The following is a 144179-nucleotide window of genomic DNA, read 5'->3' as shown; positions in this document are numbered from 1 at the left end:
CCTCACCAGTGCCCTGTACAGTTGCAGCAAGACCTCCCTGCTTTTATATTCTATCCCCCTCGCTATAAAGGCCAGCATCCCATTCACCTTCTTGATCACCTGCTGCACCTGCAGACTGGGTTTTTGCGACTCGTGCACAAGGACCCCCAGGTCCCTCTGCACCGTAGCATGCTGCAGCTTTTCACCCTTTAAATAGTAATCCCTCCTACTATTATTCCTGCCAAAGTGGATAACCTCACACTTGCTAACATTGTACTCCATTTGCCAGGTCCTCGCCCACTCACTCAGCCTATCTTGATCCCTCTGCAGACTTTCCACACCCTCCGCACAATTTGCTTTTCCACTTATCTTTGTGTCATCAGCAAATGTGCGGGTTAGGTTGATTGGCCATGCTAAGACATTGCCCCTTAGTGTCCAGGGAGGCGTAGGTTACAGGGATTAGTGGGTATAATATGTAGGGATATGAGGGTAGGGCCTGGGTGGGATTGTGTTCGGTGCAGACTCGATGGGCCGAAGGGCCTCTTTCTGCTCTGTAGGGTTCTATGATGATCTATGAACAGTCTCCCTAAGAGCATTGTAGGTATATCAATTCAAGTGGTTTGAGAAGACAGCTGACCAACACTTTCTCCAACCACCTGGAGAAACAGACGATAAATGTCAGTCTGGCCAACCATATGCACATATCATAACAGACTGTCCAGGTTCTTAGGCAACGCTAGTTTGTTATTATATTAAGCTAGTTATCTAGAGGATAATCTGCGCCAGTATATTGTTAACAATATTGAAACTAACTATTGTCAACTCTTTGAAGATGTTTAATAGAAAAGTGTTGCGGGCTTTGATGTCCAGTTTTTTAATTGATCACAACTTTATCCTTCAAGTAACCAGACCAAGACACGGAGCTCTCTTAAGCAGTTGTTTAATCAAGTTACGTAGCTCAGAAACTGGCAGGTCACAGCCTGTAACTAACCAGAATGCAGAATTCAGAGATACATACGCAATTATAGTTTCAAATTTGATTACAATTAGCATCTACCAATCTCAATCACCTTACACTTGCTTCCTTATAATGTTGAATTAGTGTGAAGACTTGATACATTGTATTTACAAGCTATGTTCTGTATCTGTCTATTTCCAAATCAGGGTGGCATGTGGCTCAGGGGGGATCTTGCATTCCCATGAGGATCACTGTACCTCTCTCCCCTCCCACAGCTTAGAGGCGCACAGGCATCGCCCAGCCGCCCACTTACAAATTCAAACCCCATCAGCGCCGCACTTGTGAGCGCTGGTCGTGAATGCAACTGTCCAAATTCCTTAAACTAAACGAGTCATCAATAGCCACTGGGTGTCGGAGTTACATTCTATCCAAAGGCATTCGATACAGGACTCTCAGTTGTAGAAACTAGTCTTTAGCAAAGTTGACAGAGTCTCAGGGCTGTTCCAGCTCCCATTCGAAAAGCAGGATAGGCTGTCTGTGTATTTATATTTGTAAATTTGTGGATTAGGGTCATTGTGTCTGTCACACTGTAAAACGACAAGCTCCGATTGTCCAGAAACATTCCAATCCTGTTGTAGCTCACGCTTGGTACGTCAGATTCGACTCCATTCTCAAAGATTAAGAAAGTATCGCGTGGTGTTAGGTGCAAATCTAAACACCAGGACTGGTTATACCTACCCAGCGCAGAGGAAAGGCTAATGCCTTTTCTTTCAATATCAGAGTGTGTGATGCCCACGCAAATATGGTCACTCCTCTGATTTTTGAACAATTCAAATTCAAAATATCTACGACTGAAGTTGCCGATCCAGACAGAGTCACACAGGATTTGTGGCTGCTTATCAAATCTGTCTGGGTGATCAGGGTAATTTATTGGTGTTGAATACCACACTGCCTGATACCTGTTAGAGAAGTGAAGACAGCCGTTTGCAGAGTTTAAATTGAATCGGAGTCTTCCAGCATCTGTGAAGACAATGAAAGAAAGGAAATCCCTTTGTTACAACACGTGTTTGAAAAGACAGATTGGAGTCGCTATTCCTCTTAGGCTCCCCTCGCGAGGGGGCATGGGTTTAGGATAAGGGGCAGGAGGGGATTTGAGAAAAACTGTATCACTCAGATCAAAGAACAACACAGCACGGGAAACAGGCCCTTCGGCCCAACGAGCCCCCGCCGCCATCTTAACAATGTGTTTTTCCTCCTCCACCCTTGACCCATGTCTATGCTTATGGTACCCCCATCGGAAACCAGATTGAGGGGAGACTAATTTAGGGACAATTTGTCACACCAATCAGCCTAAGAGCACAACCTTGGGGTGTGGGAGGAAACCGGAGGACCCGGAGAAAACCCGCACAGACACGAGGAGAACGTGCAAACTCCACACAGACAGCGACCCGAGCCGGGAATCGAACCCGGGACCCTAGAGCTGTGAAGTAGCAGTGCTAACCCACTGTGCTACCGTGTCGCCCAACAATTAACACTCAGAGCATTCATAGCAAAGTGGATGAATTAGTTACACAAACAGTTGTAAACGGGAATGATATAACCGGGATTATGGATACGTGGTCGCAGGGTGACCAGGGATGGGAACTGAACTTCCAAGAGTATTCAGAATTTAGGAAGGATAGACAAAAAAGGTAAAGGCAGTGGAATTACATTGCTGGTTAAAGAGACAATTAACATCACACTGAGGAAGGATATTCACTCCAACAGTGTGGAATCTGTGTGGGTAGAGCTGAGAAAAACCGAGGGGCAAAAAGCATGAGTAGGGGTTGTCTATGGACCCCTAAGCTGGTGATTTTGGAGATGGCATTTAACAGGAAATTAGAGATGCACGTGAAAAGGGAAGATCTGTACTTGTGGGCGATGTTAATCTGCGTACGGGTTGGGCAAATCAAATTAGCCGCAACATCGTCGAGGAGGGATTCCTGGATGGTTTTCTGGACCAGTACACTGGGGAAGCACCTAGCGAGCAAGCCATCCTAGACTGGGTATTGTGTAATGAGAAAGGAATAATTGGCAATGTCGTTGTGTGAGATCCCTGTACTCTCTGGAATGCATTAAAATGAGAAGCCATCTCATTGAAACCTATAAAATTTCCCGGCCAGAGATTCTAGAATGAATAGTCTCAGGTCAAGGGTTTGACCGTTTAAGACTGGGGTGAAGAAAAGGAAGACTTGTATTTATAATGCACTTTTCTTCAAGAGTCTAACAGCCGATGAAGTCACTTTTGAAGTGCAGTCAGTGTTGTAATGTAGGAAATGTTGAGGGATCTTGGGATAATTATTCACAGATCCTTGAAGACAGCCAAACAAGTGAATAGGATATTAAGAAGGCATATGGAGACACTTGCTTTTATCAGTTGTGGCATAGACTATATGAGTGAGGAAGTAATGTTGGAGCTGTATAGAACATTGGTTAGGTCACAGCTGGAGCACTGTGTACAGTTCCAGTTATCTCACTATAGGAAAAGTGTGAGCAACTAGAGGGTGTAAAGAGGACATTCACCAGGATGTTGCCTGGGATGGAGTGTTTGAGCTATAAAGGAGAGAATAGATAGGCTTGGATTGTTTTCTTTAGATGTGGAGATGCTGGCGTAAGACTGGGGTAAACACAGTAAGAATTCTCTCAACACCAGGTTGAAGTCGAACAGGTTTATTTGGTAGCAAACGCCACTAGCTTTCGGAGCGCTGCTCCTTTGTCAGGTGAGTGGAGAGCAGCGCTTTGAAAGCTGGTGGCATTTGTTACCAAGTAAACCTGTTGGACTTGAACCTGGTGTTGTGAGCCTTCTTATTATTTTCTTTGGAGCAGTGATGGCTGAGGGTGGGGAATGTGACTGAGGCGTATAAGACTAGGAGAGGTTTGGACAGGGTGAATAGGAAGCAGCCATTCCCCTCGGTTGAGAGGTCAATCATGAGGGGGCATAGGGTGAGGGACAGGAGATTCAGAGGAGGTTTGAGAGAAAGGTTTTTCACTCAGAGGGTGGTGGGAGTCTGGAATGTGCTCTCTGGGAAGGTAGTGGAGGCTGGAAAATTTACAACCTATGAAAAAATATTTGGATGAGCACTTGAAACATCATAACATTCAAGGATATGGGACAAGGGCTGGAAAATGGGATTAGTGTGACTTTAGTGGTAGTTATTGCTGGTGCTGACCAGATTTGAGAACATGGGGATGATTTGAGTGAGCTACCAAACATGGTATCAAATTCGATCCAAATCAGAACTATTGATGTCAGCTTCTCAAGCCTTTTGGCTAAGATCAAGTGTAGTGTTAGGTTATATTTCAACTTCATTTGAAGCAATTTTTAAAAGTGGCATCTCGGCCTAAGATGCAAATGAGATCAAGCCTTGGAGGAGGAGCTATGCCTGCTCCAATCAGCTTGGATCCTGTAGGTCAAGCCCAAGACAGGAGGTGAGAGCCCTGTCTTGCCAACTTGGATTGGGAATGTCTCAACTTGTTGAACAAACAACAAAGAACAAAGAACAACCCAGCACGGGAAACAGGCCCAACGACTCTGAATTGGATTTGATTGGAATAAAAACAAAAAAAAATTAGTACTACTGATGTCAAGTTGAAATTGAGAGCACTGGGTGCACACAAAATCAAAAATGTTATCAAGATGTTCGGGTAGGGTAGTCCCGCAGGGCGGGCCTAACTGTTTGCGCTCGAGCCTGGAGTTTTGTACCTCCCACCACCAGGGAACGGTTGCTGTGTTTGCCATTCGAGGGACCATGTGTTTGGCCAGCAGGAAAATCTGGATCATTTTGGCCACTTAATTCCACAACAGCTTCTTCCAGTCGTTCCGACAGTCCACATTTCAGACTGAGTTGAACCAGGAAGTGGAAGTGTTGCTCCAAAGCACTTCCTGTGAACTATTTGCGGATTTGGCAAATCGAACAGAATGTAAACCATCATTGAACAAAACACAGCACTGGTCAGGAACACTTACACTGTAAGTAATATGTTCTAGAGACGGTCTTGGGTATGTTCTTGATTTGAGTGGCTGTACAAAGTAAACACAATAAGACAAAAATCAGTGAGATCCTACAGGTAGCTGCAGGCACACATTTCTATTTTATTTAACATCTCATTAAACACATTAAATAGATCAATAAGGAGAGATATCAATAGAATAATTTGCTCTGAGGGTTGAAGTTACTCCCTGGGTAAAGACCAGGAGGTGGTGAGGGGAAATCTCTTTGGGTCCAGAATCGGAACTGCCCAGGACTGACCCAAAATTAGGCCCATTTCCAATTATTTAGCCAAGCTTCCAGATGCTTATTGTCGCTTGACCGGCTGTTCACCTATCCCTGAAAGCCAAAACTTCAAGTTGCTCGTCTCTCAGTGATGGGCAGGGGCAGACTTAGTAAAAACCGTAGAACCCTACAATGCAGAAAGAGGCCCTTCGGCCCATTGAGTCTGCACTGACCACAATCCCACCCTGACCCTACCCATTTAACCACTAATCCCTCTAACCTACACATCCCAGGACACTAAGGGGCAATTTTAGCACAGCCAATCCACCTAACTCTCACATCTTTGGACTGTGGGAGGAAACCAGAGCACCCGGAGAGTACCCAGACAGACACAAGGAGAATGTGCAAACTCCACACAGATAGTGACCCAAACTGGGATTCGAACCCAGGTCCCTCGAGCTGTGAAGCAGCAGTGCTAACCCACTGTGCTACCGTGCCGTAGTAATTCAGCCTTGCCCAGTTTCCCATCACCAGAAGCCTTTTATTGGAAGCCAAAGGAAGCGCTGTGTCTGTGCCTTACAGCTGGTAAGACTGTACCCCGGGGCCTCCCAACAACGGTCTGGGTTAGAGCAACAGGTTCTAACACCCCCCCATTGATCCCATCCCATTGGGCAAGCCTCCACTCACTCGATAAGGGGATTTGTACACCATGAAGCCCATGGGGAGATCTATCAATGAACCTTTCTTTGAGGTTCTATCCTAGACTTTAACCTTGTAAGAGACTGGCCCTGCTTGCTCCATAATGATCCCAGGGATCCGTTTGGGATCACGTCCGAAGAGCCAGGCCACCCGTTTTAAATGTTCTTTCTGCCCTTGCAGAATTGAAATTTCTCTTCTAACTTTAGTGGCATTTTCTTTTAGTGCTGCGCCAGGATTTGTCTACAGTGAGAAGCCAAAGCAGAGAAAAGCGAAGGTGTTGAAGATAATCCCATCAATGTTACTGTACATCAAGTCTTTTGCTGAGATGCACAAACTCTGTGTAGAGAATCAGCCCAGGCAGCATGGTGGTTAGCACTGCTGCCTCACTCTGCCAGGGACCCGGGTTCAATTCCAGCCTTGGGTCACTGTCTACGTGGGGTTTGCACTTTCTCCCCGTGTCTGTGTGGACTCCCACAGTCCAAAGGTGTGCGAGTCGGGCTGATTGACCATGCTAAATTGAACTTGGTGTCAGGGGGATTAGCAAGTGTGAGGTTATGGGAATAGGGCCTGGATGGGACTGTTGTCGGTACAGGCCCGATGGGCCAAATGGCCTCCTTCTGCACTGTGGGGATTCTACAATAACACAGGCCAGACCACAGCTATCTTTTACAAACCAGGTCCTATCCATGGAATTGTCACTTCCTGTCATAACATCCCTCCCCCCCCCACTTCAGTCCACTTCCCCCTCAGTGTCCCCACGGTGAGAAGTTCCTTCCTGTTGTTTAGCGATTGGTCTGAGGTCTGTTGAAGGTGGGGCTGGGTCAGAGAGTGCAAACCGACAGGGGGACCCGTGTTTCCGGAGGGAGTGTCGCAGGGTCAGCGACGCGGGTTCCTCCTCAACCTCCATTTCAGTCTGGACGTCCACTTCCTCAGCTCCCATCTCCGAGTCTGTGCCTTCAAACTTCAGACTGTGCCTTCAGACAGGGAAGCACGGTAGCACAGTGGGTTAGCACTGCTGCTTCACAGCTCCAGGGTCCTGGGTTCGATTCCCGGCTCGGGTCACTGTCTGTGTGGAGTTTGCACATTCTCCTCATGTCTGCGTGGGTTTCCTCTGGGTACTCTGGTTTCCTTCCAAAGATGTGCGGGTTAGGTTGATTGGCCATGCTAAGAAATTGCCCCTTAGTGTCCAGGGATGTGTCGGTTAGAGGGGATTAGTGGGTATAGTATGTAGGGATATGGGGGTCGGGCCTGGGTGGGATTGTGTTCAGTGCAGACTCGATGGGCTGAAGGGCCTCTTTCTGCACTGTAGGGTTCTATGAGTCTATCCAGAGGGACAATGTGGAGCCAGCTTCGAGCTGAGGACTGATACTGAAAGTGGCCATCTCCATGGCCACTTGTGAGACCTGCTCAGGTGTGGAATCCCTGCCCCTGAGATAGTCCAGGTGTTCCTTTACAGCGATCCACCTGCACCTCTCTGGAATATGTTTTCTCTTGCATTGTCATGGCCTTTCTTTGGCTATCTGGTGGTGATATTAGGGCTCCAATATCGTGAGGGCCCTTTAACATTTGGTTTAAACAAGCTCTCTCATTGAGGACTGATTACAGGAGGTGCCTCCCCTGCCCCTCGCTGGAGGATATTGTTGCCTGCCCCCCGCTCCCCCATAGCTCAGGGACCCCTTCTACAGCGATCTCCAGCAATAAAACTATTCCAATGGCTTCTTTAAAGTCCAAATTGGGCTCTGCCAACCGCCTCTTCTGAGTTATTCAGGCCACATACCAATCACAGTCACTTCATTGCAGTGTTAATGTAAGCTTACTGTGACACTAATAAATAAACCTTACTTGAAGCTTTATAAATTTTAGGAACCTGATTGAGTTATTTGTTACAATAAATAGTACACAAATCAAAAGCTGCCAAGTTGATCTGACATTTGTGCTGTTAATATGACTATATAATGTTCTATTGGGGAAATCGGTCAGTATTGGTGTATTGGTGAATTACCTTCTCATCCTGGTCGCCTTCTTGCCCTACCAGGATTCATATTTTTCTTTAGTTTCCAAAATCTCTATTAAGTTGTCATTAAACTGCGATCACCCAGTCTCCCATCCTGTCTCCCTTGTTAACTGATACAGTCCGGTTCTCCCTCAAAACTGCATCGTCACCTCTCTCCTCCCTTGACCACTCCATTCTTGCCAACTACTGCTCCATCTCCAATTTCCCTTTCGTCCCTCAGGTGTACAAACATTGTCCTTTTCCCAAATCCCAGAACTCCGCGCTTGGATCCCTCGTATCAGCGCCTGTTTCACCGTGCTGACGCAGCTCTTAACAAAGTAACACAGGGCATCCTATGTGATTGTGACAAAGGTAAACTTTCCCTTCTCGTACTTCTCAACCTGTCTGAAAGTTTTTGACTTGCCTGATTACACAATCACCCTCCAACACCTCTTGCCCTGTTGTCCAGTTGGCTTACCTGGCTCCATTCATGTCTTCCAATCATGTGCCTTCTTTAAATGGCTTCAGTCATTGCTGAGAACATTGCCATTTCTTCCTTCCGTCTCTTTGCCTTGATACCTTTCTCTCATTTAAGACACTCTGCAAAATCTACCTTTCGTTCAAGATTTGGTATCTGACCTAATATCTGTTGATGATGTCTCAGAACCATATTTTCAGCCTCTCCGGGGCAGCTGCTGTCTGCAGCAGAGGGACACTGTTCATACCCAGAGCTTGCCTTAATGTGTTAGCAATACTGGGAGCAGCAGGGCCAATTTTAACCCAGTCTCACACTGAAGACAGCATGTGTGAGGTTGGCAAGGAGGATCTGTCTTGTGCCTCTGGTTTAATGAAGCCAGCAAGTAAAAGCCCCGTTTCAATAGAGTTTCAGTGAAGAACCTGTTGATTTGGAACATATAACAACTGACAAGTCACATCTGGACTTAGTGTAGAATCAAAAATACTTACAAAATATGAACTCTTCACTATTCTTCACCTTTGGATGTTCTACACAAAGCAAACATAGTGAGGAGAAATCATTGAAGGCTAATTTCCACAGTGATCTTCAGCAAGTTACATTGTTCCATTTACTTCATTTATCATTTCAATACTGAGAACATAAGAAATAGGAGCAGGAGTAGGCCATCTAGCCCTTCGAGCCTGCCCCGCCATTCAATAAGATCATGGCTGATCTGTCGTGGCTCAGTTCCACTTTCCCGCCCTCTCTCCATAACCCTTAATCCCCTCTCTTATCAAGAACCCATCAACCCGCTTCTTAAAAATATTTAGCAAGGCAGCCTCCACCACTTCAACGGGCAGAGAATTCCAGAGATTCACCACCCTTTGAGTGAAGAAGTTCCTCCTCAACTCTGTTCTAAACTGCCACCCCCCCACTTATCTTGAGGCTGTGACCTCTAGTCCATAATACACAATAGGTTCTATTACCTATAATATACATATTATATGTACATAATAGGGAGAGAAACCTATCGACCTATTGCTCCCAAGGGAAAACACACCCATTTTAGCTGGCTGCCTAGGACGTGTGAAAATTTTCCGTATCCAGTCTCGGGTCAGATGTTGATCAGGACTGTTTGGGACGCAGGTTTTGGTCTCTGCATCTAGGCTTCAATGGCATAATGAAGTTCCAGATTTAGCCGCAGTTCTTCGACCTGCAGCCCGGGGACTGTACGCCACCCTAACATTTCATATGTGGTTCCCAAACCTTTTCAGATGGATTTAAGTTTCATGACTTAAATTCGTTTAGATTTTTTCTCAAATTAAGAGTGGTGATTTTATTGAGGCAATGAAAAGTTAATTCCTGTGCTGTCGGGGTTCTATAAATTGCACCTATCTCTTTAAAAGGTGACATAGTAATGAGCATTGCTGCCTCGCAGCGCCAGGGACCAAGGTTCAATTCCAGCCTCAGGTCATCAAAAGTCTGCACAGGAGCCTGTACATTCTCCCCGTGTCTGCGTGGGTTTCCTCCGTGTGCTCCAGTCTCCTCCCACAGTCCAATGATGTGCAGGTAAGGTTGATTGGCCACGCTAAACTGACACGAGTGTCAGAGGGAATAGCAGGGTAAATGTGTGAGGTTATGGGGATAGAGCCTGGGTGGGATTGTGGTGGGTACAGACTTGATAGGCCAAATGGCCTCTTTCTGTACGGTATTCTATGATTATTCAGCCTCACAATGCCAGGGATTCGAGTACAAGTCTGGCCTTGGGTCTGTGGCCAATCCACCTAATCTTTGGGCAGTGGGAGGAAACTGGAGCACCCGGAGGAAACCCAAGCAGACACGGGGAGAATGCACAAACTCCACGCAGATGGTGACCGAAACTGGGAATCAAAACCAGGGTCCCTGGTGCTGTGAGGCAGCGGTGCTAACCATTGTGCAAAGTCCCACCTACTCTTTAGATAATAGTCACTTGCCTTATCCATATTGCTGAAACAGTAATAGGTTAAAACAGTGTATGAAATCACTAACCGCTGTTCCGTTTTTTGAGGATTTGCTTGGAGAACAGCTGCGTTCGCTGTTCGACCCATGTGGCAAGTTCTGTGACAGCTACGTTGATCTGAGCCATTGTGGACTTGACATCTGTCTTCTGTTGTGGGAAATCCAGAGGTTGCACGCTTGCTTTTAAACAACTGGATTCCTATCAGGGATAAACATAAGAACATAAGAAATAGGAGCAGGAGTAGGCCATCTAGCCCTTCGAGCCTGCCCCGCCATTCAATAAGATCATGGCTGATCTGAAGTGGATCAGTTCCACTTTCCCGCTTTCTCCCCATAACCCTTAATCCCCCTGTCTATCAGAAACCTATCTACCTGTGACTTAAATATATTTAGCGAGGTAGCCTCCACCACTTCAACGGGCAGAGAATTCCAGAGATTCACCATCCTCTGTGGTGAACAAAGCACAATGGACAACACGACAGCTCGGTGACTATCACTGTTTGCTGTGCCGTTAGAGGGAACCGGGTCGGATCTCCGATTTGGGTCGGTGTCTGTGGGAGTTTGCACATTCTCCCCGTGTCTGCGTGGGTTTTCTCCGGGTGCTCCGGTTTCCTCCCACACCCCAAAAACGTGCTCTTAGGCTGATTGGTGTTAACAAATTGTCCCTAAATTAGACCTCCCTTAATCTGGCGCACATATAATTCTCTAAATTTACACCCCTTTATTGTGGAGTCCAAGAGGCGTAGACAAAAGTCATAGATAGAAGAAGGATTGGAATGAGGCACCTACGGAGTGTTAAAATGGGCGGCGTGGGCTTGTCGGGCCGAAGGGCCTGTTTCCTGTGCTGTGTTGTTCTTTGTTCTTTGTAAATCACACCATCAGCTTAAATTCAATTTCAGGACTAACACTGACTGCACTGCCCTTTCTCCCTATTTCTTCCTGGAGTTTGAGTAACACTGCCCCATCCTCAATAGCCCCAAGAACACTGACCTATCCATCTAGTGTGGGACTGGTCTTACTTTTCAGGCTGGACAGGTGGAGGTGCCAGGAACCCTTACCCCAGAATAAACCGTTCGATGTGATCAGGGTACATGGGAAACAAAATACGAAACATCTCTATTAAACATTCTCGTGACAGCTTCTCAAATCTATAGAGTTGCAGAGATTTAACAAGACAGAAACAAGTGTTTCGAGTTAAGTGCTGTGCGCTGATACTTACGCTCCACCCAGTCATTTCACTCTCACGAGAACAGTTGAGCTCATTGAGTGGAATTATCAGTAAACACTTGAGGGACTGACTCATTCACATCAAATATAAATACAGGAATGACTAGCCGACTCAGTCCAGCAAGAATCTGTTCACACAGCTGCAAAGGGAGCGGGTTAGCTTTGTTTGACTGACAGCTTTAATACCTTGCGATAACTGGATCTTTATCTTTAAAGTGGTCTTGCCATGCCTCTGTGTTTGTTTGGAGAAGATTAAGAGGTGTGAAATAGACTAAAAGGTGTTTACAATGGGATTTCCCTACTTATTACTCATTGACAGGTTTCTGGAGAAGGGACAATTCTGAATGGCTATTTTCTTTCTATTACATGAGAACTTATAGCAAACTGTGTAGACTCTGGTTTATTGGTTATGCACCGAGTGCAAATTAGGTGAGTGAAATGGTAAATAATCGCACAAGTTTAAAAGTCATATGAGCTGCAAGCTGTATTTCAGTCACACAGGGAAAGCCATGCAAAAACCACAAGTCTTGATTCAACCCAGATGAGAGTCAAGGACCATTGAATTAAATGATGTGCAGCTGTAGCTCATGTTTGCTCATAAGAACAAGCAACAATGGAAAGGGAGGTTGATATCCCTTTGGTCAGAGAAAGACCTAGGATTGCTTGATGATATAACATGCACAACTTTTCATTGGAAGTTATATCATTGTGCATGCATGATGTAACCTTAATCAATAATTGTGAGTGGATAGAGATAACTCCTATGCTTTTATTGGTATATGCCAATTACTTGTAATCAAATTTGAAACTATAATTGTTTGTATATTTCTGAATTCTGCGCTCTGGTCTTCAAGATTTAGTCAGGGTCTTTTAGCTACAGTAATAAATCATCTTAAATCACTCTATGACTTTGTCTGGCTACTTAAGGGAAATGATAGTTTGAACTACAGTAGGAGAAACATCATGACAGCCCCATAACAGATTGGCGATGGGTTGGGATTTATTCAGGCCAGGAAAAACTGTGACAGAATTACAGTGCGCGAGTATTTGCCAACTGATTTAAAGAGTGAAATCCCAGCCCAAAGTAAAGTGGACCAGACAAGGTGAGTGAGAAGCTGAAGGGAGATGCCTCCGATTTTTGTAAACGGAAATGGGTCAATAAGACGATGGGGCCATGGTGCAAACCAACAAGGCGAGAGCTCAAAAGACAGACCTTGAATTTATTACTGAAAGGGAAGTAAAAATACCGGAAGCTTTTTTAAAAAATATCTGAGAAAGGCAAGCTCTCTCTTAAATCAAGATTCCTAATGTGGTGCAGGTCACTGCAGCTGTATAGTCAGCAAAAGTTAAAATGTAATCAAAGGATGTCTTTTGAAACATAAGATTGGGTTCTAGGTTTGGCTTACAGCCATGGACGTAAGGCGAAACTTTGTGTTTTGGTTAAAATAGTTTAACCCTCTTGCTGACTGAAGAACTCCCAAAGAATTGAACTTCTGATAGAGCCAAACTGAGAGTGGGCGAGAAGGAGAGACAGACAAAGTTTTAGATACAACTATTCACTTGAGAGTGAACATCAAATGTAAAGAATGCTTAAACCAGGAAGGTGGACATGCTGAAGATGCTGTGCGGTCTGTGTTAACATAGAACATAGAACACTACAGCACAACCAGGCCCTTCGGCCCACAAGTTGCGCCGATCACATCCATACCTACCAGGCCATAGAACGATCTGTAACTCCCAATCCCATTAAATCCCACGTACTCATCCAGAAGTCTTTTAAAAGACCCCAGCGAGTTCGCCTCCACCACCACCGACGGCAGCCGATTCCACTCACTCACCACCCTCTGAGTGAAAAACTTACCCCTAAGAAAATTGTTGAATAAGAGTATAACATTGTAGGATGGTTAGAGGAGATGTGAAGGGACAGCCTTGCAAAAGCAAATGGAAAATCCAAGAAACCACAGCCTGTACCTGAATATATAGATGGCAACTGGAGTTAAAAATTAGTTTAGATTGAAAGTAACTGAGTGCATTGTACTTTTATTATCTGTAATTTCACTATTTAAGATAGAATGCTAATACATACATTCTTGATTTTTATGTAGTAAGCTTGTATCTTTATTCTTTAAATAAATATGAGCATCCAGATTCTAAAGAAAACAATGCTGATCTCTATCAGGATCATAGCAAGGCTCTTCCAAAATCAAGATGGAATCCTTGATCCTACAAAATTTCCCAATCCCACTTTTCCTTGATGAATATCTGGCCCTCAATGAGATAGCTGTTTGATGGAAATAACTTATGGAAAATTAACAAATGGAAAAGCAAAGGCTGATCGCCGGAAATCTCTGATCTCGCCGGTGACTGGGAGTGAAAGGAGTTTTGGTTGGAATACAAAATTCTCCATTCTTGCTGGCAGCGGGGGGGGTGGGGTGAACAAGATCAGAGAATCCCGCCCGGCAAACATGAAACAGATTCCCAACCTTCAGCCCTCAGTGGAAGAACATGATGTCCTGAACAAATGGACATTTTTCTCTGGACATCTGGACATGTCTGGACATCCTTCTCTTAGCATCTCTGGACATGTCTGGACATCCTTCTCTTAGCATCTCTGGACATGTCTGGACATCCTTCTCTTAGCATCTCTGGACATGTCTGGACATCCTTCTCTTAGCATCTCTGGACATGTCTGGACATCCTTCTCTTAGCATCTCTGGACATGTCTGGACATCCTTCTCTTAGCATCTCTGGACATGTCTGGACATCCTTCTCTTAGCATCTCTGGACATGTCTGGACATCCTTCTCTTAGCATCTCTGGACATGTCTGGACATCCTTCTCTTAGCATCTCTGGACATGTCTGGACATCCTTCTCTTAGCATCTCTGGACAACTGGACATCCTTCTCTTAGCATCTCTGGACAACTGGACATCCTTCTCTTAGCATCTCTGGACAACTGGACATCCCGCTCTTGGCACCCCTGGACAACTGGACATCTCCCTCGGGACACCAGCCCCAGCAACAAATGTGAAATGATGTCCTTACCTGCAGAAAGATGAGTTGGTGATCGATCTTCAGCAGGGAGCTCAGCTGATTCTCATTCCTGCTGAGTTCAGCACCCCTCTGTTGGAGTTGGCTCCTGATGCTGTCGACCTGGCGCAGTGCCACCTGCTCGTCATCATTAACCAGCCCAATCGCTTCCCTGTGGACTGCTTCCACGGCTTGGATCATGGCAGCGAGTTTCTTGGTGATTTCAGTTCTCACCCCCTCTGCGGAATTCTATTAACAACAGAGGAAAATTGGCAACATTCCCGAATGAGGACAGGCCGCATTGATTAGATTCACGCTGCCTTAACTATTAAAGATCATCTGACTGAGAGGTTCAGCAACAACTTGTGATTATGAGGTATCATTAACATAGCCAAACATGACAAATCACTCCACGGTGGATTAACAAATAAAATTTCACACCAAACACAGGAGAAAGAGAGATAAAAAGGAGTTTAGGGAGCAAATCCAGTTGTGGGACTCAGCAGCTCAAGACACAGCCAACACTGATAGAGTGATGGAAATTGGCGATGTGCAAAATAATTTGGAAGATTTGATAGATTCCATAGAATTGCAGAATACCTACTGAGCAGAAAGAGGCCATTCAGCCCATTGAGTCTGCACTGACTCTCCGACAGAACATTTCATCCAGGTCTTACCCCCCTCCCCACCCTAACCCCACAACCCTATCCCTATAACCCTGTGCATTTAGCATGGCCAATCCACCTAACCGGCGCATCTTTGGACTGTGGGAGGAAACCAGAGCACCCGGAGGAAACCCACGCAGACACGAGGAGAACGTGCAAACTCCACACAGACAGCAACCCAAGCCAGGAATCGAACCCAGGTCCCTGGAGCTGTGAAGCAGCGGTGCTAACCACTGTGCTACCGTGCTGCTCTGCAGATTACTGATTAGAATGTGAGTCTTTACACCTAACCTGCTGTTCAAGTCTTAAAAGGTGCCGACAATGTGAGTGGAAGGAGCATTGAGCACAGGTTAAAGAGATGTGTATTGTCTCCAGACAGGACAGTAAGTGAGGTTTTACAAACCCAGGCAAGTCACGGGGGTTACAGATAGTGCGACATGAACCCAAGATCGGCATTTAGGATGGTGTCAGGAAACATTTCTTCACACAAAGTGGGAATCGGGAACTCCACGTTCCAAAACATTTTGAGATGAAGTAAAAGTTCAGATGCATAGATTTTTGTTAGCCAATGCTCTTAAAGAATGTGGAACCAAAGCAGATGAAACCATCTAACTGAGTAGCAGAACAGCCTCAAGGGACTGAATGGCCTTGTCCTACTCCTATGGTCTATCTGGAGAAAATCTCATTGTTTTAGAAGAACCTAAGAACTAGGAGCTGAAACAGGCCATCCAGCCCCTCGAGCCTGCTCTTCCATTCAAGGGCTGTTCTCATCTCAGCCTCATCTCCATCTCCCTGCCCACTCCCCATCACGCTTCATCCCGTTACTAATTAAAAGCCCATCTATCCATCTCCTTAAATTTGTTTAGTGTTCCAGTGTCCACTGCACTCTGGGGTAGGGTATCCATCAGATGCGTGGCCCTGTGAGTGCAGAAATTCCCCCCTCATTTGTGTTTTTATGAAGTCCAGAATTACCAATGTGCTTACCTTAATTGAGTCAGCTTTTAGCTGAAGATTATTGGTCTCTGCTAATGCGTTTTGTAGCTGTTGTCTGTGACGAGATAACTCCTGGAGAATCAGTTTCTAGAAGGGGAAAAAAAAACCCCACATGCGATTAATAACCTACCGTGAGGTTGCCTGAATTACACCCAAATGTTTCAAATCCCCCACCTCCATACAATCCTCAAACTCTACTACACTCCAGGATCTTTCAGTTCTCCAATTCTGGCCTCTTGCGGATCTTGGATTGTTATTGCCCCACCTTTGCCATCAGCTTCCTGAGCCCCAGGATCTGGAATTCCCTTCCCAAGCCATCTTTTTAAAGTCTCTCCTTAATCCTAACATTTTGACACAGGTCCTAATTCCTCCTTTTCATTTGTGTCAACCCTGAGTCAGCCCCCTCGATCCAGTGTCGGGAAGATTGTGAGTTCTTGTTCCACTCCAGATAGAACATTCCAGTGCAGTACAGGCCCTTCGGCCCTCGATGTTGTGCCGACCAGTGGAACCAATCTAATGACCCTCTAACCTAAACTATTCCAATGTTATCCATATGCCTATCCACTGACCATTTGAACGCCCTTAAAGTTGGCGAGTCCACAACTGCTGCAGGCAGGGCATTCCACACCCTTACTACCCTCTGAATAAAGAACCTACCTCTGACATCCGTCCTATAATTACCACCCCTCAATTTAAAGCTATGTCCCCTCATGTTAGCCATCACCATCCGAGGGAAAAGGCTCTCACTGTCCACCCTATCTAATCATCTTGTATGCCTCAATGAGGTCACCTCTTAACCTTCTTCTGTCTAACAAAAACCACTTTGATACTTTGACACAAAAGCCTCAGCTGACACTCTAGTCTGAAACTGCACTGTTAAAGGTGCGATCTTTCAAGCAACATAAGAACATAAGAAATAGGAGCAGGAGTAGGCCATCTAGCCCTTTGAGCCTGCCCCGCCATTCAATAAGATCATGGCTGATCTGAAGTGGATCAGTTCCACTTTCCCACTTTCTCCCCATAACCCTTAATTCCCTTGTCTATCAGAAACCTATCTACCCGTGACTTAAATATATTTAGCGAGGCAGCCTCCACCACTTCAACGGGCAGAGAATTCCAGAGAGTCACCACCCTTTGAGTGAAGAGGTTCCTCCTCAACTCCGATCGAAACTGTCCCCCGCCTTATCTTGAGGCTGTGCCCTCTAGTCCTGCTATCCTTTCTAAGTGGGAAGAATCTCTCTACCTCTACCCTATCCATCCCCTTCATTATCTTATACATCTCTATAAGATCCCCCCCTCATCCTTCTAAACTCCAACGAGTGCAGACCCAGTCTATTTAATCTCTCTTCATAGTCCAACCCCCTCATCTCTGATACAACCCCTTTGGCATATATATAAGATCCTTTGGCACTGGAGAACAGTGTCTCGGCCAATATTTATCCCTCAGTCAACCTCACAAAAACAAATTACCTAATCATTATCACATCGCTGTTTGTGTGAGGTGACTGTGTTTCTTAGATCGCGATAGTGACCAAACTTTAAAAGTATCTCAAAGAGCTTTGGGATGTGTGGTGGAAACTTAGAAATTACGCTTGCTGACCTACACCTCGCAGGCAGCGCTGAGGATGACTGGGATGCTATCCATTCATCTGCGCTGAAGATGCTCAGGCCCTCTACCCGATGAGAATGATGAGGAGATACAGGTTCTACTTGTTGAAAAGCAAGAATTAGTTTCGATAATGTCAAATTTATTGGGTAATGTGCTTTCAGAGCAAAGATCATAGAATCATAGAACCCTACAGTGCAGAAAGAGGCCATTCGGCCCATCAAGTCTGCACTGACCACAATCCCTCCCAGGCCCTACCCCCAAACCCCTACATATTATACCCACTAATCCCTCTAACCTAAGCATCCCTGGACACTAAGGGGCAATTTCTTAGCATGGCCAATCAACCTAACCCGCACATCTTTGGACTGTGGGAGGAAACCGGAGCACCCGGAGGAAACCCACGCAGACACGAGGAGAATGTGCAAACTCCACACAGACGGTGACCCGAGCCAGGAATCGAACCCAGGACCCTGGAGCTGTGAAGCAGCAGTGCTAACCCACTGTGCTGTAAAAAAAAACTGTAAAAAGGTATTAAATACTCAGTAAACGTTCCCTCGGATAAGACAAGTACCCTGTTTACTGGTTTCTGGGTATGTACTATTCACTGTCCACACACAACTATTCAAGAACATTACTGTGGAACGATCTGGATTTTAACTCTCAATATTGATAGCTTCCACCCTGAAACTGGGTCTCTGTCTCAGGGCTACAAACAACAAAAATCAGCCGGGGAAACAGGCCCATGCACCGCCATCTCAACACCACCAGTCCCCCCTCTCCACCCACGACCCCTGTCTATGTTTTATGGTAAAAAGTCTGACAACACCAGGTTTTAGTCCAACTTATTTATTTGAGAATAGACTCACAAGCTTTCGGGGTTAGTCCCTTTGTCAGGTGAATGGAGAGTTCTGGCCTCAGACAGAGCACATAAAGCACAGACAGTTTAGAGATTACTGATTAGAATGATAGACAGAGCATATAAAGCACAGACAGTTTATCATTCTAATCAGTAATCTCTAAACTATCTGTGCTTTATATGCTCTGAGCACAGACAGTTCATCATTCTAATCAGTGATCTCTAAACTGTCTGTGCTTTATATGCTCTGTCTGAGGCCAGAACTCTCCATTCACCTGACGAAGGGACTAACCCCGAAAGCTTGTGAGTCTATTCTCAAATAAATCGGTTGGACTAAAACCTGGTGTTGTCAGACTTTTTACTGTGTTTACCCCAGTCCAACGCCGGCATACCCACATCATGTTTTATGGCCTAGATTCCCTTACCTGTCGTTTGTCCACTTCCTCTGGCACAGTTACAGTTTCGTGAATAAGATGTTGCTCTCCGACACACAGCTCACAAATACACCTTCTGTCCGTCCTACAGAACCGATCCAGAGGTTTCCCGTGCGCCGCACACTGTTGCTGGACTTTCAGCTGGCTGACTGGCTCGACCAGGGTGTGGTCCCCGAAAGCTGGGCTCTTCTCGTGGGCTGCCAGGTGGCCCTGGCAGAGGGTGACCAGGCAATCCAAGCAAGACTTCCTGCCTTTCAGCTTGGTGCGGGCGCAGAGATCGCAGGCCACGTCCTCCGGGCCGGCCTCAGCCCCAGCTGAGAGCTTGCCGCTGGACCTGAGCTCCTCCAGGATTTCACACAGGATGAGGTTCTTGTGCAGGCTGGGCCTGGGGCTGAAGGTTTGGAGGCAGTGCGGACAGCTGGATCTGTCTGGGCTGGAGTTCAGCTCCCAGTAACACTGCGCACACTGCAGGCAGAAGCTGTGGCCACACGGGAGAGTGGCTGGATTGCTGAAGATGTCTCGGCAGATGGCACAGACAAACTTATCCTGAGAGCCCAGCGGCGAAGCCATGGCGATGGGGACCCAACGCAGTAAGAAGTCAGGTTAAAGTCCAACAGGAAACCAAGGCAGGATTCTCGCCTGGGAAATCAGCAAGTCTGCTCTTGCACAGCAAGGAGAACAAGTTCTTATCGAGACAATTTGTCGATTCATAGACACAGCCACACTATGTGAACCCCTCCCTTGTTTACTGTTGGTTTGGTTCCTGTTTTCCCTGCTTCCCGTGGAGATCGGATTCCCTCCTCCTCCCCAATTCATTGACAGCTGATAACCCCAGGACAAAATTTACAGCCAAATCTTCCAACAGCCAGCTCTCTCTCCCTCTCCCTCTCTCTCTCCACTCCACACTGCCCTGCGTTCTCCAAAATAGTTCCAGGAACCTCCCAGGCAAAGTTTCGCTTTCATTCCCAACACTTCCTCCTTTTCCTAATAAGGGGGAAGGGGGTGGGGATGGGAAGCACACAGGGTGAGATTTTACAAGCCCAGGCAATTTACTGGGGCTACGTGTCAACGCTGGAAATTGAAAACAAAATGAATAAAGGAACGGTAGCACAGTGGTTATTAGCTGTGAACAGCAGGTAAAGATGCTGTTAACACATATACCTGTACACCATAGAAAAATAGCTTAAAGTCAGGTAAGATGGATATAGTCAGACACATGGCCAAACCACATTATGGGAACAATAATTGGTTTTAATCACAAACACAGAGTATAAAATTCGCTGATGCTAGCAGAACTGTGGTCAAGGACAGTGAAGAAACCACCTATTGGGTAGGGATAACACCAGATGGGCAGTGGGAGGAACGTTTGGGGGCCCAGATTAGGAGACAAATGGTAAGCAGGATGTGTTGTTTTTGCAACTGAGCATACCTCTTAACTACAGGGGGATGACAGTCGCTGAGATAGTCGGGACGTCGGTAATTAAGTTAGCAGAAGATTGATTACAGCCGGTATGAACTGGACATGTTAAATAGTTTTAGATAAGACAGATGGGAGAACTAATCAAGTAAGAAGATTGAATAAACACTATGATATGTACTCTCGCGATAACAAGAAACGTGGTTGGAAGGGGAGTAGAGGGGACGGGAATGTGGGGCACCGTGAGCCAATAGGGGAACGACAACTCACTGATAGGACAGGAACCACCAATTAGGGGAGAACAAGATATTGTGTAATTGATTAATATGCTTGTAAAATAGTATAAAATGCTTGCTTAAACTCGATGTAGGGTGTGCCTATCTTTTGGACACCCGGTCTTGCAAGAACGTTAAATAAAATACCTTGCTCCTTCGGAACTTGACTCGACTAAATTATTTGACTGTGAGCGGTGTTTCTCACATTAGCACTGCTGCTTCACAGCTCCAGGGTCCTGGGTTCGATTCCCGGCTGGGGTCACTGTCTACGTGGAGTTTGCACATTCTCCTCATGTCTGCGTGGGTTTCCTCCCACAGTCCAAAGATGTGCGGGTTAGGTTGATTGGCCATGCTAAGAAATTGCCCCTTTGTGTCCAGGGATGTGTAGGTTAGAGGGGGTTAGTGGGTATAATATATGGGGGTAGGGCTTGAATGGGATTGTGTTCGGTGCAGACTCGATGGGCAGAAGGGCCTCTTTCTGTACTGTAGGGTTCTATGGTTCAGCAGGTCTGGCACAAAAGAGAGATGCACTCAAAGTGTGGGACTCCTCTCTCTAGATCTGCTGAGTTTGTCCAGCAATTTCCCTTCTTTTGTTTGATTTAGGAAATAAATATATTTGTTTTGGCTACTGGTCAACTTTTCTCTCTGGTTTGAATTATTTGTCAATTTGTATTTATATTTTAGTCAATTTTATGGACAATGACACTTAATTTATTCTTCCATGTAATACATAAAATTGCGTTTTACTCACCAAGTTATCATTTGTATTTAACCGAGTTTCATTTTCAAATCGTATTTCCATTGTAGCAACTTATGAATGTTTTGTTCTAATTCCCTTAGCTGCTTTTCTATCATCAAAAAGAATGCAACCATTTTTAAAATGCCGCTTTGATTTGATAAAATATTAACAAGGGATCAAAGTGCCAGATTCCTACGGAGCACCAATTCTAATCTTCTTTTGTCTATAAACTGGACCAGATGCTGGGCAAGACGACAGCTCAGTGACTATCACTGTTTGCTGTCCAGATACATGGATTTGGGTCGGTGTCTGTGGGAGTTTGCGCATTCTCCCCGTGCTGGCGTGGGTTTTCTCCGGGTGCTCCGGTTTCCTCCCACACCCCAAAGATGTGCTATTAGGCTGATTGGGTGTAACAAATTGTCCCTAAATTAGTCTCCCCTCAATCTGGTTTCCAATGTGGAGTGCTATAAGCGTAGACAAGGGTCACGGGTGGAAGAGGGAACTCACAATGTTAAAATGGCGGCACGGGCTCGTTGGGCCGAAGGGCCTGTTTCCCGGGCTGTGTTGTTCTTTATTTATATAAATACATTCTATCCCTTGATTTGATACTTTTATTGCAGTAAAAAGTCTGACAACACCAGGTTTAAGTCCAACCGATTTATTTGATAGTAAACTCATGAGCTTTCGCAGTTTCCCTCTCACTATCTGTAACCTACTATCGACACTGTAAACTGCCAGTTTTATTGCAGCCAGACGATACTTTTTTTTTCAGTGATTGCATACAAATGAAATAAAGAATTGTGTAGGCTGTTCGCCGCCAGCAGGTTTCAAACACTGCACAGCTAAAGAAATACTTCTGAAATATCGGCTGCAGTCCATCTATTCAACATTAAATTCCAGAGCAGATCCTTTCAATGACCTGATGAAAATGTCTTTAGTTACAATAGCTCACACACTGCATGCAAATCGCAGATTCTTAAGTCTTTTCGCCGCCCATCTTAGAGGACTTGAATGTATCCTGTGTCCTACACCTATCAATCAAATCTGTCTGATCTTTGTTGGCTCTGAGTCACAAAAACATCATTCCCTGTATTTAAATTACGTCACCTCCTTAAGCTGTCTAACTTTATCCAGCTTGACAATCGACAAGCCTATTTTGAATTTGATTTGATTTATTAGTATACAGTGAAAAGTATTGTTTCTTGCGCACCGCACAGACAAAGCATGCCATCACAAAGAAGGAAAGGAGAGAGTGCAGAATGTAGCGTTACAGTCATAGCTAGGGTGTAGAGAAAGATCAACTGAACGTGAGGCAGGTCCATTCAAAGCATGGTACACCGGGGAGACCATGCAGACGCTACGGCAACGGATGAATGAACATCGCTCGACAATCACCAGGCAAGACTGTTCCCTTCCTGTGGGTGAACACTTCAGCGGTCACGGGCATTCGGCCTCTGATTTTCGGGTAAGCGTTCTCCAAGGCGGCCTTCACGACACACGACAGCGCAGAGTCGCTGAGCAGAGACTGATAGCCAAGTTCCGTACGCATGAGGATGGTCTCAACAGGGATCTGGGGTTCATGTCGCACTACCTCACTTATTGTCCTGTCTGGAGACAATACACATCTCTTTAACCTATGCAAATGCTATCTCCACTCACATTGTCTGCATCTTTAAGACTTGAATAGCAGGTTAGCTGCAAAGACTCGCATTCTAATCAGTATTCTGTAAACTGTCTGTGTCTTTATATCCCCTTCTCTGACCAGAACCTTCCACACACCTGACGATGGAACACCATTTCCAAAAGCTTGTGAGTTTACTATCAAATAAACTGGTTGGACTTAAAACTGGTGTTGTTAGACTTCTTACTGTATTTATTCCAGTCCAACGCCAGCATCTCCTGATCATAGAGAGGTACACCAGGATTGTATCACTGAATGTGGTGAGCCAGAGGTTGCTGTCTTCTCCTGCTCATACCTTTTCCAGGTATGAGCATCTTTAATGAAGGCCTGTCACGGGGACTGTTAAACACCCAAACAAGGAGTGTACAACCTGCCACAACACATGCATAAATGGTAAGGCAGGGAGCACATGATTGTATATACCAGCCCTCTCTATTCCGCAGTAAGAGTCACTCCTACTTTCTGGTCCCAGCACAGAACCAAGGACGGGAGGGGACAATTTCACCAACAGTTTATCACCACACTTGTACACCTTGACTGCATAATCCTCTTTATTTGAACCCACAGAAGCTTGCTGCTGATATTTAAATTGTCCATGCACTTCAGGGCTCTCAGAAACATCTCGCTCCTCAAAAACCAAGCTGATTACGGACAGAAGGGAAAACTTACAAATGTTCCAGTTCTCTCTCAATCCTGTCCATTACATTCACGACTTCTTCCTTTCCTCGGAATATAGTGATGTCTGGGAGATATCTAATTGTGGGGATGAAGCAGCAGTTTGCAATCATTAGCAATCACACAAGGGACATTGTGATTTCATGGTCTCTCACTGAGTAGAACATAGAACATAGAACATTACAGCGCAGAACAGGCCCTTCGGCCCACGATGTTGCGCCGACCAGTTTTTTAAAAAAAAAACACTGACCCACTAATCTAAACCAATCCCTTTTCGTCCATAAACCTATCCACAGATCTCTTAAACGCCCCCAAACTAGGCGCATTTACAACTGCAGCAGGCAGGGCATTCCAGTCCCTCACCACCCTCTGGGTAAAGAACCACCCCTGACATCCATCCTATAGCTACCCCCCCTTAATTTAAAGCCATGCCCCCTCGTGCTAGCTTTCTCCATCCGAGGAAAAAGGCTATCACTATCCACCCTATCTAAACCTCTAATCATCTTATACGTTTCAATAAGATCCCCTCTTAGCCTCCTTCTTTCCAGCGAAAATAACCCCAAATCCCTCAGTCTCTCCTCATAGGACCTCCCCTCCATACCAGGCAACATCCTGGTAAACCTCCTCTGCACCCTCTCCAAAGCCTCCACGTCCTTCCTGTAATGTGGGGACCAGAACTGCACACAGTACTCCAAGTGCGGCCGCACCAGAGTTTTGTACAGTTGCAACATGACGCTGCGACTCCTAAATTCAATCCCCCTACCAATAAACGCCAAGACACCGTATGCCTTCTTAACAACCTTATCTACTTGATTCCCAACTTTCAGGGATCTATGTACATATACACCTAGATCCCTCTGTTCATCCACACTATTCAAAGTCCTCCCGTTAGCCCTATACTCAACACATCTGTTACTCCTACCGAAATGAATTACCTCACACTTCTCCGCATTAAACTCCATCCGCCACCTCGCGGCCCAGCTCTGCAACCTGTCTAAGTCACCCTGCAAACTATGACACCCTTCCTCACAATCTACCACACCTCCGACTTTGGTGTCATCAGCAAACTTACTAATCCACCCAACTATACCCTCATCCAGATCATTAATAAAAATTACAAACAGCAGTGGCCCCAAAACAGATCCCTGAGGCACACCACTCGTAACCGAACTCCATGACAAATATTTACCATCAACCACCACCCTCTGTCTCCTATCTGCTAGCCAATTCCTGATCCAAGTACCTAGATTACCCCCAATCCCATACATCTGCATTTTCTGCAGAAGCATACCATGGTGAACCTTATCAAACGCCTTACTAAAATCCATATATACCACGTCAACTGCCTTACCCCTATCCACCTCTTTGGTCACTTTCTCAAAGAACTCAATAAGGTTAGTAAGGCACGACCTACCTGCTACAAAACCATGCTGACTGTCTCTAATCAATTCATTACTCTCCAAATAACTATAAATCCTATCCCTAATAATTCTTTCTAAAACCTTGCCCACAACAGAAGTAAGACTCACCGGTCTATAATTCCCGGGGAAGTCTCTGTTCCCCTTCTTAAACAATGGGACAACATTCGCTGCCCTCCAATCTTCCGGTACTATACCAGAGACCAACGATGACCTGAAGATCAGAGCCAGAGGCTCTGCAATCACCTCTCTTGCCTCCCAGAGAATCCTAGGGTAAATCCCGTCCGGACCAGGGGACTCATCTATTTTCAAGCCCTCTAGAATATCCAGCACGTCCCCGGTATCAACTACAATACTGTCTATTTTACACCCCTGCACCCCAGTGTCCTCCTCAGCTACATTCATGTCCCCCTGCGTGAACACCGAAGAGAAATATTGGTTCAATGCCTCTCCAATCTCTTCCGGTTCCACACACAACTTCCTTCTGCTGTCTGTAACTGGCCCTAATCTTGCCCTAACCAACCTTCTGTTCTTGACATACCTATAGAACGCCTTAGGATTCTCCTTAATCCTATCAGCCAAAGTCATCTCATGTCCTCTTTTAGCCCTTCTTAACTCCCTCTTCAACTCCCTCCTAGCCAATCTAAAGCTTTCTAATGCACTACCTGAGCCCTCAAGCCTCATCCGAACATAAGCCTCCTTTTTCTTCCTAACCAACGAATCAACTTTTTTAGTACACCACGGTTCCCTAGCCCTACCAAATCCTCCTTGCCTGACAGGGACATACCTATCACAGACCCGCAGTAGCTGCTCCTTGAAAAAACTCCACATTCCGGACCTTCCCAGTCCCTGTAGTCTCCTAGTCCAACCTATGCTTCCTAATTCTCTCCTAATAGCCTCATAATTACCCTTCCCCCAGCTAAAACTACTGACCCGAGGTTCATGCCTATCCCTTTCCATCACTAAGGTGAACGTAACTGAATTGTGGTCACTATCACCAAAATGCACACCAACTTCCAAGTCTAGCACCTGGTCTGGCTCATTACCCAGCACCAAATCCAATATAGCCTCACCTCTAGTTGGCCTATCTACATACTGAGTCAAAAAACCTTCCTGCACACCTTGAACAAAAACTGATCCCTCTAACGAGCTAGAGCTATAGCAATTCCAATCAATATTAGTAAAGTTAAAGTCCCCCATAACAATTACCCTATTACTTTCACTCCTAACCAGGATCGTCTCCGCAATCCTTTCCTCAACCTCTCTAGAACTTTTTGGAGGTCTATAAAAGACTCCCAGCAGGGTGACCTCTCCTCTCCTATTTCTAATCTCCGCCCATACTACCTCAACAGACAAGTCCTCATCAAACTTCCTCTCTGACACTGTGATACAGTCCTTGACCAATAATGCTACCCCACCCCCCCTTCTACCTCCTTCTCTACTCCGACGAAAGCATTTGTACCCCGGGACCTGCAACATCCATTCCTGACCCTGCTCTATCCATGTCTCTGAAATGGCCACAACATCAAAGTCCCAGGTACTGATCCACGCATCTTATACATTTCCAAGTTGCTGCCTGTAATGTGCAATATTTCTGTTGGCGGAGAGTCAGAGAAACAAGAGATCAATATGAGGCAGACTTTCCAATTACTGATGTGGAACGCAAGACCCCACCACCGTCAAAAACATTTATCGAAGGATGCTTCACCTTCGGTAAGATCGCTAAGGTGGTATCTCATGGCTTCCTCTTACATATCTCAACTATGATGTGAGATAGAGAAACTGTAATGTGAAAAGACAGGAAAAGTAGGAGAGAAGGACACATGAACAACATATGGGATTCCTTGTGATGCACAGGGCAGACTATTGTTTGTTCTGGGCGTGTTAATCTCTCCAAGAGGCTTCCACTCTCATCTCAGCTTTGAAGTTACCTAGATCAACGCCATAAATGTCATTGGCCCATCATTGAACCAATGATCTCAGCTCATAGTATCGTAGAATCCCTACAGTGCAGAAGGAGGCCATTCTGCCCATCAAGCCTCCACCAACTACAATCCACCCCCCCAAAGCCCTATCCTTGTAACCACATCTATTGACTTCAGTAATCCCACTGCACTAAGGGGAAATTTTAGTGTGGCCAATAAATCCAACCTGCACATCTTTGGACTGTGGGAGGAAACCAGAGTACCCGGAGGAAACCCACGCAGATACGGAGAGAATGTGCAAACTCCACACAACCAGTCACCGGAGGCTGAAATTGAACCTGGGTCCCTGGTGCTGGCAGGCTACAGTGCTAAGCACTGTGCCACCCCAATCCCAGGACGGCACTGCAGGAGTTCCTTAGGCTACTGTCCTGGGCCCAACCGTCTTCAGCTACTTCATCAATATCCCTCAGAAGTGAAAATGTTCATTGATGGTTGCACAATGTTCAGAACCATTCACGACTGTTCAGATACTGAAGCAATCCATTTCCAAATGCAACAAAACCAGGATAAAATATAGCCTTGGACTGTTCAATTCCAAGTAACATTCACACCACACAAGTGTCAAACAATGACTATCTCAATCAAGGTAGAATGTAGCCATCTCTCCTTGACATCTAATGGCATTACCATCGCTCAATCCCCCATTAGCTACATCCCGGGGGGCGGTTGCATTGTTACCAGCAGGTGAGGAAGGGTTGGGTGGCTCTGTCTCTTCCAACTTCCTGTTCCACTGCAACAGTTTGTTTTTTTATAAAGTACAGATTTGCCAAGTAGTTGATTGGTTGTACAGAGCATGAAAATTGCAAGCACACACACACACACTCACACACTCACACACCTTCACACAGACACACACACACACACACACACTCACACACTCTCACACACCTTCACACAGACACACACTCACACACTCACACACTCACACACCTTCACACAGACACACACACACACACACACTCACACTCACACACACACACGCACATTCACATTCACGCACGTACTCACACTCACTCACATGTACTCACGCATACACACTCATCCACACACACGCACACACACACACACCCATATGCACACACACATGCATGCACATACATACACAAACTCATGCACTCACACACACATGCATACTCACACACGCACACATGCATGGACACACATGCATTGCACACCCACACTCACACACTCACACACACACACACACACATTCACACACACACACACACTCACACCTTCACACAGACACACACACACACACATTCACACACACACACACTCACACAGACACACACTCACACATTCACACAGACACACACACACACTCACACCTTCACACAGACAGACACACACACACTCACACACACACATTCACACACACACACACACTCACACAGACACACACTCACACATTCACACACACACACACACTCACACACACACACACACATTCACACACACACACACACACTCACACACACACATTCACACAGACACACACACACACTCACACCTTCACACAGACACACACACACACACATTCACACACACACACACTCACACAGACACACACTCACACATTCACACAGACACACACACACACTCACACCTTCACACAGACAGACACACACACACTCACACACACACATTCACACACACACACACACTCACACAGACACACACTCACACATTCACACAGACACACACACACACTCACACCTTCACACAGACAGACACACACACACTCACACACACACATTCACACACACACACACACCCACACCCATACCCAAACACACACACACGCACACATACAAACACTTGAATTTCACGCATACACAAATAGATTGCAGAGTAGGTGAGGATAGATTGTGTTGGAGTGCAAAAAATGAAAAGGTTATATAGTTCATGAAGTTTGGAGATAGCACATGCTTCAGGTTGGATTTGGTGGCACTCTCCCTCAATGTCCTGAATGCTTCCAGCTTCACAGCGTGGTAAAGGTAGAGACAGCTGTTAATCTGCTGAGTTTTACTGTCAGGAGATACCAGTGCTGAGTTGAATCCTTTTCAGAAAGCTCTATCTGGGACACTTGTTAGTGACAATCAGTGTACAGGGTTCAAAAGCTTGTATATTGAGTGGAGAGAGAGAGAGAGAGAGAGAAAACACCCACTCAGGGCTTGTTCCCTCAGCATCTCAGTTGACCTGTGCTGCAGGGAGGGCAGATGCTGACACACACAAACACTAGGCTTGTCAGAGAACTATATTTAAATATGATCGGGGCTAATGTACTCCAGTTGTAATTTGAGTAGATCATGTCAAGGAATTCCTCCTCAGTCAGTGTCCCTTTGTTCCAGTGATTTGGATAAATATTCATCTCCACAGCATTGAGTACATAAGGCACGTTGATGCTTTGTTCATGGAACAGAATATGTAGTTCATTCATATTCCCCTGATGTCCATGTCTTTGATGGGTTTCTGCAGGTATGTGGTCACCATCTCAATGATTTGGAATGTGGAAGGTACAGTGATGCAAATTGTGCAGCCGTATTGGACTGTGAGCTCAAGTCACTGCAATGTGTGTTAGATACAGAGAAAAGCTCCCTCTACACTGTCCCCCATCAAACACTCCCAGGACAGGTACAGCACGGGGTTAGATACAGAGTAAAGCTCCCTCTACACTGTCCCCCATCAAACACTCCCAGGACAGGTACAGCACGGGGTTAGATACAGAGTAAAGCTCCCTCTACACTGTCCCCCATCAAACACTCCCAGGACAGATACAGCATGGGGTTAGATACGGAGTAAAGCTCCCTCTACACTGTCCCCATCAAACACTCCCAGGACAGGTACAGCACGGGGTTAGGTACAGAGTAAAGCTCCCTCTACACTGTCCCCCCATCAAACACTCCCAGGACAGGTACAGCACGGGGTTAGATACAGAGTAAAGCTCCCTCTACACTGTCCCCCCATCAAACACTCCCAGGACAGGTACAGCATGGGGTTAGATACAGAGTAAAGCTCCCTCTACACTGTCCCCCCATCAAACACTCCCAGGCCAGGTACAGCACGGGGTTAGATACAGAGTAAAGCTCCCTCTACACTGTCCCCCATCAAACACTCCCAGGACAGGTACACCACGGGGTAAGATACAGAGTAAAGCTCCCTCTACACTGTCCCCCATCAAACACTCCCAGGACAGGTGCAGCATGGGGTTAGATACTGTGTGAGAAGTAGGAGGTACCCAACCCGAGGCCAGTCAGTTTGTATGGATTACACCCGAGCAACTGACTCAATCCTTGGGGGGGAACTCGATCGGCTTAGTTGTCACCGTTAGGTTTCAACCATCGAGCCCATCCAAAGAGACACCTCTGGGGACACCGATCCCACTTCCCTTTCCCCCCCTGCTCTTGAAATCAAAGACACGGCGGAGTCATTCTACGTCAGTTTATTCAATCTTGCAAGAAAGGGTGCAGTCCCGCAGGTACACACACACACACAATACATGATTCTGCCTTATATGCCTATGCAGTTTATCATACATCTCCCTTCCCTTGTTAATTGGCTCCCGCGCCGCGCTTCCTTATCGTGAACTGCTCAGCTAGCTCTGTCCTTGGTTTCCACGCTCCCTTATCGTGAACTGCTCAGCTAGCTCTGTCCTTGGTTTCCACGCTCCCTTATTGTAAACTGCTCAGCTAGCTTCACCCTCCTACATCTCTCTTCCCTTGTTCTATCTTTGGCGCCTATTCCTCCTTTTTATGGTTCGCAGTAACTGCTTCTTTATCATAGCCAACCCATGACTACTTTGACTGCGAGCAACTGACTTCATACTTGTTTTTAAGCACCTGCCCCTGCAAAGCGTTTATACAGCATATTTCACTTCTCGATTTCCCACTCTGTCAGCCTGCTTTCTCAAAAATTGCATCAGCTTCCCCTTACAATACAGAGTAAAGCTCCCTCTACGCTGTCAGCCATCAAACATTCCCAGGACAGGTACAGCACGGGGTTAGATACAGAGTAAAGCTCCGTCTACGCTGTCCCCCATCAAACACTCCCAGGACAGGTACAGCACGGGGTTAGATACAGAGTAAAGCTCCCTCTACACTGTCCCCATCAAACACTCCCAGGACAGGTACAGCACGGGGTTAGATACAGAGTAAAGCTCCCTCTACACTGTCCCCCCATCAAACACTCCCAGGACAGGTACAGCACAGGGTTAGATACAGAGTAAAGCTCCCTCTACACTGTCCCCCCATCAAACACTCCCAGGACAGGTACAGCACAGGGTTAGATACAGAGTAAAGCTCCCTCTACACTGTCCCCATCAAACACTCCCAGGACAGGTACAGCACGGGGTTAGATACAGAGTAAAGCTCCCTCTACACTGTCCCCATCAAACACTCCCAGGACAGGTACAGCACGGGGTTAGATACAGAGTAAAGCTCCCTCTACACTGTCCCCCATCAAACACTCCCAGGACAGGTACAGCACGGGGTTAGATAAAGAGTAAAGCTCCCTCTACACTGTCCCCCATCAAACACTCCCAGGACAGGTACAGCACGGGGTTAGATACAGAGTAAAGCTCCCTCTACACTGTCACCCATCAAACATTCCCAGGACAGGTACAGCACGGGGTTAGATAAAAAGTTCAATTCAGGCAGTAGATCAAAAAGTCATTATCTGTATAAAGCAAGTCATTATGACACCATTGACCAGAAACATAGCTGACTGCTCATAAATGCTATGGTTACAAGAGTAGGTTAGAGGTTAGGAGTTTTGCAGCAAGTAACTCACCTCCTGAATTCCATAAGCCACAAGTCAGGAATGTGATGGGATTGTCCGGATGAGGGCAATTCTAACAACATTCAAGAAGCTCAGGACCATGTGGGATAAAGCAGCCCAGTTTCAATATTCACTCCCTCCACCATGGACACACAGTGACAGCCATGTGTAACATCTACTGAAGGGACTGCAGCAACTCACTAAGGCATCTTCGAGAGCACCTTCCAAACACACAACCTCCACTATCTAGAACAACAGGAGCAGCAGGTACATGGGAACACCCATCCAAACCACTTACCTTCCTAACAGGATTTTGGGTGTTCCTGTACCACATCAACTGCAGTGGTTTAAGAAAATGGCTCAGCATCACCTTCTTAAAGACAATTAACGATGGGTAACAAAAGGTGACCTTGGCATCAACAGCTACATATCATGAAGGAATAAAATAAACAATGGCCATGTACCTGTCCTGGGAGTGTTTGATGGGCATGATGTGGAGATGCCGGCGTTGGACTGGGGTAAACACAGTAAAAAGTCTGACAACACCAGGTTTAAGTCCAACCAATTTATTTGATAGTAAACTCACAAGCTTTCGGGTTAGCCTCTTCGTCAGGCGAATGGAGAGTTCTGGCCTCAGACAGAGCATATAAAGCACAGACAGTTTACAGATTACTGATTAGAATGCGAATCTTTACAACTAACCTGCTGTTCAAGTCCTAAAGTGGCCGACAATGTGAGTGGAAGGAGCACTGATCACAGGTTACAGAGATGTGTATTGTCTCCAGACAGTACAGTAGGTGAGGTTTTGCAAACCCAGGCAAGTCATGGGGGTTACAGATAGTACGACATGAATCCAAGATCCCGGTTGAGACCGTCCTCATGTGTGCGGAACTTGGCTATCAGTCTCTGCTCAGTGTCTCTGCGCTGTCGTGTGTCGTGAAGGCCGCCTTGGAGAATGCTGACCCGAAGGTCAGAGGCCGAATGCCCGTGACCGCTGAACTGTTCCCCAACAGGAAGGGAACAGTCTTGCCTGGTGACTGTCGAGCGATGGTCATTCATCCGTTGTCGTAGCGTCTGCATGGTCTCCCCAGTGTACCATGCTTCGGGACATCCTTTCTTGCAACGTATCAGGTAGACAACATTGGCCCATACATGGAATAGAGAGAGGGTGACATTAAAATAGAGACAATGAAAAGGCTTTTTAGCTGTACGGAGTCACTTTATGCTCATGTTGTGAGATCACTTTCCAACATGGGAGGAGTTTAGAAGCAGAGTCATTGTCTCACCCCGCGGTCTCTGCCAGCCACTACCCTGCCCAGCCCCCTCAGCTGCACACTATTTAAAAGTCACCCTTGTCTTTCCAGGATGTTCTGAACTTACATCTTGGCACCTTAAAGCCCCAGACTATTGGCTGAAGGGTGGTGACTTCTTTATTTCCTGAGTCAGGTGTCATCAGTCCAAGCCCAACTTCAAAACTCCACTCATTATATTACAAGATAACTCAGAAATGAAGAAGGCCATTTGGCCCATTATAATCCATCCTTCCAGAGAGCTGGTAAAGTCCAGCTGTTGTAGCATACAGCCTCTCCTTCCTCTGTTGCTTTCATGAGTCACTCATTGCCAGCTGTCCTGGACAGGATACTGCAATGACTTCAACCATTGAGATGGGTCTATTGGAATACGATTAAGGAGTTTTCTGCTTTCTCTTTTGTTTCGGGTGGTTCTCCTCCTTATAGAGAGCCGTCCCTTTTGAGTTTGATGGGCCAAGCAGGGAGTCTTTTCCTTGTATTTGAGCGGGCGTGTCAGTTCCTCTGGCACTCCCGAAGGTAGACTGCCGACTGCGAGCACTCTGTGTACTGCTGTTAGAATTGTAAATCTTGAAAGGATATATTGGCCTTGGAGGGATTGCTGCTTACTGCGCTCACATTACCTACAACAGTGACTGCTCTTTGAAAACATTTTATTACATATAAAGTGCTTTGAAACATCCTGAAGATGCGAAGGTGCTATAGAAATGCAAGTTCTTTCTTTGTGGCCACGATTCTGGCTTTGGGTGACTGTATAAAGTGAGTGATATCTGATTCTCTGATCTTCATTTCATTGGAAATGAATATTAGGAAAAGCGCGCAGTCCGATAGCTCCCATTTCACATCTTGCCCGATATCTGTCGCAAAATGACCTTTCGCTTGTCCAACCTTCCAAGAATGAATGGTTATTAAAGAGGAGGCTCTGAGAGCAAAGAACAAGGAACAACACAGCCCGGGAAACAGGCCCTTCGGCCCAACGAGCCCGCGCCACCATTTTAACATTGTGAGTCCCCTCTTCCACCCATGATGACCCTTGTCTACACTTATGGCACTCCACATTGGAAACCAGATTGAGGGGAGACTAATTTAGGGACAATTTGTTACACCCAATCAGCCCAAGAGCACATCTTTTGGGGTGTGGGAGGAAACCGGAGCACCCGGAGAAAACCCACGCAAGCACGGGGAGAATGTGCAAACTCCCACAGACACCGGCCCAAATCCATGTGTCTGCACAGCAAACAGTGATAGTCACTGAGCTGTCATCTTGCCCGTCCAGTTTAAGCGTACACTAACGACGTGAAGCACTAGGCAACTCTCGAAACATCCAAGAGCAGCCCTCGCACGACCCACCGCGTGTATGCCCCTCGTTGGACAACAAGGCGGACTGAAGTGCCTGTGGATTAAAAGAGAAAAACATCAGTAACATGCACATCTTATGCAAACATTCATGGATTTTGTCAAGAAAGGGGGCCCTTACACGCTGCACTGCCCAGGAAGTACAGGAAGCGGGGCTGGAAGGGTTAAAACACACCTGTGGGAAATGTTTGTGACTCCTCCCACAAGGTGTGACAGCTCCGCCAACGTTCCAGTGACTACATTCACCAGCCTCTATCCGAGAGATTGTGTAGCAAGCTGGACCCGACGACCCGAAGCTAACTTCCGACAAGCTTCTGTCTCGTCGCTGGCAAACGGCAAAGCAAGTCCCTTCTCTCCGACTCTGAGCTCCAGCATCTCTTTTGAAGAAGTCAGCTGTGGGTGACCCATTGCTGGGAAAGGTTCCTCTCGGTTGGTGTCGGGCGCGGGATCCAGGGCTAAATGGCCTACTCCTGCTCCTATTTCTTATGTTCTTATTGGGTGATTCTTTAACTGGGCATCATTAGCTCAAATTCTGGAATACTTGGCCATTCACGCCCCACTACCAATGACAACATAGAATTGGTCAAATCTCCCTTCACTGCAGCGGGACTGGAGAATCCCAGTGCGGGCGAGGTTGGAAAACCTCAGCCTGAAGTGTTTTATTTGCTTTACCCAGCGTTGCTATATATTTATCGCTTTCTTCTGGTGGGATCTGGGTTTTCCACCTAGCGAAGCCAATTTACTTTTGACATTCGCTAATCGAGACTTTGTGATTGTACCAAATCTCTACATTTTCCGTTAATATCTTAAACTCAGCCCAGTGCTGGAGCCGTCAGACTGGGCTTTCTATTTTGTGGATGAAGGTCATTGTTGGATTGTATCGGAAAATAACAATCTCAAAGCTACGGAAGAGGCTCAGAGGGTGAAAACCAGCCAACTGCGAGACTTCAAAGCTATGTTTTGCTTTGATGACAAGTTAGAACGTAACTATATTTTTCAACCAACCTGATCAGAAACGAAAACAGAAGCACAGAACAAGAAGCAGGGAGATTTATAAAGTTCAATTACATAGATTTAGCTCATTGGGTGGTGTAAAATTTATTTGGAAGCTGCAAGGATGTGTTAGTCATCCTTGGCAATACAAAGAAGGTGAGCTGTATGCACTCGTTGGTGTTCCTGAGTACTAGATAAACTTCTTTGTTTAAATTCACTACACAACTTGCAAGGAGCCAGCAGAAACCCTACAGTGCAGAAGGAGGCTATTTGGCCCAGCGAGTCTGCACTGGCCACAATCCCACCCAGGCCCCATCCCTATAATATTTACCCTGCCAATACCCCCAGTAGTAAAGGGCAATTTAGCATGGCCAATCTTTGGACTGGGGGAGGAAGGCTAAGCAGACATGGGGAGGATGTGCGAACTCCACACTAACAGTGACCCAAGGCTGGAATTGAACCCGGGTCCCTGGTGCTGCCAGACAGCAATGCTAACCACCGTGCCACCATGCCACCCCAAATAACTTGAGAAATGCTGACTGTTTAATTTTCCTGGTGTCCCTGAGAGCTGTGCGTCCAGGAAAAGAAGTTGCTTGATTGTGTACTCGAACAGACGCCAGAGTGTGGTGACGAAGGGATTTTCACAATAACTTCATTGCAGTGTTAGAACATAGAACATTCCAGCGCAGTACAGGCCCTTCGGCCCTCGATGTTGCGCCGACCAGTGGAACCAATCTAATGACCCTCTAACCTAAACTATTCCAATGTTATCCATATGCCTATCCACTGACCATTTGAACGCCCTCAAAAGTTGGCGAGTCCACAACTGCTGCAGGCAGGGCCCTTACTACCCTCTGAGTAAAGAACCTACCTCTGACATCCGTCCTATAATTACCACCCCTCAATTTAAAGCTATGTCCCCTCGTGTTAATGTAAGTCTACTTGTGACACTGATAAATAAACTTTAAAACTTAGCGGAGGTAGGGGAAACTAGGAGCAAGCGATGGCTTAGATGTACTGTCACTGTCACTGAGCTAGGAACCCAGGGTTCCTGGCTGGAAACCCTGGTTCGAATCTCACCTCGGCATGCAATGAAATTTGAATTTGATAGAAATGTGGAAGTTGAATGGCAAACATGAAACCATTGTCATTTTTGGGTCACTCATGCCTTTTACCTAGTACATAAGAACATAAGAACATAAGAAATAGGAGCAGGAGTAGGCCACCTAGCCCTTCGAGCCTGCCCCGCCATTCAATAAGATCATGGCTGATCTGTCGCTGCTCAGTTCCACTTTCCCGCCCTCTCCCCATAACCCTTAATCCCTTCTCTTATCAAAAAGCCATCAACCCGCGTCTTAAAAATATTTAGCGAGGCAGCCTCCATCACTTCAACGGGCAGAGAATTCCAGAGATTCACCACCCTTTGAGTGAAGAAGTTCCTCCTCAACTCCGTTCTAAACCGCCGCCCCTTTATCTTGAGGCTGTGCCCCCTAGTCCTACTGTCCTTTCTGAGCGGGAAGAGTCTCTCCACCTCTATCCTATCCATCCCATTCATCATCTTATACGTCTCAATGAGATCTCCCCTCATTCTTCTAAACTCTAACGAGTACAAGCCCAGTTTATTCAGCCTCTCCTCATAGCTCAACCCCCTCAACTCCGGTATCAGCCTAGTAAACCTCCTCTGCACTCCCTCCAAGGCCAAAATATCTTTGCGCAGGTGTGGCGCCCAAAACTGCACACAGTACTCCAGCTGCGGCCTCACCAATGCCCTATACAGCTGCAGCAAGACCTCCCTACTTTTATATTCAATCCCCCTCGCTATGAAGGCCAGCATCCCATTCACCTTCCTGACCACCTGCTGCACCTGCAAGCTGGGTTTTTGCGACTCATGCACAAGGACCCCGAGGTCCCTCTGCACCGTCGCCTGCTGCAGTTTTTCGCCCCGTAAGTAATAGTCCTTCCTACCATTCTTCCGACCAAAGTGGACCACCTCACACTTGCCAACATTAAATTCCATTTGCCATTTCCTGGCCCATTCGCCCAGCCTATCTAGATCCTTCTGCAGACTCTCCACACCCTCCGCACAATTTGCCGTTCCCCCAATCTTGGTGTCATCAGCAAATTTCGACACCCTACACTCGGTTCCCTCCTCCACATCATCTATATAAATGGTAAAAAGCTGAGGCCCCAGCACCGACCCCTGGGGCACTCCACTAGTCACCATCCGCCAATCCGAATAGCACCCGTTGACCCCCACTCTCTGCCTCCTATTTGACAACCAATCCTCTATCCACGATAACACCCTACCCCCAACTCCATGTCCCTCGACCTTCTGCAATAACCTCTTGTGAGGTACTTTGTCAAACGCCTTCTGAAAATGTAGAAAGACCACATCCACCGGCTCTCCTCTATCCACCTCCCTCGACACATCCTCATAGAACTCCTGTAAATTTGTCAGACACGACTTCCCTTTAATGAAACCGTGCTGCGTCTGCTCTATCAAGCAATTCCCTTCAAGATGCCTCGCAATTTCCTCCTTAATGACAGATTCTAACATTTTACCTACCACAGACGTTAAACTGACCGGCCTATAATTCCCCGCCTTTTGCCTGGCACCCTTCTTAAACAACGGTGTAACATTAGCCGTTTTCCAATCATCCGGCACTTCCCCGGAATCCAGCGACGTCTGGAAAATAACCACCAAGGCATCCACTATCACCTCCGCCATTTCTTTCAGAACCCTCGGATGCATTCCATCCGGTCCTGGAGACTTGTCCACAATCAGCCCCTCCAGTCTGTCGAGCACCGCCTCTCTAGTAACAGTAATGTCATTAAGTCTGGCCTACATGTGAATCCAGGTCCACCGCAATGTTGTTGACTCTTAAACGCCCTCAAATCGACTACTCAAGGATGGACAATAAATGCTGGCCCAGCCAGCGACACCCACATGAACGAATAAATAAAAACGCCTGCAATTTCTCCTCCATCCCACCTTGGACCCTGCCTCCAACATTGTCAGGTCAACACCCTAACAGCAGCAGTTAGCACTGCTGCTTCACAGCTCCAGGGACCTGGGTTAGATCCCCGGCTCGGGTCGCTGTCTGTGTGGAGTTTGCACGTTCTCCTCGTGTCTGCGTGGGTTCCTCCCACAGTCCAAAGATAAGAACATAAGAACATAAGAAATAGGAGCAGGAGTAGGCCATCTAGCCCTTCCAGCCTGCCCCGCCATTCAATAAGATCGTGGCTGATCTGAAGTGGATCAGTTCCACTTTCCCGCTTTCTCCCCATAACCCTTAATTCCCCTGTCTGTCAAAAACCTATCTACCCATGACTTAAATATATTTAGCGAGGCAGCCTCCACCACTTCAATGGGCAGAGAATTCCAGAGATTCACCACCCTTTGAGTGAAGAAGTTCCTCCTCAACTCCGTTCTAAACTGCACCCCCCCCTTATCTTGAGGCTGCCCTTTCTAAGCAGGAAGAATCTCTCTACCTCTACCCTATCCATCCCTTTTGTGATCTTATACGTCTCTATAAGATCCCCCCTCATCCTTCTAAACTCCAATGAGTACAGACCCAGTCTATTTAGTCTCTCTTCATAGTCCAGCCCCCTCATCTCCGGTATCAGCCTAGTGAACCTCCTCTGCACTCCCTCCAAGGCCAATATATCCTTGCGTAAGTGCGGCAACCAAAACTGCACAATGTACTCCAGCTGCGGCCTCACCAGTGCCCTGTACAGTTGCAGCAAGACCTCCCTGCTTTTATATTCTATCCCCATTGCTATAAAGGCCAGCATCCCATTCGCCTTCTTGATCACCTGCTGCACCTGCAGGCTGGGTTTTTGCGACTCGTGCACAAGGACCCCCAGGTCCCTCTGCACCGTAGCATGCTGCAGCTTTTCACCCTTTAAATAGTAATCCCTCCTACTATTATTCCTGCCAAAGTGGATAACCTCACACTTGCTAACATTGTACTCCATTTGCCAGGTCCTCGCCCACTCACTCAGCCTATCTAGATCCCTCTGCAGACTTTCCACACCCTCCGCACAATTTGCTTTTCCACTTATCTTTGTGTCATCAGCAAATGTGCGGGTTAGGTTGATTGGCCATGCTAAGAAATTGCCCCTTAGTGTCCAGGGATGCGTAGGTTACAGGGATTAGTGGGTATAATATGTAGGGATATGAGGGTAGGGCCTGGGTGGGATTGTGTTCGGTGCAGATTCGATGGGCCGAAGGGCCTCTTTCTGCTCTGTAGGGTTCTATGATGATCTATGAACAGTCTCCCTAAGAGCATTGTCGGTATATCAATTCAAGTGGTTTGAGAAGACAGCTGACCAACACTTTCTCCAGCCACCTGGAGAAACAGACGATAAATGTCAGTCTGGCCAACCATATGCACATATCATAACAGACTGTCCAGGTTCTTAGGCAATGCTAGTTTGTTATTATATTAAGCTAGTTATCTAGAGGATAATCTGCGCCAGTATATTGTTAACAATATTGAAACTAACTATTGTCAACTCTTTGAAGATGTTTAATAGAAAAGTGTTGCGGGCTTTGATGTCCAGTTTTTTAATTGATCACAACTTTATCCTTCAAGTAACCAGACCAAGACACGGAGCTCTCTTAAGCAGTTGTTTAATCAAGTTACGTAGCTCAGAAACTGGCAGGTCACAGCCTGTAACTAACCAGAATGCAGAATTCAGAGATACATACGCAATTATAGTTTCAAATTTGATTACAATTAGCATCTACCAATCTCAATCACCTTACACTTGCTTCATTATAATGTTGAATTAGTGTGAAGACTTGATACATTGTATTTACAAGCTATGTTCTGTATCTGTCTATTTCCAAATCAGGGTGGCATGTGGCTCAGGGGGGATCTTGCATTCCCATGAGGATCACTGTACCTCTCTCCCCTCCCACAGCTTAGAGGCGCACAGGCATCGCCCAGCCGCCCACTTACAAATTCAAACCCCGTCAGCGCCACACTTGTGAGCGCTGGTCGTGAATGCAACCGTCCAAATTCCTTAAACTAAACGAGTCATCAATGGCCACTGGGTGTCGGAGTTACATTCTATCCAAAGGCATTCGATACAGGACTCTCAGTTGTAGAAACTAGTCTTTAGCAAAGTTGACAGAGTCTCAGGGCTGTTCCAGCTCCCATTCGAAAAGCAGGATAGGCTGTCTGTGTATTTATATTTGTAAATTTGTGGATTAGGGTCATTGTGTCTGTCACACTGTAAAACGACAAGCTCCGATTGTCCAGAAACATTCCAATCCTGTTGTAGCTCACGCTTGGTACGTCAGATTCGACTCCATTCTCAAAGATTAAGAAAGTATCGCGTGGTGTTAGGTGCAAATCTAAACACCAGGACTGGTTATACCTACCCAGCACAGAGGAAAGGCTAATGCCTTTTCTTTCAATATCAGAGTGTGTGATGCCCACGCAAATATGGTCACTCCTCTGATTTTTGAACAATTCAAATTCAAAATATCTACGACTGAAGTTGCCGATCCAGACAGAGTCACACAGGATTTGTGGTTGCCTATCAAATCTGTCTGGGTGATCAGGGTAATTTATTGGTGTTGAATACCACACTGCCTGATACCTGTTAGAGAAGTGAAGACAGCCGTTTGCAGAGTTTAAATTGAATCGGAGTCTTCCAGCATCTGTGAAGACAATGAAAGAAAGGAAATCCCTTTGTTACAACACGTGTTTGAAAAGACAGATTGGAGTCGCTATTCCTCTTAGGCTCCCCTCGCGAGGGGGCATGGGTTTAGGATAAGGGGCAGGAGGGGATTTGAGAAAAACTGTATCACTCAGATCAAAGAATCAAAGAACAACACAGCACGGGAAACAGGCCCTTCGGTCCAACGAGCCCGGGCCGCCATCTTAATAATGTGTTTTTCCTCCTCCACCCTTGACCCATGTCTATGCTTATGGTACCCCCATCGGAAACCAGATTGAGGGGAGACTAATTTAGGGACAATTTGTTACACCCAATCAGCCTAAGAGCACATCCTTGGGGTGTGGGAGGAAACCGGAGCACCTGGAGGAAACCCGCACAGACACGAGGAGAATGTGCAAACTCCACACAGACAGCGACCCGAGCCAGGAATCGAACCCGGGACCCTAGAGCTGTGAAGTAGCCGTGCTAACCCACTGTGCTACCGTGTCACCCAACACTTAACACTCAGAGCATTCATAGCAAAGTGGATGAATTAGTTACACAAACAGTTGTAAACGGGAATGATATAACCGGGATTATGGATACGTGGTTGCAGGGTGACCAGGGATGGGAACTGAACTTCCAAGAGTATTCAGAATTTAGGAAGGATAGACAAAAAAGGTAAAGGCAGTGGAATTACATTGCTGGTTAAAGAGACAATTAACATCACACTGAGGAAGGATATTCACTCCAACAGTGTGGAATCTGTGTGGGTAGAGCTGAGAAAAACCGAGGGGCAAAAAGCACGAGTAGGGGTTGTCTATGGACCCCTAAGCTGGTGATTTTGGAGATGGCATTTCACAGGAAATTAGAGATGCACGTGAAAAGGGAAGATCTGTACTTGTGGGCGATGTTAATCTGCGTACGGGTTGGGCAAATCAAATTAGCCGCAATATCGTCGAGGAGGAATTCCTGGATGGTTTTCTGGACCAGTACACTGGGGAAGCACCTAGCGAGCAAGCCATCCTAGACTGGGTATTGTGTAATGAGAAAGGAATAATTGGCAATGTCGTTGTGTGAGATCCCTGTACTCTCTGGAATGCATTAAAATGAGAAGCCATCTCATTGAAACCTATAAAATTTCCTGGCCAGAGATTCTAGAATGAATAGTCTCAGGTTAAGGGTTTGACCGTTTAAGACTGGGGTGAGGAAAAGGAAGACTTGTATTTATAATGCACTTTTCTTCAAGAGTCTAACAGCCGATGAAGTCACTTTTGAAGTGTAGTCAGTGTTGTAATGTAGGAAATGTTGAGGGATCTTGGGATAATTATTCACAGATCCTTGAAGACAGCCAAACAAGTGAATAGGATATTAAGAAGGCATATGGAGACACTTGCTTTTATCAGTTGTGGCATAGACTATATGAGTGAGGAAGTAATGTTGGAGCTGTATAGAACATTGGTTAGGTCACAGCTGGAGCACTGTGTACGGTTCCAGTTATCTCACTATAGGAAAAGTGTGAGCAACTAGAGGGTGTAAAGAGGACATTCACCAGGATGTTGCCTGGGATGGAGTGTTTGAGCTATAAAGGAGAGAATAGATAGGCTTGGATTGTTTTCTTTAGATGTGGAGATGCTGGTGTAAGACTGGGGTAAACACAGTAAGAATTCTCTCAACACCAGGTTGAAGTCGAACAGGTTTATTTGGTAGCAAACGCCACTAGCTTTCGGAGCGCTGCTCCTTCGTCAGGTGAGTGGAGAGCAGCGCTTTGAAAGCTGGTGGCATTTGCTACCAAGTAAACCTGTTGGACTTGAACCTGGTGTTGTGAGCCTTCTTATTATTTTCTTTAGAGCAGTGATGGCTGAGGGTGAGGAATGTGACTGAGGCGTATAAGACTAGGAGAGGTTTGGACAGGGTGAATAGGAAGCAGCCATTCCCCTCGGTTGAGAGGTCAATCATGAGGGGGCATAGGGTGAGGGACAGGAGATTGAGGAGGTTTGAGAGAAAGGTTTTTCACTCAGAGGGTGGTGGGAGTCTGGAATGTGCTCTCTGGGAAGGTAGTGGAGGCTGGAAAATTTACAACCTATGAAAAAATATTTGGATGAGCACTTGAAACATCATAACATTCAAGGATATGGGACAAGGGCTGGAAAATGGGATTAGTGTGACTTTAGTGGTAGTTATTGCTGGTGCTGACCAGATTTGAGAACATGGGGATGATTTGAGTGAGCTACCAAACATGGTATCAAATTCGATCCAAATCAGAACTACTGATGTCAGCTTCTCAAGCCTTTTGGCTAAGATCAAGTGTAGTGTTAGGTTATATTTCAACTTCATTTGAAGCAATTTTTAAAAGTGGCATCTCGGCCTAAGATGCAAATGAGATCAAGCCTTGGAGGAGGAGCTATGCCTGCTCCAATCAGCTTGGATCCTGTAGGTCAAGCCCAAGACAGGAGGTGAGAGCCCTGTCTTGCCAACTTGGATTGGGAATGTCTCAACTTGTTGAACAAAGAACAAAGAACAAAGAACAACCCAGCACGGGAAACAGGCCCAACGACTCTGAATTGGATTTGATTGGAATAAAAACAACAAAAAAAATTAGTACTATTGATGTCAAGTTGAAATTGAGAGCACTGGGTGCACACAAAATCAAAAATGTTATCAAGATGTTTGGGTAGGGTAGTACCGCAGGGCGGGCCTAACTGTTTGCGCTCGAGCCTGGAGTTTTGTACCTCCCACCACCAGGGAACGGTTGCTGTGTTTGCCATTCGAGGGACCATGCGATTTGGCCAGCAGGAAAATCTGGATCATTTTGGCCACTTAATTCCACAACAGCTTCTTCCAGTCGTTCCGACAGTCCACATTTCAGACTGAGTTGAACCAGGAAGTGGAAGTGTTGCTCCAAAGCACTTCCTGTGAACTATTTGCGGATTTGGCAAATCGAACAGAATGTAAACCATCATTGAACAAAACACAGCACTGGTCAGGAACACTTACACTGTAAGTAATATGTTCTAGAGACGGTCTTGGGTATGTTCTTGATTTGAGTGGCTGTACAAAGTAAACACAATAAGACAAAAATCAGTGAGATCCTACAGGTAGCTGCAGGCACACATTTCTATTTTATTTAACATCTCATTAAACACATTAAATAGATCAATAAGGAGAGATATCAATAGAATAATTTGCTCTGAGGGTTGAAGTTACTCCCTGGGTAAAGACCAGGAGGTGGTGAGGGGAAATCTTTTTGGGTCCAGAATCGGAACTGCCCAGGACTGACCCAAAATTAGGCCCATTTCCAATTATTTAGCCAAGCTTCCAGATGCTTATTGTCGCTTGACCGGCTGTTCACCTATCCCTGAAAGCCAAAACTTGAAGTTGCTCGTCTCTCAGTGATGGGCAGGGGCAGACTTAGTAAAAACCGTAGAACCCTACAGTGCAGAAAGAGGCCCTTCGGCCCATTGAGTCTGCACTGACCACAATCCCACCCTGACCCTACCCCCATATCCCTACACATTTACCCACTAATCCCTCTAACCTACACATCCTAGGACACTAAGGGGCAATTTTAGCATGGCCAATCCACCTAACTCTCACATCTTTGGACTGTGGGAGGAAACCAGAGCACCCGGAGGGTACCCAGACAGACACAAGGAGAATGTGCAAACTCCACACAGACAGTGACCCGAGCTGGGATTCGAACCCAGGTCCCTAGAGCTGTGAAGCAGCAGTGCTAACCCACTGTGCCACCGTGCCATAGTAATTCAGCCTCAGCCAGTTTCCCATCACCAGAAGCCTTTTGTTGGAAGCCAAAGAAAATGCTGTGCTTGTGCCTTACAGCTGGTAAGACTGTACCCCGGGGCCTCCCAACAACGGCCTGGGTTAGAGCAACAGGTTTTAACACCCCCCCATTGATCACATCGCAATGGGCAAGCCTCCACTCACTCGATAAGGGGGTTTGTACACCATGAAGCCCATGGGGAGATCTATCAATGAACCTTTCTTTGAGGTTCTACCCTAGACTTTAACCTTGTAAGAGACTGGCCCTGCTTGCTCCATAATGATCCCAGGGATCCGTTTGGGATCACGTCGGAAGAGCCAGACCACCCGTTTTAAATGTTCTTTCTGCCCTTGCAGAATCGGAATTTCTCTTCTAACTTTAGTGGCATTTTCTTTTAGTGCTGCGCCAGGATTTGTCTACAGTGAGAAGCCAAAGCAGAGAAAAGCGAAGGTGTTGAAGATAATCCCATCAATGTTACTGTACATCAAGTCTTTTGCTGGGATGCACAAACTCTGTGTAGAGAATCAGCCCAGGCGGCATGGTGGTTAGCACTGCTGCCTCACTCTGCCAGGGACCCGGGTTCAATTCCAGCCTTGGGTCACTGTCTACGTGGGGTTTTCACTTTCTCCCCGTGTCTGTGTGGACTCCCACAGTCCAAAGGTGTGTGAGTCGGGCTGATTGACCATGCTAAATTGAACTTGGTGTCAGGGGGATTAGCAAGTGTGAGGTTATGGGAATAGGGCCTGGATGGGACTGTTGTCGGTACAGGCCCGATGGGCCAAATGGCCTCCTTCTGCACTGTGGGGATTCTACAATAACACAGGCCAGACCACAGCTATCTTTTACAAACCAGATCCTATCCATGGAATTGTCACTTCCTGTCATAACATCCCTCCCCCCCCACTTCAGTCCACTTCCCCCTCAGTGTCCCCACGGTGAGAAGTTCCTTCCTGTTGTTTAGTGATTGGTCTGAGGTCTGTTGAAGGTGGGGCTGGGTCAGACAGTGCAAACCGAGAGGGGGACCTGTGTTTCCAGAGGGAGTGTCGCAGGGTCAGCGACGCGGGTTCCTCCTCAACCTCCATTTCAGTCTGGACGTCCACTTCCTCAGCTCCCATCTCCGAGTCTGTGCCTTCAAACTTCAGACTGTGCCTTCAGACAGGGAAGCACGGTAGCACAGTGGGTTAGCACTGCTGCTTCACAGCTCCAGGGTCCTGGGTTCGATTCCCGGCTTGGGTCACAGTCCGTGTGGAGTTTGCACATTCTCCTCGTGTCTGCGTGGGTTTCCTCCGGGTACTGTGGTTTCCTTCCAAAGATGTGCGGGTTAGGTTGATTGGCCATGCTAAGAAATTGCCCCTTAGTGTCCAGGGATGTGTAGGTTAGAGGGATTAGTGGGTATAGTATGTAGGGATATGGGGGTAGGGCCTGGGTGGGATTGTGTTCGGTGCAGACTCGATGGGCTGAAGGGCCTCTTTCTGCACTGTAGGGTTCTATGAGTCTATCCAGAGGGACAATGTGGAGTCAGCTTCGAGCTGAGGACTGATACTGAAAGTGGCCATCTCCATGGCCACTTGTGAGACCTGCTCAGGTGTGGAATCCCTGCCCCTGAGATAGTCCAGGTGTTCCTTTACAGCGATCCACCTGCACCTCTCTGGAATATGTTTTCTCTTGCATTGTCATGGCCTTTCTTTGGCTACCTGGTGGTGATATTAGGGCTTCAATATCGTAAGGGCCCTTTAACATTTGGTTTACACAAGCTCTCTCATTGAGGACTGATTACAGGAGGTGCCTCCCACGCCCCTCGCTGGAGGATATTGTTGCCTGCCCCCCGCTCCCCCATAGCTCAGGGACCCCTTCTACAGCGATCTCCAGCAATAAAACTATTCCAATGGCTTCTTTAAAGTCCAAATTGGGCTCTGCCAACCGCCTCTTCTGAGTTACTCAGGCCACATACCAATCACAGTCACTTCATTGCAGTGTTAATGTAAGCTTACTGTGACACTAATAAATAAACCTTACTTGAAGCTTTATAAATTTTAGGAACCTGATTGAGTTATTTGTTACAATAAATACACAAATCAAAAGCTGCCAAGTTGATCTGACATTTGTGCTGTTAATATGACTATATAACGTTCTATTGGGGAAATCGGTCAGTATTGGTGTATTGGTGAATTACCTTCTAATCCTGGTCGCCTTCTTGCCCTACCAGGATTCATATTTTTCTTTAGTTTCCAAAATCTCTATTAAGTTGTCATTAAACTGCGATCACCCAGTCTCCCATCCTGTCTCCCTTGTTAACTGATACAGTCCGGTTCTCCCTCAAAACTGCATCGTCACCTCTCTCCTCCCTTGACCACTCCATTCTTGCCAACTACTGCTCCATCTCCAATTTCCCTTTCGTCCCTCAGGTGTACAAACATTGTCCTTTCCCAAATCCCAGAACTCCGCGCTTGGATCCCTCGTATCAGCGCCTGTTTCACCGTGCTGACGCAGCTCTTAACAAAGTAACACAGGGCATCCTATGTGATTGTGACAAAGGTAAACTTTCCCTTCTCGTACTTCTCAACCTGCCTGAAAGTTTTTGACTTGCCTGATTACACAATCACCCTCCAACACCTCTTGCCCTGTTGTCCAGTTGGCTTACCTGGCTCCATTCATGTCTTCCAATCATGTGCCTTCTTTAAATGGCTTCAGTCATTGCTGAGAACATTGCCATTTCTTCCTTCCGTCTCTTTGCCTTGATACCTTTCTCTCCTTTAAGACACTCTGCAAAATCTACCTTTCGTTCAAGATTTGGTATCTGACCTAATATCTGTTGATGATGTCTCAGAACCATATTTTCAGCCTCTCCGGGGCAGCTGCTGTCTGCAGCAGAGGGACACTGTTCATACCCAGAGTTTGCCTTAATGTGTTAGCAATACTGGGAGCAGCAGGGCCAATTTCAACCCAGTCTCACACTGAAAACAGCATGTGTGAGGTTGGCAAGGAGGATCTGTCTTGTGCCTCTGGTCTAATGAAGCCAGCAAGTAAAAGCCCCGTTTCAATAGAGTTTCAGTGAAGAACCTGTTGATTTGGAACATATAACAACTGACAAGTCACATCTGGACTTAGTGTAGAATCAAAAATACTTACAAAATATGAACTCTTCACTATTCTTCACCTTTGGATGTTCTACACAAAGCAAACATAGTGAGGAGAAATCATTGAAGGCTAATTTCCACAGTGATCTTCAGCAAGTTACATTGTTCCATTTACTTCATTTATCATTTCAATACTGAGAACATAAGAAATAGGAGCAGGAGTAGGCCATCTAGCCCTTCGAGCCTGCCCCGCCATTCAATAAGATCATGGCTGATCTGAAGTGGATCAGTTCCACTTTCCCGCTTTCTCCCCATAACCCTTAATTCCCTTGTCTGTCAAAAACCTATCTACTTGTGTCTTAAATATATTTAATGAGGCAGCCTCCACCACTTCAACGGGCAGAGAATTCCAGAGATTCACCACCCTTTGAGTGAAGAAGTTCCTCCTCAACTCTGTTCTAAACTGCACCCCCCCCTTATCTTGAGGCTGTGCCCCCTAGTCCATAATACACAATAGGTTCTATTACCTATAATATACATATTATTTGTACATAATAGGGAGAGAAACCTATCGACCTATTGCTCCCAAGGGAAAACACACCCGTTTTAGCTGGCTGCCTAGGACGTGTGAAAATTTTCCGTATCCAGTCTCGGGTCAGATGTTGATCAGGACTGTTTGGGACGCAGGTTTTGGTCTCTGCATCTAGGCTTCAATGGCATAATGAAGTTCCAGATTTAGCCGCAGTTCTTCGACCTGCAGCCCGGGGACTGTACGCCACCCTAACATTTCATATGTGGTTCCCAAACCTTTTCAGATGGATTTAAGTTTCATGACTTAAATTCCTTTAGATTTTTTCTCAAATTAAGAGTGGTGATTTTATTGAGGCAATGAAAAGTTAATTCCTGTGCTGTCGGGGTTCTATAAATTGCACCTTTGGGCCTATCTCTTTAAAAGGTGACATAGTAATGAGCATTGCTGCCTCACAGCGCCAGGGACCAAGGTTCAATTCCAGCCTCAGGTCATCAAAAGTCTGCACAGGAGCCTGTACATTCTCCCCGTGTCTGCGTGGGTTTCCTCCGTGTGCTCCAGTCTCCTCCCACAGTCCAATGATGTGCAGGTTAGGTTGATTGGCCACGCTAAACTGACCCGAGTGTCAGAGGGAATAGCAGGGTAAACGTGTGAGGTTATGGGGATAGAGCCTGGGTGGGATTGTGGTTGGTACAGACTTGATAGGCCAAATGGCCTCCTTCTGTACGGTATTCTATGATTATTCAGCCTCACAATGCCAGGGATTCGAGTTCAAGTCTGGCCTTGGGTCTGTGGCCAATCCACCTAATCTTTGGACAGTGGGAGGAAACTGGAGCACCCGGAGGAAACCCACGCAGACACAGGGAGAATGCACAAACTCCACGCAGATGGTGACCGAAACTGGGAATCAAAACCAGGGTCCCTGGTGCTGTGAGGCAGCGGTGCTGACCATTGTGCAAAGTCCCACCTACTCTTTAGATAACAGTCACTTGCCTTATCCATATTGCTGAAACAGTAATAGGTTAAAACAGTGTATGAAATCACTAACCGCTGTTCCGTTTTGCGAGGATTTGCTTGGAGAACAGCTGCGTTCGCTGTTCAACCCATGTGGCAAGTTCTGTGACAGCTACGTTGATCTGAGCCATTGTGGACTTGACATCTGTCTTCAGTTGTGGGAAATCCAGAGGTTGCATGCTTGCTTTTAAACAACTGGATTCCTATCAGGGATAAACATAAGAACATAAGAAATAGGAGCAGGAGTAGGCCATCTAGCCCTTCGAGCCTGCCCCGCCATTCAATAAGATCATGGCTGATCTGAAGTGGATCAGTTCCACTTTCCCACTTTCTCCCCATAACCCTTAATTCCCCTGTCTATCAGAAACCTATCTACCCGTGACTTAAATATATTTAGCGAGGTAGCCTCCACCACTTCAACGGGCAGAGAATTCCAGAGATTCACCATCCTCTGTGGTGAACAAAGCACAATGGATAACACGACAGCTCAGTGACTATCACTGTTTGCTGTGCCGTTAGAGGGAGCCGGGTCGGATCTCCGATTTGGGTCGATGTCTGTGGGAGTTTGCACATTCTCCCCGTGTCTGCGTGGGATTTCTCCGGGTGCTCCGGTTTCCTCCCACACCCCAAAAACGTGCTCTTAGGCTGATTGGTGTTAACAAATTGTCCCTAAATTAGACCTCCCTTAATCTGGCGCACATATAATTCTCTAAATTTACACCCCTTTATTGTGGAGTCCAAGAGGCGTAGACAAAAGTCATAGATAGAAGAAGGATTGGAATGAGGCACCTACGGAGTGTTAAAATGGGCGGCGTGGGCTTGTCGGGCCGAAGGGCCTGTTTCCTGTGCTGTGTTGTTCTTTGTTCTTTGTAAATCACACCATCAGCTTAAATTCAATTTCAGGACTAACACTGACTGCACTGCCCTTTCTCCCGATTTCTTCCTGGAGTTTGAGTAACACTGCCCCATCCTCAATAGCCCCAAGAACACTGACCTATCCATCTAGTGTGGGACTGGTCTTACTTTTCAGGCTGGACAGGTGGAGATGCCAGGAACCCTTACCCCAGAATAAACCGTTCGATGTGATCAGGGTACGTGGGAAACAAAATACGAAACATCTCTATTAAACATTCTCGTGACAGCTTCTCAAATCTATAGAGTTGCAGAGATTTAACAAGACAGAAACAAGTGTTTCGAGTTAAGTGCTGTGCGCTGTTACTTATGCTCCACCCAGTCATTTCACTCTCATGAGAACAGTTGAGCTCACTGAGTGGAATTATCAGTAAACACTTGAGGGACTGACTCATTCACATCAAATATAAATACAGGAATGACTAGCCGACTCAGTCCAGCAAGAATCTGTTCACACAGCTGCAAAGGGAGCGGGTTAGCTTTGTTTGACTGACAGTTTTAATACCTTGCGATAACTGGATCTTTATCTTTAAAGTGGTCTTGCCATGCCTCTGTGTTTGTTTGGAGAAGATTAAGAGGTGTGAAATAGACTAAAAGGTGTTTACAATGGGATTTCCCTACTTATTACTCATTGACAGGTTTCTGGAGAAGGGACAATTCTGAATGGCTATTTTCTTTCTATTACATGAGAACTTATAGCAAACTGTGTAGACTCTGGTTTATTGGTTATGCACCGAGTGCAAATTAGGTGAGTGAAATGGTAAATAATCGCACAAGTTTAAAAATCACATAAGCTGCAAGCTGTATTTCAGTCACACAGGGAAAGCCAGGCAAAAACCACAAGTCTTGATTAAACCCAGATGAGAGTCAAGGACCATTGAATTAAATGATGTGCAGTTGTAGCTCATGTTTGCTCATAAGAACAAGCAACAATGGAAAGGGAGGTTGATATCCCTTTGGTCAGAGAAAGACCTAGGATTGCTTGATGATATAACATGCACAACTTTTCATTGGACATTATACCATTGTGCATGCATGATGTAACCTTAATCAATAATTGTGAGTGGACAGAGATAACGCCTATGCTTTTATTGGTATATGCCAATTACTTGTAATCAAATTTGAAACTATAATTGTTTGTATATTGCTGAATTCTGCGCTCTGGTCTTCAAGATTTAGTCAGGGTCTTTTAGCTACAGTAATAAATCATCTTAAATCACTCTATGACTTTGTCTGGCTACTTAAGGGAAACGATAGTTTGAACTACAGTAGGAGAAACATCATGACAGCCCCATAACAGATTGGCGATGGGTTGGGATTTATTCAGGCCAGGAAAAACTGTGACAGAATTACAGCGCGCGAGTATTTGCTGACTGATTTGAAGAGTGAAATCCCAGCCCAAAGTAAAGTGGACCAGACAAGGTGAGTGAGAAGCTGAAGGGAGATGCCTCCGATTTTTGTAAACGGAAATGGGTCAATAAGACGACGGGGCCATGGTGCAAACCAACAAGGCGAGAGCTCAAAAGACAGACCTTGAATTTGTTACTGAGAGGGAAGTAAAAATACCGGAAGCTTTTTTAAAAAATATCTGAGAAAGGCAAGCTCTCTCTTAAATCAAGATTCCTAATGTGGTGCAGGTCACTGCAGCTGTATACTCAGCAAAATTTGAAATGTAATCAAAGGATGTCTTTTGAAACATAAGATTGGGTTCTAGGTTTGAATTACAGCCATGGAAGTAAGGTGAAACTTTGTGTTTTGGTTAAAATAGTTTAACCCTCTTGCTGACTGAAGAACTCCCAAAGAATTGAACTTCTGATAGAGCCAAACTGAGAGTGGGCGAGAAGGAGAGACAGACAAAGTTTTAGATACAACTATTCACTTGAGAGTGAACATCAAAGGTAATGAATGTTTAAACCAGGAAGGTGGACATGCTGAAAATGCTGTGAGGTCTGTGTTAACATAGAACATAGAACACTACAGCACAAACAGGCCCTTCGGCCCACAAGTTGCACCGGTCACATCCATACCTACCAGGCCATAGAACTATCTGTAACTCCCAATCTCATTAAATCCCATGTACTCATCCAGAAGTCTTTTAAAAGACCCCAGCGAGTTCGCCTCCACCACCACCGACGGCAGCCGATTCCACTCACTCACCACCCTCTGAGTGAAAAACTTACCCCTAAGAAAAGTGTTGAATAAGAGTATAACATTGTAGGATGGTTAGAGGAGACGTGAAGGGACAGCCTTGCAAAAGCAAATGGAAAATCCAAGAAACCACAGCCAGTACGTGAATATATAGATGGCAACTGGAGTTAAAAATTAGTTTAGATTGAAAGTAACTGAGTGCATTGTACTTTTATTATCTGTAATTTCACTATTTAAGATAGAATGTATGTATTAGTATTCATGATTTTTATGTAGTAAACTTGTATCTTTATTCTTTAAATAAATATGAGCACCCAGATTCTAAAGAAAACAATGCTGATCTCTATCAGGATCTTCCAAAATCAAGATGGGAACCTTAATCCTACAAAATTTCCCAATCCCACTTTTCCTTGATGAATATCTGGCCCTCAATGAGATAGCTGTTTGATGGAAATAACTTATGGAAAATTAACAAATGGAAAAGCAAAGGCTGATCGCCGGAAATCTCTGATCTCGCCGGTGACTGGGAGTGAAAGGAGTTTTGGTTGGAATACAAAATTCTCCATTCTTGCTGGCAGCAGGGGGGTGGGGTGAACAAGATCAGAGAATCCCGCCCGGCAAACATGAAACAGATTCCGAAACCTTCAGCCCTCAGTGGAAGAACATGATGTCCTGAACAAATGGACATTTTTCTCTGGACATCTGGACATCTCTGGACAACTGGACATCCTTCTCTTGGCATCTCTGGACAACTGGACACCCCGCTCTTGGCATCCCTGGACAACTGGACATCCCGCTCTTGGCATCCCTGGACAACTGGACATCCCGCTCTTGGCATCCCTGGACAACTGGACATCCCGCTCTTGGCATCCCTGGACAACTGGACATCCCGCTCTTGGCATCCCTGGACAACTGGACATCCCGCTCTTGGCATCCCTGGACAACTGGACATCTCCCTCGGGACACCAGCCCCAGCAACAAATGTGAAATGATGTCCTTACCTGCAGAAAGATGAGTTGGTGATCGATCTTCAGCAGGGAGCTCAGCTGATTCTCATTCCTGCTGAGTTCAGCACCCCTCTGTTGGAGTTGGCTCCTGATGCTGTCGACCTGGCGCAGTGCCACCTGCTCGTCATCATTAACCAGCCCAATCGCTTCCCTGTGGACTGCTTCCACGGCTTGGATCATGGCAGCGAGTTTCTCGGTGATTTCAGTTCTCACCCCCTCTGCGGAATTCTATTAACAACAGAGGAAAATTGGCAACATTCCCGAATGAGGACAGGCCGCATTGATTAGATTCATGCTGCCTTAACTATTAAAGATCATCTGACTGAGAGGTTCAGCAACAACTTGTGATTATGAGGTATCATTAACATAGCCAAACATGACAAATCACTCCACGGTGGATTAACAAATAAAATTTCACACCAAACACAGGAGAAAGAGAGATAAAAAGGAGTTTAGGGAGCAAATCCAGTTGTGGGACTCAGCAGCTCAAGACACAGCCAACACTGATAGAGTGATGGAAATTGGCGATGTGCAAAATAATTTGGAAGATTTGATAGATTCCATAGAATTGTAGAATACCTACTGAGCAGAAAGAGGCCATTCAGCCCATTGAGTCTGCACTGACTCTCCGACAGAACATTTCATCCAGGTCTTACCCCACTCCCCACCCTAACCCCGCAACCCTATCCCTATAACCCTGTGCATTTAGCATGGCCAATCCGCCTAACCGGAGCATCTTTGGACTGTGGGAGGAAACCAGAGCACCCGGAGGAAACCCACGCAGACATGGGGAGAAGGTGCAGGCTCCGCGCAGTGACCCAAGGCAAGATTTGAACCTGGGTCCCTGGAGCTGTGATGTAGCAGTGCTAAGCACTGTGTCAGCCAGATAAAGAGAAACTATTTACTTTGGTGGGGGAGATCAGGATAAGCATAAACTTCAAGTTTTGATCTGGGCATTTAAGATGATGATGTGGAGATGCCGGCGTTGGACTGGGGTAAACACAGTAAGAAGTCTGGCAACACCAGGTTAAAGTCCAACCTATTTACTTGATAGTAAACTCACAAGCTTTCAGAGTTTGCCCTTCCTCAGGTGAATGGAGAGTTCTGGCCTCAGACAGAGCATATAACAGCACACTCGGTTTAGATCATAGAACCGTACAGTGCAGAAAGAGGCCCTTCGGCCCATCGAGTCTACACAGACCATAATCCTACCCAGGACCTAACCCCACATCCCTACACGGTTACCTGCTAATCCCTCTAACCTACACATCCCTGGACTCTAACAGGTAATTTTAGCATGGCCAATCAACCTAACCCGTACATCTTTGGACTGTGGGAGGAAACCAGAGCACCCAGAGGAAACCCACGCAGACACGAGGAGAATGTGCAAACTCCACACAGACAGTGACCCAAGCCGGGAATCGAACCCAGGTCCCTGGAGCTGTGAAGCAGCGGTGCTAACCACTGCGCTACCGTGCTGCTCTGCAGATTACTGATTAGAATGCGAGTCTTTACACTTAACCTGCTATTCAAGTCTTAAAGATGCCGACAATGTGAGTGGAAGGAGCATTAGGCACAGGTTAAAGAGATGTGTATTGTCTCCAGACAGGACAGTAAGTGAGGTTTTACAAACCCAGGCAAGTCACGGGGGTTACAGATAGTGCGACATGAACCCAAGATCGGCATTTAGGATGGTGTCAGGAAACATTTCTTCACACAAAGTGGGAATCGGGAACTCCACACTCCAAAACATTTTGAGATGAAGTAAAAGTTCAGATGCATAGATTTTTGTTAGCCAATGCTCTTAAAGAATGTGGAACCAAAGCAGATGAAACCATCTAACTGAGTAGCAGAACAGCCTCAAGGGACTGAATGGCCTTGTCCTACTCCTATGGTCTATCTGGAGAAAATCTCATTGTTTTAGAAGAACCTAAGAACTAGGAGCTGAAACAGGCCATCCAGCCCCTCGAGCCTGCTCTTCCATTCAAGGGCTGTTCTCATCTCAGCCTCATCTCCATCTCCCTGCCCACTCCCCATCACGCTTCATCCCGTTACTAATTAAAAGCCCATCTATCCATCTCCTTAAATTTGTTTAGTGTTCCGGTGTCCACTGCACTCTGGGGTAGGGTATTCATCAGATGCGTGGCCCTGTGAGTGCAGAAATTCCCCCCTCATTTGTGTTTTTATGAAGTCCAGAATTACCAATGTGCTTACCTTAATTGAGTCAGCTTTTAGCTGAAGATTATTGGTCTCTGCTAATGCGTTTTGTAGCTGTTGTTTGTGACGAGATAACTCCTGGAGAATCAGTTTCTAGAAGGGAAAAAAAAAACCCACATGCGATTAATAACCTACCGTGAGGTTGCCTGAATTACACCCAAATGTTTCAAACTCCCCCATCTCCATACAATCCTCAAACTCTAATACACTCCAGGATCTTTCAGTTCTCCAATTCTGGCCTCTTGCGGATCTTGGATTGTTATTGCCCCACCTTTGCCATCAGCTTCCTGAGCCCCAGGATCTGGAATTCCCTTCCCAAGCCATCTTTTTAAAGTCTCTCCTTAATCCTAACATTTTGACACAGGTCCTAATTCCTCCTCTTCATTTGTGTCAACCCTGAGTCAGCCCCCTCGATCCAGTGTCAGGAAGATTGTGAGTTCTTGTTCCACTCCAGATAGAACATTCCAGCGCAGTACAGGCCCTTCGGCCCTCGATGTTGCGCCGACCAGTGGAACCAATCTAATGACCCTCTAACCTAAACTATTCCAATGTTATCCATATGCCTATCCACTGACCATTTGAGCGCCCTTAAAGTTGGCGAGTCCACAACTGCTGCAGGCAGGACATTCCACACCCTTACTACCCTCTGAGTAAAGAACCTACCTCTGACATCCATCCTATAATTACCACCCCTCAATTTAAAGCTATGTCCCCTCGTGTTAGCCATCACCATCCGAGGGAAAAGGCTCTCAGTGTCCACCCTATCTAATCATCTTGTATGCCTCAATGAGGTCACCTCTTAACCTTCTTCTGTCTAACAAAAACCACTTTGATACTTTGACACAAAAGCCTCAGCTGACACTCTAGTTTGAAACTGCACTGTTAAAGGTGCGATCTTTCAAGCAACATAAGAACATAAGAAATAGGAGCAGGAGTAGGCCATCTAGCCCTTCGAGCCTGCCCCACCATTCAATAAGATCATGGCTGACCTGAAGTGGATCAGTTCCACTTTCCCGCTTTCTCCCCATAACCCTTAATTCCCTTGTCTATCAGAAACCTATCTACCAGTGACTTAAATATATTTAGTGAGGCAGCCTCCACCACTTCAACGGGCAGAGAATTCCAGAGAGTCACCACCCTTTGAGTGAAGAAGTTCCTCCTCAACTCTGATCTAAACTGCCCCCCTCTTATCTTGAGGCTGTGGCCCCTAGTCCTGCTGTCCTTTCTAAGCGGGAAGAATCTCTCTACCTCTACCCTATCCATCCCCTTCATTATCTTATACGTCACTAAAAGATCCCCCCCTCATCCTTCTAAACTCCAACGAGTACAGACCCAGTCTATTTAATCTCTCTTCATAGGCTAACCCCCTCATCTCTGATACAACCCCTTTGGCATATATATACGATGCTTTGGCACTGGAGAACAGTGTCTTGGCCAATATTTATCCCTCAGTCAACCTCACAAAAACAAATTACCTAATCATTATCACATCGCTGTTTGTGTGAGGTGACTGTGTTTCTTAGATCGTGATAGTGACCAAACTTTAAAAGTATCTCAAAGAGCTTTGGGATGTGTGGTGAAAACTTAGAAATTACGCTTGCTGACCTACACCTCGCAGGCAGCGCTGAGGATGACTGGGATGCTATCCATTCATCTGCGCTGAAGATGCTCAGGCCCTCTACCCGATGAGAATGATGAGGAGACACAGGTTCTACTTGTTGAAAAGCAAGAATTAGTTTCGACAATGTCAAATTTATTGGGTAATGTGCTTTCAGAGCAAAGATCATAGAATCATAGAACCCTACAGCGCAAAAAGAGGCCATTCGGCCCATCAAGTCTGCACTGACCACAATCCCTCCCAGGCCCTACCCCCAAACCCCTACATATTTTACCCACTAATCCCTCTAACCTAAGCATCCCTGGTCACTAAGGGGCAATTTCTTAGCATGACCAATCAACCTAACCCGCACATCTTTGGACTGTGGGAGGAAACCGGAGCACCCGGAGGAAACCCACGCAGACACGAGGAGAACATGCAAACTCCACACAGACGGTGACCCGAGCCGGGAATCGAACCCAGGACCCTGGAGCTGTGAAGCAGCAGTGCTAACCCACTGTGCTGTAAAAAAAACTGTAAAAAGGTATTAAATACTCAGTAAGCGTTCCCTCGGATAAGACAAGTACCCTGTTTACTGGTTTCTGGGTATGTACTATTCACTGTCTACACACAACTATTCAAGAACATTACTGTGGAACGATCTGGATTTTAACTCTCAACATTGATAGCTTCCACCCTGAAACTGGGTCTCTGTCTCAGGTCTACAAACAACAAAAATCAGCCAGGGAAACAGGCCCATGCACCACCATCTCAACACCACCAGTCCCCCCTCTCCACCCACGACCCCTGTCTAATGTTTTATGGTAAAAAGTCTGACAACACCAGGTTTTAGTCCAACCGATTTATTTGAGAATAGACTCACAAGCTTTCGGGGTTAGTCCCTTCGTCAGGTGAATGGAGAGTTCTGGCCTCAGACAGAGCATATAAAGCACAGACAGTTTAGAGATTACTGATTAGAATGATAGACAGAGCATATAAAGCACAGACAGTTTATCATTCTAATCAGTAATCTCTAAACTGTCTGTGCTTTATATGCTCTGTCTGAGGCCAGAACTCTCCATTCACCTGATGAAGGGACTAACCCCGAAAGCTTGTGAGTCTATTCTCAAATAAATAAGTTGGACTAAAACCTGGTGTTGTCAGACTTTTTACTGTGTTTACGCCAGTCCAACGCCGGCATACCCACATCATGTTTTCTGGCCTAGATTCCCTTACCTGTCGTTTGTCCACTTCCTCTGGCACAGTTACAGTTTCGTGAATAAGATGTTGCTCTCCGACACACAGCTCACAAATACACCTTCTGTCCGTCCTACAGAACCGATCCAGAGGTTTCCCGTGCGCCGCACACTGTTGCTGGACTTTCAGCTGGCTGACTGGGTCGACCAGGGTGTGGTCCCCGAAAGCTGGGCTCTTCTCGTGGGCTGCCAGGTGGCCCTGGCAGAGGGTGACCAGGCAATCCAAGCAAGACTTCCTGCCTTTCAGCTTGGTGCGGGCGCAGAGATCGCAGGCCACGTCCTCCGGGCCGGCCTCAGCCCCAGCTGAGAGCTTGCCGCTGGACCTGAGCTCCTCCAGGATTTCACACAGGATGAGGTTCTTGTGCAGGCTGGGCCTGGGGCTGAAGGTTTGGAGGCAGTGCGGACAGCTGGATCTGTCTGGGCTGGAGTTCAGCTCCCAGTAACACTGCGCACACTGCAGGCAGAAGCTGTGGCCACACGGGAGAGTGGCTGGATTGCTGAAGATGTCTCGGCAGATGGCACAGACAAACTTATCCTGAGAGCCCAGCGGCGAAGCCATGGCGATGGGGACCCAACGCAGTAAGAAGTCAGGTTAAAGTCCAACAGGAAACCAAGGCAGGATTCTCGCCTGGGAAATCAGCAAGTCTGCTCTTGCACAGCAAGGAGAACAAGTTCTTATCGAGACAATTTGTCGATTCATAGACACAGCCACACTATGTGAACCCCTCCCTTGTTTACTGTTGGTTTGGTTCCTGTTTTCCCTGCTTCCCGTGGAGATCGGATTCCCTCCTCCTCCCCAATTCATTGACAGCTGATAACCCCAGGTCAAAATTTACAGCCAAATCTTCCAACAGCCAGCTCTCTCTCCCTCTCCCTCTCTCTCTCCACTCCACACTGCCCTGCGTTCTCCAAAATAGTTCCAGGAACCTCCCAGGCAAAGTTTCACTTTCATTCCCAACACTTCCTCCTTTTCCTAATAAGGGGGAAGGGGGTGGGGATGGGAAGCACACAGGGTGAGATTTTACAAGCCCAGGCAATTTACTGGGGCTACGTGTCAACGCTGGAAATTGAAAACAAAATGAATAAAGGAACGGTAGCACAGTGGTTATTAGCTGTGAACAGCAGGTAAAGATGCTGTTAACACATATACCTGTACACCATAGAAAAATAGCTTAAAGTCAGGTAAGATGGATATAGTCAGACACATGGCCAAACCACATTATGGGAACAATAATTGGTTTTAATCACAAACACAGAGTATAAAATTCGCTGATGCTAGCAGAACTGTGGTCAAGGACAGTGAAGAAACCACCTATTGGGTAGGGATAACACCAGATGGGCAGTGGGAGGAACGTATGGGGGCCCAGATTAGGAGACAAATGGTAAGCAGGATGTGTTGCTTTTGCAACTGAGCATACCTCTTAACTACAGGGGGATGACAGTCACTGAGATAGTCGGGACGTCGGTAATTAAGTTAGCAGAAGATTGATTACAGCCGGTATGAACTGGACATGTTAAATAGTTTTAGATAAGACAGATGGGAGAACTAATCAAGTAAGAAGATTGAATAAACACTATGATATGTACTCTCGCGATAACAAGAAACGTGGTTGGAAGGGGAGTAGAGGGGACGGGAATGTGGGGCACCGTGAGCCAATAGGGGAACGACAACTCACTGATAGGACAGGAACCGCCAATTAGGGGAGAACAAGATATTGTGTAATTGATTAATATGCTTGTAAAATAGTATAAAATGCTTGCTTAAACTCGATGTAGGGTGTGCCTATCTTTTGGACACCCGGTCTTGCAAGAACGTTAAATAAAATACCTTGCTCCTTCGGAACTTGACTCGACTAAATTATTTGACTGTGAGCGGTGTTTCTCACATTAGCACTGCTGCTTCACAGCTCCAGGGTCCTGGGTTCGATTCCCGGCTGGGGTCACTGTGTACGTGGAGTTTGCACGTTCTCCTCATGTCTGCGTGGGTTTCCTCCCACAGTCCAAAGATGTGCGGGTTAGGTTGATTGGCCATGCTAAGAAATTGCCCCTTAGTGTCCAGGGATGCGTAGGTTAGAGGGCGTTAGTGGGTATAATATATGGGGGTAGGGCTTGGATGGGATTGTGTTTGGTGCAGACTCGATGGGCAGAAGGGCCTCTTTCTGCACTGTAGGGTTCTATGGTTCAGCAGGTCTGGCACAAAAGAGAGATGCACTCAAAGTGTGGGACTCCTCTCTCTAGATCTGCTGAGTTTGTCCAGCAATTTCCCTTCTTTTGTTTGATTTAGGAAATAAATATATTTGCTTTGGCTACTGGTCAACTTTTCTCTCTGGTTTGAATTATTTGTCAATTTGTATTTATATTTTAGTCAATTCTATGGACAATGACACTTAATTTATTCTTCCATGTAATACATAAAATTGCGTTTTACTCACCAAGTTATCATTTGTATTTAACCGAGTTTCATTTTCAAATCGTATTTCCATTGTAGCAACTTATGAATGTTTTGTTCTAATTCCCTTAGCTGCTTTTCTATCATCAAAAAGAATGCAACCATTTTTAAAATGCCGCTTTGATTTGATAAATTATAAACAAGGGATCAAAGTGCCAGATTCCTACGGAGCACCAATTCTAATCTTCTTTTGTCTATAAACTGGACCAGATGCTGGGCAAGACGACAGCTCAGTGACTATCACTGTTTGCTGTGCAGATACATGGATTTGGGTCGGTGTCTGTGGGAGTTTGCGCATTCTCCCCGTGCTGGCGTGGGTTTTCTCCGGGTGCTCCGGTTTCCTCCCACACCCCAAAGATGTGCTATTAGGCTGATTGGTGTAACAAATTGTCCCTAAATAAGAACATAAGAACATAAGAAATAGGAGCAGGAGTAGGCCATCCAGCCCTTCGAGCCTGCCCCGCCATTCAATAAGATCATGGCTGATCTGTCGCTGCTCAGTTCCACTTTCCCGCCCTCTCCCCATAACCCTTAATCCCCTCTCCTATCAAAAACCCATCAACCCGCGTCTTAAAAATATTTAGCGAGGCAGCCTCCACCGCTTCAACGGGCAGAGAATTCCAGAGTTTAACGACCCTTTGAGTGAAGAAGTTCCTCCTCAACTCCGTTCTACACCGCCCCCCTTTTATCTTGAGGCTGTGCCCCCTAGTCCTACTGTCTTTTTTGAGCGGGAAGAGTCTTTCCACCTCTATCCTATCCATCCCATTCATCATCTTATACGTCTCAATGAGATCTCCTCTCATTCTTCTAAACTCTAACGAGTACAAGCCCAGTTTATTCAGCCTCTCCTCATAGCTCAACCCCCTCAACTCCGGTATCAGCTTAGTAAACCTCCTCCGCACTCCCTCCAAGGCCAAAATATCTTTGCGCAGGTGCGGCGCCCAAAAATGCACACAGTACTCCAGTTGCGGCCTCACCAATGCCCTATACAGCTGCAGCAAGACCTCCCTACTTTTATATTCAATCCCCTTCGCTATGAAGGCCAGCATCCCATTCGCCTTCCTGACCACCTGCTGCACCTGCAAGCTGGGTTTTTGCGACTCATGCACAAGGACCCCGAGGTCCCTCTGCACCGTCGCCTGCTGCAGTTTTTCACCTCGTAAGTAATAGTCCTTCCTACCATTTTTCCTACCAAAGTGGACCACCTCACACTTGCCAACATTAAATTCCATTTGCCATTTCCTGGCCCATTCGCCCAGCCTATCTAGATCCTTCTGCAGATTCTCCACACCCTCTGCACAATTTGCCGTTCCCCCAATCTTGGTGTCATCAGCAAATTTTGACACTCTACACTCGGTTCCCTCCTCCAGATCATCTATATAAATGGTAAAAAGCTGAGGCCCCAGCACCGACCCCTGGGGCACTCCACTAGTCACCATCCGCCAATCCGAATAGCACCCGTTGACCCCCCCTCTCTGTCTCCTATTTGACAACCAATCCTCTATCCACGCTAACACCCTACCCCCAACTCCATGTCCCTCGACCTTCTGCAATAACCTCTTGTGAGGCACTTTGTCAAACGTTTTCTGAAAATCTAGAAAGACCACATCCACCAGCTCTCCTCTATCCACCGCCCTAGACACATCCTCATAGAACTCCAGTAAATTTGTCAGACACGACTTCCCTTTAATGAAACCGTGCTGCGTCTGCTCTATCAAGCAATTCCCTTCAAGATGCCTCGCAATTTCCTCCTTAATGACAGATTCTAACATTTTACCTACCACAGATGTTAAACTAACCGGCCTATAATTCCCCGCCTTTTGCCTGGCACCCTTCTTAAACAACGGCGTAACATTAGCCGTTTTCCAATCATCCGGCACTTCCCCGGAATCCAGCGACATCTGGAAAATAACCACCAAGGCATCCACTATCACCTCCGCCATTTCTTTCAGAACCCTCGGATGCATTCCATCCGGTCCTGGGGACTTGTCCACAATCAGCCCCTCCAGTCTGTCGAGCACCGCCTTTCTAGTAACAGTAATGTCATTAAGACCCTCCAGTCCTACCACCTTTCTATCGCTAACACCCGGCAAATTATTCACGTCCTCCTCCGTGAAGACAGAAACAAAAAAGTTATTCAATACCTTAGCCATATCCCCATCCCCTACCACTAGGTCCCCTTTCTCATCGCCTAAAGGACCAACATTCACCCTAGCCAGCCTCTTCCTTTTTATATATTTATAAAAACTCTTGCTATCCTTTTTTATATTAAGCGCTAGCCCAGCTTCATAGTTTCTCCTACCCTTCCTTATCAACTTCTTTGTCAATCTTTGTTGACATTTAAACCTCTCCCAATCCTCTTCTCGCCCACTACTCTTAGCTACTCTAAATTCCTCCGCTTTTAGTTTAACACTTTCCTTCACCTCCTTTGTTATCCACGGCTTATTACCTCTCCTCCTACTATCCTTTTTGACCATCGGAATAAATTTCCGTTGAGCACCAAGAAAGATCTCCTTAAAGATCCTCCACTGCTCCTTAACAGACCCTCCCTCCAACGCGCTCTCCCAGTCCACATTCGCCAATTCTTCTCTCATCCTACCGTATTTCCCTCTATTCAAACAAAGGACGCGTGTCCGGGAACCCACTTTCTCCTCCTCCATCTGCACCAGAAACTCCACCATACAATGATCACTCTCCCCAAGAGGATCCTTCACCACAAGGTCCCTAATTCTACCCGCTTCATTACATAGCACCAGATCCAAGATAGCTCGCTCCCTCGTCGGCTCCAACACACACTGTTCGAGGAAGCTATCCCGGCAGCATTCCAAGAACTCTTCCTCGAGCCCCCCACGTCCAACATGGGTCGACCAATCAATATGCAGATTGAAATCCCCCATAACTACGGCCGTCCCATTCCTGCACGCCGCACTTATTTGCGCGTTAACAGCCCGCCCCATCTCCAGATCATTATTCGGGGGCCTATAGACGACACCCACCAGCGTCTTCCTCCCTTTGCTGTTCCTAATCTCCACCCACAACGATTCCACCCTCTGCTCCTTGGCTCCAATATCATCCCTTGCTACCACCGTGATGCTATCCTTAATCAGCAGAGCTACGCCCCCCCCTTTTCCCTCCTGTCTATCCTTCCTAAACACTTGATAGCCCTGGACATTCAGCTCATTTTTTTAAAATTAAATTAAAATTACAAATTAGTCTTCCCTCAATCTGGTTTCCAATGTGGAGTGCCATAAGCGTAGACAAGGGTCACGGGTGGAAGAGGGAACTCACAATGTTAAAATGGCGGCGCGGGCTCGTTGGGCCGAAGGGCCTGTTTCCCGTGCTGTGTTGTTCTTTATTTATATAAATACATTCTATCCCTTGATTTGATACTTTTATTGCAGTAAAAAGTCTGACAACACCAGGTTTAAGTCCAACCGATTTATTTGATAGTAAACTCATGAGCTTTCGCAGTTTCCCTCTCACTATCTGTAACCTACTATCGACACTGTAAACTGCCAGTTTTATTGCAGCCAGACGATACTTTTTTTTTCAGTGATTGCATACAAATGAAATAAAGAATTGTGTAGGCTGTTCGCCGCCAGCAGGTTTCAAACACTTCACAGCTAAAGAAATACTTCTGAAATATCGGCTGCAGTCCATCTATTCAACATTAAATTCCAGAGCAGATCCTTTCAATGACCTGATGAAAATGTCTTTAGTTACAATAGCTCACACACTGCATGCAAATCGCAGATTCTTAAGTCTTTTCGCCGCCCATCTTAGAGGACTTGAATGTATCCTGTGTCCTACACCTATCAATCAAATCTGTCTGATCTTTGTTGGCTCTGAGTCACAAAAACATCATTCCCTGTATTTAAATTACGTCACCTCCTTAAGCTGTCTAACTTTATCCAGCTTGACAATCGACAAGCCTATTTTGAATTTGATTTGATTTATTAGTATACAGTGAAAAGTATTGTTTCTTGCGCACCGTACAGACAAAGCATGCCATCACAAAGAAGGAAAGGAGAGAGTGCAGAATGTAGCGTTACAGTCATAGCTAGGGTGTAGAGAAAGATCAACTGAACGTGAGGTAGGTCCATTCAAAGCATGGTACACCGGGGAGACCATGCAGACGCTACGGCAACGGATGAATGAACATCGCTCGACAATCCCCAGGCAAGACTGTTCCCTTCCTGTGGGCGAACACTTCAGCGGTCACGGACATTCGGCCTCTGATCTTCGGGTAAGCGTTCTCCAAGGCGGCCTTCACGACACACGACAGCGCAGAGTCGCTGAGCAGAGACTGATAGCCAAGTTCCGCACGCATGAGGATGGTCTCAACCGGGATCTGGGGTTCATGTCGCACTACTTCACTTATTGTCCTGTCTGGAGACAATACACATCTCTTTAACCTATGCAAATGCTATCTCCACTCACATTGTCTGCATCTTTAAGACTTGAATAGCAGGTTAGCTGCAAAGACTCGCATTCTAATCAGTATTCTGTAAACTGTGTGTGTCTTTATATCCCCTTCTCTGACCAGAACCTTGCACACACCTGACGAAGGAACACCGTTTCCAAAAGCTTGTGAGTTTACTATCAAATAAACCTGTTGGACTTTAACCTGGTGTTGTTAGACTTCTTACTGTATTTATTCCAGTCCAACGCCAGCATCTCCTGATCATAGAGAGGTACACCAGGATTGTATCGCTGAATGTGGTGAGCCAGAGGTTGCTGTCTTCTCCTGCTCAAACCTTTTCCAGGTATGAGCATCTTTAATGAAGGCCTGTCACGGGGACTGTTAAACACCCAAACATGGAGTGTACAACCTGCCACAACTCATGCATAAATGATAAGGCAGGGAGCACATGATTGTATATACCAGCCCTCTCTATTCCGCAGTAAGAGTCACTCCTACTTTCTGGTCCCAGCACAGAACCAAGGACGGGAGGGGACAATTTCACCAACAGTTTATCACCACACTTGTACAGCTTGACTGCATAATCCTCTTTATTTGAACCCACAGAAGCTTGCTGCTGATATTTAAATTGTCCATGCACTTCAGGGCTCTCAGAAACATCTCGCTCCTCAAAAACCACGCTGATTACGGACAGAAGGGAAAAGTTACAAATGTCCCAGTTCTCTCTCAATCCTGTCCATTACATTCACGACTTCTCCTTTCCTCGGAATATAGTGATGTCTGGGAGATATCTAATTGTGGGGATGAAGCAGCAGTTTGCACTCATTAGCAATCACACAAGGGACATTGTGATTTCATGGTCTCTCACTGAGTAATCAATATCTTATACATTTCCAAGTTGCTGCCTGTAATGTGCAATATTTCTGTTGGCAGAGAGTCAGAGAAACAAGAGATCAATATGAACAGACTTTCCAATTACTGATGTGGAACGCAACACCCCACCACCGTCAAAAACATTTATCGAAGGATGCTTCACCTTCAGTAAGATCGCTAAGGTGATATCTCATGGCTTCCTCTTACATATCTCAACTATGATGTGAGATAGAGAAACTGTAATGTGAAAAGACAGGAAAAGTAGGAGAGAAGGACACATGAACAACATATGGGATTCCTTGTGATGCACAGGGCAGACTATTGTTTGTTCTGGGCGTGTTAATCTCTCCAAGAGGCTTCCACTCTCATCTCAGCTTTGAAGTTACCTAGATCAACGCCATAAATGTCATTGGCCCATCATTGAACCAATGATCTCAGCTCATAGTATCGTAGAATCCCTACAGTGCAGAAGGAGGCCATTCAGCCCATCAAGCCTCCACCAACTACAATCCCCCCCCCAAGCCCTATCCTTGTAACCACATCTATTGACTTCAGTAATCCCACTGCACTAAGGGGAAATTTCAGTGTGGCCAATCAATCCAACCTGCACATCTTTGGACTGTGGGAGGAAACCAGAGTTCCCGGAGGAAAGCCACGCAGACACGAAGAGAATGTGCAAACTCCACACAGACAGTCACCGGAGGCTGAAATTGAACCTGGGTCCCTGGTGCTGGCAGGCTGCAGTGCTAAGCACTGTGCCACCCCAATCCCAGGACGGCACTGCAGGAGTTCCTTAGGCTACTGTCCTGGGCCCAACCGTCTTCAGCTACTTCATCAATATCCCTCAGAAGTGAAAATGTTCATTGATGGTTGCACAATGTTCAGAACCATTCACGACTGTTCAGATACTGAAGCAATCCATTTCCAAATGCAACAAAACCAGGATAAAATATAGCCTTGGACTGTTCAATTCCAAGTAACATTCACACCACACAAGTGTCAAACAATGACTATCGCAATCAAGGTAGAATGTAGCCATCTCTCCTTGACATCTAATGGCATTACCATCGCTCAATCCCCCATTAGCTACATCCCGGGGGGGGGTTGCATTGTTACCAGCAGGTGAGGAAGGCTTGGGTGGCTCTGTCTCTTCCTACTTCCTGTTCCACTGCAACAGTTTGTTTTTTTATAAAGTATAGATTTGCCAAGTAGTTGATTGGTTGTACAGAGCATGAAAATTGCAAGCACACACACACACTCACACACACACTCACACACCTTCACACAGACACACACTCACACACTCACACACACACACGCACACACACACGCACATTCACATTCACGCACGTACTCACACTCACTCACATGTACTCACGCATACACACTCATCCACACACACACACACACACACACACACACACACACCCATACGCACACACACATGCATGCACATACATACACAAACTCATGCACTCACACACACATGCATACTCACACACGCACACATGCACGGACACACATGCATACTCACACACACACACATTCACACACACACACATTCACACACACACACACACTCACACAGACACACACTCACACATTCACACAGACACACACACACACACACACCTTCACACAGACAGACACACACACACTCACACACACACATTCACACACACACACACACACCCACACCCATACCCAAACACACACACACGCACACATACAAACACTTGAATTTCACGCATACACAAATAGATTGCAGAGTAGGTGAGGATAGATTGTGTTGGAGTGCAAAAAATGAAAAGGTTATATAGTTCATGAAGTTTGGAGATAGCACATGCTTCAGGTTGGATTTGGTGGCACTCTCCCTCAATGTCCTGAATGCTTCCAGCTTCACAGCGTGGTAAAGGTAGAGACAGCTGTTAATCTGCTGAGTTTTACTGTCAGGAGATACCAGTGCTGAGTTGAATCCTTTTCAGAAAGCTCTATCTGGGACACTTGTTAGTGACAATCAGTGTACAGGGTTCAAAAGCTTGTATATTGAGTGGAGAGAGAGAGAGAGAGAGAGAGAAAACATCCACTCAGGGCTTGTTCCCTCAGCATCTCAGTTGACCTGAGCTGCAGGGAGGGCAGATGCTGACACACACAAACACTAGGCTTGTCAGAGAACTATATTTAAATATGATCGGGGCTAATGTACTCCAGTTGTAATTTGAGTAGATCATGTCAAGGAATTCCTCCTCAGTCAGTGTCCCTTTGTTCCAGTGATTTGGATAAGTATTCATCTCCACAGCATTGAGTACATAAGGCACGTTGATGCTTTGTTCATGGAACAGAATATGTAGTTCATTCATATTCCCCTGATGTCCATGTCTTTGATGGGTTTCTGCAGGTATGTGGTCACCATCTCAATGGTTTGGAATGTGGAAGGTACAGTGATGCAAATTGTGCAGCCGTATTGGACTGTGAGCTCAAGTCACTGCAATGTGTGTTAGATACAGAGTAAAGCTCCCTCTTCACTGTCCCCCATCAAACACTCCCAGGACAGGTACAACACGGGGTTAGATACAAAGTAAAGCTCCCTCTACACTGTCCCCCATCAAACACTCCCAGGACAGGTACAGCACGGAGTTAGATACAGAGTAAAGCTCCCTCTACACTGTCCCCCCATCAAACACTCCCAGGACAGGTACAGCATGGGGTTAGATACAGAGTAAAGCTCCCTCTACACTGTCCCCCATCAAACACTCCCAGGACAGGTACAGCACGGGGTTAGATACAGAGTAAAGCTCCCTCTACACTGTCCCCCATCAAACACTCCCAGGACAGGTACAGCATGGGGTTAGATACGGAGTAAAGCTCCCTCTACACTGTCCCCATCAAACACTCCCAGGACAGGTACAGCACAGGGTTAGGTACAGAGTAAAGCTCCCTCTACACTGTCCCCCCATCAAACACTCCCAGGACAGGTACAGCACGGGGTTAGATACAGAGTAAAGCTCCCTCTACACTGTCCCCCATCAAACACTCCCAGGACAGGTACAGCATGGGGTTAGATACAGAGTAAAGCTCCCTCTACACTGTCCCCCATCAAACACTCCCAGGACAGGTACAGCACAGGGTTAGATACAGAGTAAAGCTCCCTCTACACTGTCCCCCCATCAAACACTCCCAGGCCAGGTACAGCACGGGGTTAGATACAGAGTAAAGCTCCCTCTACACTGTCCCCCATCAAACACTCCCAGGGCAGGTGCAGCATGGGGTTAGATACTGTGTGAGAAGTAGGAGGTACCCAACCCGAGGCCAGTCAGTTTGTATGGATTACACCCGAGCAACTGACTCAATCCTTGGGGGGGAACTCGATCGGCTGAGTTGTCACCGTTAGGTTTCAACCATCGAGCCCATCCAAAGAGACACCTCTGGGGACACCGATCCCACTTCCCTTTCCCCCCCTGCTCTTGAAATCAAAGACACGGCGGAGTCATTCTACGTCAGTTTATTCAATCTTGCAAGAAAGGGTGCAGTCCCGCAGGTACACACACACACACAATACATGATTCTGCCTTATATGCCTATGCAGTTTATCATACATCTCCCTTCCCTTGTTAATTGGCTCCCGCGCCGCGCTTCCTTATCGTGAACTGCTCAGCTAGCTCTGTCCTTGGTTTCCACGCTCCCTTATCGTGAACTGCTCAGCTAGCTTCACCCTCCTACATCTCTCTTCCCTTGTTCTATCTTTGGCGCCTATTCCTCCTTTTTATGGTTCGCAGTAACTGCTTCTTTATCATACCCAACCCATGACTAATTTGAGTGCGAGCAACTGACTTCATGCTTGTTTTTGAGCACCTGCCCCTGCAAAGCGTTTATACAGCATATTTCACTTCTCGATTTCCCGCTCTGTCAGCACGCTTTCTCAAAAATTGCATCAGCTTCCCCTTACAATACAGAGTAAAGCTCCCTCTACGCTGTCAGCCATCAAACACTCCCAGGACAGGTACAGCATGGGGTTAGATACAGAGTAAAGCTCCGTCTACGCTGTCCCCCATCAAACACTCCCAGGACAGGTACAGCACAGGGTTAGATACAGAGTAAAGCTCCCTCTACACTGTCCCCCCATCAAACACTCCCAGGACAGGTACAGCACGGGGTTAGATACGGAGTAAAGCTCCCTCTACACTGTCCCACATCAAACACTCCCAGGACAGGTACAGCACAGGGTTAGATACAAAATAAAGCTCCCTCTGCACTGTCCCCATCAAACACTCCCAGGACAGGTACAGCACGGGGTTAGATACAGAGTAAAGCTCCCTCTACACTGTCCTCGTCAAACACTCCCAGGACAGGTACAGCACGGGGTTAGATACAAAGTAAAGCTCCCTCTGCACTGTCACCCATCAAACACTCCCAGGACAGGTACAGCACGGGGTTAGATACAGAGTAAAGCTCCCTCTACACTGTCCCCCCATCAAACATTCCCAGGACAGGTACAGCACGGGGTTAGATCAAAAGTTCAATTCAGGCAGTAGATCGAAAAGTCATTATCTGTATAAAGCAAGTCATTATGACACCATTGACCAGAAACATAGCTGACTGCTCATAAATGCTATGGTTACAAGAGTAGGTTAGAGGTTAGGAGTTTTGCAGCAAGTAACTCACCTCCTGAATTCCATAAGCCACAAGTCAGGAATGTGATGGGATTTTCTGGATGAGGGCAATTCTAACAACATTCAAGAAGCTCAGGACCGTGTGGGATAAAGCAGCCCAGTTTCAATATTCACTCCCTCCACCATGGACACACAGTGACAGCCATGTGTAACATCTACTGGAGGGACTGCAGCAACTCACTAAGGCATCTTCGAGAGCACCTTCCAAACACACAACCTCCACTATCTAGAACAACAGGAGCAGCAGGTACATGGGAACACCCATCCAAACCACTTACCTTCCTAACAGGATTTTGGGTGTACCTGTACCACATCAACTGCAGTGGTTTAAGAAAATGGCTCAGCATCACCTTCTCAAAGACAATTAACGATGGGTAACAAAAGGTGACCTTGGCATCAACAGCTACATATCATGAAGGAATAAAATAAACAATGGCCATGTACCTGTCCTGGGAGTGTTTGATGGGCATGATGTGGAGATGCCGGCGTTGGACTGGGGTAAACACAGTAAAAAGTCTGACAACACCAGGTTTAAGTCCAACCAATTTATTTGATAGTAAACTCACAAGCTTTCGGGTTAGCATCTTCGTCAGGTGAATGGAGAGTTCTGGCCTCAGACAGAGCATATAAAGCACAGAGAGTTTACAGATTACTGATTAGAATGCGAATCTTTACACCTAACCTGCTGTTCAAGTCCTAAAGTGGCCGACAATGTGAGTGGAAGGAGCACTGATCACAGGTTACAGAGATGTGTATTGTCTCCAGACAGTACAGTAGGTGAGGTTTTGCAAACCCAGGCAAGTCATGGGGGTTACAGATAGTGCGACATGAATCCAAGATCCTGGTTGAGACCATCCTCATGTGTGCGGAACTTGGCTATCAGTCTCTGCTCAGCGACTCTGCGCTGTCGTGTGTCGTGAAGGCCGCCTTGGAGAATGCTTACCCGAAGATCAGAGGCCGAATGCCCGTGACCACTGAAGTGTTCGCCAACAGGAAGGGAACAGTCTTGCCTGGTGACTGTCGAGCGATGGTCATTCATCCGTTGCCGTAGCGTCTGCATGGTCTCCCCAGTGTACCATGCTTCGGGACATCCTTTCTTGCAACGTATCAGGTAGACAACATTGGCCCATACACGGAATAGAGAGAGGGTGACATTAAAATAGAGACAATGAAAAGGCTTTTTAGCTGTACGGAGTCACTTTCTGTTCATGTTGTGAGATCACTTTCCAACATGGGAGGAGTTTAGAAGCAGAGTCACTGTCTCACCCCGCGGTCTCTGCCAGCCACTACCCTGCCCAGCCCCCTCAGCTGCACACTATTTAAAAGTCACCCTTGTCTTTCCAGGATTTTCTGAACTTACATCTTGGCACCTTAAAGCCCCAGACTATTGGCTGAAGGGTGGTGACTTCTTTATTTCCTGAGTCAGGTGTCATCAGTCCAAGCCCAACTTCAAAACTCCACTCATTATATTACAAGATAACTCGGATATGAAGAAGGCCATTTGGCCCATTATAATCCATCCTTCCAGAGAGCTGGTAAAGTCCAGCTGTTGTAGCATACAGCCTCTCCTTCCTCTGTTGCTTTCATGAGTCACTCATTGCCAGCTGTCCTGGACAGGATACTGCAATGACTTCAACCATTGAGATGGGTCTAAAGGAATACGATTAAGGAGTTTTCTGCTTTCTCTTTTGTTTCGGGTGGTTCTCCTCCTTATAGAGAGCTGTCCCTTTTGAGTTTGATGGGCCAAGCAGGGAGTCTTTTCCTTGTATTTGAGCGGGCGTGTCAGTTCCTCTGGCACTCCCGAAGGTAGACTGCCGACTGCGAGCACTCTGTGTACTGCTGTTAGGATTGTAAATCTTGAAAGGATATATTGGCCTTGGAGGGATTGCTGCTTGCTGTGCTCACGTTACCTACAACAGTGACTGCTCTTTGAAAACATTTTATTACATATAAAGTGCTTTGAAACATCCTGAAGATGCGAAGGTGCTATAGAAATGCAAGTTCTTTCTTTGTGGCCACGATTCTGGCTTTGGGCGACTGTATAAAGTGAGTGATATCTGATTCTCTGATCTTCATTTCATTGGAAATGAATATTAGGAAAAGCGCGCAGTCCGATAGCTCCCATTTCACATCTTGCCCGATATCTGTCGCAAAATGACCTTTCGCTTGTCCAACCTTCCAAGAATGAATGGTTATTAAAGAGGAGGCTCTGAGAGCAAAGAACAAGGAACAACACAGCACGGGAAACAGGCCCTTCGGCCCAACGAGCCCGCGCCACCATTTTAACATTGTGAGTCCCCTCCTCCACCCATGTTGACCCTTGTCTACACTTATGGCACTCCACATTGGAAACCAGATTGAGGGGAGACTAATTTAGGGACAATTTGTTACACCAATCAGCCTAAGAGCACATCTTTGGGGTGTGGGAGGAAACCGGAGCACCCGGGGAAAAACCCACGCCAGCACGGGGAGAATGCGCAAATTCCTACAGACACCGACCCAAATCCATGTATCTGCACAGCAAACAGTGATAGTCACTGAGCTGTCGTCTTGCCCGTCCAGTTTAAGCGTACACTAACGATGTGAAGCACTAGGCTACTCTCGAAACATCCAAGAGCAGCCCTCGCACGACCCACCGCGTGTATGTCCCTCGTTGGACAACAAGGCGGACCGAAGCGCCTGTGGATTAAAAGAGAAAAACATCAATAACATGCACATCTTATGCAAACATTCATGGATTTTGTCAAGAGAGGGGGCCCTTACACGCTGCACTGCCCAGGAAGTACAGGCAGCGGGGCTGGAAGAGTTAAAACACACCTGTGGGAAATGTTTGTGACTCCTCCCACAAGGTGTGACAGCTCCGCCAACGTTCCAGTGACTACATTCACCAGCCTCTATCCGAGAGATTGTGTAGCAAGCTGGACCCGACGACCCGAAGCTAACTTCCGACAAGCTTCTGTCTCGTCGCTGGCAAACGGCAAAGCAAGTCCCTTCTCTCCGACTCTGAGCTCCAGCATCTCTTTTGAAGAAGTCAGCTGTGGGTGACCCATAGCTGGGAAAGGTTCCTCTCGGTTGGTGTCGGGCGCGGGATCCAGGGCTAAATGGCCTACTCCTGCTCCTATTTCTTATGTTCTTATTGGGTGATTCTTTAACTGGACATCATTAGCTCAAATTCTGGAATACTTGGCCATTCACGCCCCACTACCAATGAGAACATAGAATTGGCCAAATCTCCCTTCACTGCAGCGGGACTGGAGAATCCCAGTGCGGGCGAGGTTGGAAAACCTCAGCCTGAAGTGTTTTATTTGCTTTAGCCAGCGTTGCTATATATTTATCGCTTTCTTCTGGTGGGATCTGGGTTTTCCACCTAGCGAAGCCAATTTACTTTTGATATTCGCTAATCGAGACTTTGTGATTGTACCAAATCTCTACATTTTCCGTTAATATCTTCAACTCAGCCCAGTGCTGGAGCCGTCAGGCTGGGCTTTCTATTTTGTGGATGAAGGTCATTGTTGGATTGTATCGGAAAATAACAATCTCAAAGCTACGGAAGAGGCTCAGAGGGTGAAAACCAGCCAACTGCGAGACTTCAAAGCTATGTTTTGCTTTGATGACAAGTTAGAACGTAACTATATTTTTCAACCAACCTGATCAGAAACGAAAACAGAAGCACAGAACAAGAAGCAGGGAGATTTATAAAGTTCAATTACATAGATTTAGCTCATTGGGTGGTGTAAAATTTATTTGGAAGCTGCAAGGATGTGTTAGTCATCCTTGGCAATACAAAGAAGGTGAGCTGTATGCACTCGTTGGTGTTCCTGAGTACTAGATAAACTTCTTTGTTTAAATTCACTACACAACTTGCAAGGAGCCAGCAGAAACCCTACAGTGCAGAAGGAGGCTATTTGTCCCAGCGAGTCTGCACTGGCCACAATCCCACCCAGGCCCCATCCCTATAATATTTACCCTGCCAATACCCCCAGTAGTAAAGGGCAATTTAGCATGGCCAATCTTTGGACTGGGGGAGGAAGGCTAAGCAGACATGGGGAGGATGTGCGAACTCCACACTAACAGTGACCCAAGGCTGGAATTGAACCCGGGTCCCTGGTGCTGCGAGACAGCAATGCTAACCACCGTGCCACCATGCCACCCCAAATAACTTGAGAAATGCTGACTGTTTAATTTTCCTGGTGTCCCTGAGAGCTGTGCGTCCAGGAAAAGAAGTTGCTTGATTGTGTACTCGAACAGACGCCAGAGTGTGGTGATGAAGGGATTTTCACAATAACTTCATTGCCGTGTTAGAACATAGAACATTCCAGCGCAGTACAGGCCCTTCGGCCCTCGATGTTGCGCCGACCAGTGGAACCAATCTAATGACCCTCTAACCTAAACTATTCCAATGTTATCCATATGCCTATCCACTGACCATTTGAACGCCCTCAAAGTTGGCGAGTCCACAACTGCTGCAGGCAGGGCCCTTACTACCCTCTGAGTAAAGAACCTACCTCTGACATCCGTCCTATAATTACCACCCCTCAATTTAAAGCTATGTCCCCTCGTGTTAATGTAAGTCTACTTGTGACACTGATAAATAAACTTTAAAACTTAGCAGAGGTAGGGGAAACTAGGAGCAAGCGATGGCTTAGATGTACTGTCACTGTCACTGAGCTAGGAATCCAGGGTTCCTGGCTGGAAACCCAGGTTCGAATCTCACCTCGGCATGCAATGAAATTTGAATTTGATAGAAATGTGGAAGTTGAATGGCAAACATGAAACCATTGTCATTTTTGGGTCACTCATGCCTTTTACCTAGTACATAAGAACATAAGAAATAGGAGCAGGAGTAGGCCACCTAGCCCTTCGAGCCTGCCCCGCCATTCAATAAGATCATGGCTGATCTGTCGTGGCTCAGTTCCACTTTCCCGCCCTCTCCCCATAACCCTCAATACCCTCTCTTATCAAAAACCCATCAACCCGCGTCTTAAAAATATTTAGCAAGGCAGCCTCCATCACGTCAACGGGCAGAGAATTCCAGAGATTCACCACCCTTTGAGTGAAGAAGTTCCTCCTCAACTCCGTTCTAAACCGCCCCCCTTTTATCTTTAGGCTGTGCCCCCGAGTCCTACTGTCCTTTCTGAGCGGGAAGAGTCTCTCCACCTCTATCCTATCCATCCCATTCATCATCTTATACGTCTCAATGAGATCTCCCCTCATTCTTCTAAACTCTAACGAGTACAAGCCCAGTTTATTCAGCCTCTCCTCATAGCTCAACCCCCTCAACTCCGGTATCAGCCTAGTAAACCTCCTCTGCACTCCCTCCAAGGCCGAAATATCTTTGCGCAGGTGCGGCGCCCAAAACTGCACACAGTACTCCAGCTGCGGCCTCACCAATGCCCTATACAGCTGCAGCAAGACCTCCCTACTTTTATATTCAATCCCCCTCGCTATGAAGGCCAGCATCCCATTCGCCTTCCTGACCACCTGCTGCACCTGCAAGCTGGGTTTTTGCGACTCATGCACAAGGACCCCGAGGTCCCTCTGCACCGTCGCCTGCTGCAGTTTTTCGCCCCGTAAGTAATAGTCCTTCCTACCATTCTTCCTACCAAAGTGGACCACCTCACACTTGCCAACATTAAATTCCATTTGCCATTTCCTGGCCCATTCGCCCAGCCTATCTAGATCCTTCTGCAGACTCTCCACACCCTCCGCACAATTTGCCGTTCCCCCAATCTTGGTGTCATCAACAAATTTCGACACCCTACACTCGGTTCCCTCCTCCAGATCATCTATATAAATGGTAAAAAGCTAAGGCCCCAGCACCGACCCCTGGGGCACCCCACTAGTCACCATCCGCCAATCCGAATAGCACCCGTTGACCCCCACTCTCTGCCTCCTATTTGACAACCAATCCTCTATCCACGCTAACACCCTACCCCCAACTCCATGTCCCTCGACCTTCTGCAATAACCTCTTGAGAGGTACTTTGTCAAACGCCTTCTGAAAATCCAGAAAGACCACATCCACCGGCTCTCCTCTATCCACCGCCCTAGACACATCCTCATAGAACTCCTGTAAATTTGTCAGACACGACTTCCCTTTAATGAAACCGTGCTGCGTCTGCTCTATCAAGCAATTCCCTTCAAGATGCCTCGCAATTTCCTCCTTAATGACAGATTCTAACATTTTACCTACCACAGACGTTAAACTGACCGACCTATAATTCCCCGCCTTTTGCCTGGCACCCTTCTTAAACAACGGTGTAACATTAACCATTTTCCAATCATCCGGCACTTCCCCGGAATCCAGCGACGTCTGGAAAATAACCACCAAGGCATCCACTATCACCTCCGCTATTTCTTTCAGAACCCTCGGATGCATTCCATCCGGTCCTGGAGACTTGTCCACAATCAGCCCCTCCAGTCTGTCGAGCACCGCCTCTCTCGTAACAGTAATGTCATTAAGTCTGGCCTACATGTGAATCCAGGTCCACCGCAATGTTGTTGACTCTTAAACGCCCTCAAATCGACTACTCAAGGATGGACAATAAATGCTGGCCCAGCCACCGACACCCACATGAACGAATAAATAAAAACGCCTGCAATTTCTCCTCCATCCCACCTTGGACCCTGCCTCCAACATTGTCAGGTCAACACCCTAACAGCAGCAGTTAGCACTGCTGCTTCACAGCTCCAGGGACCTGGGTTAGATCCCCGGCTCGGGTCGCTGTCTGTGTGGAGTTTGCACGTTCTCCTCGTGTCTGCGTGGGTTCCTCCCACAGTCCAAAGATAAGAACATAAGAACATAAGAAATAGGAGCAGGAGTCGGCCATCTAGCCCTTCGAGCCTGCCCCGCCATTCAATAAGATCATGGCTGATCTGAAGTGGATCAGTTTCACTTTCCCGCTTTCTCCCCATAACCCTTAATTCCCCTGTCTGTCAAAAACCTATCTACCCGTGACTTAAATATATTCAGCGAGGTAGCCTCCACCACTTCAATGGGCAGAGAATTCCAGAGATTCACCACCCTTTGAGTGAAGAAGTTCCTCCTCAACTCCATTCTAAACTGCACCCCCTTATCTTGAGGCTGCCCTTTCTAAGCAGGAAGAATCTCTCTACCTCTACCCTATCCATCCCTTTTGTGATCTTATACGTCTCTATAAGATCCCCCCTCATCCTTCTAAACTCCAACGAGTACAGACCCAGTCTATTTAATCTCTCTTCGTAGTCCAGCCCCCTCATCTCCGGTATCAGCCTAGTGAACCTCCTCTGCACTCCCTCCAAGGCCAATATATCCTTCCACAAATGCAGCGACCAAAACTGCACACAGTACTCCAGCTGCGGCCTCACCAGTGCCCTGTACAGTTGCAGCAAGACCTCCCTGCTTTTATATTCTATCCTCCTCGCTATAAAGGCCAGCATCCCATTCGCCTTCTTGATCACCTGCTGCACCTGCAGACTGGGTTTTTGCGACTCATGCACAAGGACCCCCAGGTCCCTCTGCACCGTAGCATGCTGCAGCTTTTCACCCTTTAAATAGTAATCCCTCCTACTATTATTCCTGCCAAAGTGTATAACCTCACACTTGCTAACATTGTACTCCATTTGCCAGGTCCTCGCCCACTCACTCAGCCTATCCAGATCCCTCTGCAGACTTCCCACACCCTCCGCACCATTTGCTTTTCCACTTATCTTTGTGTCATCAGCAACTGTGCGGGTTAGGTTGATTGGCCATGCTAAGAAATTGCCCCTTAGTGTCCAGGGATGCGTAGGTTACAGGGATTAGTGGGTATAATATGTAGGGATATGAGGGTAGGGCCTGGGTGGGATTGTGTTCGGTGCAGACTCGATGGGCCGAAGGGCCTCTTTCTGCTCTGTAGGGTTCTATGATGATCTATGAACAGTCTCCCTAAGAGCATTGTCGGTATATCAATTCAAGTGGTTTGAGAAGACAGCTGACCAACACTTTCTCCACTCACCTGGAGGAACAGACGATAAATGTCAGTCTGGCCGACCATATGCACATATCATAACAGACTGTCCAGGTTCTTAGGCAATGCTAGTTTGTTATTATATTAAGCTAGTTATCTAGAGGATAATCTGCGCCAGTATATTGTTAACAATATTGAAACTAACTATTGTCAACTCTTTGAAGATGTTTAATAGAAAAGTGTTGCGGGCTTTGATGTCCAGTTTTTTAATTGATCACAACTTTATCCTTCAAGTAACCAGACCAAGACACGGAGCTCTCTTAAGCAGTTGTTTAATCAAGTTACGTAGCTCAGAAACTGGCAGGTCACAGCCTGTAACTAACCAGAATGCAGAATTCAGAGATACATACGCAATTATAGTTTCAAATTTGATTACAATTAGCATCTACCAATCTCAATCACCTTACACTTGCTTCATTATAATGTTGAATTAGTGTGAAGACTTGATACATTGTATTTACAAGCTATGTTCTGTATCTGTCTATTTCCAAATCAGGGTGGCATGTGGCTCAGGGGGGATCTTGCATTCCCATGAGGATCACTGTACCTCTCTCCCCTCCCACAGCTTAGAGGCGCACAGGCATCGCCCAGCCGCCCACTTACAAATTCAAACCCCATCAGCGCCGCACTTGTGAGCGCTGGTCGTGAATGCAACTGTCCAAATTCCTTAAACTAAACGAGTCATCAATGGCCACTGGGTGTCGGAGTTACATTCTATCCAAAGGCATTCGATACAGGACTCTCAGTTGTAGAAACTAGTCTTTAGCAAAGTTGACAGAGTCTCAGGGCTGTTCCAGCTCCCATTCGAAAAGCAGGATAGGCTGTCTGTGTATTTATATTTGTAAATTTGTGGATTAGGGTCATTGTGTCTGTCACACTGTAAAACGACAAGCTCCGATTGTCCAGAAACATTCCAATCCTGTTGTAGCTCACGCTTGGTACGTCAGATTCGACTCCATTCTCAAAGATTAAGAAAGTATCGCGTGGTGTTAGGTGCAAATCTAAACACCAGGACTGGTTATACCTACCCAGCACAGAGGAAAGGCTACTGCCTTTTCTTTCAATAGCAGAGTGTGTGATGCCCACGCAAATATGGTCACTCCTCTGATTTTTGAACAATTCAAATTCAAAATATCTACGACTGAAGTTGCCGATCCAGACAGAGTCACACAGGATTTGTGGTTGCCTATCAAATCTGTCTGGGTGATCAGGGTAATTTATTGGTGTTGAATACCACACTGCCTGATACCTGTTAGAGAAGTGAAGACAGCCGTTTGCAGAGTTTAAATTGAATCGGAGTCTTCCAGCATCTGTGAAGACAATGAAAGAAAGGAAATCCCTTTGTTACAACACGTGTTTGAAAAGACAGATTGGAGTCGCTATTCCTCTTAGGCTCCCCTCGCGAGGGGGCATGGGTTTAGGATAAGGGGCAGGAGGGGATTTGAGAAAAACTGTATCACTCAGATCAAAGAACAACACAGCACGGGAAACAGGCCCTTCGGCCCAACGAGCCCGGGCCGCCATCTTAACAATGTGTTTTTCCTCCTCCACCCTTGACCCACGTCTATGCTTATGGTACCCCCATCGGAAACCAGATTGAGGGGAGACTAATTTAGGGACAATTTGTTACACCAATCAGCCTAAGAGCACATCCTTGGGGTGTGGGAGGAAACCGGAGCACCCGGAGGAAACCCGCACAGACACGAGGAGAATGTGCAAACTCCACACAGACAGCGACCCGAGCCGGGAATCGAACCCGGGACCCGAGGGCTGTGAAGTAGCCGTGCTAACCCACTGTGCTACCGTGTCGCCCAACACTTAACACTCAGAGCATTCATAGCAAAGTGGATGAATTAGTTACACAAACAGTTGTAAACGGGAATGATATAACCGGGATCATGGATACGTGGTTGCAGGGTGACCAGGGATGGGAACTGAACTTCCAAGAGTATTCAGAATTTAGGAAGGATAGACAAAAAAGGTAAAGGCAGTGGAATTACATTGCTGGTTAAAGAGACAATTAACATCACACTGAGGAAGGATATTCACTCCAACAGTGTGGAATCTGTGTGGGTAGAGCTGAGAAATACCGAGGGGCAAAAAGCACGAGTAGGGGTTGTCTATGGACCCCTAAACTGGTGATTTTGGAGATGGCATTTAACAGGAAATTAGAGATGCACGTGAAAAGGGAAGATCTGTACTTGTGGGCGATGTTAATCTGCGTACGGGTTGGGCAAATCAAATTAGCCGCAACATCGTCGAGGAGGAATTCCTGGATGGTTTTCTGGACCAGTACACTGGGGAAGCACCTAGCGAGCAAGCCATCCTAGACTGGGTATTGTGTAATGAGAAAGGAATAATTGGCAATGTCGTTGTGTGAGATCCCTGTACTCTCTGGAATGCATTAAAATGAGAAGCCATCTCATTGAAACCTATAAAATTTCCCGGCCAGAGATTCTAGAATGAATAGTCTCAGGTTAAGGGTTTGACCGTTTAAGACTGGGGTGAGGAAAAGGAAGACTTGTATTTATAATGCACTTTTCTTCAAGAGTCTAACAGCCGATGAAGTCACTTTTGAAGTGTAGTCAGTGTTGTAATGTAGGAAATGTTGAGGGATCTTGGGATAATTATTCACAGATCCTTGAAGACAGCCAAACAAGTGAATAGGATATTAAGAAGGCATATGGAGACACTTGCTTTTATCAGTTGTGGCATAGACTATATGAGCGAGGAAGTAATGTTGGAGCTGTATAGAACATTGGTTAGGTCACAGCTGGAGCACTGTGTACAGTTCCAGTTATCTCACTATAGGAAAAGTGTGAGCAACTAGAGGGTGTAAAGAGGACATTCACCAGGATGTTGCCTGGGATGGAGTGTTTGAGCTTTAAAGGAGAGAATAGATAGGCTTGGATTGTTTTCTTTAGATGTGGAGATGCTGGTGTAAGACTGGGGTAAACACAGTAAGAATTCTCTCAACACCAGGTTGAAGTCGAACAGGTTTATTTGGTAGCAAACGCCACTAGCTTTCGGAGCGCTGCTCCTTCGTCAGGTGAGTGGAGAGCAGCGCTTTGAAAGCTGGTGGCATTTGCTACCAAGTAAACCTGTTGGACTTGAACCTGGTGTTGTGAGCCTTCTTATTATTTTCTTTAGAGCAGTGATGGCTGAGGGTGGGGAATGTGACTGAGGCGTATAAGACTAGGAGAGGTTTGGACAGGGTGAATAGGAAGCAGCCATTCCCCTCGGTTGAGAGGTCAATCATGAGGGGGCATAGGGTGAGGGACAGGAGATTCAGAGGAGGTTTGAGAGAAAGGTTTTTCACTCAGAGGGTGGTGGGAGTCTGGAATGTGCTCTCTGGGAAGGTAGTGGAGGCTGGAAAATTTACAACCTATGAAAAAATATTTGGATGAGCACTTGAAACATCATAACATTCAAGGATATGGGACAAGGGCTGGAAAATGGGATTAGTGTGACTTTAGTGGTAGTTATTGCTGGTGCTGACCAGATTTGAGAACATGGGGATGATTTGAGTGAGCTACCAAACATGGTATCAAATTCGATCCAAATCAGAACTATTGATGTCAGCTTCTCAAGCCTTTTGGCTAAGATCAAGTGTAGTGTTAGGTTACATTTCAACTTCATTTGAAGCAATTTTTAAAAGTGGCATCTCGGCCTAAGATGCAAATGAGATCAAGCCTTGGAGGAGGAGCTATGCCTGCTCCAATCAGCTTGGATCCTGTAGGTCAAGCCCAAGACAGGAGGTGAGAGCCCTGTCTTGCCAACTTGGATTGGGAATGTCTCAACTTGTTGAACAAACAACAAAGAACAAAGAACAACCCAGCACGGGAAACAGGCCCAACGACTCTGAATTGGATTTGATTGGAATAAAAACAAAAAAAAAAATTAGTACTATTGATGTCAAGTTGAAATTGAGAGCACTGAGTGCACACAAAATCAAAAATGTTATCAAGATGTTCGGGTAGGGTAGTACCGCAGGGCGGGCCTAACTGTTTGTGCTCGAGCCTGGAGTTTTGTACCTCCCACCACCAGGGAACGGTTGCTGTGTTTGCCATTCGAGGGACTATGTGTTTGGCCAGCAGGAAAATCTGGATCATTTTGGCCACTTAATTCCACAACAGCTTCTTCCAGTCGTTCCGACAGTCCACATTTCAGACTGAGTTGAACCAGGAAGTGGAAGTGTTGCTCCAAAGCACTTCCTGTGAACTATTTGCGGATTTGGCAAATCGAACAGAATGTAAACCATCATTGAACAAAACACAGCACTGGTCAGGAACACTTACACTGTAAGTAATATGTTCTAGAGACGGTCTTGGGTATGTTCTTGATTTGAGTGGCTGTACAAAGTAAACACAATAAGACAAAAATCAGTGAGATCCTACAGGTAGCTGCAGGCACACATTTCTATTTTATTTAACATCTCATTAAACACATTAAATAGATCAATAAGGAGAGATATCAATAGAATAATTTGCTCTGAGGGTTGAAGTTACTCCCTGGGTAAAGACCAGGAGGTGGTGAGGGGAAATCTCTTTGGGTCCAGAATCGGAACTGCCCAGGACTGACCCAAAATTAGGCCCATTTCCAATTATTTAGCCAAGCTTCCAGATGCTTATTGTCGCTTGACCGGCTGTTCACCTATCCCTGAAAGCCAAAACTTCAAGTTGCTCGTCTCTCAGTGATGGGCAGGGGCAGACTTAGTAAAAACCGTAGAACCCTACAATGCAGAAAGAGGCCCTTCGGCCCATTGAGTCTGCACTGACCACAATCCCACCCTGACCCTACCCATTTAACCACTAATCCCTCTAACCTACACATCCCAGGACACTAAGGGGCAATTTTAGCACAGCCAATCCACCTAACTCTCACATCTTTGGACTGTGGGAGGAAACCAGAGCACCCGGAGAGTACCCAGACAGACACAAGGAGAATGTGCAAACTCCACACAGATAGTGACCCAAACTGGGATTCGAACCCAGGTCCCTCGAGCTGTGAAGCAGCAGTGCTAACCCACTGTGCTACCGTGCCGTAGTAATTCAGCCTTGCCCAGTTTCCCATCACCAGAAGCCTTTTATTGGAAGCCAAAGGAAGCGCTGTGTCTGTGCCTTACAGCTGGTAAGACTGTACCCCGGGGCCTCCCAACAACGGTCTGGGTTAGAGCAACAGGTTCTAACACCCCCCCATTGATCCCATCCCATTGGGCAAGCCTCCACTCACTCGATAAGGGGATTTGTACACCATGAAGCCCATGGGGAGATCTATCAATGAACCTTTCTTTGAGGTTCTATCCTAGACTTTAACCTTGTAAGAGACTGGCCCTGCTTGCTCCATAATGATCCCAGGGATCCGTTTGGGATCACGTCCGAAGAGCCAGGCCACCCGTTTTAAATGTTCTTTCTGCCCTTGCAGAATTGGAATTTCTCTTCTAACTTTAGTGGCATTTTCTTTTAGTGCTGCGCCAGGATTTGTCTACAGTGAGAAGCCAAAGCAGAGAAAAGCGAAGGTGTTGAAGATAATCCCATCAATGTTACTGTACATCAAGTCTTTTGCTGGGATGCACAAACTCTGTGTAGAGAATTAGCCCAGGCAGCATGGTGGTTAGCACTGCTGCCTCACTCTGCCAGGGACCCGGGTTCAATTCCAGCCTTGGGTCACTGTCTACGTGGGGTTTGCACTTTCTCCCCGTGTCTGTGTGGACTCCCACAGTCCAAAGGTGTGCGAGTCGGGCTGATTGACCATGCTAAATTGAACTTGGTGTCAGGGGGATTAGCAAGTGTGACGTTATGGGAATAGGGCCTGGATGGGACTGTTGTCGGTACAGGCCCGATGGGCCAAATGGCCTCCTTCTGCACTGTGGGGATTCTACAATAACACAGGCCAGACCACAGCTATCTTTTACAAACCAGGTCCTATCCATGGAATTGTCACTTCCTGTCATAACATCCCTCCCCCCCCACTTCAGTCCACTTCCCCCTCAGTGTCCCCACGGTGAGAAGTTCCTTCCTGTTGTTTAGCGATTGGTCTGAGGTCTGTTGAAGGTGGGGCTGGGTCAGACAGTGCAAACCGAGAGGGGGACCCGTGTTTCCGGAGGGAGTGTCGCAGGGTCAGTGACGCGGGTTCCTCCTCAACCTCCATTTCAGTCTGGACGTCCACTTCCTCAGCTCCCATCTCCGAGTCTGTGCCTTCAAACTTCAGACTGTGCCTTCAGACAGGGAAGCACGGTAGCACAGTGGGTTAGCACTGCTGCTTCACAGCTCCAGGCTCCTGGGTTCGATTCCCGGCTCGGGTCACTGTCTGTGTGGAGTTTGCACATTCTCCTCGTGTCTGCGTGGGTTTCCTCCGGGTACTCTGGTTTCCTTCCAAAGATGTGCGGGTTAGGTTGATTGGCCGTGCTAAGAAATTGCCCCTTAGTCCAGGGATGCGTAGGTTAGAGGGGATTAGTGGGTATAATATGTAGGGATATGGGGGTAGGGCCTGGGTGGGATTGTGTTCGGTGCAGACTCGATGGGCTGAAGGGCCTCTTTCTGCACTGTAGGGTTCTATGAGTCTATCCAGAGGGACAATGTGGAGTCAGCTTCGAGCTGAGGACTGATACTGAAAGTGGCCATCTCCATGGCCACTTGTGAGACCTGCTCAGAGGTGGAATCCCTGCCCCTGAGATAGTCCAGGTGTTCCTTTACAGCGATCCACCTGCACCTCTCTGGAATATGTTTTCTCTTGCATTGTCATGGCCTTTCTTTGGCTACCTGGTGGTGATATTAGGGCTCCAATATCGTGAGGGCCCTTTAACATTTGGTTTACACAAGCTCTCTCATTGAGGACTGATTACAGGAGGTGCCTCCCCCGCCCCTCGCTGGAGGATATTGTTGCCTGCCCCCCGCTCCCCCATAGCTCAGGGACCCCTTCTACAGCGATCTCCAGCAATAAAACTATTCCAATGGCTTCTTTAAAGTCCAAATTGGGCGCTGCCAACCGCCTCTTCTGAGTTATTCAGGCCACATACCAATCACAGTCACTTCATTGCAGTGTTAATGTAAGTTTACTGTGACGCTAATAAATAAACCTTACTTGAAGCTTTATGAATTTTAGGAACCTGATTGAGTTATTTGTTACAATAAATACACAAATCAAAAGCTGCCAAGTTGATCTGACATTTGTGCTGTTAATATGACTATATAAAGTTCTATTGGGGAAATCGGTCAGTATTGGAGTATTGGTGAATTACCTTCTCATCCTGGTCGCCTTCTTGCCCTACCAGGATTCATATTTTTCTTTAGTTTCCAAAATCGCTAATAAGTTGTCATTAAACTGCGATCACCCAGTCTCCCATCCTGTCTCCCTTGTTAACTGATACAGTCCGGTTCTCCCTCAAAACTGCATCGTCACTTCTCTCCTCCCTTGACCACTCCATTCTTGCCAACTACTGCTCCATCTCCAATTTCCCTTTCGTCCCTCAGGTGTACAAACATTGTCCTTTCCCAAATCCCAGAACTCCGCGCTTGGATCCCTCGTATCAGCGCCTGTTTCACCGTGCTGACGCAGCTCTTAACAAAGTAACACAGGGCATCCTATGTGATTGTGACAAAGGTAAACTTTCCCTTCTCGTACTTCTCAACCTGTCTGAAAGTTTTTGACTTGCCTGATTACACAACCACCCTCCAACACCTCTTGCCCTGTTGTCCAGTTGGCTTACCTGGCTCCATTCATGTCTTCCAATCATGTGCCTTCTTTAAATGGCTTCAGTCATTGCTGAGAACATTGCCATTTCTTCCTTCCGTCTCTTTGCCTTGATACCTTTCTCTCCTTTAAGACACTCTGCAAAATCTACCTTTCGTTCAAGATTTGGTATCTGACCTAATATCTGTTGATGATGTCTCAGAACCATATTTTCAGCCTCTCCGGGGCAGCTGTTGTCTGCAGCAGAGGGACACTGTTCATACCCAGAGCTTGCCTTAATGTGTTAGCAATACTGGGAGCAGCAGGGCCAATTTTAACCCAGTCTCACACTGAAGACAGCATGTGTGAGGTTGGCAAGGAGGATCTGTCTTGTGCCTCTGGTCTAATGAAGCCAGCAAGTAAAAGCCCCGTTTCAATAGAGTTTCAGTGAAGAACCTGTTGATTTGGAACATATAACAACTGACAAGTCACATCTGGACTTAGTGTAGAATCAAAAATACTTACAAAATATGAACTCTTCACTATTCTTCACCTTTGGATGTTCTACACAAAGCAAACATAGTGAGGAGAAATCATTGAAGGCTAATTTCCACAGTGATCTTCAGCAAGTTACATTGTTCCATTTACTTCATTTATCATTTCAATACTGAGAACATAAGAAATAGGAGCAGGAGTTGGCCATCTAGCCCTTTGAGCCTGCCCCGCCATTCAATAAGATCATGGCTGATCTGAAGTGGATCAGTTCCACTTTCCCGCTTTCTCCCCATAACCCTTAATTCCCTTGCCTACCAAAAACCTATCTACCCGTGTCTTAAATATATTTAATGAGGTAGCCTCCACCACTTCAACGGGCAGAGAATTCCAGAGATTCACCACCCTTTGAGTGAAGAAGTTCCTCCTCAACTCTGTCCTAAACTGCACCCCCCCCTTATCTTGAGGCTGTGACCTCTAGTCCATAATACACAATAGGTTCTATTACCTATAATATACATATTATATGTACATAATAGGGAGAGAAACCTATCAACCTATTGCTCCCAAGGGAAAACACACCCGTTTTAGCTGGCTGCCTAGGACGTGTGAAAATTTTCCGTATCCAGTCTCGGGTCAGATGTTGATCAGGACTGTTTGCAACACAGGTTTTGGTCTCTGCATCTAGGCTTCAATGGCATAACGAAGTTCCAGATTTAGCCGCAGTTCTTCGACCTGCAGCCCGGGGACTGTACGCCACCTTAACATTTCATACGTGGTCCCCAAACCTTTTCAGATGGATTTAAGTTTCATGACTTAAATTCCTTTAGATTTTTTCTCAAATTAAGAGTGGTGATTTTATTGAGGCAATGAAAAGTTAATTCCTGTGCTGTCGGGGTTCTATAAATTGCACCTTTGGACCTATCTCTTTAAAAGGTGACATAGTAATGAGCATTGCTGCCTCGCAGCGCCAGGGACCAAGGTTCAATTCCAGCCTCAGGTCATCAAAAGTCTGCACAGGAGCCTGTACATTCTCCCCGTGTCTGCGTGGGTTTCCTCCGTGTGCTCCAGTCTCCTCCCACAGTCCAATGATGTGCAGGTTAGGTTGATTGGCCACGCTAAACTGACCCGAGTGTCAGAGGGAATAGCAGGGTAAACGTGTGAGGTTATGGGGATAGAGCCTGGGTGGGATTGTGGTTGGTACAGACTTGATAGGCCAAATGGCCTCCTTCTGTACGGTATTCTATGATTATTCAGCCTCACAATGCCAGGGATTTGAGTACAAGTCTGGCCTTGGGTCTGTGGCCAATCCACCTAATCTTTGGACAGTGGGAGGAAACTGGAGCACCCGGAGGAAACCCACGCAGACACGGGGAGAATGCACAAGCTCCACGCAGATGGTGACCGAAACTGGGAATCAAAACCAGGGTCCCTGGTGCTGTGAGGCAGCGGTGCTGACCATTGTGCAAAGTCCCACCTACTCTTTAGATAATAGTCACTTGCCTTATCCATATTGCTGAAACAGTAATAGGTTGAAACAGTGTATGAAATCACTAACCGCTGTTCCGTTTTTCGAGGATTTGCTTGGAGAACAGCTGCGTTCGCTGTTCAACCCATGTGGCAAGTTCTGTGACAGCTACGTTGATCTGAGCCATTGTGGACTTGACATCTGTCTTCAGTTGTGGGAAATCCAGAGGTTGCATGCTTGCTTTTAAACAACTGGATTCCTATCAGGGATAAACATAAGAACATAAGAAATAGGAGCAGGAGTAGGCCATCTAGCCCTTCGAGCCTGCCCCGCCATTCAATAAGATCATGGCTGACCTGTCGTGTCTCAGTTCCACATTCCCGCCCTCTCCCCATAACCCTTAATTCCCTTGTCTATCAGAAACCTATCTACCTGTGACTTAAGTATATTCAACGAGGTAGCCTCCACCACTTCAACGGGCAGAGAATTCCAGAGATTCACCACCCTCTGTGGTGAACAAAGCACAATGGATAACACGACAGCTCGGTGACTATCCCTGTTTGCTGTGCCGTTAGAGGGAGCCGGGTCGGATCTCCGATTTGGGTCGGTGTCTGTGGGAGTTTGCACATTCTCCCCGTGTCTGCGTGGGTTTTCTCCGGGTGCTCCGGTTTCCTCCCACACCCCAGAAACGTGCTCTTAGGCTGATTGGTGTTAACAAATTGTCCCTAAATTAGACCTCCCTTAATCTGGCGCACATATAATTCTCTAAATTTACACCCCTTTATTGTGGAGTCCAAGAGGCGTAGACAAAAGTCATAGATAGAAGAAGGATTGGAATGAGGCACCTACGGAGTGTTAAAATGGGCGGCGTGGGCTTGTCGGGCCGAAGGGCCTGTTTCCTGTGCTGTGTTGTTCTTTGTTCTTTGTAAATCACACCATCAGCTTAAATTCAATTTCAGGACTAACACTGACTGCACTGCCCTTTCTCCCGATTTCTTCCTGGAGTTTGAGTAACACTGCCCCATCCTCAATAGCCCCAAGAACACTGACCTATCCATCTAGTGTGGGACTGGTCTTACTTTTCAGGCTGGACAGGTGGAGGTGCCAGGAACCCTTACCCCAGAATAAACCGTTCGATTTGATCAGGGTACGTGGGAAACAAAATACGAAACATCTCTATTAAACATTCTCGTGACAGCTTCTCAAATCTATAGAGTTGCAGAGATTTAACAAGACAGAAACAAGTGTTTCGAGTTAAGTGCTGTGCGCTGATACTTACGCTCCACCCAGTCATTTCACTCTCACGAGAACAGTTGAGCTCATTGAGTGGAATTATCAGTAAACACTTGAGGGACTGACTCATTCACATCAAATATAAATACAGGAATGACTAGCCGACTCAGTCCAGCAAGAATCTGTTCACACAGCTGCAAAGGGAGCGGGTTAGCTTTGTTTGACTGACAGCTTTAATACCTTGCGATAACTGGATCTTTATCTTTAAAGTGGTCTTGCCATGCCTCTGTGTTTGTTTGGAGAAGATTAAGAGGTGTGAAATAGACTAAAAGGTGTTTACAATGGGATTTCCCTACTTATTACTCATTGACAGGTTTCTGGAGAAGGGACAATTCTGAATGGCTATTTTCTTTCTATTACATGAGAACTTATAGCAAACTGTGTAGACTCTGGTTTATTGGTTATGCACCGAGTGCAAATTAGGTGAGTGAAATGGTAAATAATCGCACAAGTTTAAAAATCACATGAGCTGCAAGCTGTATTTCAGTCACACAGGGAAAGCCATGCAAAAACCACAAGTCTTGATTAAACCCAGATGAGAGTCAAGGACCATTGAATTAAATGATGTGCAGCTGTAGCTCATGTTTGCTCATAAGAACAAGCAACAATGGAAAGGGAGGTTGATATCCCTTTGGTCAGAGAAAGACCTAGGATTGCTTGATGATATAACATGCACAACTTTTCATTGGACATTATACCATTGTGCATGCATGATGTAACCTTAATCAATAATTGTGAGTGGACAGAGATAACGCCTATGCTTTTATTGGTATATGCCAATTACTTGTCATCAAATTTGAAACTGTAATTGTTTGTATATTTCTGAATTCTGTGCTCTGGTCTTCAAGATTTAGTCAGGGTCTTTTAGCTATAGTAATAAATCATCTTAAATCACTCTATGACTTTGTCTGGCTACTTAAGGGAAACGATAGTTTGAACTACAGTAGGAGAAACATCATGACAGCCCCATAACAGATTGGCGATGGGTTGGGATTTATTCAGGCCAGGAAAAACTGTGGCAGAATTACAGCGCGCGAGTATTTGCCAACTGATTTGAAGAGTAGCCCAAAGTAAAGCCCAGCGAGTAGTAGTGGAAGGCTCCTTTTCCAATTGGAGGTCTGTCACCAGTGGTGTGCCGCAGGGCTCGGTACTAGGACCTCTTCTATTTGTGGTATATATTAATGACTTGGAAGAGGGGGTAGGTGGTGTGATCAGCAAATTTGCTGATGACACTAAGATGGTTGGATTGGCGGGTACTGAGGAGCAGTGCCTGGCAATGCAACAGGATATAGACAGGCTGGTAGATTGGGCAGATAGATGGCAAATGGAATTTAATCCGGAGAAATGCGAGGTGATGCACTTTGGCCGGAATAATGTGGAGGGGAGTTATACGATAAAAGGTAGAACTATCCGGAGCATAGATACGCAGAGAGACCTGGGGGTGCAAGTGCACAAGTCCCTGAAGGTGTCGGTGCAGGTGCAGAATGTGATGAGGAAAGCGTATGGTATGTTAGCCTTCATAGGAAGAGGTATAGAATATAAGAGTAGGAGTCTGATGTTGCAGTTGTATAGAACGTTGGTTAGGCCTCACTTGGAGTACTGCGTCCAGTTCTGGTCGCCGTACTACCGGAAGGATGTAGAGATCCTGGAGAGAGTGCAGAGGAGATTTACCAGGATGTTGCCTGGTATGGAAGGGCTGTCTTACGAGGAAAGATTGAATGAACTTGGGCTGTTTTCCCTTGAGAGACGTCGGCTGAGGGGGGATCTAATAGAGGTTTATAAGATTATGAAGGGGATAGATAGAGTAAATGGTGGTAAGCTTTTTCCGTTATTAGAAATGGATAGAACGAGGGGTCACGGGCTTAGGGTGAGGGGGGCTAGGTATAAGACAAATATTAGAGGGCAGTTTTTCACGCAAAGGGTAGTGGGGGTGTGGAATGCACTGCCGAGTAAGGTGGTGGAAGCAGGCACGCTAGGGTTGTTTAAGAGTCACTTAGACAGCCACATGAGCGGGCTGCATATAGGGGGATATAGTAGGCCTTACTAAACATTGTAGGCTTGGGAATACGTTTTGCCTCAGGGATGTTAGTCTTTGCCTGTTTAATAATGAATTTTTTTGTCTCCACAGGCATTTAAGTCCAGCAAGGGGCATGCATGCGACAGGTTGTAGTGGGCTGCTCTTGGACGTTGCTTCGGGAGTTGCCTATTGCTTCATGTCGTTAGTGTGTTTAAACTGGACCATCTCGAGGGCAACATGACAGCTCAGAGACTATCTCTGTTACTGTGCGGACACATGGATTTGGGCCTGTGTCTGTGGGAGTTTGCACGTTCTCCCCGTGGTTGCGTGGGTTTCCTCCGGGTGCTCCGGTTTCCTCCTACATCCCAAAGATGTGCTTTTAGGCTGATTGATTGGGTACTAAATTGTCCCTAAATTGGACCTACCTGATCAGGCGTAGACTAAAATCATGAATAGGTCACTGAGACAGTGGGACGGCGGCGCGGGCTCGTTGGGCCGAAGGGCCTGTTTCCCGTGCTGTGTTGTTCTTTGTTCTTTGTTAAAGTGGACCAGACAAGGTGAGTGAGAAGCTGAAGGGAGATGCCTCCGATTTTTGTAATCGAAAATGGGTCAATAAGACGACGGGGCCATGGTGCAAACCAACAAGGCGAGAGCTCAAAAGACAGACCTTGAATTTGTTACTGAGAGGGAAGTAAAAATACCGGAAGCTTTTTTAAAAAATATCTGAGAAAGGCAAGCTCTCTCTTAAATCAAGATTCCTAATGTGGTGCAGGTCACTGCAGCTGTATAGTCAGCAAAAGTTAAAATGTAATCAAAGGATGTCTTTTGAAACATAAGATTGGGTTCTAGGTTTGAATTACAGCCATGGAAGTAAGGTGAAACTTTGTGTTTTGGTTAAAATAGTTTAACCCTCTTGCTGACTGAAGAACTCCCAAAGAATTGAACTTCTGATAGAGCCAAACTGAGAGTGGGTGAGAAGGAGAGACAGACAAAGTTTTAGATACAACTATTCACTTGAGAGTGAACATCAAAGGTAAAGAATGTTTAAACCAGGAAGGTGGGCATGCTGAAAATGCTGTGAGGTCTGTGTTAACATAGAACATAACAGCACAAACAGGCCCTTCGGCCCACAAGTTGCGCCGGTCACATCCATACCTACCAGGCCATAGAACTATCTGTAACTCCCAATCCCATTAAATCCCATGTACTCATCCAGAAGTTTTTTAAAAGACCCCAGCGAGTTCGCCTCCACCACCACCGACGGCAGCCGATTCCACTCACTCACCACCCTCTGAGTGAAAAACTTACCCCTAAGAAAAGTGTTGAATAAGAGTATAACATTGTAGGATGGTTAGAGGAGATGTGAAGGGACAGCCTTGCAAAAGCAAATGGAAAATCCAAGAAACCACAGCCAGTACGTGAATATATAGATGGCAACTGGAGTTAAAAATTAGTTTAGATTGGAAGTAACTGAGTGCATTGTACTTTTATTATCTGTAATTTCACTATTTAAGATAGAATGTATGTATTAGCATTCATGATTTTTATGTAGTAAGCTTGTATCTTTATTCTTTAAATAAATATGAGCATCCAGATTCTAAAGAAAACAATGCTGATCTCTATCAGGATCATAGCAAGGATCTTCCAAAATCAAGATGGAATCCTTGATCCTACAAAATTTCCCAATCCCACTTTTCCTTGATGAATATCTGGCCCTCAATGAGATAGCTGTTTGATGGAAATAACTTATGGAAAATTAACAAATGGAAAAGCAAAGGCTGATCGCCGGAAATCTCTGATCTCGCCGGTGACTGGGAGTGAAAGGAGTTTTGGTTGGAATACAAAATTCTCCATTCTTGCTGGCAGCAGGGGGGGTGGGGTGAACAAGATCAGAGAATCCCGCCCGGCAAACATGAAACAGATTCCCAACCTTCAGCCCTCAGTGGAAGAACATGATGTCCTGAACAAATGGACATTTTTCTCTGGACATCTGGACATGTCTGGACATCCTTCTCTTAGCATCTCTGGACATGTCTGGACATCCTTCTCTTAGCATCTCTGGACATGTCTGGACATCCTTCTCTTAGCATCTCTGGACAACTGGACATCCTTCTCTTAGCATCTCTGGACAACTGGACATCCTTCTCTTAGCATCTCTGGACAACTGGACATCCTTCTCTTAGCATCTCTGGACAACTGGACATCCTTCTCTTAGCATCTCTGGACAACTGGACATCCCGCTCTTAGCATCCCTGGACAACTGGACATCCCGCTCTTAGCATCCCTGGACAACTGGACATCTCCCTCGGGACACCAGCCCCAGCAACAAACGTGAAATGATGTCCTTACCTGCAGAAAGATGAGTTGGTGATCGATCTTCAGCAGGGAGCTCAGCTGATTCTCATTCCTGCTGAGTTCAGCACCCCTCTGTTGGAGTTGGCTCCTGATGCTGTCGACCTGGCGCAGTGCCACCTGCTCGTCATTATTAACCAGCCCAATCGCTTCCCTGTGGACTGCTTCCACAGCTTGGATCATGGCAGCGAGTTTCTCGGTGATTTCAGTTCTCACCCCCTCTGCGGAATTCTATTAACAACAGAGGAAAATTGGCAACATTCCCGAATGAGGACAGGCCGCATTGATTAGATTCACGCTGCCTTAACTATTAAAGATCATCTGACTGAGAGGTTCAGCAACAACTTGTGATTATGAGGTATCATTAACATAGCCAAACATGACAAATCACTCCACGGTGGATTAACAAATAAAATTTCACACCAAACACAGGAGAAAGAGAGATAAAAAGGAGTTTAGGGAGCAAATCCAGTTGTGGGACTCAGCAGCTCAAGACACAGCCAACACTGATAGAGTGATGGAAATTGGCGATGTGCAAAATAATTTGGAAGATTTGATAGATTCCATAGAATTGTAGAATACCTACTGAGCAGAAAGAGGCCATTCAGCCCATTGAGTCTGCACTGACTCTCCGACAGAACATTTCATCCAGGTCTTAACCCCCTCCCCACCCTAACCCCACAACCCTATCCCTATAACCCTGTGCATTTAGCATGGCCAATCCGCCTAACCGGCGCATCTTTGGACTGTGGGAGGAAACCAGAGCACCCGGAGGAAACCCACGCAGACACGGGGAGAAGGTGCAGGCTCCGCGCAGTGACCCAAGGCAAGATTTGAACCTGGGTCCCTGGAGCTGTGATGCAGCAGTGCTAAGCACTGTGTCAGCCAGATAAAGAGAAACTATTTACTTTGGTGGGGGAGACCAGGATAAGCATAAACTTCAAGTTTTGATCTGGGCATTTAGGATGATGATGTGGAGATGCCGGCGTTGGACTGGGGTAAACACAGTAAGAAGTCTGGCAACACCAGGTTAAAGTCCAACCTATTTATTTGATAGTAAACTCACAAGCTTTCAGAGTTTGCCCTTCATCAGGTGAATGGAGAGTTCTGGCCTCAGACAGAGCATATAACAGCACACTCGGTTTAGATCATAGAACCGTACAGTGCAGAAAGAGGCCCTTCGGCCCATCGAGTCTACACAGACCATAATCCTACCCAGGACCTAACCCCACATCCCTCTAACCTACACATCCCTGAACTCTAACAGGTAATTTTAGCATGGCCAATCAACCTAACCCGCACATCTTTGGACTGTGGGAGGAAACCAGAGCACCCAGAGGAAACCCACGCAGACACGAGGAGAATGTGCAAACTCCACACAGACAGCGACCCGAGCCAGGAATCGAACCCAGGTCCCTGGAGCTGTGAAGCAGCGGTGCTAACCACTGCACTACCGTGCTGCTCTACAGATTACTGATTAGAATGCGAGTCTTTACACCTAACCTGCTGTTCAAGTCTTAAAGTGGCCGACAATGTGAGTGGAAGGAGCACTGATCACAGGTTAAAGAGATGTGTATTGTCTCCAGACAGGACAGTAAGTGAGGTTTTACAAACCCAGGCAAGTCACGGGGGTTACAGATAGTGCGACATGAACCCAAGATCGGCATTTAGGATGGTGTCAGGAGACATTTCTTCACACAAAGTGGGAATCGGGAACTCCACGCTCCAAAACATTTTGAGATGAAGTAAAAGTTCAGATGCATAGATTTTTGTTAGCCAATGCTCTTAAAGAATGTGGAACCAAAGCAGATGAAACCATCTAACTGAGTAGCAGAACAGCCTCAAGGGACTGAATGGCCTTGTCCTACTCCTATGGTCTATCTGGAGAAAATCTCATTGTTTTAGAAGAACCTAAGAACTAGGAGCTGAAACAGGCCATCCAGCCCCTCGAGCCTGCTCTTCCATTCAAGGGCTGTTCTCATCTCAGCCTCATCTCCATCTCCCTGCCCACTCCCCATCACGCTTCATCCCGTGACTAATTAAAAGCCCATCTATCCATCTCCTTAAATTTGTTTAGTGTTCCGGTGTCCACTGCACTCTGGGGTAGGGTATCCATCAGATGCGTGGCCCTGTGAGTGCAGAAATTCCCCCCTCATTTGTGTTTTTATGAAGTCCAGAATTACCAATGTGCTTACCTTAATTGAGTCAGCTTTTAGCTGAAGATTATTGGTCTCTGCTAATGCGTTTTGTAGCTGTTGTCTGTGACGAGATAACTCCTGGAGAATCAGTTTCTAGAAGGGAAAAAAAAACCCACATGTGATTAATAACCTACCGTGAGGTTGCCTGAATTACACCCAAATGTTTCAAATCCCCCATCTCCATACAATCCTCAAACTCTACTACACTCCAGGATCTTTCAGTTCTCCAATTCTGGCCTCTTGCAAATCTTGGATTGTTATTGCCCCACCTTTGCCATCAGCTTCCTGAGCCCCAGGATCTGGAATTCCCTTCCCAAGCCATCTTTTTAAAGTCTCTCCTTAATCCTAACATTTTGACACAGGTCCTAATTCCTCCTCTTCATTTGTGTCAACCCTGAGTCAGCCCCCTCGATCCAGTGTCGGGAAGATTGTGAATTCTTGTTCCACTCCAGATAGAACATTCCAGCGCAGTACAGGCCCTTCGGCCCTCGATGTTGCGCCGACCAGTGGAACCAATCTAATGACCCTCTAACCTAAACTATTCCAATGTTATCCGTATGCCTATCCACTGACCATTTGAACGCCCTTAAAGTTGGCGAGTCCACAACAGCTGCAGGCAGGACATTCCACACCCTTACTACCCTCTGAGTAAAGAACCTACCTCTGACATCCGTCCTATAATTACCACCCCTCAATTTAAAGCTATGTCCCCTCATGTTAGCCATCACCATCCGAGGGAAAAGGCTCTCACTGTCCACCCTATCTAACCATCTTGTATGCCTCAATCAGGTCACCTCTTAACCTTCTTCTGTCTAACAAAAACCACTTTGATACTTTGACACAAAAGCCTCAGCTGACACTCTAGTTTGAAACTGCACTGTTAAAGGTGCGATCTTTCAAGCAACATAAGAACATAAGAAATAGGAGCAGGAGTAGGCCATCTAGCCCTTCGAGCCTGCCCCGCCATTCAATAAGATCATGGCTGATCTGAAGTGGATCAGTTCCACTTTCCCACTTTCTCCCCAGAACCCTTAATTCCCTTGTCTATCAGAAACCTATCTACCCGTGACTTAAATATATTTAGCGAGGTAGCCTCCACCACTTCAATGGGCAGAGAATTCCAGAGATTCACCACCCTTTGAGTGAAGAGGTTCCTCCTCAACTCCGTTCTAAATTGCCCCCCCGCTTATCTTGAGGCTGTGCCCCCTAGTCCTGCTATCCTTTCTAAGCGGGAAGAATCTCTCTACCTCTACCCTATCCATCCCCTCCATTATCTTATACGTCTCTATAAGATCCCCCCTCATCCTTCTAAACTCCAACGAGTAAAGACCCAGTCTATTTAATCTCTCTTCATAGGCTAACCCCCTCATCTCTGATACAACCCCTTTGGCATATATATAAGATCCTTTGGCACTGGAGAACAGTGTCTCGGCCAATATTTATCCCTCAGTCAACCTCACAAAAACAAATTACCTAATCATTATCACATCGCTGTTTGTGTGAGGTGACTGTGTTTCTTAGATCGCGATAGTGACCAAACTTTAAAAGTATCTCAAAGAGCTTTGGGATGTGTGGTGAAAACTTAGAAATTACGCTTGCTGACCTACACCTCGCAGGCAGCGCTGAGGATGACTGGGATGCTATCCATTCATCTGCGCTGAAGATGCTCAGGCCCTCTACCCGATGAGAATGATGAGGAGACACAGGTTCTACTTGTTGAAAAGCAAGAATTAGTTTCGATAATGTCAAATTTATTGGGTAATGTGCTTTCAGAGCAAAGGTCATAGAATCATAGAACCCTACAGTGCAGAAAGAGGCCATTCGGCCCATCAAGTCTGCACTGACCACAATCCCTCCCAGGCCCTACCCCCAAACCACTACATATTTTACCCACTAATCCCTCTAACCTAAGCATCCCTGGACACGAAGGGGCAATTTCTTAGCATGGCCAATCAACCTAACCCGCACATCTTTGGGTTGTGGGAGGAAACCGGAGCACCCGGAGGAAACCCACGCAGACACGAGGAGAATGTGCAAACTCCACACAGACAGTGACCCGAGCCGGGAATCGAACCCAGGACCCTGGAGCTGTGAAGCAGCAGTGCTAACCCACTGTGCTGTAAAAAAAAAACTGTAAAAAGGTATTAAATACTCAGTAAGCGTTCCCTCGGATAAGACAAGTACCCTGTTTACTGGTTTCTGGGTATGTACTATTCACTGTCTACACACAACTATTCAAGAACATTACTGTGGAACGATCTGGATTTTAACTCTCAATATTGATAGCTTCCACCGTGAAACTGGGTCTCTGTCTCAGGTCTACAAACAACAAAAATCAGCCGGGGAAACAGGCCCATGCGCCGCCATCTCAACACCACCAGTCCCCCCTCTCCACCCACGACCCCTGTCTAATGTTTTATGGTAAAAAGTCTGACAACACCAGGTTTTAGTCCAACCGATTTATTTGAGAATAGACTCACAAGCTTTCGGGGTTAGTCCCTTCGTCAGGTGAATGGAGAGTTCTGGCCTCAGACAGAGCATATAAAGCACAGACAGTTTAGAGATTACTGATTAGAATGATAGACAGAGCATATAAAGCACAGACAGTTCATCATTCTAATCAGTAATCTCTAAACTATCTGTGCTTTATATGCTCTATCTGAGGCCAGAACTCTCCATTCACCTGATGAAGGGACTAACCCCGATAAACTGTCTGTGCTCAGAGCATATAAAGCACAGACAGTTTAGAGATTACAGATTAGAATGATGAACTGTCTGTGCTCAGAGCATATAAAGCACAGACAGTTTAGAGATTACTGATTAGAATGATAAACTGTCTGTGCTTTATATGCTCTGAGCACAGACAGTTTATCATTCTAATCAGTAATCTCTAAACTGTCTGTGCTTTATATGCTCTGTCTGAGGCCAGAACTCTCCATTCACCTGATGAAGGGACTAACCCCGAAAGCTTGTGAGTCTATTCTCAAATAAATAAGTTGGACTAAAACCTGGTGTTGTCAGACTTTTTACTGTGTTTACCCCAGTCCAACGCCGGCATACCCACATCATGTTTTATGGCCTAGATTCCCTTACCTGTCGTTTGTCCACTTCCTCTGGCACAGTTACAGTTTCGTGAATAAGATGTTGCTCGCCGACACACAGCTCACAAATACACCTTCTGTCCGTCCTACAGAACCGATCCAGAGGTTTCCCGTGCGCCGCACACTGTTGCTGGACTTTCAGCTGGCTGACTGGCTCGACCAGGGTGTGGTCCCCGAAAGCTGGGCTCTTCTCGTGGGCTGCCAGGTGGCCCTGGCAGAGGGTGACCAGGCAATCCAAGCAAGACTTCCTGCCTTTCAGCTTGGTGCGGGCGCAGAGATCGCAGGCCACGTCCTCCGGGCCGGCCTCAGCCCCAGCTGAGAGCTTGCCGCTGGACCTGAGCTCCTCCAGGATTTCACACAGGATGAGGTTCTTGTGCAGGCTGGGCCTGGGGCTGAAGGTTTGGAGGCAGTGCGGACAGCTGGATCTGTCTGGGCTGGAGTTCAGCTCCCAGTAACACTGCGCACACTGCAGGCAGAAGCTGTGGCCACACGGGAGAGTGGCTGGATTGCTGAAGATGTCTCGGCAGATGGCACAGACAAACTTATCCTGAGAGCCCAGCGGCGAAGCCATGGCGATGGGGACCCAACGCAGTAAGAAGTCAGGTTAAAGTCCAACAGGAAACCAAGGCAGGATTCTCGCCTGGGAAATCAGCAAGTCTGCTCTTGCACAGCAAGGAGAACAAGTTCTTATCGAGACAATTTGTCGATTCATAGACACAGCCACACTATGTGAACCCCTCCCTTGTTTACTGTTGGTTTGGTTCCTGTTTTCCCTGCTTCCCGTGGAGATCGGATTCCCTCCTCCTCCCCAATTCATTGACAACTGATAACCCCAGGTCAAAATTTACAGCCAAATCTTCCAACAGCCAGCTCTCTCTCCCTCTCCCTCTCTCTCTCCACTCCACACTGCCCTGCGTTCTCCAAAATAGTTCCAGGGACCTCCCAGGCAAAGTTTCGCTTTCATTCCCAACACTTCCTCCTTTTCCTAATAAGGGGGAAGGGGGTGGGGATGGGAAGCACACAGGGTGAGATTTTACAAGCCCAGGCAATTTACTGGGGCTACGTGTCAACGCTGGAAATTGAAAGCAAAATGAATAAAGGAACGGTAGCACAGTGGTTATTAGCTGTGAACAGCAGGTAAAGATGCTGTTAACACATATACCTGTACACCATAGAAAAATAGCTTAAAGTCAGGTAAGATGGATATAGTCAGACACATGGCCAAACCACATTATGGGAACAATAATTGGTTTTAATCACAAACACAGAGTATAAAATTCGCTGATGCTAGCAGAACTGTGGTCAAGGACAGTGAAGAAACCACCTATTGGGTAGGGATAACACCAGATGGGCAGTGGGAGGAACGTATGGGGGCCCAGATTAGGAGACAAATGGTAAGCAGGATGTGTTGTTTTTGCAACTGAGCATACCTCTTAACTACAGGGGGATGACAGTCACTGAGATAGTCGGGACGTCGGTAATTAAGTTAGCAGAAGATTGATTACAGCCGGTATGAACTGGACATGTTAAATAGTTTTAGATAAGACAGATGGGAGAACTAATCAAGTAAGAAGATTGAATAAACACTATGATATGTACTCTCGCGATAACAAGAAACGTGGTTGGAAGGGGAGTAGAGGGGACGGGAATGTGGGGCACCGTGAGCCAATAGGGGAACGACAACTCACTGATAGGACAGGAACCACCAATTAGGGGAGAACAAGATATTGTGTAATTGATTAATATGCTTGTAAAATAGTATAAAATGCTTGCTTAAACTCGATGTAGGGTGTGCCTATCTTTTGGACACCCGGTCTTGCAAGAACGTTAAATAAAATACCTTGCTCCTTCGGAACTTGACTCGACTAAATTATTTGACTGTGAGCGGTGTTTCTCACATTAGCACTGCTGCTTCACAGCTCCAGGGTCCTGGGTTCGATTCCCGGCTGGGGTCACTGTCTACGTGGAGTTTGCACGTTCTCCTCATGTCTGCGTGGGTTTCCTCCCACAGTCCAAAGATGTGCGGGTTAGGTTGATTGGCCAGGCTAAGAAATTGCCCCTTAGTGTCCAGGGATGTGTAGGTTAGAGGGGGTTAGTGGGTATAATATATGGGGGTAGCGCTTGGATGGGATTGTGTTTGGTGCAGACTCGATGGGCCGAAGGGCCTCTTTCTGTACTGTAGGGTTCTATGGTTCAGCAGGTCTGGCACAAAAGAGAGATGCACTCAAAGTGTGGGACTCCTCTCTCTAGATCTGCTGAGTTTGTCCAGCAATTTCCCTTCTTTTGTTTGATTTAGGAAATAAATATATTTGTTTTGGCTACTGGTCAACTTTTCTCTCTGGTTTGAATTATTTGTCAATTTGTATTTATATTTTAGTCAATTTTATGGACAATGACACTTAATTTATTCTTCCATGTAATACATAAAATTGCGTTTTACTCACCAAGTTATCATTTGTATTTAACCGAGTTTCATTTTCAAATCGTATTTCCATTGTAGCAACTTATGAATGTTTTGTTCTAATTCCCTTAGCTGCTTTTCTATCATCAAAAAGAATGCAACCATTTTTAAAATGCCGCTTTGATTTGATAAATTATAAACAAGGGATCAAAGTGCCAGATTCCTACGGAGCACCAATTCTAATCTTCTTTTGTCTATAAACTGGACCAGATGCTGGGCAAGACGACAGCTCAGTGACTATCACTGTTTGCTGTGCAGATACATGGATTTGGGTCGGTGTCTGTGGGAGTTTGCGCATTCTCCCCGTGCTGGCGTGGGTTTTCTCCGGGTGCTCCGGTTTCCTCCCACACCCCAAAGATGTGCTATTAGGCTGATTGGGTGTAACAAATTGTCCCTAAATAAGAACATAAGAACATAAGAAATAGGAGCAGGAGTAGGCCATCCAGCCCTTCAAGCCTGCCCCGCCATTCAATAAGATCATGGCTGATCTGTCGCTGCTCAGTTCCACTTTCCCGCCCTCTCCCCATAACCCTTAATCCCCTCTCCTATCAAAAACCCATCAACCCGCGTCTTAAAAATATTTAGTGAGGCAGCCTCCACCACTTCAACGGGCAGAGAATTCCAGAGATTCACCACCCTTTGAGTGAAGAAGTTCCTCCTCAACTCCGTTCTAAACCGCCCCCCTTTTATCTTGAGGCTGTGCCCCCTCGTCCTATTGTCTTTTTTGAGCGGGAAGAGTCTTTCCACCTCTATCCTATCCATCCCATTCATCATCTTATACGTCTCAATGAGATCTCCTCTCATTCTTCTAAACTCTAACGAGTACAAGCCCAGTTTATTCAACCTCTCCTCATAGCTCAACCCCCTCAACTCCGGTATCAGCCTAGTAAACCTCCTCTGCACTCCCTCCAAGGCCAAAATATCTTTGCGCAGGTGCGGCGCCCAAAAATGCACACAGTACTCCAGTTGCGGCCTCACCAATGCCCTATACAGCTGCAGCAAGACCTCCCTACTTTTATATTCAATCCCCTTCGCTATGAAGGCCAGCATCCCATTCGCCTTCCTGACCACCTGCTGCACCTGCAAGCTGGGTTTTTGCGACTCATGCACAAGGACCCCGAGGTCCCTCTGCACCGTCGCCTGCTGCAGTTTTTCGCCTCGTAAGTAATAGTCCTTCCTACCATTTTTCCTACCAAAGTGGACCACCTCACACTTGCCAACATTAAATTCCATTTGCCATTTCCTGGCCCATTCGCCCAGCCTATCTAGATCCTTCTGCAGATTCTCCACACCCTCCGCACAATTTGCCGTTCCCCCAATCTTGGTGTCATCAGCAAATTTCGACACCCTGCACTCGGTTCCCTCCTCCAGATCATCTATATAAATGGTAAATAGCTGAGGCCCCAGCACCGACCCCTGGGGCACCCCACTAGTCACCATCCGCCAATCCGAATAGCACCCGTTGACCCCCACTCTCTGCCTCCTATTTGACAACCAATCCTCTATCCACGCTAACACCCTACCCCCAACTCCATGTCCCTCGACCTTCTGCAATAACCTCTTGTGAGGCACTTTGTCAAACGCTTTCTGAAAATCTAGAAAGACCATATCCACCGGCTCTCCTCTATCCACCGCCCTAGACACATCCTCATAGAACTCCAGTAAATTTGTCAGACACGACTTCCCTTTAATGAAACCGTGCTGCGTCTGCTCTATCAAGCAATTCCCTTCAAGATGCCTCGCAATTTCCTCCTTAATGACAGATTCTAACATTTTACCTACCACAGATGTTAAACTAACCGGCCTATAATTCCCCGCCTTTTGCCTGGCACCCTTCTTAAACAACGGCGTAACATTAGCCGTTTTCCAATCATCCGGCACTTCCCCGGAATCCAGCGACGTTTGGAAAATAACCACCAAGGCATCCACTATCACCTCCGCCATTTCTTTCAGAACCCTCGGATGCATTCCATCCGGTCCTGGCGACTTGTCCACAATCAGCCCCTCCAGTCTGTCGAGCACCGCCTTTCTAGTAACAGTAATGTCATTAAGACCCTCCAGTCCTACCACCTTTCTATCGCTAACACCCGACAAATTATTCACGTCCTCCTCCGTGAAGACAGAAACAAAAAAGTTATTCAATACCTTAGCCATATCCCCATCCCCTACCACTAGGTCCCCTTTCTCATCCTCTAAAGGACCAACATTCACCCTAGCCAGCCTCTTCCTTTTTATATATTTATAAAAACTCTTGCTATCCTTTTTTATATTAAGCGCTAGCCCAGCTTCATAGTTTCTCCTACCCTTCCTTATCAACTTCTTTGTCAATCTTTGTTGACATTTAAACCTCTCCCAATCCTCTTCTCGCCCACTACTCTTAGCTACTCTAAATTCCTCCGCTTTTAGTTTAACACTTTCCTTCACCTCCTTTGTTATCCACGGCTTATTACCTCTCCTCCTACTATCCTTTTTGACCATCGGAATAAATTTCCGTTGAGCACCAAGAAAGATCTCCTTAAAGATCCTCCACTGCTCCTTAACAGACCCTCCCTCCAACGCGCTCTCCCAGTCCACATTCGCCAATTCTTCTCTCATCCTACCGTACTCCCCTCTATTCAAACAAAGGACGCGTGTCCGGGAACCCACTTTCTCCTCCTCCATCTGCACCAGAAACTCCACCATACAATGATCACTCTCCCCAAGAGGATCCTTCACCACAAGGTCCCTAATTCTACCCGCCTCATTACATAGCACCAGATCCAAGATAGCTCGCTCCCTCGTCGGCTCCAACACACACTGTTCGAGGAAGCTATCCCGGCAGCATTCCAAGAACTCTTCCTCGAGCCCCCCACGTCCAACATGGGTCGACCAATCAATATGCAGATTGAAATCCCCCATAACTACGGCCGTCCCATTCCTGCACGCCGCACTTATTTGCGCGTTAACAGCCCGCCCCATCTCCAGATCATTATTCGGGGGCCTATAGACGACACCCACCAGCGTCTTCCTCCCTTTGCTGTTCCTAATCTCCACCCACAACGATTCCACCCTCTGCTCCTTGGCTCCAATATCATCCCTTGCTACCACTGTGATGCTATCCTTAATCAGCAGAGCTACGCCCCCCACTTTTCCCTCCTGCCTATCCTTCCTAAACACTTGATAGCCCTGTACATTCAGCTCATTTTTTCTAAATTAAATTAAAATTACAAATTAGTCTCCCCTCAATCTGGTTTCCAATGTGGAGTGCCATAAGCGCAGACAAGGGTCACGGGTGGAAGAGGGAACTCACAATGTTAAAATGGCGGCACGGGCTCGTTGGGCCGAAGGGCCTGTTTCCCGGGCTGTGTTGTTCTTTGTTCTTTATTTATATAAATACATTCTATCCCTTGATTTGATACTTTGATTGCAGTAAAAAGTCTGACAACACCAGGTTTAAGTCCAACCGATTTATTTGATAGTAAACTCATGAGCTTTCGCAGTTTCCCTCTCACTATCTGTAACCTACTATCGACACTGTAAACTGCCAGTTTTATTGCAGCCAGACGATACTTTTTTTTTCAGTGATTGCATACAAATGAAATAAAGAATTGTGTAGGCTGTTCGCCGCCAGCAGGTTTCAAACACTGCACAGCTAAAGAAATACTTCTGAAATATCGGCTGCAGTCCATCTATTCAACATTAAATTCCAGAGCAGATCCTTTCAATGACCTGATGAAAATGTCTTTAGTTACAATAGCTCACACACTGCATGCAAATCGCAGATTCTTAAGTCTTTTCGCCGCCCATCTTAGAGGACTTGAATGTATCCTGTGTCCTACACCTATCAATCAAATCTGTCTGATCTTTGTTGGCTCTGAGTCACAAAAACATCATTCCCTGTATTTAAATTACGTCACCTCCTTAAGCTGTCTAACTTTATCCAGCTTGACAATCGACAAGCCTATTTTGAATTTGATTTGATTTATTAGTATACAGTGAAAAGTATTGTTTCTTGCGCACCGTACAGACAAAGCATGCCTTCACAAAGAAGGAAAGGAGAGAGTGCAGAATGTAGCGTTACAGTCATAGCTAGGGTGTAGAGAAAGATCAACTGAACGTGAGGTAGGTCCATTCAAAGCATGGTACACTGGGTAGACCATGCAGACGCTACGGCAACGGATGAATGAACATAGCTCGACAATCCCCAGGCAAGACTGTTCCCTTCCTGTGGGCAAACACTTCAGCAGTCACGGGCATTCAGCCTCTGATCTTCGGGTAAGCGTTCTCCAAGGCAGCCTTCACGACACACGACAGTGCAGAGTCGCTGAGCAGAGACTGATAGCCAAGTTCCGCACGCATGAGGATGGTCTCAACCGGGATCTGGGGTTCATGTCGCACTACTTCACTTACTGTCCTGTCTGGAGACAATACACATCTCTTTAACCTGTGCCTAATGCTATCTCCACTCACATTGTCTGCATCTTTAAGACTTGAATAGCAGGTTAGCTGCAAAGACTCGCATTCTAATCAGTATTCTGTAAACTGTCTGTGTCTTTATATCCCCTTCTCTGATCAGAACCTTCCACACACCTGACGAAGGAACACCATTTCCAAAAGCTTGTGAGTTTACTATCAAATAAACTGGTTGGACTTAAACCTGGTGTTGTTAGACTTCTTACTGTATTTATTCCAGTCCAACGCCAGCATCTCCTGATCATAGAGAGGTACACCAGGATTGTATCGCTGAATGTGGTGAGCCAGAGGTTGCTGTCTTCTCCTGCTCAAACCTTTTCCAGGTATGAGCATCTTTAATGAAGGCCTGTCACGGGGACTGTTAAACACCCAAACATGGAGTGTACAACCTGCCACAACACATGCATAAATGATAAGGCAGGGAGCACATGATTGTATATACCAGCCCTCTCTATTCCGCAGTAAGAGTCACTCCTACTTTCTGGTCCCAGCACAGAACCAAGGACGGGAGGGGACAATTTCACCAACAGTTTATCACCACACTTGTACAGTTTGACTGCATAATCCTCTTTATTTGAACCCACAGAAGCTTGCTGCTGATATTTAAATTGTCCATGCACTTCAGGGCTCTCAGAAACATCTCGCTCCTCAAAAACCACGCTGATTACGGACAGAAGGGAAAAGTTACAAATGTCCCAGTTCTCTCTCAATCCTGTCCATTACATTCACGACTTCTGCCTTTCCTCGGAATATAGTGATGTCTGGGAGATATCTAATTGTGGGGATGAAGCAGCAGTTTGCACTCATTAGCAATCACACAAGGGACATTGTGATTTCATGGTCTCTCACTGAGTAATCAATATCTTATACATTTCCAAGTTGCTGCCTGTAATGTGCAATATTTCTGTTGGCGGAGAGTCAGAGAAACAAGAGATCAATATGAGGCAGACATTCCAATTACTGATGTGGAACGCAACACCCCACCACCGTCAAAAACATTTATCGAAGGATGCTTCACCTTCAGTAAGATCGCTAAGGTGGTATCTCATGGCTTCCTCTTACATATCTCAACTATGATGTGAGATAGAGAAACTGTAATGTGAAAAGACAGGAAAAGTAGGAGAGAAGGACACATGAACAACATATGGGATTCCTTGTGATGCACAGGGCAGACTATTGTTTGTTCTGGGCATGTTAATCTCTCCAAGAGGCTTCCACTCTCATCTCAGCTTTGAAGTTACCTAGATCAACGCCATAAATGTCATTGGCCCATCATTGAACCAATGATCTCAGCTCATAGTATCGTAGAATCCCTACAGTGCAGAAGGAGGCCATTCTGCCCATCAAGCCTCCACCAACTACAATCCCCCCCGCCAAGCCCTATCCTTGTAACCACATCTATTGACTTCAGTAATCCCACTGCACTAAGGGGAAATTTTAGTGTGGCCAATCAATCCAACCTGCACATCTTTGGACTGTGGGAGGAAACCAGAGTACCCGGAGGAAACCCACACAGACACGAAGAGAATGTGCAAACTCCACACAGATAGTGACCGGAGGCTGGAATTGAACCTGGGTCCCTGGCGCTGGCAGGCTGCAGTGCTAAGCACTGTGCCACCCCAATCCCAGGACGGCACTGCAGGAGTTCCTTAGGCTACTGTCCTGGGCCCAACCGTCTTCAGCTACTTCATCAACATCCCTCAGAAGTGAAAATGTTCATTGATGGTTGCACAATGTTCAGAACCATTCACGACTGTTCAGATACTGAAGCAATCCATTTCCAAATGCAACAAAACCAGGATAAAATATAGCCTTGGACTGTTCAATTCCAAGTAACATTCACACCACACAAGTGTCAAACAATGACTATCTCAATCAAGGTAGAATGTAGCCATCTCTCCTTGACATCTAATGGCATTACCATCGCTCAATCCCCCATTAGCTACATCCCGGGGGGGGGGTTGCATTGTTACCAGCAGGTGAGGAAGGGTTGGGTGGCTCTGTCTCTTCCTACTTCCTGTTCCACTGCAACAGTTTGTTTTTTTATAAAGTATAGATTTGCCAAGTAGTTGATTGGTTGTACAGAGCATGAAAATTGCAAGCACACACACACACACTCACACACTCACACACCTTCACACAGACACACACACACACACTCACACACACTCACACACCTTCACACACACACACACACACACACACACTCACACTCACACACACACACGCACACACACACGCACATTCACGCACGTACTCACACTCACTCACATGTACTCACGCATACACACTCATCCACACACACACACACACACACACACACCCATACGCACACACACATGCATGCACATACATACACAAACTCATGCACTCACACACACATGCATACTCACACACGCACACATGCACGGACACACATGCATTGCACACTCACACACACACATTCACACAGACACACACACACACTCACACCTTCACACAGACAGACAGACACACACACACATTCACACACACACAGTCACACAGACACACACTCACACATTCACACAGACACACAGACACACACTCACACCTTCACACAGACAGACACACACACACACACATTCACACACACACACACTCACACAGACACACACTCACACATTCACACAGACACACACACACACTCACACCTTCACACAGACAGACACACACACACTCACACACACACATTCACACACACACACACCCCCACACCCATACCCAAACACACACACACGCACACATACAAACACTTGAATTTCACGCATACACAAATAGATTGCAGAGTAGGTGAGGATAGATTGTGTTGGAGTGCAAAAAATGAAAAGGTTATATAGTTCATGAAGTTTGGAGATAGCACATGCTTCAGGTTGGATTTGGTGGCACTCTCCCTCAATGTCCTGAATGCTTCCAGCTTCACAGCGTGGTAAAGGTAGAGACAGCTGTTAATCTGCTGAGTTTTACTGTCAGGAGATACCAGTGCTGAGTTGAATCCTTTTCAGAAAGCTCTATCTGGGACACTTGTTAGTGACAATCAGTGTATAGGGTTCAAAAGCTTGTATATTGAGTGGAGAGAGAGAGAGAGAGAGAGAGAGAAAACACCCACTCAGGGCTTGTTCCCTCAGCATCTCAGTTGACCTGAGCTGCAGGGAGGGCAGATGCTGACACACACAAACACTAGGCTTGTCAGAGAACTATATTTAAATATGATCGGGGCTAATGTACTCCAGTTGTAATTTGAGTAGATCATGTCAAGGAATTCCTCCTCAGTCAGTGTCCCTTTGTTCCAGTGATTTGGATAAATATTCATCTCCACAGCATTGAGTACATAAGGCACGTTGATGCTTTGTTCATGGAACAGAATATGTAGTTCATTCATATTCCCCTGATGTCCATGTCTTTGATGGGTTTCTGCAGGTATGTGGTCACCATCTCAATGGTTTGGAATGTGGAAGGTACAGTGATGCAAATTGTGCAGCCGTATTGGACTGTGAGCTCAAGTCACTGCAATGTGTGTTAGATACAGAGTAAAGCTCCCTCTACACTGTCCCCCATCAAACACTCCCAGGACAGGTACAGCACGGGGTTAGATACAGAGTAAAGCTCCCTCTACACTGTCCCCCATCAAACACTCCCAGGACAGGTACAGCACAGGGTTAGATACAGAGTAAAGCTCCCTCTACACTGTCCCCCCATCAAACACTCCCAGGACAGGTATAGCATGGGGTTAGATACAGAGTAAAGCTCCCTCTACACTGTCAACCATCAAACACTCCCAGGACAGGTACAGCACGGGGTTAGATACAGAGTAAAGCTCCCTCTACACTGTCCCCCATCAAACACTCCCAGGACAGGTACAGCATGGGGTTAGACACGGAGTAAAGCTCCCTCTACACTGTCCCCATCAAACACTCCCAGGACAGGTACAGCACGGGGTTAGATACAGAGTAAAGCTCCCTCTACACTGTCCCCCCATCAAACACTCCCAGGACAGGTACAGCACGGGGTTAGATACAGAGTAAAGCTCCCTCTACACTGTCCCCATCAAACAGTCCCAGGACAGGTGCAGCATGGGGTTAGATACTGTGTGAGAAGTAGGAGGTACCCAACCCGAGGCCAGTCAGTTTGTATGGATTACACCCGAGCAACTGACTCAATCCTTGTGGGGGAACTCGATCGGCTTAGTTGTCACCGTTAGGTTTCAACCGTCGAGCCCATCCAAAGAGACACCTCTGGGGACACCGATCCCACTTCCCTTCCCCCCCCTGCTCTTGAAATCAAAGACACGGTGGAGTCATTCTACGTCAGTTTATTCAATCTTGCAAGAAAGGGTGCGGTCCCGCAGGTACACACACACACACAATACATGATTCTGCCTTATATGCCTATGCATTTTATCATACATCTCCCTTCCCTTGTTAATTGGCTCCCGCGCCGCGCTTCCTTATCGTGAACTGCTCAGCTAGCTCTTTCCTTGGTTTCCACGCTCCCTTATCGTGAACTGCTCAGCTAGCTCTGTCCTTGGTTTCCACGCTCCCTTATCGTGAACTGCTCAGCTAGCTCTGTCCTTGGTTTCCACGCTCCCTTATCGTGAACTGCTCAGCTAGCTCTGTCCTTGGTTTCCACGCTCCCTTATCGTGAACTGCTCAGCTAGCTTCACCCTCCTACATCTCTCTTCCCTTGTTCTATCTTTGGCGCCTATTCCTCCTTTTTATGGTTCGCAGTAACTGCTTCTTTATCATACCCAACCCATGACTACTTTGACTGCGAGCAACTGACTTCATACTTGTTTTTAAGCACCTGCCCCTGCAAAGCGTTTATACAGCATATTTCACTTCTCGATTTCCCGCTCTGTCAGCCCGCTTTCTCAAAAATTGCATCAGCTTCCCCTTACAATACAGAGTAAAGCTCCCTCTACGCTGTCAGCCATCAAACACTCCCAGGACAGGTACAGCATGGGGTTAGATACAGAGTAAAGCTCCCTCTACACTGTCCCCCATCAAACACTCCCAGGACAGGTACAGCACGGGGTTAGATACAGAGTAAAGCTCCCTCTACACTGTCCCCATCAAACACTCCCAGGACAGGTACAGCACAGGGTTAGATACAGAGTAAAGCTCCCGCTACATTGTCCCCCCATCAAACACTCCCAGGACAGGTACAGCACAGGGTTAGATACAGAGTAAAGCTCCCTCTACACTGTCCCCATCAAACACTCCCAGGACAGGTACAGCACGGGGTTAGATAAAGAGTAAAGCTCCCTCTACACTGTCCCCCATCAAACACTCCCAGGGCAGGTACAGCACAGGGTTAGATACAAAGTAAAGCTCCCTCTGCACTGTCCCCATCAAACACTCCCAGGACAGGTACAGCACGGGGTTAGATACAGAGTAGAGCTCCCTCTACACTGTCCCCCCATGAAACACTCCCAGGACAGGTACAGCACGGGGTTAGATACAGAGTAAAGCTCCCTCTACACTGTCCCCCATCAAACACTCCCAGGACAGGTACAGCACGGGGTTAGATACAGAGTAAAGCTCCCTCTACACTGTCCCCCATCAAACACTCCCAGGACAGGTACAGCACAGGGTTAGATACAAAGTAAAGCTCCCTCTGCACTGTCCCCATCAAACACTCCCAGGACAGGTACAGCATGGGGTTAGATACGGAGTAAAGCTCCCTCTACACTGTCCCCCATCAAACACTCCCAGGACAGGTACAGCACGGGGTTAGATACAGAGTAAAGCTCCCTCTACACTGTCCCCCATCAAACACTCCCAGGACAGGTACAGCACAGGGTTAGATACAGAGTAAAGCTCCCTCTACACTGTCCCCCATCAAACACTCCCAGGACTGGTGCAGCATGGGGTTAGATACAGAGTAAAGCTCCCTCTACACTGTCCCCCATCAAACACTCCCAGGACAGGTACAGCATGGGGTTAGATACTGTGTGAGAAGTAGGAGGTACCCAACCCGAGGCCAGTCAGTTTGTATGGATTACACCCGAGCAACTGACTTAATCCTTGGGGGGGAGCTCGATCGGCTTAGTTGTCACCCTTAGGTTTCAACCGTCGAGCCCATCCAAAGAGACACCTCTGGGGACACCGATCCCACTTCCCTTTCCCCCCCTGCTCTTGAAATCAAAGACACGGTGGAGTCATTCTACGTCAGTTTATTCAATCTTGCAAGAAAGGGTGCAGTCCCGCAGGTACACACACACACACAATACATGATTCTGCCTTATATGCCTATGCAGTTTATCATACATCTCCCTTCCCTTGTTAATTGGCTCCCACGCCGCGCTTCCTTATCGTGAACTGCTCAGCTAGCTCTGTCCTTGGTTTCCACGCTCCCTTATCGTGAACTGCTCAGCTAGCTTCACCCTCCTACATCTCTCTTCCCTTGTTCTATCTTTGGCGCCTATTCCTCCTTTTTATGGTTCACAGTAACTGCTTCTTTATCATACCCAACCCATGACTACTTTGACTGCGAGCAACTGACTTCATACTTGTTTTTAAGCACCTGCCCCTGCAAAGCGTTTATACAGCATATTTCACTTCTCGATTTCCCGCTCTGTCAGCCCGCTTTCTCAAAAATTGCATCAGCTTCCCCTTACAATACAGAGTAAAGCTCCCTCTACAATGTCCCCCCCATCAAACACTCCCAGGACATGTACAGCATGGGGTTAGATACAGAGTAAAGCTCCCTCTACGCTGTCAGCCATCAAACACTCCCAGGACAGGTACAGCATGGGGTAAGATACAGAGTAAAGCTCTGTCTACGCTGTCCCCCATCAAACACTCCCAGGACAGGTACAGCACGGGGTTAGATACAGAGTAAAGCTCCCTCTACACTGTCCCCATCAAACACTCCCAGGACAGGTACAGCACAGGGTTAGATACAGAGTAAAGCTCCCTCTACACTGTCCCCCCATCAAACACTCCCAGGACAGGTACAGCACGGGGTTAGATACAGAGTAAAGCTCCCTCTACACTGTCACCCATCAAACATTCCCAGGACAGGTACAGCACGGGGTTAGATAAAAAGTTCAATTCAGGCAGTAGATCGAAAAGTCATTATCTGTATAAAGCAAGTCATTATGACACCATTGACCAGAAACATAGCTGACTGCTCATAAATGCTATGGTTACAAGAGTAGGTTAGAGGTTAGGAGTTTTGCAGCAAGTAACTCACCTCCTGAATTCCATAAGCCACAAGTCAGGAATGTGATGGGATTGTCCGGATGCAGGCAATTCTAACAACATTCAAGAAGCTCAGGACCGTGTGGGATAAAGCAGCCCAGTTTCAATATTCACTCCCTCCACCATGGACACACAGTGACAGCCATGTGTAACATCTACTGAAGGGGCTGCAGCAACTCACTAAGGCATCTTCGAGAGCACCTTCCAAACACACAACCTCCACTATCTAGAACAACAGGAGCAGCAGGTACATGGGAACACCCATCCAAACCACTTACCTTCCTAACAGGATTTTGGGTGTACCTGTACCACATCAACTGCAGTGGTTTAAGAAAATGGCTCAGCATCACCTTCTCAAAGACAATTAACGATGGGTAACAGAAGGTGACCTTGGCATCAACAGCTACATATCATGAAGGAATAAAATAAACAATGGCCATGTACCTGTCCTGGGAGTGTTTGATGGACATGATGTGGAGATGCCGGCGTTGGACTGGGGTAAACACAGTAAAAAGTCTGACAACACCAGGTTTAAGTCCAACCAATTTATTTGATAGTAAACTCACAAGCTTTCAGGTTAGCCTCTTCGTCAGGTGAATGGAGAGTTCTGGCCTCAGACAGAGCATATAAAGCACAGACAGTTTACAGATTACTGATTAGAATGCGAATCTTTACACCTAACCTGCTGTTCAAGTCCTAAAGTGGCCGACAATGTGAGTGGAAGGAGCACTGATCACAGGTTACAGAGATGTGTATTGTCTCCAGACAGTACAGTAGGTGAGGTTTTGCAAACCCAGGCAAGTCACGGGGGTTACAGATAGTGCGACATGAACCCAAGTTCCCTGTTGAGACCATCCTCATGTGTGCGGAACTTGGCTATCAGTCTCTGCTCAGCGACTCTGCGCTGTCGTGTGTCGTGAAGGCCGCCTTGGAGAATGCTTACCCGAAGGTCAGAGGCCGAATGCCCGTGACTGCTGAAGTGTTCGCCAACAGGAAGGGAACAGTCTTGCCTGGTGATTGTCGAGCGATGTTCATTCATCCGTTGTCGTAGCGTCTGCATGGTCTCCCCAGTGTACCATGCTTCGGGACATCCTTTCTTGCAACGTATCAGGTAGACAACATTGGCCCATACACGGAATAGAGAGAGGGTGACATTAAAATAGAGACAATGAAAAGGCTTTTTAGCTGTACGGAGTCACTTTATGTTCATGTTGTGAGATCACTTTCCAACATGGGAGGAGTTTAGAAGCAGAGTCATTGTCTCACCCCGCGGTCTCTGCCAGCCACTACCCTGCCCAGCCCCCTCAGCTGCACACTATTTAAAAGTCACCCTTGTCTTTCCAGGATGTTCTGAACTTGCATCTTGGCACCTTAAAGCCCCAGACTATTGGCTGAAGGGTGGTGACTTCTTTATTTCCTGAGTCAGGTGTCATCAGTCCAAGCCCAACTTCAAAACTCCACCCATTATATTACAAGATAACTCAGGCATGAAGAAGGCCATTTGGCCCATTATAATCCTTCCTTCCAGAGAGCTGGTAAAGTCCAGCTGTTGTAGCATACAGCCTCTCCTTCCTCTGTTGCTTTCATGAGTCACTCATTGCCAGCTGTCCTGGACAGGATACTGCAATGACTTCAACCATTGAGATGGGTCTATTGGAATACGATTAAGGAGTTTTCTGCTTTCTCTTTTGTTTCGGGTGGTTCTCCTCCTGATAGAGAGCTGTCCCTTTTGAGTTTGATGGGCCAAGCAGGGAGTCTTTTCCTTGTATTTGAGCGGGCGTGTCAGTTCCTCTGGCACTCCCGAAGGTAGACTGCCGACTGCGAGCACTCTGTGTACTGCTGTTAGGATTGTAAATCTTGAAAGGATATATTGGCCTTGGAGGGATTGCTTCTTGCTGCGCTCACGTTACCTACAACAGTGACTGCTCTTTGAAAACATTTTATTACATATAAAGTGCTTTGAAACATCCTGAAGATGCGAAGGTGCTATAGAAATGCAAGTTCTTTCTTTGTGGCCACGATTCTGGCTTTGGGCGACTGTATAAAGTGAGTGATATCTGATTCTCTGATCTTCATTTCATTGGAAATGAATATTAGGAAAAGAGCGCAGTCCGATAGCTCCCATTTCACATCTTGCCCGATATCTGTCGCAAAATGACCTTTCGCTTGTCCAACCTTCCAAGAATGAATGGTTATTGAAGAGGAGGCTCTGAGAGCAAAGAACAAGGAACAACACAGCACGGGAAACAGGCCCTTCGGCCCAACGAGCCCGCGCCACCATTTTAACATTGTGAGTCCCCTCTTCCACCCATGATGACCCTTGTCTACACTTATGGCACTCCACATTGGAAACCAGATTGAGGGGAGACTAATTTAGGGACAATTTGTTACACCAATCAGCCTCAGAGCACATCTTTGGGGTGTGGGAGGAAACCGGAGCACCCGGAGAAAAACCCACGCAAGCACGGGGAGAATGTGCAAACTCCCACAGACACCGGCCCAAATCCATGTATCTGCACAGCAAACAGTGATAGTCACTGAGCTGTCGTCTTGCCCGTCCAGTTTAAGCGTACACTAACGATGTGAAGCACTAGGCTACTCTCGAAACATCCAAGAGCAGCCCTCGCACGACCCACCGCGTGTATGTCCCTCGTTGGACAACAAGGCGGACCGAATCGCCTGTGGATTAAAAGAGAAAAACATCAATAACATCCACATCTTATGCAAACATTCATGGATTTTGTCAAGAGAGGGGGCCCTTACACGCTGCACCGCCCAGGAAGTACAGGAAGCGGGGCTGGAAGGGTTAAAACACACCTGTGGGAAATGTTTGTGACTCCTCCCACAAGGTGTGACAGCTCCGCCAACGTTCCAGTGACTACATTCACCAGCCTCTATCCGAGAGATTGTGCAGCAAGCTGGACCCGACGACCCGAAGCTAACTTCCGACAAGCTTCTGTCTCGTCGCTGGCAAACGGCAAAGCAAGTCCCTTCTCTCCGACTCTGAGCTCCAGCATCTCTTTTGAAGAAGTCAGCTGTGGGTGACCCATAGCTGGGAAAGGTTCCTCTCGGTTGGTGTCGGGCGCGGGATCCAGGGCTAAATGGCCTACTCCTGCTCCTATTTCTTATGTTCTTATTGGGTGATTCTTTAACTGGACATCATTAGCTCAAATTCTGGAATACTTGGCCATTCACGCCCCACTACCAATGAGAACATAGAATTGGCCAAATCTCCCTTCACTGCAGCGGGACTGGAGAATCCCAGTGTGGGCGAGGTTGGAAAACCTCAGCCTGAAGTGTTTCATTTGCTTTAGCCAGCGTTGCTATATATTTATCGCTTTCTTCTGGTGGGATCTGGGTTTTCCACCTAGCGAAGCCAATTTACTTTTGATATTCGCTAATCGAGACTTTGTGATTGTACCAAATCTCTACATTTTCCGTTAATATCTTCAACTCAGCCCAGTGCTGGAGCCGTCAGGCTGGGCTTTCTATTTTGTGGCTGAAGGTCATTGTTGGATTGTATCGGAAAATAACAATCTCAAAGCTACGGAAGAGGCTCAGAGGGTGAAAACCAGCCAACTGCGAGACTTCAAAGCTATGTTTTGCTTTGATGACAAGTTAGAACGTAACTATATTTTTCAACCAACCTGATCAGAAACGAAAACAGAAGCACAGAACAAGAAGCAGGGAGATTTATAAAGTTCAATTACATAGATTTAGCTCATTGGGTGGTGTAAAATTTATTTGGAAGCTGCAAGGATGTGTTAGTCATCCTTGGCAATACAAAGAAGGTGAGCTGTATGCACTCGTTGGTGTTCCTGAGTACTAGATAAACTTCTTTGTTTAAATTCACTACACAACTTGCAAGGAGCCAGCAGAAACCCTACAGTGCAGAAGGAGGCTATTTGGCCCAGCGAGTCTGCACTGGCCACAATCCCACCCAGGCCCCATCCCTATAATATTTACCCTGCCAATACCCCCAGTAGTAAAGGGCAATTTAGCATGGCCAATCTTTGGACTGGGGGAGGAAGGCTAAGCAGACATGGGGAGGATGTGCGAACTCCACACTAACAGTGACCCAAGGCTGGAATTGAACCCGGGTCCCTGGTGCTGCCAGACAGCAATGCTAACCACCGTGCCACCATGCCACCCCAAATAACTTGAGAAATGCTGACTGTTTAATTTTCCTGGTGTCCCTGAGAGCTGTGCGTCCAGGAAAAGAAGTTGCTTGATTGTGTACTCGAACAGACGCCAGAGTGTGGTGACGAAGGGATTTTCACAATAACTTCATTGCCGTGTTAGAACATAGAACATTCCAGCGCAGTACAGGCCCTTCGGCCCTCGATGTTGCGCCGACCAGTGGAACCAATCTAATGACCCTCTAACCTAAACTATTCCAATGTTATCCATATGCCTATCCACTGACCATTTGAAAGCCCTCAAAGTTGGCGAGTCCACAACTGCTGCAGGCAGGGCCCTTACTACCCTCTGAGTAAAGAACCTACCTCTGACATCCGTCCTATAATTACCACCCCTCAATTTAAAGCTATGTCCCCTCGTGTTAATGTAAGTCTACTTGTGACACTGATAAATAAACTTTAAAACTTAGCGGAGGTAGGGGAAACTAGGAGCAAGCGATGGCTTAGATGTACTGTCACTGTCACTGAGCTACGAATCCAGGGTTGCTGGCTGGAAACCCAGGTTCGAATCTCACCTCGGCATGCAATGAAATTTGAATTTGATAGAAATGTGGAAGTTGAATGGCAAACATGAAACCATTGTCATTTTTGGGTCACTCATGCCTTTTACCTAGTACGTAAGAACATAAGAACATAAGAAATAGGAGCAGGAGTAGGCCACCTAGCCCTTCGAGCCTGCCCCGCCATTCAATAAGATCATGGCTGATCTGTCGCTGCTCAGTTCCACATTCCCGCCCTCTCCCCATAACCCTTAATCCCCTCGCTTATCAAAAACCCATCAACCCGTGTCTTAAAAATATTTAGCAAGGCAGCCTCCATCACTTCAACAGGCAGAGAATTCCAGAGATTCACCACCCTTTGAGTGAAGAAGTTCCTCCTCAACTCCGTTCTAAACCGCCCCCCTTTTATCTTGAGGCTGTGCCCCCTAGTACTACTGTCCTTTCTGAGCGGGAAGAGTCTCTCCACCTCTATCCTATCCATCCCATTCATCATCTTATACGTCTCAATGAGATCTCCCCTCATTCTTCTAAACTCTAACGAGTACAAGCCCAGTTTATTCAGCCTCTCCTCATAGCTCAACCCCCTCAACTCCGGTATCAGCCTAGTAAACCTCCTCTGCACTCCCTCCAAGGCCAAAATATCTTTGCGCAGGTGCGGCGCCCAAAACTGCACACAGTACTCCAGCTGCGGCCTCACCAATGCCCTATACAGCTGCAGCAAGACCTCCCTACTTTTATATTCAATCCCCCTCGCTATGAAGGCCAGCATCCCATTCGCCTTCCTGACCACCTGCTGCACCTGCAGGCTGGGTTTTTGCGACTCATGCACAAGGACCCCGAGGTCCCTCTGCACCGTCGCCTGCTGCAGTTTTTCGCCCCGTAAGTAATAGTCCTTCCTACCATTCTTCCTACCAAAGTGGACCACCTCACACTTGCCAACATTAAATTCCATTTGCCATTTCCTGGCCCATTCGCCCAGCCTATCTAGATCCTTCTGCAGACTCTCCACACCCTCCGCACAATTTGCCGTTCCCCCAATCTTGGTGTCATCAACAAATTTCGACACCCTACACTCGGTTCCCTCCTCCAGATCATCTATATAAATGGTAAAAAGCTGAGGCCCCAGCACCGACCCCTGGGGCACTCCACTAGTCACCATCCGCCAATCCGAATAGCACCTGTTGACCCCCAATCTCTGCCTCCTATTTGACAACCAATCCTCTATCCACGCTAACACCCTACCCCCAACTCCATGTCCCTCGACCTTCTGCAATAACCTCTTGTGAGGTACCTTGTCAAACGCCTTCTGAAAATCCAGAAAGACCACATCCACCGGCTCTCCTCTGTCCACTGCCCTAGACACATCCTCATAGAACTCCAGTAAATTTGTCAGACACGACTTCCCTTTAATGAAACCGTGCTGCGTCTGCTCTATCAAGCAATTCCCTTCAAGATGCCTCGCAATTTCCTCCTTAATGACAGATTCTAACATTTTACCTACCACAGACGTTAAACTGACCGGCCTATAATTCCCCGCCTTTTGCCTGGCACCCTTCTTAAACAACGGCGTAACATTAGCCGTTTTCCAATCATCCGGCACTTCCCCGGAATCCAGCGACGTCTGGAAAATAACCACCAAGGCATCCACTATCACCTCCGCCATTTCTTTCAGAACCCTCGGATGCATTCCATCCGGTCCTGGAGACTTGTCCACAATCAGCCCCTCCAGTCTGTCGAGCACCGCCTCTCTAGGAACAGTAATGTCATTAAGTCTGGCCTACATGTGAATCCAGGTCCACCGCAATGTTGTTGACTCTTAAACGCCCTCAAATCGACTACTCAAGGATGGACGATAAATGCTGGCCCAGCCAGCGACACCCACATGAACGAATAAATAAAAACGCCTGCAATTTCTCCTCCATCCCACCTTGGACCCTGCCTCCAACATTGTCAGGTCAACACTCTAACAGCAGCAGTTAGCACTGCTGCTTCACAGCTCCAGGGACCTGGGTTAGATCCCCGGCTCGGGTCGCTGTCTGTGTGGAGTTTGCACGTTCTCCTCGTGTCTGCGTGGGTTCCTCCCACAGTCCAAAGATAAGAACATAAGAACTTAAGAAATAGGAGCAGGAGTAGGCCATCTAGCCCTTCGAGCCTGCCCCGCCATTCAATAAGATCATGGCTGATCTGAAGTGGATCAGTTCCACTTTCCCGCTTTCTCCCCATAACCCTTAATTCCCCTGTCTGTCAAAAACCTATCTACCCGTGACTTAAATATATTCAGCGAGGTAGCCTCCACCACTTCAATGGGCAGAGAATTCCAGAGATTCACCACCCTTTGAGTGAAGAAGTTCCTCCTCAACTCCGTTCTAAACTGCACCCCCCCCTTATCTTGAGGCTGCCCTTTCTAAGCAGGAAGAATCTCTCTACCTCTACCCTATCCATCCCTTTTGTGATCTTATACGTCTCTATAAGATCCCCCCTCATCCTTCTAAACTCCGACGAGTACAGACCCAGTCTATTTAATCTCTCTTCATAGTCCAGCCCCCTCATCTCCGGTATCAGCCTAGTGAACCTCCTCTGCACTCCCTCCAAGGCCAATATATCCTTGCGTAAGTGCAGCAACCAAAACTGCACACAGTACTCCAGCTGCGGCCTCACCAGTGCCCTGTACAGTTGCAGCAAGACCTCCCTGCTTTTATATTCTATCCCCCTCGCTATAAAGGCCAGCATCCCATTCACCTTCTTGATCACCTGCTGCACCTGCAGACTGGGTTTTTGCGACTCATGCACAAGGACCCCCAGGTCCCTCTGCACCGTAGCATGCTGCAGCTTTTCACCCTTTAAATAGTAATCCCTCCTACTATTATTCCTGCCAAAGTGGATAACCTCACACTTGCTAACATTGTACTCCATTTGCCAGGTCCTCTCCCACTCACTCAGCCTATCTAGATCCCTCTGCAGACTTTCCACACCCTCCGCACAATTTGCTTTTCCACTTATCTTTGTGTCATCAGCAAATGTGCGGGTTAGGTTGATTGGCCATGCTAAGAAATTGCCCCTTAGTGTCCAGGGATGCGTAGGTTACAGGGATTAGTGGGTATAATATGTAGGGATATGAGGGTAGGGCCTGGGTGGGATTGTGTTCGGTGCAGACTCGATGGGCGGAAGGGCCTCTTTCTGCTCTGTAGGGTTCTATGATGATCTATGAACAGTCTCCCTAAGAGCATTGTCGGTATATCAATTCAAGTGGTTTGAGAAGACAGCTGACCAACACTTTCTCCCGCCACCTGGAGAAACAGACGATAAATGTCAGTCTGGCCAACCATATGCACATATCATAACAGACTGTCCAGGTTCTTAGGCAATGCTAGTTTGTTATTATATTAAGCTAGTTATCTAGAGGATAATCTGCGCCAGTATATTGTTAACAATATTGAAACTAACTATTGTCAACTCTTTGAAGATGTTTAATAGAAAAGTGTTGCGGGCTTTGATGTCCAGTTTTTTAATTGATCACAACTTTATCCTTCAAGTAACCAGACCAAGACACGGAGCTCTCTTAAGCAGTTGTTTAATCAAGTTACGTAGCTCAGAAACTGGCAGGTCACAGCCTGTAACTAACCAGAATGCAGAATTCAGAGATACATACGCAATTATAGTTTCAAATTTGATTACAATTCGCATCTACCAATCTCAATCACCTTACACTTGCTTCATTATAATGTTGAATTAGTGTGAAGACTTGATACATTGTATTTACAAGCTATGTTCTGTATCTGTCTATTTCCAAATCAGGGTGGCATGTGGCTCAGGGGGGATCTTGCATTCCCATGAGGATCACTGTACCTCTCTCCCCTCCCACAGCTTAGAGGCGCACAGGCATCGCCCAGCCGCCCACTTACAAATTCAAACCCCATCAGCGCCGCACTTGTGAGCGCTGGTCGTGAATGCAACTGTCCAAATTCCTTAAACTAAACGAGTCATCAATGGCCACTGGGTGTCGGAGTTACATTCTATCCAAAGGCATTCGATACAGGACTCTCAGTTGTAGAAACTAGTCTTTAGCAAAGTTGACAGAGTCTCAGGGCTGTTCCAGCTCCCATTCGAAAAGCAGGATAGGCTGTCTGTGTATTTATATTTGTAAATTTGTGGATTAGGGTCATTGTGTCTGTCACACTGTAAAACGACAAGCTCCGATTGTCCAGAAACATTCCAATCCTGTTGTAGCTCACGCTTGGTACGTCAGATTCGACTCCATTCTCAAAGATTAAGAAAGTATCGCGTGGTGTTAGGTGCAAATCTAAACACCAGGACTGGTTATACCTACCCAGCACAGAGGAAAGGCTAATGCCTTTTCTTTCAATATCAGAGTGTGTGATGCCCACGCAAATATGGTCACTCCTCTGATTTTTGAACAATTCAAATTCAAAATATCTACGACTGAAGTTGCCGATCCAGACAGAGTCACACAGGATTTGTGGTTGCCGATCAAATCTGTCTGGGTGATCAGGGTAATTTATTGGTGTTGAATACCACACTGCCTGATACCTGTTAGAGAAGTGAAGACAGCCGTTTGCAGAGTTTAAATTGAATCGGAGTCTTCCAGCATCTGTGAAGACAATGAAAGAAAGGAAATCCCTTTGTTACAACACGTGTTTGAAAAGACAGATTGGAGTCGCTATTCCTCTTAGGCTCCCCTCGCGAGGGGGCATGGGTTTAGGATAAGGGGCAGGAGGGGATTTGAGAAAAACTGTATCACTCAGATCAAAGAATCAAAGAACAACACAGCACGGGAAACAGGCCCTTCGGCCCAACGAGCCCGGGCCGCCATCTTAACAATGTGTTTTTCCCTCCTCCACCCTTGACCCATGTCTATGCTTATGGTACCCCCATCGGAAACCAGATTGAGGGGAGACTAATTTAGGGACAATTTGTTACACCAATCAGCCTAAGAGCACATCCTTGGGGTGTGGGAGGAAACCGGAGCACCTGGAGGAAACCCGCACAGACACGAGGAGAATGTGCAAACTCCACACAGACAGCGACCCGAGCCGGGAATCGAACCCGGGACCCGAGAGCTGTGAAGTAGCAGTGCTAACCCACTGTGCTACCGTGTCGCCTAACACTTAACACTCAGAGCATTCATAGCAAAGTGGATGAATTAGTTACACAAACAGTTGTAAACGGGAATGATATAACCGGGATTATGGATACGTGGTTGCAGGGTGACCAGGGATGGGAACTGAACTTCCAAGAGTATTCAGAATTTAGGAAGGATAGACAAAAAAGGTAAAGGCAGTGGAATTACATTGCTGGTTAAAGAGACAATTAACATCACACTGAGGAAGGATATTCACTCCAACAGTGTGGAATCTGTGTGGGTAGAGCTGAGAAAAACCGAGGGGCAAAAAGCACGAGTAGGGGTTGTCTATGGACCCCTAAGCTGGTGATTTTGGAGATGGCATTTAACAGGAAATTAGAGATGCACGTGAAAAGGGAAGATCTGTACTTGTGGGCGATGTTAATCTGCGTACGGGTTGGGCAAATCAAATTAGCCGCAACATCGTCGAGGAGGAATTCCTGGATGGTTTTCTGGACCAGTACACTGGGGAAGCACCTAGCGAGCAAGCCATCCTAGACTGGGTATTGTGTAATGAGAAAGGAATAATTGGCAATGTCGTTGTGTGAGATCCCTGTACTCTCTGGAATGCATTAAAATGAGAAGCCATCTCATTGAAACCTATAAAATTTCCCGGCCAGAGATTCTAGAATGAATAGTCTCAGGTCAAGGGTTTGACCGTTTAAGACTGGGGTGAGGAAAAGGAAGACTTGTATTTATAATGCACTTTTCTTCAAGAGTCTAACAGCCGATGAAGTCACTTTTGAAGTGTAGTCAGTGTTGTAATGTAGGAAATGTTGAGGGATCTTGGGATAATTATTCACAGATCCTTGAAGACAGCCAAACAACTGAATAGGATATTAAGAAGGCATATGGAGACACTTGCTTTTATCAGTTGTGGCATAGACTATATGAGCGAGGAAGTAATGTTGGAGCTGTATAGAACATTGGTTAGGTCACAGCTGGAGCACTGTGTACACTTCCAGTTATCTCACTATAGGAAAGGTGTGAGCAACTAGAGGGTGTAAAGAGGACATTCACCAGGATGTTGCCTGGGATGGAGTGTTTGAGCTATAAAGGAGAGAATAGATAGGCTTGGATTGTTTTCTTTAGATGTGGAGATGCTGGTGTAAGACTGGGGTAAACACAGTAAGAATTCTCTCAACACCAGGTTGAAGTCGAACAGGTTTATTTGGTAGCAAACGCCACTAGCTTTCGGAGCGCTGCTCCTTCGTCAGGTGAGTGGAGAGCAGCGCTTTGAAAGCTGGTGGCATTTGCTACCAAGTAAACCTGTTGGACTTGAACCTGGTGTTGTGAGCCTTCTTATTATTTTCTTTAGAGCAGTGATGGCTGAGGGTGGGGAATGTGACTGAGGCGTATAAGACTAGGAGAGGTTTGGACAGGGTGAATAGGAAGCAGCCATTCCCCTCGGTTGAGAGGTCAATCATGAGGGGGATAGGGTGAGGGACAGGAGATTCAGAGGAGGTTTGAGAGAAAGGTTTTTCACTCAGAGGGTGGTGGGAGTCTGGAATGTGCTCTCTGGGAAGGTAGTGGAGGCTGGAAAATTTACAACCTATGAAAAAATATTTGGATGAGCACTTGAAACATCATAACATTCAAGGATATGGGACAAGGGCTGGAAAATGGGATTAGTGTGACTTTAGTGGTAGTTATTGCTGGTGCTGACCAGATTTGAGAACATGGGGATGATTTGAGTGAGCTACCAAACATGGTATCAAATTCGATCCAAATCAGAACTATTGATGTCAGCTTCTCAAGCCTTTTGGCTAAGATCAAGTGTAGTGTTAGGTTATATTTCAACTTCATTTGAAGCAATTTTTAAAAGTGGCATCTCGGCCTAAGATGCAAATGAGATCAAGCCTTGGAGGAGGAGCTATGCCTGCTCCAATCAGCTTGGATCCTGTAGGTCAAGCCCAAGACAGGAGGTGAGAGCCCTGTCTTGCCAACTTGGATTGGGAATGTCTCAACTTGTTGAACAAACAACAAAGAACAAAGAACAACCCAGCACGGGAAACAGGCCCAACGACTCTGAATTGGATTTGATTGGAATAAAAACAAAAAAAAAAATTAGTACTATTGATGTCAAGTTGAAATTGAGAGCACTGGGTGCACACAAAATCAAAAATGTTATCAAGATGTTCGGGTGGGGTAGTACCGCAGGGCGGGCCTAACTGTTTGTGCTCGAGCCTGGAGTTTTGTACCTCCCACCACCAGGGAACGGTTGCTGTGTTTGCCATTCGAGGGACCATGCGATTTGGCCAGCAGGAAAATCTGGATAATTTTGGCCACTTAATTCCACAACAGCTTCTTCCAGTCGTTCCGACAGTCCACATTTCAGACTGAGTTGAACCAGGAAGTGGAAGTGTTGCTCCAAAGCACTTCCTGTGAACTATTTGCGGATTTGGCAAATCGAACAGAATGTAAACCATCATTGAACAAAACACAGCACTGGTCAGGAACACTTACACTGTAAGTAATATGTTCTAGAGACGGTCTTGGGTATGTTCTTGATTTGAGTGGCTGTACAAAGTAAACACAATAAGACAAAAATCAGTGAGATCCTACAGGTAGCTGCAGGCACACATTTCTATTTTATTTAACATCTCATTAAACACATTAAATAGATCAATAAGGAGAGATATCAATAGAATAATTTGCTCTGAGGGTTGAAGTTACTCCCTGGGTAAAGACCAGGAGGTGGTGAGGGGAAATCTCTTTGGGTCCAGAATTGGAACTGCCCAGGACTGACCCAAAATTAGGCCCATTTCCAATTATTTAGCCAAGCTTCCAGATGCTTATTGTCGCTTGACCGGCTGTTCACCTATCCCTGAAAGCCAAAACTTCAAGTTGCTCGTCTCTCAGTGATGGGCAGGGGCAGACTTAGTAAAAACCATAGAGCCCTACAGTGCAGAAAGAGGCCCTTCGGCCCATTGAGTCTGCACTGACCACAATCCCACCCTGACCCTACCCCCATATCCCTACACATTTACCCACTAATCCCTCTAACCTACACATCCCAGGACACTAAGGGGCAATTTTAGCATGGCCAATCCACCTAACTCGCACATCTTTGGACTGTGGGAGGAAACCAGAGCACCCGGAGGAAACCCACACAGACACAAGGAGAATGTGCAAACTCCACACAGACAGTGACCCGAACTGGGATTCGAACCCAGGTCCCTAGAGCTGTGAAGCAGCAGTGCTAACCCACTGTGCCACCGTGCCGTAGTAATTCAGCCTCGGCCAGTTTCCCATCACCAGAAGCCTTTTATTGGAAGTCAAAGGAAGTGCTGTGCCTGTGCCTTACAGCTGGTAAAACTGTACCCCGGGGCCTCCCAACAACGGTCTGGGTTACAACAACAGGTTTTAACCCCCCTCATTGGTCCCATCCCATTGGGCAAGCCTCCACTCACTCGATAAGGGGGTTTGTACACCATGAAGCCCATGGGGAGATCTATCAATGAACCTTTCTTTGAGGTTCTACCCTAGACTTTAACCTTGTAAGAGACTGGCCCTGCTTGCTCCATAATGATCCCAGGGATCCGTTTGGGATCACGTCGGAAGAGCCAGACCACCCGTTTTAAATGTTCTTTCTGCCCTTGCAGAATCGGAATTTCTCTTCTAACTTTAGTGGCATTTTCTTTTAGTGCTGCGCCAGGATTTGTCTACAGTGAGAAGCCAAAGCAGAGAAAAGCGAAGGTGTTGAAGATAATCCCATCAATGTTACTGTACATCAAGTCTTTTGCTGGGATGCACAAACTCTGTGTAGAGAATCAGCCCAGGCGGCATGGTGGTTAGCACTGCTGCCTCACTCTGCCAGGGACCCGGGTTCAATTCCAGCCTTGGGTCACTGTCTACGTGGGGTTTGCACTTTCTCCCCGTGTCTGTGTGGACTCCCACAGTCCAAAGGTGTGCGAGTCGGGCTGATTGACCATGCTAAATTGAACTTGGTGTCAGGGGGATTAGCAAGTGTGAGGTTATGGGAATAGGGCCTGGATGGGACTGTTGCCAGTACAGGCCCGATGGGCCAAATGGCCTCCTTCTGCACTGTGGGGATTCTACAATAACACAGGCCAGACCACAGCTATCTTTTACAAACCAGATCCTATCCATGGAATTGTCACTTCCTGTCATAACATCCCTCCCCCCCCACTTCAGTCCACTTCCCCCTCAGTGTCCCCACGGTGAGAAGTTCCTTCCTGTTGTTTAGCGATTGGTCTGAGGTCTGTTGAAGGTGGGGCTGGGTCAGACAGTGCAAACCGAGAGGGGGACCCGTGTTTCCGGAGGGAGTGTCGCAGGGTCAGCGACGCGGGTTCCTCCTCAACCTCCATTTCAGTCTGGACGTCCACTTCCTCAGCTCCCATCTCCGAGTCTGTGCCTTCAAACTTCAGACTGTGCCTTCAGACAGGGAAGCACGGTAGCACAGTGGGTTAGCACTGCTGCTTCACAGCTCCAGGGTCCTGGGTTCGATTCCCGGCTCGGGTCACTGTCTGTGTGGAGTTTGCACATTCTCCTCGTGTCTGCGTGGGTTTCCTCCGGGTGCTCTGGTTTCCTCCCACAGGCCAAAGATGTGAGGGTTAGGTTGATTGGCTGTGCTAAGAAATTGCCCCTTAGTGTCCAGGGATGCGTAGGCTAGCAGGTATAATGTGTAGGGATATGGGGGTAGGGCCTGGGTGGGATTGTGTTCAGTGCAGACTCGATGGGCTGAAGGGCCTTTTTCTGCACTGTAGGGTTCTATGATTCTATCCAGAGGGACAATGTGGAGTCAGCTTCGAGCTGAGGACTGATACTGAAAGTGGCCATCTCCATGGCCACTTGTGAGACCTGCTCAGGTGTGGAATCCCTGCCCCTGAGATAGTCCAGGTGTTCCTTTACAGCGATCCACCTGCACCTCTCTGGAATATGTTTTCTCTTGCATTGTCATGGCCTTTCTTTGGCTACCTGGTGGTGATATTAGGGCTTCAATATCGTAAGGGCCCTTTAACATTTGGTTTACACAAGCTCTCTCATTGAGGACTGATTACAGGAGGTGCCTCCCCCGCCCCTCGCTGGAGGATATTGTTGCCTGCCCCCCGCTCCCCCATAGCTCAGGGACCCCTTCTACAGCGATCTCCAGCAATAAAACTATTCCAATGGCTTCTTTAAAGTCCAAATTGGGCGCTGCCAACCGCCTCTTCTGAGTTGTTCAGGCCACATACCAATCACAGTCACTTCATTGCAGTGTTAATGTAAGCTTACTGTGACACTAATAAATAAACCTTACTTGAAGCTTTATAAATTTTAGGAACCTGATTGAGTTATTTGTTACAATAAATAGTACACAAATCAAAAGCTGACAAGTTGATTTGCAATTTGTGCTGTTAATATGACTGTATAACGTTCTGTTCGGGAAATCGGTCAGTATTGGTGTATTGGTGAATTACCTTCTCATCCTGGTCGCCTTCTTGCCCTACCAGGATTCATATTTTTCTTTAGTTTCCAAAATCTCTATTAAGTTGTCATTAAACTGCGATCACCCAGTCTCCCATCCTGTCTCCCTTGTTAACTGATACTGTCTGGTTCTCCCTCAAAACTGCATCATCACCTCTCTCCTCCCTTGACCACTCCATTCTTGCCAACTACTGCTCCATCTCCAATTTCCCTTTCGTCCCTCAGGTGTACAAACATTGTCCTTTCCCAAATCCCAGAACTCCGTGCTTGGATCCCTCGTATCAGTGCCTGTTTCACCGTGCTGACGCAGCTCTTAACAAAGTAACACAGGGCATCCTATGTGATTGTGACAAAGGTAAACTTTCCCTTCTCGTACTTCTCAACCTGTCTGAAAGTTTTTGACTTGCCTGATTACACAATCACCCTCCAACACCTCTTGCCCTGTTGTCCAGTTGGCTTACCTGGCTCCATTCATGTCATCCAATCATGTGCCTTCTTTAAATGGCTTCAGTCATTGCTGAGAACATTGCCATTTCTTCCTTCCGTCTCTTTGCCTTGATACCTTTCTCTCCTTTAAGACACTCTGCAAAATCTACCTTTCGTTCAAGATTTGGTATCTGACCTAATATCTGTTGATGATGTCTCAGAACCATATTTTCAGCCTCTCCGGGGCAGCTGCTGTCTGCAGCAGAGGGACACTGTTCATACCCAGATTTTGCCTTAATGTTTTAGCAATACTGGGAGCAGCAGGGCCAATTTTAACCCAGTCTCACACTGAAGACAGCATGTGTGAGGTTGGCAAGGAGGATCTGTCTTGTGCCTCTGGCCTAATGAAGCCAGCAAGTAAAAGCCCCGTTTCAATAGAGTTTCAGTGAAGAAGCTGTTGATTTGGAACATATAACAACTGACAAATCACATCTGGACTTAGTGTAGAATCAAAAATACTTACAAAATATGAACTCTTCACTATTCTTCACCTTTGGATGTTCTACACAAAGCAAACATAGTGAGGAGAAATCATTGAAGGCTAATTCCCACAGTGATCTTCAGCAAGTTACATTGTTCCATTTACTTCATTTATCATTTCAATACTGAGAACATAAGAAATAGGAGCAGGAGTTGGCCATCTAGCCCTTCGAGCCTGCCCCGCCATTCAATAAGATCATGGCTGATCTGAAGTGGATCAGTTCCACTTTCCCGCTTTCTCCCCATAACCCTTAATTCCCTTGCCTACCAAAAACCTATCTACCCGTGTCTTAAATATATTTAATGAGGTAGCCTCCACCACTTCAACGGGCAGAGAATTCCAGAGATTCACCACCCTTTGAGTGAAGAAGTTCCTCCTCAACTCTGTTCTAAACTGCGCCCCCCCCCCCCCTTATCTTGAGGCTGTGTCCTCTAGTCCATAATACACAATAGGTTCTATTACCTATAATATACATATTATATGTACATAATAGGGAGAGAAACCTATCGTCCTATTGCTCCCAAGGGAAAACACACCCGTTTTAGCTGGCTGCCTAGGACGTGTGAAAATTTTCCGTATCCAGTCTCGGGTCAGATGTTGATCAGGACTGTTTGCAACACAGGTTTTGGTCTCTGCATCTAGGCTTCAATGGCATAATGAAGTTCCAGATTTAGCCGCAGTTCTTCGACCTGCAGCCCGGGGACTGTACGCCACCCTAACATTTCATATGTGGTCCCCAAACCTTTTCAGATGGATTTAAGTTTCATGACTTAAATTCCTTTAGATTTTTTCTCAAATTAAGAGTGGTGATTTTATTGAGGCAATGAAAAGTTAATTCCTGTGCTGTCGGGGTTCTATAAATTGCACCTATCTCTTTAAAAGGTGACATAGTAATGAGCATTGCTGCCTCACAGCGCCAGGGACCAAGGTTCAATTCCAGCCTCAGGTCATCAAAAGTCTGCACAGGAGCCTGTACATTCTCCCCGTGTCTGCGTGGGTTTCCTCCGTGTGCTCCAGTCTCCTCCCACAGTCCAATGATGTGCAGGTTAGGTTGATTGGCCACGCTAAACTGACCCGAGTGTCAGAGGGAATAGCAGGGTAAACGTGTGAGGTTATGGGGATAGAGCCTGGGTGGGATTGTGGTTGGTACAGACTTGATAGGCCAAATGGCCTCCTTCTGTACGGTATTCTATGATTATTCAGCCTCACAATGCCAGGGATTCGAGTTCAAGTCTGGCCTTGGGTCTGTGGCCAATCCACCTAATCTTTGGACAGTGGGAGGAAACTGGAGCACCCGGAGGAAACCCACGCAGACACGGGGAGAATGCACAAACTCCACGCAGATGGTGACCAAAGCTGGGAATCAAAACCAGGGTCCCTGGTGCTGTGAGGCAGCGGTGCTAACCATTGTGCAAAGTCCCACCTACTCTTTAGATAATAGTCACTTGCCTTATCCATATTGCTGAAACAGTAATAGGTTAAAACAGTGTATGAAATCACTAACCGCTGTTCCGTTTTGCGAGGATTTGCTTGGAGAACAGCTGCGTTCGCTGTTCAACCCATGTGGCAAGTTCTGTGACAGCTACGTTGATCTGAGCCATTGTGGACTTGACATCTGTCTTCAGTTGTGGGAAATCCAGAGGTTGCATGCTTGCTTTTAAACAACTGGATTCCTATCAGGGATAAACATAAGAACGTAAGAAATAGGAGCAGGAGTAGGCCATCTAGCCCTTCAAGCCTGCCCCGCCATTCAATAAGATCATGGCTGATCTGAAGTGGATCAGTTCCACTTTCCCACTTTCTCCCCATAACCCTTAATCCCCCTGTCTATCAGAAACCTATCTACCCGTGACTTAAACATATTCAACGAGGTAGCCTCCACCACTTCAACGGGCAGAGAATTCCAGAGATTCACCATCCTCTGTGGTGAACAAAGCACAATGGACAACACGACAGCTCGGTGACTATCACTGTTTGCTGTGCCGTTAGAGGGAACCGGGTCGGATCTCCGATTTGGGTCGGTGTCTGTGGGAGTTTGCACATTCTCCCCGTGTCTGCGTGGGTTTTCTCCGGGTGCTCCGGTTTCCTCCCACAGCCCAAAAACGTGCTCTTAGGCTGATTGGTGTTAACAAATTGTCCCTAAATTAGACCTCCCTTAATCTGGCGCACATATAATTCTCTAAATTTACACCCCTTTATTGTGGAGTCCAAGAGGCGTAGACAAAACTCATAGATAGAAGAAGGATTGGAATGAGGCACCTACGGAGTGTTAAAATGGGCGGCGTGGGCTTGTCGGGCCGAAGGGCCTGTTTCCTGTGCTGTGTTGTTCTTTGTTCTTTGTAAATCACACCATCAGCTTAAATTCAATTTCAGGACTAACACTGACTGCACTGCCCTTTCTCCCTATTTCTTCCTGGAGTTTGAGTAACACTGCCCCATCCTCAATAGCCCCAAGAAAACTGACCTATCCATCTAGTGTGGGACTGGTCTTACTTTTCAGGCTGGACAGGTGGAGGTGCCAGGAACCCTTACCCCAGAATAAACCGTTTGATTTGATCAGGGTACGTGGGAAACAAAATACGAAACATCTCTATTAAACATTCTCGTGACAGCTTCTCAAATCTATAGAGTTGCAGAGATTTAACAAGACAGAAACAAGTGTTTCGAGTTAAGTGCTGTGCGCTGATACTTATGCTCCACCCAGTCATTTCACTCTCACGAGAACAGTTGAGCTCATTGAGTGGAATTATCAGTAAACACTTGAGGGACTGACTCATTCACATCAAATATAAATACAGGAATGACTAGCCGACTCAGTCCAGCAAGAATCTGTTCACACAGCTGCAAAGGGAGCGGGTTAGCTTTGTTTGACTGACAGCTTTAATACCTTGCGATAACTGGATCTTTATCTTTAAAGTGGTCTTGCCATGCCTCTGTGTTTGTTTGGAGAAGATTAAGAGGTGTGAAATAGACTAAAAGGTGTTTACAATGGGATTTCCCTACTTATTACTCATTGACAGGTTTCTGGAGAAGGGACAATTCTGAATGGCTATTTTCTTTCTATTACATGAGAACTTATAGCAAACTGTGTAGACTCTGGTTTATTGGTTATGCACCGAGTGCAAATTAGGTGAGTGAAATGGTAAATAATCGCACAAGTTTAAAAGTCATATGAGCTGCAAGCTGTATTTCAGTCACACAGGGAAAGCCATGCAAAAACCACAAGTCTTGATTCAACCCAGATGAGAGTCAAGGACCATTGAATTAAATGATGTGCAACTGTAGCTCATGTTTGCTCATAAGAACAAGCAACAATGGAAAGGGAGGCTGATATCCCTTTGGTCAGAGAAAGACCTAGGATTGCTTGATGATATAACATGCACAACTTTTCATTGGAAGTTATACCATTGTGCATGCATGATGTAACCTTAATCAATAATTGTGAGTGGATAGAGATAACTCCTATGCTTTTATTGGTATATGCCAATTACTTGTAATCAAATTTGAAACTATAATTGTTTGTATATTTCTGAATTCTGCGCTCTGGTCTTCAAGATTTAGTCAGGGTCTTTTAGCTACAGTAATAAATCATCTTAAATCACTCTATGACTTTGTCTGGCTACTTAAGGGAAATGATAGTTTGAACTACAGTAGGAGAAACATCATGACAGCCCCATAACAGATTGGCGATGGGTTGGGATTTATTCAGGCCAGGAAAAACTGTGACAGAATTACAGTGCGCGAGTATTTGCCAACTGATTTAAAGAGTGAAATCCCAGCCCAAAGTAAAGTGGACCAGACAAGGTGAGTGAGAAGCTGAAGGGAGATGCCTCCGATTTTTGTAAACGGAAATGGGTCAATAAGACGATGGGGCCATGGTGCAAACCAACAAGGCGAGAGCTCAAAAGACAGACCTTGAATTTATTACTGAAAGGGAAGTAAAAATACCGGAAGCTTTTTTAAAAAATATCTGAGAAAGGCAAGCTCTCTCTTAAATCAAGATTCCTAATGTGGTGCAGGTCACTGCAGCTGTATAGTCAGCAAAAGTTAAAATGTAATCAAAGGATGTCTTTTGAAACATAAGATTGGGTTCTAGGTTTGAATTACAGCCATGGAAGTAAGGTGAAACTTTGTGTTTTGGTTAAAATAGTTTAACCCTCTTGCTGACTGAAGAACTCCCAAAGAATTGAACTTCTGATAGAGCCAAACTGAGAGTGGGCGAGAAGGAGAGACAGACAAAGTTTTAGATACAACTATTCACTTGAGAGTGAACATCAAATGTAAAGAATGCTTAAACCAGGAAGGTGGACATGCTGAAGATGCTGTGCGGTCTGTGTTAACATAGAACATAGAACACTACAGCACAACCAGGCCCTTCGGCCCACAAGTTGCGCCGATCACATCCATACCTACCAGGCCATAGAACTATCTGTAACTCCCAATCCCATTAAATCCCACATACTCATCCAGAAGTCTTTTAAAAGACCCCAGCGAGTTCGCCTCCACCACCACCGACGGCAGCCGATTCCACTCACTCACCACCCTCTGAGTGAAAAACTTACCCCTAAGAAAATTGTTGAATAAGAGTATAACATTGTAGGATGGTTAGAGGAGATGTGAAGGGACAGCCTTGCAAAAGCAAATGGAAAATCCAAGAAACCACAGCCTGTACCTGAATATATAGATGGCAACTGGAGTTAAAAATTAGTTTAGATTGAAAGTAACTGAGTGCATTGTACTTTTATTATCTGTAATTTCACTATTTAAGATAGAATGTATGTATTAGCACTCATGATTTTTACGTAGTAAACTTGTATCTTTATTCTTTAAATAAATATGAGCATCCAGATTCTAAAGAAAACAATGCTGATCTCTATCAGGATCATAGCAAGGCTCTTCCAAAATCAAGATGGAATCCTTGATCCTACAAAATTTCCCAATCCCACTTTTCCTTGATGAATATCTGGCCCTCAATGAGATAGCTGTTTGATGGAAATAACTCATGGAAAATTAACAAATGGAAAAGCAAAGGCTGATCGCCGGAAATCTCTGATCTCGCCGGTGACTGGGAGTGAAAGGAGTTTTGGTTGGAATACAAAATTCTCCATTCTTGCTGGCAGCAGGGGGGTGGGGTGAACAAGATCAGAGAATCCCGCCCGGCAAACATGAAACAGATTCCCAACCTTCAGCCCTCAGTGGAAGAACATGATGTCCTGAACAAATGGACATTTTTCTCTGGACATCTGGACATGTCTGGACATCCTTCTCTTAGCATCTCTGGACATGTCTGGACATCCTTCTCTTAGCATCTCTGGACATGTCTGGACATCCTTCTCTTAGCATCTCTGGACATGTCTGGACATCCTTCTCTTAGCATCTCTGGACATGTCTGGACATCCTTCTCTTAGCATCTCTGGACATGTCTGGACATCCTTCTCTTAGCATCTCTGGACATGTCTGGACATCCTTCTCTTAGCATCTCTGGACATGTCTGGACATCCTTCTCTTAGCATCTCTGGACATGTCTGGACATCCTTCTCTTAGCATCTCTGGACATGTCTGGACATCCTTCTCTTAGCATCTCTGGACATGTCTGGACATCCTTCTCTTAGCATCTCTGGACATGTCTGGACATCCTTCTCTTAGCATCTCTGGACATGTCTGGACATCCTTCTCTTAGCATCTCTGGACATGTCTGGACATCCTTCTCTTAGCATCTCTGGACAACTGGACATCCTTCTCTTAGCATCTCTGGACAACTGGACATCCTTCTCTTAGCATCTCTGGACAACTGGACATCCTTCTCTTAGCATCTCTGGACAACTGGACATCCTTCTCTTAGCATCTCTGGACAACTGGACATCCCGCTCTTAGCATCCCTGGACAACTGGACATCCCGCTCTTAGCATCCCTGGACAACTGGACATCTCCCTCGGGACACCAGCCCCAGCAACAAACGTGAAATGATGTCCTTACCTGCAGAAAGATGAGTTGGTGATCGATCTTCAGCAGGGAGCTCAGCTGATTCTCATTCCTGCTGAGTTCAGCACCCCTCTGTTGGAGTTGGCTCCTGATGCTGTCGACCTGGCGCAGTGCCACCTGCTCGTCATTATTAACCAGCCCAATCGCTTCCCTGTGGACTGCTTCCACGGCTTGGATCATGGCAGCGAGTTTCTCGGTGATTTCAGTTCTCACCCCCTCTGCGGAATTCTATTAACAACAGAGGAAAATTGGCAACATTCCCGAATGAGGACAGGCCGCATTGATTAGATTCATGCTGCCTTAACTATTAAAGATCATCTGACTGAGAGGTTCAGCAACAACTTGTGATTATGAGGTATCATTAACATAGCCAAACATGACAAATCACTCCACGGTGGATTAACAAATAAAATTTCACACCAAACACAGGAGAAAGAGAGATAAAAAGGAGTTTAGGGAGCAAATCCAGTTGTGGGACTCAGCAGCTCAAGACACAGCCAACACTGATAGAGTGATGGAAATTGGCGATGTGCAAAATAATTTGGAAGATTTGATAGATTCCATAGAATTGTAGAATACCTACTGAGCAGAAAGAGGCCATTCAGCCCATTGAGTCTGCACTGACTCTCCGACAGAACATTTCATCCAGGTCTTAACCCCCTCCCCACCCTAACCCCGCAACCCTATCCCTATAACCCTGTGCATTTAGCATGGCCAATCCGCCTAACCGGCGCATCTTTGGACTGTGGGAGGAAACCAGAGCACCCGGAGGAAACCCACGCAGACACGGGGAGAAGGTGCAGGCTCCGCGCAGTGACCCAAGGCAAGATTTGAACCTGGGTCCCTGGAGCTGTGATGTAGCAGTGCTAAGCACTGTGTCAGCCAGATAAAGAGAAACTATTTACTTTGGTGGGGGAGATCAGGATAAGCAAAAAACTTCAAGTTTTGGTCTGGGCATTTAAGATGATGATGTGGAGATGCCGGCGTTGGACTGGGGTAAACACAGTAAGAAGTCTGGCAACACCAGGTTAAAGTCCAACCTATTTATTTGATAGTAAACTCACAAGCTTTCAGAGTTTGCCCTTCATCAGGTGAATGGAGAGTTCTGGCCTCAGACAGAGCATATAACAGCACACTCAGTTTAGATCATAGAACCGTACAGTGCAGAAAGAGGCCCTTCGGCCCATCGAGCCTGCACAGACCATAATCCTACCCAGGACCTAACCCCACATCCCTACACGGTTACCTGCTAATCCCTCTAACCTACACATCCCTGGACTCTAACAGGTAATTTTAGCATGGCCAATCAACCTAACCCGCACATCTTTGGACTGTGGGAGGAAACCAGAGCACCCAGAGGAAACCCACGCAGACACGAGGAGAATGTGCAAACTCCACACAGACAGCGACCCGAGCCAGGAATCGAACCCAGGTCCCTGGAGCTGTGAAGCAGCGGTGCTAACCACTGTGCTACCGTGCCGCTCTACAGATTACTGATTAGAATGCGAGTCTTTACACCTAACCTGCTGTTCAAGTCTTAAAGTGGCCGACAATGTGAGTGGAAGGAGCACTGATCACAGGTTAAAGAGATGTGTATTGTCTCCAGACAGGACAGTAAGTGAGGTTTTACAAACCCAGGCAAGTCACGGGGGTTACAGATAGTGCGACATGAACCCAAGATCGGCATTTAGGATGGTGTCAGGAGACATTTCTTCACACAAAGTGGGAATCGGGAACTCCACGCTCCAAAACATTTTGAGATGAAGTAAAAGTTCAGATGCATAGATTTTTGTTAGCCAATGCTCTTAAAGAATGTGGAACCAAAGCAGATGAAACCATCTAACTGAGTAGCAGAACAGCCTCAAGGGACTGAATGGCCTTGTCCTACTCCTATGGTCTATCTGGAGAAAATCTCATTGTTTTAGAAGAACCTAAGAACTAGGAGCTGAAACAGGCCATCCAGCCCCTCGAGCCTGCTCTTCCATTCAAGGGCTGTTCTCATCTCAGCCTCATCTCCATCTCCCTGCCCACTCCCCATCACGCTTCATCCCGTTACTAATTAAAAGCCCATCTATCCATCTCCTTAAATTTGTTTAGTGTTCCGGTGTCCACTGCACTCTGGGGTAGGGTATCCATCAGATGCGTGGCCCTGTGAGTGCAGAAATTCCCCCCTCATTTGTGTTTTTATGAAGTCCAGAATTACCAATGTGCTTACCTTAATTGAGTCAGCTTTTAGCTGAAGATTATTGGTCTCTGCTAATGCGTTTTGTAGCTGTTGTCTGTGACGAGATAACTCCTGGAGAATCAGTTTCTAGAAGGGAAAAAAAAACCCACATGTGATTAATAACCTACCGTGAGGTTGCCTGAATTACACCCAAATGTTTCAAATCCCCCATCTCCATACAATCCTCAAACTCTACTACACTCCAGGATCTTTCAGTTCTCCAATTCTGGCCTCTTGCAAATCTTGGATTGTTATTGCCCCACCTTTGCCATCAGCTTCCTGAGCCCCAGGATCTGGAATTCCCTTCCCAAGCCATCTTTTTAAAGTCTCTCCTTAATCCTAACATTTTGACACAGGTCCTAATTCCTCCTTTTCATTTGTGTCAACCCTGAGTCAGCCCCCTCGATCCAGTGTCGGGAAGATTGTGAATTCTTGTTCCACTCCAGATAGAACATTCCAGCGCAGTACAGGCCCTTCGGCCCTCGATGTTGCGCCGACCAGTGGAACCAATCTAATGACCCTCTAACCTAAACTATTCCAATGTTATCCATATGCCTATCCACTGACCATTTGAACGCCCTTAAAGTTGGCGAGTCCACAACAGCTGCAGGCAGGGCATTCCACACCCTTACTACCCTCTGAGTAAAGAAATACCTCTGACATCCGTCCTATAATTACCACCCCTCAATTTAAAGCTATGTCCCCTCATGTTAGCCCATCACCATCTGAGGGAAAAGGCTCTCACTGTCCACCCTATCTAACCATCTTGTATGCCTCAATTAGGTCACCTCTTAACCTTCTTCTGTCTAACAAAAACCACTTTGATACTTTGACACAAAAGCCTCAGCTGACACTCTAGTTTGAAACTGCACTGTTAAAGGTGCGATCTTTCAAGCAACATAAGAACATAAGAAATAGGAGCAGGAGTAGGCCATCTAACCCTTCGAGCCTGCCCCGCCATTCAATAAGATCATGGCTGATCTGAAGTGGATCAGTTCCACTTTCCCACTTTCTCCCCATAACCCTTAATTCCCCTGTCTGTCAAAAACCTATCTACCCGTGACTTAAATATATTTAGCGAGGCAGCCTCCACCACTTCAACGGGCAGAGAATTCCAGAGAGTCACCACCCTTTGAGTGAAGAGGTTCCTCCTCAACTCCGATCGAAACTGTCCCCCCCCTTATCTTGAGGCTGTGCCCTCTAGTCCTGCTATCCTTTCTAAGTGGGAAGAATCTCTCTACCTCTACCCTATCCATCCCCTTCATTATCTTATACATCTCTATAAGATCCCCCCCTCATCCTTCTAAACTCCAACGAGTACAGACCCAGTCTATTTAATCTCTCTTCATAGTCCAACCCCCTCATCTCTGATACAACCCCTTTGGCATATATATAAGATCCTTTGGCACTGGAGAACAGTGTCTCGGCCAATATTTATCCCTCAGTCAACCTCACAAAAACAAATTACCTAATCATTATCACATCGCTGTTTGTGTGAGGTGACTGTGTTTCTTAGATCGCGATAGTGACCAAACTTTAAAAGTATCTCAAAGAGCTTTGGGATGTGTGGTGAAAACTTAAAAATTACGCTTGCTGACCTACACCTCGCAGGCAGCGCTGAGGATGACTGGGATGCTATCCATTCATCTGCGCTGAAGATGCTCAGGCCCTCTACCTGATGAGAATGATGAGGAGATACAGGTCCTACTTGTTGAAAAGCAAGAATTAGTTTCGATAATGTCAAATTTATTGGGTAATGTGCTTTCAGAGCAAAGATCATAGAATCATAGAACCCTACAGTGCAGAAAGAGGCCATTCGGCCCATCAAGTCTGCACTGACCACAATCCCTCCCAGGCCCTACCCCCAAACCCCTACATATTTTACCCACTAATCCCTCTAACCTAAGCATCCCTGGACACTAAGGGGCAATTTCTTAGCATGACCAATCAACCTAACCTGCACATCTTTGGACTGTGGGAGGAAACCGGAGCACCCAGAGGAAACCCACGCAGACACGAGGAGAATGTGCAAACTCCACACAGACAGTGACCCGAGCCGGGAATCGAACCCAGGACCCTGGAGCTGTGAAGCAGCAGTGCTAACCCACTGTGCTGTAAAAAAAAACTGTAAAAAGGTATTAAATACTCAGTAAACGTTCCCTCGGATAAGACAAGTACCCTGTTTACTGGTTTCTGGGTATGTACTATTCACTGTCTACACACAACTATTCAAGAACATTACTGTGGAACGATCTGGATTTTAACTCTCAACATTGATAGCTTCCACCCTGAAACTGGGTCTCTGTCTCAGGCCTACAAAGAACAAAAATCAGCCGGGGAAACAGGCCCACGCACCACCATCTCAACACCACCAGTCCCCCCTCTCCACCCACGACCCCTGTCTAATGTTTTATGGTAAAAAGTCTGACAACACCAGGTTTTAGTCCAACCGATTTATTTGAGAATAGACTCACAAGCTTTCGGGGTTAGTCCCTTCGTCAGGTGAATGGAGAGTTCTGGCCTCAGACAGAGCATATAAAGCACAGACAGTTTAGAGATTACTGATTAGAATGATAGACAGAGCATATAAAGCACAGACAGTTCATCATTCTAATCAGTAATCTCTAAACTGTCTGTGCTTTATATGCTCTGTCTGAGGCCAGAACTCTCCATTCACCTGATGAAGGGACTAACAACTGTACACAACTCTGGTGCGGCCGCACTTGGAGTACTGTGTGCAGTTTTGGTCCCCACATTACAGGAAGGATGTGGAGGCTTTGGAGAGGGTGCAGAGGAGGTTTACCAGGATGTTGCCTGGTATGCAGGGGAGGTCCTATGAGGAGAGACTGAGGGATTTGGGGTTGTTTTCACTGGAAAGAAGGCGGCTAAGAGGGGATCTTATAGAAACATATAAGATGATTAGAGGTTTAGATAGGGTGGATGGTGATAGCCTGTTTCCTCGGATGGAGAAATCTAGCACGAGGGGGCATGGCTTTAAATTAATGGGGGGATAGTTATAGGATGGATGTCAGGGGCAGGTTCTTTACCCAGAGGGTGGTGAGGGACTGGAATGCCCTGCCTGCTGCAGTTGTAAATGCGCCTAGTTTGGGGGCGTTTAAGAGATTGGTGGATAGGTTTATGGACGAAAAGGGATTGGTTTAGATTAGTGGGTCAATGTTTTTTTTTAAAAATAAGACTGGTCGGCGCAACATTGTGGGCTGAAGGGCCTGTTCCGCGCTGTAATGTTCTATGTTCTATGTTCTAACCCCGAAAGCTTGTGAGTCTATTCTCAAATAAATAAGTTGGACTAAAACCTGGTGTTGTCAGACTTTTTACTGTGTTTACCCCAGTCCAACGCCGGCATACCCACATCATGTTTTATGGCCTAGATTCCCTTACCTGTCGTTTGTCCACTTCCTCTGGCACAGTTACAGTTTCGTGAATAAGATGTTGCTCGCCGACACACAGCTCACAAATACACCTTCTGTCCGTCCTACAGAACCGATCCAGAGGTTTCCCGTGCGCCGCACACTGTTGCTGGACTTTCAGCTGGCTGACTGGCTCGACCAGGGTGTGGTCCCCGAAAGCTGGGCTCTTCTCGTGGGCTGCCAGGTGGCCCTGGCAGAGGGTGACCAGGCAATCCAAGCAAGACTTCCTGCCTTTCAGCTTGGTGCGGGCGCAGAGATCGCAGGCCACGTCCTCCGGGCCGGCCTCAGCCCCAGCTGAGAGCTTGCCGCTGGACCTGAGCTCCTCCAGGGTTTCACACAGGATGAGGTTCTTGTGCAGGCTGGGCCTGGGGCTGAAGGTTTGGAGGCAGTGCGGACAGCTGGATCTGTCTGGGCTGGAGTTCAGCTCCCAGTAACACTGCGCACACTGCAGGCAGAAGCTGTGGCCACACGGGAGAGTGGCTGGATTGCTGAAGATGTCTCGGCAGATGGCACAGACAAACTTATCCTGAGAGCCCAGCGGCGAAGCCATGGCGATGGGGACCCAACGCAGTAAGAAGTCAGGTTAAAGTCCAACAGGAAACCAAGGCAGGATTCTCGCCTGGGAAATCAGCAAGTCTGCTCTTGCACAGCAAGGAGAACAAGTTCTTATCGAGACAATTTGTCGATTCATAGACACAGCCACACTATGTGAACCCCTCCCTTGTTTACTGTTGGTTTGGTTCCTCTTTTCCCTGCTTCCCGTGGAGATCGGATTCCCTCCTCCTCCCCAATTCATTGACAGCTGATAACCCCAGGTCAAAATTTACAGCCAAATCTTCCAACAGCCAGCTCTCTCTCCCTCTCCCTCTCTCTCTCCACTCCACACTGCCCTGCGTTCTCCAAAATAGTTCCAGGAACCTCCCAGCCAAAGTTTCGCTTTCATTCCCAACACTTCCTCCTTTTCCTAATAAGGGGGAAGGGGGTGGGGATGGGAAGCACACAGGGTGAGATTTTACAAGCCCAGGCAATTTACTGGGGCTACGTGTCAACGCTGGAAATTGAAAGCAAAATGAATAAAGGAACGGTAGCACAGTGGTTATCAGCTGTGAACAGCAGGTAAAGATGCTGTTAACACATATACCTGTACACCATAGAAAAATAGATTAAAGTCAGGTAAGATGGATATAGTCAGACACATGGCCAAACCACATTATGGGAACAATAATTGGTTTTAATCACAAACACAGAGTATAAAATTCGCTGATGCTAGCAGAACTGTGGTCAAGGACAGTGAAGAAACCACCTATTGGGTAGGGATAACACCAGATGGGCAGTGGGAGGAATGTATGGGGGCCCAGATTAGGAGACAAATGGTAAGCAGGATGTGTTGCTTTTGCAACTGAGCATACCTCTTAACTACAGGGGGATGACAGTCGCTGAGATAGTCGGGGCATCGGTAATTAAGTTAGCAGAAGATTGATTACAGCCGGTATGAACTGGACATGTTAAATAGTTTTAGATAAGACAGATGGGAGAACTAATCAAGTAAGAAGATTGAATAAACACTATGATATGTACTCTCGCGATAACAAGAAACGTGGTTGGAAGGGGAGTAGAGGGGACGGGAATGTGGGGCACCGTGAGCCAATAGGGGAACGACAACTCACTGATAGGACAGGAACCACCAATTAGGGGAGAACAAGATATTGTGTAATTGATTAATATGCTTGTAAAATAGTATAAAATGCTTGCTTAAACTCGATGTAGGGTGTGCCTATCTTTTGGACACCCGGTCTTGCAAGAATGTTAAATAAAATACCTTGCTCCTTCGGAACTTGACTCGACTAAATTATTTGACTGTGAGCGGTGTTTCTCACATTAGCACTGCTGCTTCACAGCTCCAGGGTCCTGGGTTCGATTCCCGGCTGGGGTCACTGTCTACGTGGAGTTTGCACATTCTCCTCATGTCTGCGTGGGTTTCCTCCCACAGTCCAAAGATGTGCGGGTTAGGTTGATTGGCCATGCTAAGAAATTGCCCCTTAGTGTCCAGGGATGCGTAGGTTAGAGGGGGTTAGTGGGTATAATATATGGGGGTAGGGCTTGGATGGGATTGTGTTCGGTGCAGACTCGATGGGCAGAAGGGCCTCTTTCTGTACTGTAGGGTTCTATGGTTCAGCAGGTCTGGCACAAAAG

At 46.5% G+C, this 144179-nt stretch overlaps 4 protein-coding genes across 4 annotated transcripts in view; all 4 read right to left on the bottom strand.

Moving 5' to 3' along the window:
* The window catches only part of LOC145356600 (E3 ubiquitin-protein ligase TRIM47-like), a 24419-nt gene extending 4441 nt beyond the window's left edge, over positions 1–19978 (bottom strand). Inside the window, exons 1-7 of the mRNA XM_080209408.1 lie at positions 19142–19978; positions 16243–16338; positions 14609–14842; positions 10368–10536; positions 8849–8887; positions 4944–4997; positions 1676–1957 (exon numbers count right to left, since the gene is read on the bottom strand). Of these exons, the coding sequence (XP_080065534.1) occupies positions 1676–1957; positions 4944–4997; positions 8849–8887; positions 10368–10536; positions 14609–14842; positions 16243–16338; positions 19142–19720 (1453 nt within the window). The 5' untranslated portion in view covers positions 19721–19978. The remainder of the gene's footprint in view (positions 1–1675; positions 1958–4943; positions 4998–8848; positions 8888–10367; positions 10537–14608; positions 14843–16242; positions 16339–19141) is intronic.
* A 20417-nt stretch (positions 19979–40395) lies between these two features.
* LOC145356404 (E3 ubiquitin/ISG15 ligase TRIM25-like) lies at positions 40396–59884 on the bottom strand. The gene is made up of 7 exons (XM_080209112.1): positions 58967–59884; positions 56131–56226; positions 53911–54144; positions 49884–50052; positions 48359–48397; positions 44446–44499; positions 40396–41449 (listed from the first exon to the last, which is right to left on the bottom strand). The coding sequence occupies exons 1-7, from the start codon at positions 59543–59545 to the stop codon at positions 40902–40904; spliced, it is 1719 nt and encodes a 572-aa protein (XP_080065238.1). The 5' UTR covers positions 59546–59884; the 3' UTR covers positions 40396–40901.
* Positions 59885–79644: 19760 nt separating this feature from the next.
* LOC145356599 (E3 ubiquitin/ISG15 ligase TRIM25-like) lies at positions 79645–101797 on the bottom strand. Its single transcript, XM_080209406.1, has 7 exons — positions 99973–101797; positions 96877–96972; positions 94679–94912; positions 89110–89278; positions 87585–87623; positions 83687–83740; positions 79645–80698 (listed from the first exon to the last, which is right to left on the bottom strand). The coding sequence occupies exons 1-7, from the start codon at positions 100549–100551 to the stop codon at positions 80151–80153; spliced, it is 1719 nt and encodes a 572-aa protein (XP_080065532.1). The 5' UTR covers positions 100552–101797; the 3' UTR covers positions 79645–80150.
* Positions 101798–122335: 20538 nt separating this feature from the next.
* On the bottom strand, positions 122336–142707 carry LOC145356501 (E3 ubiquitin/ISG15 ligase TRIM25-like). Its single transcript, XM_080209229.1, has 7 exons — positions 141958–142707; positions 138550–138645; positions 136329–136562; positions 131857–132025; positions 130335–130373; positions 126422–126475; positions 122336–123424 (listed from the first exon to the last, which is right to left on the bottom strand). The coding sequence occupies exons 1-7, from the start codon at positions 142534–142536 to the stop codon at positions 122877–122879; spliced, it is 1719 nt and encodes a 572-aa protein (XP_080065355.1). The 5' UTR covers positions 142537–142707; the 3' UTR covers positions 122336–122876.
* Between the last annotated feature and the right edge of the window lie 1472 nt (positions 142708–144179).

The sequence above is a fragment of the Carcharhinus amblyrhynchos genome, chromosome 21 (genome assembly GCF_965287045.1).
Source record: "Carcharhinus amblyrhynchos chromosome 21, sCarAmb.v2.hapA, whole genome shotgun sequence".
Taxonomy (NCBI): domain Eukaryota; kingdom Metazoa; phylum Chordata; class Chondrichthyes; order Carcharhiniformes; family Carcharhinidae; genus Carcharhinus; species Carcharhinus amblyrhynchos.
This window is presented reverse-complemented; position numbering and strand designations above follow the sequence as displayed.

Bases quoted from the DNA above. Each gene is read 5' to 3' on its own strand.
- LOC145356404 (XM_080209112.1), bottom strand. From the start codon at position 59,545: ATGGCTTCGCCGCTGGGCTCTCAGGATAAGTTTGTCTGTGCCATCTGC. The intron at 54,145-56,130 runs GTAAGCACATTG...TGTTGTTAATAG, and splicing joins TAAAAGCTGACTCAATTAAG to AATTCCGCAGAGGGGGTGAG. The intron at 41,450-44,445 runs GTAAGTGTTCCT...TTGTCTTCACAG, and splicing joins TAGAACATATTACTTACAGT to ATGCTGGAAGACTCCGATTC.
- LOC145356501 (XM_080209229.1), bottom strand. From the start codon at position 142,536: ATGGCTTCGCCGCTGGGCTCTCAGGATAAGTTTGTCTGTGCCATCTGC. The intron at 132,026-136,328 runs GTAAGGACATCA...TATCCCTGATAG, and splicing joins ACCAACTCATCTTTCTGCAG to GAATCCAGTTGTTTAAAAGC. The intron at 123,425-126,421 runs GTAAGTGTTCCT...TTGTCTTCACAG, and splicing joins TAGAACATATTACTTACAGT to ATGCTGGAAGACTCCGATTC.
- LOC145356599 (XM_080209406.1), bottom strand. From the start codon at position 100,551: ATGGCTTCGCCGCTGGGCTCTCAGGATAAGTTTGTCTGTGCCATCTGC. The intron at 96,973-99,972 runs GTAAGGGAATCT...TTTCCCTTCTAG, and splicing joins AGGAAGTGGACAAACGACAG to AAACTGATTCTCCAGGAGTT. The intron at 80,699-83,686 runs GTAAGTGTTCCT...TTGTCTTCACAG, and splicing joins TAGAACATATTACTTACAGT to ATGCTGGAAGACTCCGATTC.